Source organism: Scardinius erythrophthalmus (genome assembly GCF_964197995.2).
Source record: "Scardinius erythrophthalmus genome assembly, chromosome: 10".
NCBI classification, from domain to species: domain Eukaryota; kingdom Metazoa; phylum Chordata; class Actinopteri; order Cypriniformes; family Leuciscidae; genus Scardinius; species Scardinius erythrophthalmus.
The window spans coordinates 26,457,199-26,571,935 of record NC_138230.1 but is presented as its reverse complement, the minus strand read 5'-3'; the positions used below and the strand labels follow the sequence as shown (position 1 = coordinate 26,571,935).

At 39.3% G+C, this 114,737-nt stretch overlaps 3 protein-coding genes across 7 annotated transcripts; 2 read left to right on the top strand and 1 right to left on the bottom strand.

Annotated features, from left to right (window-relative positions):
• Window positions 1-46,156: 46,156 nt before the first annotated feature.
• serinc2 (serine incorporator 2) lies at window positions 46,157-59,439 on the bottom strand. The gene is made up of 10 exons (XM_081375951.1): window positions 59,339-59,439; window positions 58,746-58,907; window positions 57,928-58,115; window positions 57,643-57,722; window positions 56,840-56,977; window positions 56,100-56,269; window positions 55,828-55,918; window positions 50,468-50,618; window positions 48,344-48,556; window positions 46,157-46,921 (listed from the first exon to the last, which is right to left on the bottom strand). The coding sequence occupies exons 1-10, from the start codon at window positions 59,375-59,377 to the stop codon at window positions 46,783-46,785; spliced, it is 1,371 nt and encodes a 456-aa protein (XP_081232077.1). The 5' UTR covers window positions 59,378-59,439; the 3' UTR covers window positions 46,157-46,782.
• A 16,638-nt stretch (window positions 59,440-76,077) lies between these two features.
• Window positions 76,078-92,217, top strand: lin28ab (lin-28 homolog Ab). Of its 2 annotated transcripts, none has more exons than XM_081375778.1 (4): window positions 76,078-76,576; window positions 78,997-79,172; window positions 86,397-86,575; window positions 90,173-92,217. In XM_081375778.1, the coding sequence occupies exons 1-4, from the start codon at window positions 76,543-76,545 to the stop codon at window positions 90,390-90,392; spliced, it is 609 nt and encodes a 202-aa protein (XP_081231904.1). In that variant the 5' UTR covers window positions 76,078-76,542; the 3' UTR covers window positions 90,393-92,217. The 2 variants fall into 2 exon arrangements, with proteins under 2 accessions (XP_081231904.1, XP_081231905.1); XM_081375779.1 differs by lacking the exon at window positions 76,078-76,576 and adding an exon at window positions 77,623-77,828 and having other exon boundaries at window positions 90,173-90,878.
• Window positions 92,218-95,588: 3,371 nt separating this feature from the next.
• pdik1l (PDLIM1 interacting kinase 1 like) lies at window positions 95,589-111,431 on the top strand. 4 transcript variants are annotated; one of them, XR_014031011.1, is made up of 4 exons: window positions 95,589-95,790; window positions 98,925-99,224; window positions 104,535-105,346; window positions 105,580-106,496. XR_014031011.1 is itself a non-coding variant. In XM_081377630.1 (4 exons), exons 2-3 carry the CDS (start codon window positions 98,940-98,942, stop codon window positions 105,273-105,275), a joined length of 1,026 nt encoding a protein of 341 aa, XP_081233756.1. In that variant the 5' UTR covers window positions 95,589-95,790; window positions 98,925-98,939; the 3' UTR covers window positions 105,276-105,298; window positions 111,176-111,431. The 4 variants fall into 4 exon arrangements, 3 of the variants coding, with proteins under 3 accessions (XP_081233756.1, XP_081233755.1, XP_081233754.1); XM_081377630.1 differs by lacking the exon at window positions 105,580-106,496 and adding an exon at window positions 111,176-111,431 and having other exon boundaries at window positions 104,535-105,298; XM_081377629.1 differs by lacking the exon at window positions 105,580-106,496 and adding an exon at window positions 107,576-108,909 and having other exon boundaries at window positions 104,535-105,298.
• Window positions 111,432-114,737: the final 3,306 nt, after the last annotated feature.

Below are 114,737 nucleotides of genomic sequence, written 5' to 3'. Positions count from 1 at the left end.
CACTGAAGTGTACTCTCAGTAAACTACTAGTTTAGTAGTTTATACTGCAAGTATACTTGTAAGTTTTGTACAGCACAAACAGTGCTTGTAAGTGAACATAACATTATGCTTATAGTTTACTATTTATATATTATTTTTGCACTTGCAGTATACTACTATGTTCAAATGTAGATATTATTTTTTATACTTGAAAAATACCTTTAAAGGGCACCTATTAGGCCCCTTTTCACAAGATGTTAAATAAGTTTCTGATGTCCCCAGAGTGTGTATGTTAAGGTTTAGCTCAAAATACCGAACAGATAATTTTTACAGCATGTTTTAATTGTCATTTTTTGGGGGCTCAGAAAAACGCACCGTTTTAGTGTGTATCCCTTTAAATGCAAATTAACAGCTGCTGCCGCGCTAAGAGCCAGGACAATCTCATCTGATAATATCAAAACAGAAACTCTCCGTAGTGGTGTTCATTTCGACTCGGAGACTCGACTCGGACAATAATGCCTACAGAGCCAGAGAATATATGCTGTATGGAGATAGAACAGGTATAGTTTAGTTTAATTACGGTTATTTGTCATCTGCTTTTATCCACTATTAATACAAGCCTGCAGTAACGTTAGCAGACCCCGTCCGAATGATGACCAAAAATATACTGATGAGTTCAGTAAAGTGTATTGTACCTCACACAAAAGATGAAACGTTAGTTTTACTCCAGAAAATCACTGTAAGAGTAGTAAACTCTCTCTCTCTCTCCCTTTCATTATCATGGAACAAACACAGCGAAGTACATAAAACACTCGTTAGAACTAACAGTAAACAAATACAGTATATACACACCTTTTCAGTGTGTGCATAATCAACTGGTAAACTGTATATCCACGATTGGATGAAAGTTTCATTTTCATTTCTGCCGTGATCAGTAACGTTAGGCCTGTCGCTCCGGAGACTGTAAGCTGGATCACGAACATTTGTACAGATCCATCCTCGAGTAACAACGGGAGTAAATGAAGACTGCTAAGTTCATTCTTACATCCAACAACAACACACCTCAATCGCTTAGGAGACATTCTTGTCTACAGTTGCTCCAGCATGGAAACAATAGAGTGTGTCCAGCTCACTCAGGGCGGGTCTATGCTCAAACTGCAGTGTCAATCAACAGTTGTGGGCGGGGCCAATGCAAAGTAACGTCACATTGCACCGAATCTGAGAACGGCTTGTTCTGAGACAGTGCTTATGATTTATGGGGATTTAAAAAAAAGCACTTGGTGTATTTTTATCATTATAGGGTGGTTGTGTACACACACTGCCAACACACATTTATGTTCAAACACCATGTAAAAGTGAATTTTGCATAATAGGTGCCCTTTAACTGTACTTTAACTAATTTTAAAAACATTTAATTATCTTCATGCATCCTTTTTTATCAACACTTGAATGTCGGCAAGTTTCATATAGAAAGGCAACATTTTAAACAAAAAAGTTGAGAAAATATTTTTTTTGTCAAAGACTATGCCTTGATCAGATTCAGAACGATGATCAAAACACAGATGGAGTAGATCGGGTTTAACACACTTAACAGTCGTTTTCTCTTCATGGGTTCGACATTTCATTTGGTAACATTAAGCAGTTTTGATTTACATGCTGTTTAATGTTTGATGATCACGTTATTTTACAGTTGCGTGAGCAATCTTCTATCACTTGTTTTAGCTTCTTCTTCTCCTTTGTTTTGATCCGGAGATTCTGTACTAGAAGATGTGTCATAGCACCCCCTACCGTATAACAGTGAAAACATGGATAGCTGGAAAATTCAGCCAATGGTGGGGAAAGAGTAAAGTAGAATTAAATTAAATTCCTATGTACACTTTCAGTGGACTAGCCTACACAAAAATTCAGATACGCAGAATTAGAAGCATATCTGTTTACTTCAATATTCTAATCAATATTTTCAAACAATGTAAGTTTCATAAGACTGTATATGAAAAACTTTGTAAAAAAAAAAGCATATTTAATAGGCTACTCGATCAAAAGAGTTAACACAACTACAAGCCAAGTATACTTTGAATACTTAATTATACTTAAGTCTCGATCAAAAGATTGAGTACAAGTACAGGCAAAATATACTTTGACTTTTCTCTCAGTATAAGTCAAGTGCACTTAAGTGTAATTTTATTTTATTTTATTTATTAATTTTATACACTTAAGTGTATATTTCTGAGAAGTACATAAAGTATATTTCTGAGAAATATATAAAATGTAGACTGAAAGTACAGTATACTTTCTTATTTTTAGTTTAAAAGAAGAATACTAATAGAACACTTGAATAAACTTATTTTTCGTAAGGGACTAGATGGAAAGAATGGAAAGAATGGAAAAATGGAAAAGAATGGCCGCAGGTGGAAAAAAGGAGGTCCAGTTAGAGTGGCTCTGGAGAATATCCTCTGCTCCAGCTGAAATAGGATCAGGAGCTCTGACATCACCAAAGTTTTCTGTTTCTTTCCATTCATATAGTTTGAAGGAATCTGAAGCTCAGTGTGCAGTACTTTGTGCAGTACTAAAGGTAATAGGCTGCTGGGTGAGAAAGGGCAAACTTGAAACACATCAGTGCTGAAAAGACCAGTTAAACTAGAATGAGCTTCAATGCTGCTTCAGGGTGTTTTGGTGCTTGTCTAGCTGTTTGTAAATTATTTTTGTATCTCTGAATACTTTGCATACATTTTGATTTTGATGTTGATTTGAATAGGTAACAGCTAAAATTTTTCATATTGAGAATTTGAATGAATAGGAAAAATTTAAAATTAAGTAATGTAAATGGACACTTTCACGTGCTATCCCATTTTCATATGGTTAGAAAAAGATGACCTCATGAAGGTAAAAATGCCCCCTAATATCATCAGAAAAAGTAAATATCACAACAAAAAAGTTCTGACATTGGTTTAATGTCTTCTCCCTTTTCACTTTTAGTCTTACTTTTTATATATATATATTTTTCTTACAACTAGGTGAACATGATTTCACCAAGGAATCTTGACATAAACTGTAAACTTCCCTCAAACCTGATTGGTACAACATGTAGTACAACATGTTCATTGGTGCAACACCAAGTACAACATGTTCCTGGATCATCTTTGTTGATCCTGGGACAACATTCCAATCAACCAATCCGGTTTGAGGCAGGCTTACAGTTTATGTCAAGTTTAGGCTTACAAGCAGGATTAGTTGTTTCTTACATCAGTGTTATTCATCTATCATTTCTCTCTGATTTTAGGGATAAGTTATAGGTAGGGGTAGGTATAGGGATAGCGTTAGGACTAAATTTGCATCCTGAGTAAATATTTACCATTTTCACTCAAATTGTGCTGGTGCTTATGCTGGTACTGGACTGGGGAAACTACAAACCTCTCTGAATGATGACATGTTACTGAACAAGCTTCCCATAAACAAACATGACACATGAAACATGTTTACTCTTAATTTTAAGAATACATTTTAACTTTCCCAGACCGGCCTATGTTTCAAAAGTTCCTTCTATGGCTGATCAGCCAGTGGTTCTCACCTGTTATGTCCGGTCTGTGCTCTGAGGATCTATGTCCACAGCTCAGGCCAGTGGCGTAAATCCTCTCAGCTTCAGGTCTGCTTTAGGACCCACAATAGAGGGAACGTATCTCGCATTAGATCACTGATACGATCTCCCTCTCCTATGAGGTGCACGGAATGGCTTCGCCTCTAGGGGTTAGGGCGCACTCCATTAGGACTCATTAGGGGTGCATCCTTACAAAATGTTTGTGCTGTAGCATGATGGTCGGCAGGTTATATAGTCTGGACGCTGATTCAACCCCAGGATCTCAATTCCTTAAGAGTTGATCTGGGACTAAGCCTGCACTGAAAAACTGCCTCTGCAGATCCATAGCCTTGTTGGGCAGGCACTATCCTGAGGCACTGTCACTGAGATAACCACACCAGCAGCAGCACATTGTTTGTGGAAAGGGGACATGGAGTACCTCAGGGATCTGTCCTGGATCCCCTTTCTTTTTCCCATTACTTTACAGCTACAATAGCTGCTTTCAGACATTATAATTAGAGGTCGACCGATTAATCGGTCGGACGATTAATCGGCCATTTTTTTTGCATTTTTTAACATAATCGGCATCGGCCAATATCCAAGTATATAAAGCCGATTATTAGGCGGGTGCATCTGTGGGCAGCCTAGTGTTGTTGTTGTTGTGGAACACGCGTTCGACGCACGCTGCCCCTTGAGTCATTTTCCAGCAGAGTGAGCAGACCTCATCCAGTGCCCAAGGAAGGAGCTAAGTTCCTTGGAGAAAATTCCTTTATATTTAATTAAAAACTTTTGATATGTTTCTGCCAACTTCGAGAAAAAACATGAATAGGCGACATGACGTTCGGCTACTTTGGATATTGATAGTGTACTTGAGGTTGCATTATCACAGCAGAATGGTTGCTATCATGTCACAATAAGTAAGCAAGAATTTTGCAATTACAGACAGTGAATCTGAGACTTTTATATGTTCTGTTTGCGTGTCTTATATTTGAGAGGGTTGTCACTCAATGCTTTGCTAGCGTCGTCGTTGCTAGGGTTGGGTAGCTACAGACCGACCCAGTGCTATATGGCACTGGTGCCTTAAAGGGATAGTTCGGCCAAAAATGATATTAAATCCATGATTTACACACCCTCAAGCCGTTCGAGATGCATATGTCATTCATTTTTCAGACGAACACATTTTCAGTTATTTTAGAAAATGTCTTAGAAAAAACTTTATAAATAAAAATAACTGGCTTCCAGCAGCGTATGACATAGGACGTAGCGTTTGATTTAGCTACACTTCGTTCTACGTCATGACGATTCCTATGCTACGTCCTACCCAGCAAACAGGGGACGTCCCCCAGACGTCCGCATTTGGTCCGCTTTGTAACGTTCCCGAGCGGACCCTCGGGGGACGTCCGCATTTGGTCCGCTTTGTAACGTTCCCGAGCGGACCTTTGGGGGACGTCCGCATTTGGTCCGCTTTGTAACGTTCCCGAGCGGACCTTCGGGGGACGTCTGCATCTGGTCCGCTTTGTAACGTTCGCTGATGGACATTCTGAGGACATTTGTCCGTGCCAGTTTGTGAACATCTCCCTCACCTGCCATTTCCATGACAACACAATCCAGTCGCTCATGCCTTTGATTTGTATCATTAGACCGGACATCTTGCAACTCAGACAAATGAATGATTAAACTAAAATAAAAACCCATATTGGATTTAAAAGGGGATTTTTTTATCCATTAAATTAACTGTGATAATGGATTTTATCTAAAAAACATGTTTTTTGTTTTGCAGATTGACGTTATAGTTTATAACTGAAAATAAACTATAGTAAAAATATAATTTAAATTAATTGTAAAATTAAGTTAATGTTAAAAATTTTAGTGTTTTAATTGTAATGTTAAGATAATAACTTTCATGTTACTTATAACTTCTATCACTAATTAAAGATGTAATCAAATCACGAGTCTGTTTTCAGCCAATATAATTTAAACATCAAAAACATGAGAATTGATTCAATTGAATAGCCTACAATTTATTATTCCGCATGAAGAAAATAAGGTTGAACGTCCAAAGTGATGATGTCACTGACCATTATATGGTAACTTGCATATTAAGTACTGCTGTAATATGTCATGCGGCGCCGCGTTATCGACCAGGCAGAACAATCCTTCCATCCACCATAGATAATTTCTCAAATTGCTTATCTAATCTGTCTCAGCTGCTGCCTGAACCCAAACAAACAGATGAATTAGAAGAACTAACTAGCACTATGAGCTCCATTCTCTCTGGAACACTGGATATTGTTGCACCAATTAGATTAAAAAAGGTCAGAGAGAAAATTAAAGCACCATGGTACAACAATACTACGCGTGTTGTAAAGAGAGAAACCCGTAATTTAGAGCGTAAATGGAAACAAACTAATTTAGTGGTCTTTAGAATCGCGTGGAAAGACAGTATGTCACGTTATAAAAAGGCCCTAAAAGCGGCCAGGGCTGAGCACCTCCGCAAACTAAACTGCTCATCTGCTTTTCTGTAGTATGCATTGTTAGCATGGTGTTTACTGAGTTTGATAATATTGTTTATTTCTTTTAATATCCGTCTAATAGCGTTTCAGTGCACGTGGGTTTCGTGACATCATCGAAGTCCCATTTCATTGGCTAAGTGCCAACCAATAAAAGGGGGCTCCTTTGACCCCCCTCCTCCCGCCCCCCTTTCTCTCTCGCTGCCTCTGAGTTTCAAGTGCACAAGTTAGTTTTGCACCTGATATATCGCGAAAAGAGTAGCAAAAGTCTAGGCGCGAAATTTGAAATTGCAGTGACAGATTTGAGAAGTTGCAAGTGCCTAATTGAGGTTGTACCGCGAATGTGAATGTAAGATTAAACACAAAATATATATTACAAGTTTGTGTCTGTCGTATTTCTGTGAATGGCATTTTACACATTTGTGTCTACTTGTCTGCAGCTTCAGATTCAGAATACAGGTTTGTGACTATTGTCTGCGAGTGCAAATTTCAACATTCAACTTCAGATTTTTATTTTACAGGTTTTCACATTGGAGCTGTGAGTGTAAATGTTCATGTACAAGTACGAATATTTATTGTACAAGTTCTCAAATTCACACCTACGTGCTTTCGAGTTTTGCTACTGATTTACCTTCATACAAATGTGTCCATTTTGAACATAATCAAAATTATTAGCTAATAAGGATAAATTGACATACTCTGGTACACTGGAGGGAGCATCTGAGTGGTTTCCACAGTTGTACCTTGACAGGCTGTAGAAATTTCTGATGGAATCACTTCCTCATGTTCTGATATCAAAGATACGCGAAGTGCAACTTGTATGAAGTTCATTTGCCTTGGCAATATTTCGCATTTATATTTTTTGTATATATTTTATAGTTTTCACATGATTTGATATAATTTTATTGGAGGGACCTGCACACAAAAACAGCTGTTTTCAGTCTGTTTGGCCAAACAATCAAAACCCAAACAGATAGTGTTCCAACCAATCACCGACAGGGGCGGGTGTTGTGAGGTTTTCGAGTGCAGCCGTCATAGGCAGCCGTGCACGAGCGCAAAACCTCACAACACCCGCCCCTGTCGATGATTGGTTGGAACACTATTTATTTTGGTTTTGAGTGATGTTGATACCAACTGTTTTTGTGTGCAGATCTCAGAGCCTAGGCTACCTAGAGAGACGCGGTTTTTTGACAGCATGCTTATGGGGCGTGCATCTAGCGAAATATTAGATGAATGTGATCATTTATGTTTGGGCCTGAAATCGCTGATACCACCTTTAATACAGTATCTCTTCAGTTTAAACCATAAACGCATGCTGCACTCAAGTGCACTCAAGTGGACATCTGAAAATCTCTTTGAAAAATGTGTAAAAAATAAAATAAAAATTCAAATCTTGTTTTTCATGCCCTAAGAGCAATAAAAACACATAGGGAAAAAAATCTGACTGAGGTTATCATAATTCATGCATGAAAGGGTTAAAAAACTGAAATGTACATGAAAGCATACTCACTGCACATTAATAAAAAACTAATAATAATTTATAAGACCTGTACCAGCTCTCTCCAAAGAAAGGATAACAGTACAGCAGATAACTATAGACAGAATACATGTACCCAGAATTACTCAACATTCAACCTGTCCTTGCCTGTCATGTCACATTAGACTAGAATATCAGACACTAGGTGAGTCTCTGTCTTACCAGTGTACTCAAGGTGGGTCTGTCTGAAAATCCTGTTCTTTGCACCAAAGGAGAAAACTCTGGGCTCAATGTCACCTGCAAAACAGAGAGGGATATAGTCTAAACCCGGGGTTTCCAATTTTTAGATGTCACTCACTGACATATAGTCTAAACCAGGGGTTTTCAATTTTTAGATGCCATAGACCCCCAATATGACCTTTTGTGAGGGACCCCATTCTAAAAAAGGGGGTTTATAAACTGAAAATATAATAAATCTCATCTATTTTAATTAGGGCTGTAGATCTTAGAAGTCAGGAGTTTATCACACTGAGCATTTACAATGCCACAAACACCTTTATTCCTGCTAGTGTAACGGATGCACTGGAGGCAAGCTTATTGAGAACCCAAGTGCAGTTTATTTAAACAAAACAAGATTAAACATAAAACAAAGGCACGGCACGGCACGGTCCACAAAACCGTGGACATAAACGCGAACATAGACTTACACAATAGTGGACTACAGGAAACAATATTGACAAAAGAAATGGCAAACATGAGGGCTTAAATACACAAGACTAATGACCTGACAAGGGACACCTGTGAACAATGAAACAATGAACCAATGACAACATGACACTTCAGACAAGGGAACACATGGCAGGAATCACATGACTTTGAACAGGGGATCACATGACAGACATGAAACATGACAAAGACATGAAACGTGACCAAGACGAGACCAAATCGTGACAGGTAGGCAGAAATTTCTATTCTAACCCTTTAACCCAATCCCGCTTCTCTGTTTGCGATCAGATAATTTTAAGCTGCAAAAAAAACGGGAAAGTTTTCAGCCCAATGATTCAGTGAGCGAATTCTTTCAAATAATCAGTCCAAAACAGTGCTAATGTAAAGAAAACTAGGCTTATTACATCAGAGATGGCAGAGAGAACAGTGACTCGCATTTCCAGTTTTCAGTTAATTATTCATTCCAGTGTCTGTTTAGCTTTAAAACACAAGCTTGTCATTGTTACTGAAAAGCGTGAGTCCTCACGGATCGTGCTAAGTGAAATACACTCAACGGAACGTCAAAACATCCCACCGATGGCGAGATGATACGCAAACTACGTTTCTCTGCTGGATAAAGCAAACCACCATTGTAATTGTTACAATGGTGGTTGCAGCAGAGACGAGCAGGATCTAAGTGCAGCAGTCTTTATTTACAAATAAACTAAAATCTATACCAAACAAATTCTCAGGATCAGGAACAAGAACAAGATCGGGAACAGAACAACCAACAAAATGCAATGTTAAGAACTGACAAAGAACAAGACAGAACACAGTGTTTAAACAGACAGAGCAAATTAACAAGACACACCTGAACTGAACTGAACTTAACAATCAATCAGAAACTATAGAAACAAACAGACAGGGGGCGGAGGAAGACAGAACTGAACTAATTGACAGATTAACCAAACACAGACAAGAAACCAAAATAAACTGACATCATGACAGAACGCCTCCCTCCCGGAAGGCGTGTCCTCACGCCGCAAAGACTTTACAGGGGTGGGAGGAGGGTAGCCCTGGAGGCCGAAGAGGGTGAGGCCTAGCGGGACAGGGGGCCTCCAGTGGCGGCAGCGGCAGTTCAGGGGGCCAGGGTGGATCTGACAATTCAGGAGGCCAGGACGGATGCGACAGTTCAGGAGGCCAGGGAGGATCCGACAGTTCAGGAGGCCAGGGCGAATCCGACAGGCCAGGGCGGATCCGACAGTTCAGGAGGCCAGGGCGGATCAGACAGTTCAGGAGGTCAGGGCGGATCAGACAGTTCAGGAGGGACCAGGGAGGATCCAACAGTTCAGGAGGCCAGGGCGGATCAGACAGTTCAGGAGGGACCAGGGAGGATCCAACAGTTCAGGAGGCCAGGGCAGATCAGATAGTTCAGGAGGGACCAGGGAGGATCCAACAGTTCAGGAGGCCAGGGAGGATCAGACAGTTCAGGAGGGACCAGGGAGGATCCAAAAGTTCAGGAGGCCAGGGCGGATCAGACAGTTCAGGAGGCCAGGGCAGATCAGACAGTTCAGGAGAGACCAGGGAGGATCCAACAGTTCAGGAGGCCAGGGCGGATCAGACAGTTCAGGAGGGACCAGGGACGATCCAACAGTTCAGGAGGCCAGGGCAGATCAGACAGTTCAGGAGGGACCAGGGACGATCCAACAGTTCAGGAGGCCAGGGCGGATCAGACAGTTCAGGAGGGACCAGGGAGGATCCAAAAGTTCAGGAGGCCAGGGCGGATCAGACAGTTCAGGAGGGACCAGGGACGATCCAACATTTCAGGAGGCCAGGGCAGATCAGACAGTTCAGGAGGGACCAGGGACGATCCAACAGTTCAGGAGGCCAGGGCGGATCAGACAGTTCAGGAGGGACCAGTCAAGTCAAGTTTAAGTCAAGTCAAGTTTATTTATATAGCGCTTTTCACAACACAGGTTGTATCAAAGCAGCTTCACAGTAATAAATTAGAACAATACATCAATGTTTGTTTCTAGTGGAACGTCTACGTTTGGTAATGCTGATCAATACTATCGTTGATTGATTAATTAAATTAAATATCCCCAAATATCCCCAACTGAGCAAGCCAAAGGCAACAGTGGCAAGGAACCGAAAAACTCCATCAGGTGACCTAATGGAGAAAAAAAAACCTTGGGAGAACCCGGGCTCAGTCGGGGGCCAGTTCTCCTCTGGCGTTTATGAACTAGAGGTCGGATTTAACTGTAGGATTAAAAGTATTATATGAATGCCTGGCTGAAGAGATGCGTCTTTAATCTAGTTTTAAACTGGGAGAGCGAGTCTGAGCAACGAACAGTATCCGGAAGACTATTCCAGAGTTTTGGTGCTAAATGTGAAAATGCTCTCCCTCCTTTGGTGGACCTAGATATCCTAGGTATGACCAAAAGCCTCGAATTTAGTGACCTTAAAGAGCGCGATGGATTATAGGGCGATAGAAGATCCGTTAAATAGACTGGAGCTAAGCCGTTTAGGGTTTTATAAGTCAGTAGCAATACCTTGTAATTAATACGGGACTTTATAGGTAACCAATGTAGGGATGATAAAATCGGTGTTATATGATCATACTTTCTTGATCTAGTTAGAACTCTAGCGGCGGTATTTTGGACTAACTGTAGCTTGTTTATTGAGGATGCAGGACAACCGGCTAATAACGCATTACAGTAATCTAGTCTCGAGGTCATGAATGCATGAACTAACTTTTCTGCATCAGAAACAGATAGCATATTACGTAGCTTAGCAATGTTTCTAAGGTGGAAAAGGCTGTTCTTGTAACATATGAAATATGATTTTCAAAAGACAGGTTGCAGTCTAATATAACACCCAGGTCTTTTACTGTAGAGGATGAAGTAACAGGACATCCTACTATGTTAAAGTTGTATTGTGAGAGGTTTTGTGGGTGGTTTTTTGAACCGATAAGTAGTACCTCTGTCTTGTCTGGATTTAATAAAAGAAAATTATGCGTCATCCAATCTTTTATATCTTTAACACACTCTGTCAATTTGGATAATTTAGCGTTTTCATCTGGCCGTGATGAAATATAGATTTGAGTGTCATCAGCATAACAATGGAAACTAATTCCATGTTTCCTTATAATATTTCCAAGTGGCAGCATATATATTGAGAATAATAGAGGGCCTAACACAGATCCCTGCGGCACTCCATAGTTTACTGGAGTTATGATAGATTTTTCTCCATTTAAATAAACAAAATGGTAGCGGTCAGATAAATACGATCTAAACCAGCTTAATGCTTGTCCTTGAACACCAGTATAATTTTGTAGTCGATCTAAGAGTATTGTATGATCTATAGTATCGAACGCAGCACTAAGATCAAGTAAAACTAATATTGAGATACAGCCTTGGTCAGAAGCTAAAAGTAAATCATTTGTGATTTTAACGAGCGCAGTTTCAGTGCTATGATGCGGCCTGAACTCAGACTGAAACTTTTCATAGGTGTCATTTTCTTGTAAGAAAGAGCCCAGTTGAGCGGACACAACTTTTTCTAGTATTTTAGACATAAAAGGTAGATTTGAAATGGGTCTATAATTTACTAGATTATTCGGATCTAATTGTGGTTTCTTAATGAGAGGTTTTATAACTGCCAGTTTAAATGTTTTTGGAACATAACCTAAAGATAAAGACGAGTTAATAATATTGAGGAGAGGCTCTTCCACTACAGGTAACACTTCTTTCAATAGTTTAGTTGGTATAGGATCTAGTAAACATGTTGTTGTTTTAGATGAAGTAAAAAGTTTATTTAACTCTTTTTGTTCTATAGTTGTAAAGCACTGTAATTGTTCTTGCGGGGTGATAATTGAGGCTGAATTATAAGGCGCGATTGAGGATTGAACGTTTACAATTGTGGTTCTGTTTTCTATTTTCTCAGTGAAGAACTTCATGAAATCATTACTACTAAACTGTAATGGAATATTTTGTTCAGGAGACATCTGTTTATTTGTTAGTCTCGCCACGGTGTTGAATAAGAACTTAGGATTGTTATGGTTAATTTCTATTAGTTTGCGTAGATGCTCAGCCCTGGCCGCTTTTAGGGCCTTTTTATAACGTGACATACTGTCTTTCCATGCGATTCTAAAGACCTCTAAGTTGGTTTGTTTCCATTTACGCTCTAAATTACGGGTTTCTCTCTTTAGAACACGCGTAGTATTGTTGTACCATGGTGCTTTACTTTTCTCTCTGACCTTTTTTAATCTAATGGGCGCAACAATATCCAATGATCCAGAGAGAATGGTGCTCATAGTGCTAGTTAATTCCTCAAGTTCATCTGTTTGTTTGGGTTCACTGAGCAGCTGAGACAGATCCGATAAGCTGTTTGAAATATTATCTATGATGGATGGAAGGATTGTTCTGCCTAATCGATAACGCGGCGCAGCATGATATATTACAGGAGTACGTAATATGCAAGTTACCATGTAATGGTCAGTGACATCGTCACTTTGTGGAATGATATCTATATCGGTTGGATCGGTTCCATGTGATATAATTAAATCGAGTGTATGATTAAATCGATGAGTCGGTCCGGTAATGTTTTGCTTGACCCCAAAGGAGTTTAATAAATCTGTAAACGCAGCCCCTAACGCATCATTTTGATTATCTACATGGATATTAAAGTCTCCAACAATTAATGCTTTATCGAAGTTAACTAATAGGTCTGAGAGAAAATCTGCAAACTCTTTTAGGAAATCAGCGTAAGGCCCAGGCGGTCTATATACGGTAGCCAAGGCTAGAGATAATAGGGATGTTTTTCGAACATCTAAGAGCGTAACATTTAGTACAAGTACTTCAAATGAAATAAACTTATAACCCGTTTTATGAGTAACATTGAGAAAATCTCTATAGATTGTTGCAACACCGCCGCCACGACCATTCAGACGGGGCTCGTGCTTATAGGAGTATCCTGCTGGAGTAGACTCATTTAAACCGAAATAATCATTTGGTTTAAGCCAGGTTTCAGTAAGGCAAAGTACATCGAAGCTATTATCTGTGACTATTTCATTTACAATAACTGCCTTAGGTGTGAGTGATCTAATGTTTAGAAGACCTAGCTTTAAAAATTGTTTTTGATTACCAATAGCAACATTTTCTGGTTTAATAACAATTAGATTTTTTCTAGATCCTGCAGTAGATTTATGATTTGATCTCACTAAACGAGGAATAGACACAGTTTCTATGCAATGTTATACACTATTTATATCAGTTAAATTGGTGCAGCAGAGACTATGATTTGGACTTTTGGTTACTAGTCAAAAGGTATTTAACATTTTGGAGATGTTATCTGACAGAAGATCCGATCCGAATCTGCTTGGGTGTAAGCCATCAGCACGGTAAAGCCTAGGACGCTCCCAAAACAGATTCCAATTATTTACAAAGAGAAGTTTCTGCTCATTGCACCATGACATTAACCATTCATTAAAGGGATAGTTCACTTTGAAATTAATTTTTGATATGTTTTAGCTTACCTCAAGGGCATCCAAGATGTAGGACATCTTTGTTTCCGCAGTAGTTTCAATTTTGATATTTTTAGGTCAAACCGTTCTTGTCTGTCAGTCATATAATGCAGGTCGATGGTCACTGTCTCAAAACACAAGCACAGAGTCCAAATTAAAACAATTCCCCATCGTCCAAATGAAACAATTCCCCATCATAAGTACACATTGATGGCCTAAGACACGAAACGAGCGGTTTGTGTGAGAAAACGAACAGTATTTATATCGTTGTTATCTCTTGAAAACAGCCGAGTCCAAATGATCTGACGGCGCGGGCGGGTATAGATATATACATAGATGTCGCCTTGGCTCCTGCAGTTCATTGGAACGAAACCGTAGCCAAGCGACATCTAGTGTATATATCTATGCGGGTATAGATGTATACACTAGATGTCGCCTTCGCTACTGCAGTTCATTGGAACGAAACCGTAGCCAAGGCAACATCTATGTATATATCTATACCCGCCCGCGCCGTCAGATCATTTGGACTCGGCTGTTTTCAAGAGATAACAACGATATAAATACTGTTCGTTTTCTCACACAAACCGCTCGTTTCGTGTCTTAGGCCATCAATGTGTACTTATGATGGGGAATTGTTTCATTTGGACGATGGGGAATTGTTTTAATTTGGACTCTGTGCTTGTGTTTTGAGACAGTGACCATCGACCTGCATTATATGACTGACAGACAAGAACAGTTTGACCTAAAAATATCAAAATTGAAACTACTGCGGAAACAAAGACACCTACATCTTGGATGCCCTTGAGGTAAGCTAAAACATATCAAAAATTTATTTCAAAGTGAACTATCCCTTTAAGCGCAAATAATCTACTAAACTTTTCATGACCTAGTCGGTACGTGGGAAGCGGTCCTGACACAATGATCGTTACATCAGGCGATGTGCTGCGTACCGTATCGATCAGATTCCTGAAGTCTTTCTTCAGAACCTCCGTCTGGCGCAGTCTGATGTCAGCCCCTCCCGCGTGCAGGACCACGGTTCCGACGCGCTCGTTCAGAATCTCGGGAACGTGAGCAGCGATTTCAGAAACACGAGCACCAGGAAAGCAGTGACTATGCACCTTACTTTTATTTAACGTAACGTGTATGTGTCGAACGATGGAATCGCCGATGATCACAGCATCGCGTTCTGTTTCGCGAAGAGGGGAGAAGCGGTTTTGTGTGGATATCTCGAAAACCGGGAGGGTCGGAGAGAGTTTTCTCGGTCTAGACCTGGCTCGCGTCTTCCGCTGCGGAAAAATCCAGGCTTCGTGATGGCATGTTGGAGCCGGAGTGAACGAGACCATGGCTGATCGCGACCTCGACGTTCGGGACCGATGTTGAGGAACGCACGGAGTAGACGAGGTCGGAGTCAGCGGGTTAGTAACGTTAATCTCTGATTTGTGTGCCTCGGCACGTGATGTTTCAAGAGCTAACCGCCGGTCTATCAGCTCGGCTTTTCTTACTAAAAGGTCGTGGATCTGTTTCTCAACAGCTTCCAGCTCAGACTGCACCGCGTGCAGCTCAAATGTGTCCTCACCTGCACCAAAAGGTAGACTACTTACATTTGATATATTCGCCATTTTAACAGATGGACAGTAAGTTAAGTTAGCAACGACGCTACCAGTGGTGCTATCAATATTAATACTAATTTATGGCTTAAGTCTTGGATATAATCCGTCTTTTCAGTGGTACGGGTGTAGAGTAGACGCACGATAGGCGAAAAAATGTTTGTTTGTAAATGAGTGCGGAGAAGACGCGTTCAGCCGTGATCCACGGACGTAACCTATAAGGCCCCATTTACACTGCATGGTTCAAGTGACCCAATTCCGATTTTTTCCTCTCAAGTGGCACAGATCGGATATGGCCGGTGAACGTGTAAGCAGGAAAAAACCGCATGGATTCCGATTTTCTCAGATAGGATTCAGGCCTCATTCATATGTGGTAATAAATCGGATATGAAACGGATACGTGCATTTGCGTGTGCCATGTAAGCAGACAAATCGGATATTCCCCAGTAAATGCGAGTAAGTATCCGTACCCGATGGTCAAATTATGTATTCGTATGTGTTGTTACGCGTGAGGATAAATGGATGATCATCACCTTCAACAGCGGACTCGAGGCGACGGTTGATGCACGCATCTCTAATGGTAACATAATACACTGATGAATGAGCGCTGCTTTTATATGAACATTTCTTTAAAACGAAATTTATTTGACAGAATTTCATTTTCTTAATGGCATAAACAGGCTTTACTCCCTTGAAACTTAAACTGGAATGGAACATACTCATATTTTAGAGAATGTGGTTAATATTTTCGTTAATAATGATTTGTCATATCCACCCACGACCCACCCGAAATTAATCAAAATGTTATTTTTATTAGCCTACTTGACCCGCCCGATCCACGGATTATCCGTCAGAGCCCCCGCGGATATGACCGCGATCCGCGCATCACTATAATAATTTTATTTGCTTCTGCATCCATTGCATATTGAGCTGTTTTACTTCATTTTCCGGGTCAGAACGTCTACAATTGGTTGTTTTAGCAGTGTATAGTGTAAATGCAAATATCGGATACGGGTAACTTTTTAAAGATGATGTAAGTGGGTCGTCAAAAAAATCGGATATAGTAAGCAAATCGGAATTGGGCATCAAGACCTGCAGTGTAAATGCAGCCTAAGAGTATCCAGCGTCGGATCACTAGGCTTGAGACGCGTCTGCTCAACAATCCGCGTTATAACTATGAGGTGAGGAAAAGTAGAAAATGTTCGTTGTAAGTGAGTTTAAAGAGAAATCAAGAATTATAAATCAATCGATGGAGCTCCAAAGACAACAACGCGCTCAGACGCGACGCATGCGCATTCGAAACAGGAAGTCCAGTTGGATCCTCCCTGAAGTCCAAACAGTTGGATCCTCCCTGAAGTCCAGGGAGGATCCAAAAGTTCAGGAGGCCAGGGCGGATCCAAAAGTTCAGGAGGCCAGGGCGGATCAGACAGTTCAGGAGGCCAGGCCGGATCAGACAGTTCCGGAAGCCAGGGCGGATCAGACAGTTCAGGAGGCCAGGGCGGATCAGACAGTTCAGGAGGCCAGGGCGGATCAGACAGTTCAGGAGGCCAGGGCGGATCAGACAATTCAGGAGGCCAGGGCGGCAGATCAGACAGTTCAGGAGGTCAGGGCGGATCAGACAGTTCAGGAGGCCAGGGCGGCAGATCAGACAGTTCAGGAGGGACCAGGGAGGATCCAACAGTTCAGGAGGCCAGGGCGGATCAGACAGTTCAGGAGGAGCCAGGGAGGATCCAACAGTTCAGGAGGCCAGGGAGGATCTGACAGTTCAGGAGGGACCAGGGAGGATCCAACAGTTCAGGAGGCCAGGAGGCCATTAAGCATGGTTAATGCAATGCAAATTTTTTCAATTAGTGTAATTCATCAAGCTTTCTTGTTTCAAATACATTTGGCATTAATTTTCTTCCATATGTTCCTTATCTAGCTGCCTTTGTTTGTATAGTGTATATATTCTCCTGTGTTTTAGTCACTCCTTGTTGGTTCTTGTTTATGTAGAGTGTGGTTAATGTTCTTGTGATAATTGTAGTGTTCTTCTGAGTGTTTAGGTTTAATAAAGACTGTTATTTCTATCGTTGTCTCCTTCGTGCACTGCAACCACCTCACATCTAACATAAAGTGACAGCAGCATAATATACATGTCTGTGTCATTAATGTTAATTAATCAGCAAAATACAACTGCTCTTGACTGAATAATGTCTGAATATGAATATGTTTTGTAGCTTCAATAATCTGTGTATATTTAATTCAGTGTTATTTTTACATTTGCTTATTTAATTTCTTACTTTAATACCTAAAAAAACATAAATCACAGTTTATTTCATTTGAAGCCTTTATTATATTGTATTTTTCCTGTTGTTTGTAATTATCAAACTTGAGTTTTCATGTATGCTTGACACTTTTTTTTTTTTGGCAAAAATGACCTTCATTGTCTTGTCCATGATCTTGAGAAACATATATTCAGTTTAATGTGTTAAAGACATCATAACTGGTAGTGTACTGTATGTCACAGCAGCTGACGATTTTAACGTATACGTGTGTTTGTTTAAGAGTGTCAAAGAAAATGTGTATGTGCCATTTATTTACAATAAATGAGGGTCTTTCATTTCCCTATAAGCATCCAGAGGGACATCTGAGAGGGCTAAAAAAAGCACTCGTTCCCAGCTAATGTAACAAGAAAACCATAGACTGGACCACTCCTTCAAATAAAAATGTGATCTGAAAAAAGGTACAGAAGTACACGCAGAGACCCCTGCACTTCAAACATATATTTGTAGCCACAACATATTTTGTGGTGGGGCTTTTCTGGAAGATGTGTTATTAACTGTAAAAACAGCCCTGTTTACACAGTATAACACTGCCAATATTTGTCCAATAGTAATATAGTCTCTCTTGGAAAAGGTGAGCCCAGCATATTATTGTCACTGCTGTTAAAATGCTGTCACAGCACAAGATCACAAGTTTGGACCTTGGCAGATTAAACCAAGATGGATCAAACCAACTGTATCCAACCAGAAAGCGTAGGAGAACTCAGAGAAAATTCATCACATATGAGTCACCTTACTTCCAGTAAAGAGCCTCACTGAGCACCCTAACAGTCTCATTCCTGACTTACCACTCGCTATTACTGTTTCTTGTGTTGCTTACTGGAAAAGCCCTCATTATTTTACCAAAAGATGATCAGCATCTTTACAGTGTATAAAGTTAGTGTAGTGACTTGTAGGATGAAAATCATTAAAATGTTTTTGGAAAAAGTTGTACAACACTGGTAGTTGTATGGTAGTTGGTAGTTCACTGACTAAGACAGAGATGTTTTAGATGGAAAAAAGGCAATCACTTATATCATTAAAAAAATGTGTGGCTGAGGATTAGAATGGCGGTTTTGTAATGGATTATAAATATAAAAAAGAACATGTTTGCACTTGTTTTGACAAAAATTTAAAGAAAATCCATCCTCCACCAACAGCATGGATACACAGAACATACAAAACCATAAAAACTGTATATACTGGGTCATTCTCATTTCAACCCCATCACAGAAAATTTGGAAATAATATTTGTGTATATATATATATATATATATATATATATATATATATATATATACAATGTATATATAACAACTACATACTAATAATAAGATAACAGAGTTAATTCTGGCAATGTTACACAGTTTTTGGTTGTCCTATAAGTAAGTAAGTAAATAAATACAGAAATAATTAAATAACATTTCTCAGGAATGTCAAAATGTTATGGCCTTGAAGATCAGTGCAAAATAATGTCTAGTATCAGTCTTAGAAAGCAAAGTCAATAGGCACATACAGTACTTAGTACTAGAATAGTACTTATGCACTATACTACTGAGTAGTGTGTTCACACCGAAAATTCCAAAAGGAAAAGTGCATTTTAAATACTCTGATGATGTACTTAAAGGCAGGGTAGCTGATTTGTTCTAGAATTTTTTATTTTTTTTTGTTAAGCTGGTTGAAAGTCTCTTCACATCTTGATAGCAATCACTAAGGTAAGTGATTTAAATGTATTTATATGTATATATATATATAGTCTGTAAGACCATAGCAGGACCATAAAATGTTTGACCTCAGCGCGAGCACCGCAAACGAAACAGCAGCCAACTTTTACAGTTCCTCCTGAACCAAAACAAGCTTATGCTGCATTCACGTAGTAACTACTGTAGATTTAGAGGAGATTGAATTCTGTGACGTTATACTTGGAGCGGTTTGTGACTCGAATTTATGCGTTTATATGGCAATACTATCAATGCCGAAATGAATATGCAGCAGTCAGGTACATGCCAGTGCTCTTTAAGCTGTGTTCATTATTATTTTAATGTGATGTGCTTTGAGACATGAGGTAGTTTAACGCTGTCTCTCGTGATGCTTTTGTTTGCTCCTTGCTGTATGCATTCATATGTTTTGAAATGCGACTTAAACTTACTTACTTAAAATGTGTAAAAGAGTCAAAACAGTGCCAGGAATAGGAATTGCATGCAAACGAAGATCTGCTGCAAGGAGAATTTAAATGGGCAAAGTAGCTCCTATGACGAGAAAAAAAAAAAAAACTATGCTTCAGCATTCTATCCTTTCTGGTGACAGATCTGGTGACATCATGTCTTGTTTTTGGTTTGTTTAGATGTCTTTGGTACATGTTGCGTTCACATTTCTGTCAAAGCATACCAGAGTTCATTTGGAAGCGGACCGAGACCCACCTTTTCCGGGGTCTCGGTCCGCTTGTTTGGTGCACACCAGGGTTCAGCTAGCAGCATTCACACTTATTCAAATGAACCGCACTAAAAGAGCAATCACACCATTGGACAAACCTGTGTGGACACACCCTTAGGAAAAGAGAACATAGCGAATGCATGATATTTTCAAGTCAATCAAAACAACATTTTGGCAGAACTAGCAGTGGCATCACTGGCTCTTGATTTCTAGTAGGGCAAAATCAATAAGATGCCCTGCACAACACAAGGGAACATACAAAGGATCCCTATTTTCATATCAAGCAAAGATGCACAGAAACCATCCACACCAAATGGCCTTATTATCTCACACAACTCAGGTGAACTAAAAGTATCACAAATCTACTATGCAATAAAGTGATTTAAAAGCGCAACATATTCCTCATACAGTTTCCAGGACAAAGGGCAGCTCCCTTTGCCAAGCTTTTTCAATCTACATTTACCTGAAAATCACAAGCTTATTGCTTCACACATCATATCAGGCCAGCACACACTTTAAGTACACACATAGAGAAATGATGGACATGTGCGGATCACCTACATAGTATTGTCTTGTCTTAACTGCTGAGTAAGTGGTTGAGCTGAGTTGAGATGAAAGCATTATGTGATGTGATTCATAAAAATATAAATGTACAACAAGATTGGAGTATATAGGCAACTGCACTAGCTAATGGTGTCAGGCAGGATATTAACACTCAGCTAATGTTAAATAGCTAATGTTGTATCATACAGACCAAAGCTTAAATCTTGATGTTCACTGTGTAATTTCCAACCAAGGAACATTGGAAAAACATGCCTGAGGCAACACGTCTGCAAAATCATATTACGTAGCTTCTTGAGCATTTTGCGACACTTTCAAAGTGAAATGTCCAGTGAATGGCGCTAAAAGCATTTTTATCCAAGTTTTATCCAAAACAAATGAAAGTGAATCTTGCAACGTTTTATTATGTTTGATGTTGCATACGTATTGCGACAGTTCAGAAATTAAATGTTCGGGAAGTGGTGATAAAAGGTTTATGCTCCTTTGAAAATAACATACATCTTACTCCAAACACATCCTAAACCTAACCAGTTGTGTGAACAAAACAACATAACATGAAATAAAAATGCATGTGCTGACCTACCCATGCCATTTTAGTTTGCTTCTAAGCTTTTGTAGAGCTCAATGCTGTACCAGGTGAGCTACCGGGAAAGTTTTCTGCACCAGAAAAGCCATACATAAGGAGCTGGTTATTTGATACAAATGTGAAAATGTATTAGTTTACAAAGCATGCACTATTTTAAAAGTATTTTGAGGTCAAAACATAGTATCATGCAAGGAATAACCGATAATCTCGTGTAAAAAGTTGTTGGGGTTTTAATGCCAGTAGTGTTCATTTCAGTTGGAAACTACCGTGAATCGTACCCTGGTAATCCAGAGTTCTCGCGAGAGCACAAGTTGAATTTGCTCAGCAAGTTACTCTGGTGTCGAATAATGTTGCTCATTAAATATGCCCCTCGATCTGAGCTGCACCAATCACATCGGGTTATCTGATATAGGCGGGCCAGAGGCGAGCTAAACAGATGTAAACCAGTTGTTTGAAAAAGCTTTGGCTGCTACAATAAACAAGTTAGACTTGGCTTTTTATCTAAAACAGGAATAGAAGACGCCGCTCGAATCGTTCTTTTGCAAGAAGGATGTTTCTGCTGTTTTGCAGACCGGATACGGTAAGAGTATAATCTACCAGTTAGCTCCACTGGTAGCTAAGCGTATGGGGTTTATTGTTGTGATTGGTTGTAGTGTTATCCAATTGCGTGCAGTGAGATTTTCAAATGCATGCCTGGTGCCGCCCCTCGAACTGGCCAATTTTCATTAGTCGACGCCAGTACATTAATCTTTTAGATTTAGGTCTGGATTTCCAGGCTACGTGAATCATATGCATATGTACGATTTTGCAAAAATGTAGGTAGAGTAACATTTTCCAGTGAGCCTAGGTCGTTAATGCCACAACTGGTGTTACCAGCAACAATTTAAAATGAAACAAAGCAGCTAAACATCTGTTGTCTAAAAAAACAATTCCAATTTTGACTATCCTGTATTATTGAGAGCAAAGAAAATAGTAATGCTATCTACACACCAAAAGATAATCGGGCTGATTTTGGGCCGATTTCCCCCCTTCCGACAATCCTAGCTATGTCCCGATTATCTTGACGGTTCTACAGATTATCTTATCAGATTTTCTCTTGGTGTGAGGTGTGTTAAGAGTGTCCGAACCTGATCGGAAGAACGTCGGAGCCACCCCGATCGCGAATCGTAAATATTCAACATGTTTAATATTTACGATCAGAAATCCTGATGTGTGGGGGAACCCTGAGGACAAACGCACGCACGCTCTATAGAGTATCACGTGAAACGAAACGATATCCAATCAGAAAGCGAGATGATGGAAGACGGAAGCATAACAAACGCAGTCATGGCGCAGCACAAAGTGAAACTGATGTGGACAGCAGAGATGGAGGATCAGCTTGTTGATCATTCCAACAAGTATTGTTGTTCCAACAACAAAATCATTCCAAACACTATCATCACAATTTCTTCCTGTATATCGTCCGCCATGCTTATTCTGAAGTCTTGCGAGATTTTACGAGATTTCCTGTGTTCACAGTCAAGAGTCTGGTTGAAAATCTGTTTGTGTGTGGTGTGCTGTCTTTGTCACATCATGGCACACCACACACTATAGGAGCAAAACGCTTAAATCTAGGATTTTTTGTCCTCATGTTTGTGGTCTATCACATTTTGAAAATCTTAAAAGATGTAAAAAATCTTTTGGTGTGTACCCAGCATAAGTGAGGAGAGAGATTTATTATAAAAGGGACAATGGCAGCACCCCATGAGAGCCGTGCAGACAAACAGATCAGTTCTGATAGCAAGGTGATGTCATGCGGAGAGGGACCAGACATATGTTCTTACATTTCACCCACACTGAATTAAGAGACGGGCTATGGCACACTTCCAAATCCCTCCTGCCCTGAAATCTATAGCATTCATAGATAGATAGACGCAGCGTGGTAAACCACGGCCCTCAAGATTTTTTAGCAATAGTGTACACCCGTTAATGAGAAAAGGTCAGGAAAATAATGTAGATGAAAAATCTACATGTAAGTGCATTTTGTGCATTTGCAAGTGTGTTTGTTTTTTCAACTTGTTATTTTGCACTTTTTGTTAGCAAAGGTTTATTATTATTATTTCAATATTATTATTGTTTTGACACTTCATATCCAGTATCTAAATATTCTTAAGAGTAAAGTTCATTGTCATTTGAAATGGTCTAGGCCTACCTGCATTATTATTCTGTTATATTATGATTATATGTTCAGTGACATAAAATAGTCTTAAAATCACAATAATATTGCATATTTCAATTATTTCTGGCACAATATATGTCGCCCAATGAAAAGTAGTTTTCATGACAGGCCTAGTCAAGCCCCAGCATTGTTCTGGGTTCCAAACAAGATGTGCTTCAGCACCGTGGACAGGGGCAAAGCAGGCGGGCCAAGGACACAACATGCACATTAAACCACTCATCCCAAATCACAACAGGAAGTCAAGGAGCACCAGGCATCCCACTTGAGTTTGGATTAAGTCGAGGGCATTTTGAATGAGGTCCTCGAACCTTTATAATTCATCTTGTTTTAATCTTATACACAAAACTTGTCCAACCACAACAATGCAACAATAAAACAGATGGAAGGAGGGATCCAGCAGCAGATCTAGCTCAAAATCTGGACTGGATTAATAATCTCTATTAAATGCCTCTTAACCCTTAAAGACCTATACAGCCGCCGCCAGCTAAAAATAACAATTATTCTTAAATGTTTAATAACTTTTGAACCGCTAATCCAATCTGTATGCTTTAAAAAGTCATTTAAAGAGGAGATTTGGGGCTTTTATCGGGTTTTTCGCTTTTGGACATTCAGAGAGTCCGTAATGAATGTGACTGCGTCATCAAGTTTTGATCAGCATTGATTCATCAAAGGAACCCAATACTTCTTATACACAAGACAATTTTCACAATTGTTTTCACTACTTGCTGCAAGTTTGTTGTTCATGTTCAGATTGAACACACACACACACACACACACACACACACACACACACACACACGCAAAAGTAACATATATATTAGATAATTTATAATTATATTATATTATTATATATTACATTATAATTTAAGTCACTTTTGCCTTAGTGTTCTATTATTATATAACAATGTTTCTATTTATTTTACTTCCTGAACTTTTTTGGACACATCTACATAGTCAGTAAATAAATAAAAAAACACCAGCTTTTCACTGAAAATCACCTATATCGAATCACCAATCGAAAATGACAATGTTTATTCATCTGGAAATCTAGAATATCCAAGTAATAAATTGTAGCTAAATTGTAACTTCAAGTTCTCTTGTTTAAAATGATATATGGCACTTGATGCTGACTGCTATAATGGGTTAGAAAAACAAAGAAAAGAACAGAAGAGTCAGGTGCTCCAAAAATGTCTAAGGTTTAAGGCAAAGATTTTTAGTATCAGAAGTGTATTTCCATGTCAAAGAAAGCAGAATCGCAAAACACACCAATCTATTACGTATCTACCATGGACCAATGGTAGGTGTTTACATATTATAACACAGTATTGTAAAAAAAAAAAAAAAAGTCATTTAAAAATATCTGTCAATTGTAAAGGCTTAAAGGTAAGGTAGGAAATTTGTTCTATAAACACTTTTTGTTTTACTGGTTTAAACTCTCATCACATCTTGAAAGCAATCAATAATAGAAGTGGTCTTAATATTAAAACATATACATACTGTATATCTTCTATGGAAGTCCCAGGACCAAAACATGTTCATCCAATCATTGCTTTCAGTCCATATGCAATGATACAATGTCCTACCTGCCTGTACATATGTATCTCCATATCTCTGTGCTCACGCAGACTTCACACATCATCGGCGCGTTCCGTAAGGCTATACAGAGTTGTGGACAGACAGTCACTGAGCGCCACAAACAAACAGAAGCCACCTTTTACATTTCCTCCTGAAAAACAAAACAAAGAGTTTATACTTTGTTTACCCTATGTTGTTACCGTAATTACGAGATGGCAACCTGGAACTATTCACATCCTCAGATTCGAATCTATGAGTTTCTATGTCAACACTATCAACGCCGAAATGAATCTGCAGCAGTCAGGTGGTACAAGTAAGAGCTCTGCAAGTTGTTTACATTCATTATTATTCTAATGTTAAGTGGTTTGAGACATGAGGTAATTTCCTCTCATTTCTCGTGATGCTTTGCAGTCTCTGCTCTGGCTATGTGAGTTCATGTGGTTTGGAGAAGCCATGGCTTTGAAAAGCGCTCTGAAGGGAGGGTGGGATCTCATGCTATCAAAGCTAACTTGCTATTGCTAACCTCTCCGCAATAATTGCCTACCCTACCTTTAATTGTTGGGTACAGTGTTTTAAGAATGATTACTCTTTTTAAGTACCTATAACTAGAGTTTCCTTTCCTATATACCAAATTCTTGCCCATGCATATTGAAACTCTCAAATCTCTGATTACAGTTAAGGGGTTAAAGGTTGACAGCGCAGCTGGATATTGTTCTTGTGCACTGCTCAGGTGGGCTGGACTCCAGTCCAAGTCCCAGTTCTCCAAAGGGTCCACCTGACTGACAGCTACTCAAAGTGTCTACATGTAAATGAGACATTGATATCAAAATAGACTGATGGCTGTACACTGAAACCTTTGAAATCATAGACAGCCTGTAATGTTTACATAATTCAGTGGCTTAGCACAGCTTTGATTTGAGGGGAAGCTGTGGGGAATTTTACAGTACTGAGAAATGAATGCATCTAGGGATGCAAGAGCCAGTACTTCAGTACCAAGATGATGCTAAAATCATTGTTAGTATCGGTAGTACAGACACACCGAAACCTAAAAAACTAAAATCGTTTCATGTTTAATCTTCCTCATGTCCTTCTCATGCTTTCCATTTATTTAATTATCTGTATCTAAATATTTAGCTTAATAAAAGAGTGCTTTACAGGAATATTGATGTTTTGTATTACCTAGTCATTTCACAAAATAATTAAGGCATTCGAGGCTTATTACAGTTATGAATACATAACGTAGTTCTGTAAGTATTGTAAGGCTAGATTCAGTTGTTTTAATTTAATTTGTAAATATTTACACTGCAGTTCTATAGTGTGTGTTCAATGTTTTTTTTGTTTTGCTGTGGTATTAAAATTAGTACAAAGAAGAGTGAAATTTCACTAGCATCAGCAATGACTGCTGACATTTTGGTATCATGGTAACCCTAAATTCAACATATTTGGCCAACTTGGACTTACTGTAATCTCCTCAAGTTTCAAACTTTGGCAGAGTCAATATCAAAGCCAGAGCTTCAGCATGGTGCACACCACCAAATATGAGTCATGTTGTCATCCTTCTCATACACTTATCAAACAGCTCAAGCACTAAAGCAGATTTGGCCCTTGTTTGGCTCTTGTCTGGATAGTATGGGTTTAATTCCTTCTGAACTGTGCCTGTATCAGGTATCAAGAAATCAAACTCCGTATTGGCTCTGATGACACACCTTCAGAGTGCCATTTGGGCTCTGGGCCTATCAGTTTCACAATCGAGGCTTTATTCCTCTGGACTATAACGGCTGAGGCTTTAAGTATGATTACAGAGGGATTGTCTTAAATAACCTCAGAGAGAAAAGGCACTGTGAGCTAAACCTTATGCTGGCAGAACACATTTAGCAAAGAGGAGAGCTGAGTTACGGGAGTTACGGGAAGGACAGTTAAGCATCAGGTTTGAGTTTAAGGGAATACTTGGGATTATTTGAGGTAGCCATTGAGCGATGTAAGAAGTATCTTTATATTTGGTTACATAACCAGATACCATTCACTTTACACACAATATAAGGCTGTCAATACGAAACCAGTTTCCTTTCCTTTCCTTTGTTACTTTAATGCTGGACTCTGTTGAACATGTAAAGTTTACCAGTCATTTATACACTGCGGCCATGACTCGGCTGGCATATTGCATGTGGATTTGAGCTGAGAACTGCAGGCCAACTGGACAAAAAGGAGAAGCTCAGTGCCGTAGACAGAAAGTAAGCTATGTGAGGCAAGATCCTGGTCGTTCTTGAGCAACATTGCGCTTACATGCTCTCTTAGAAAAAGAAATGAAAGATAAATATTGTCACAGGCTTTCCTGGAAACCACTGGGGAGACTCCTATGGCCTGTCCGATGCAACCCGAAGAATCCCACTTCTTCATGGAAAGTCATTAAGACTGCCTTATCAGTATGTCAGTATGCCAGGCCATCTGAAACACAAGGAAATGTGCCTTTGTGGACCCTGCGTGAAAGAACTGATTCCATCACAACACATTCCTGGCTAGTGGCTCATATGGGTGTACTGGGTTTGATTAATAACTGGAATTTATTGGATTGTCCATGAATGATTATTATTATTGACATTAATAATAATAATTATATGCTATTCATTATTCATATGATACATTAATTCCTAATTCATTGGGAAATTAAGCCTTTATCTGTAGTGACAATAGCCAATGACTATCATACACACACATTTACTTTAAAGGGACAGTAAAAAAAAAATCATGCCTGTATGACTTTATTCATGCCTGTATGACTTTTAGACCTGATTTTTTTTTTTTCTTTTTTTTTTTTTGCACAAGGAAGGTCAGTGAGGATAATGTGCTTTTGAATCCCACCAACTTAAATTGTATAGGCAAAAATAGCTGAAACATTCATCTAAAATTATTTTATGTTGGATGAGTAAATTATGACAGAATTAAAACATTTTAGTGAACTATTTTTTTCAAGTCCTTATGGCAAAACAGTAGGGGTGTATTCTCCCAGTCGATTAGTCGATTATTTGGTCGATACGTTCTGGCTTGACCAAATTTCTGATTGGTCGATTTTTTGCCGCGTTCATTTCATTAGTTTTGTCGCGTTCATTTCATCAGGTGGAAAGCACTAATTACTAATGGGGGTGTTTTCAGAGCACCCCTGTTTCACAGGTAACAGTCTGTCTTCAGAACACACCCCTTGTTTTCACTTCTTTTGGATTAGCCCAACTCACCGGAGAAGACGGACAGATTGAAGAAATTAGGCTACTAGAAGGTTTGCTGAATATTACTTGATCTGGTTTGTTTAATACATTTTTTTTTTATTAAAGTGGACGTGCCTTTTGTGTTTAAGAGTAAAAGCTTTAAGTCAATAGTCTATTCGTGTCTCAGCCGCGAAGCTGAGCTCCTATGTTCAGCCCATAGACTGTAAAAAATAGGTTCAGCCTCACTCTGTGCGAGCTGCACAGAGCGGCTGAAATTATTGTGTCTGTCAGTTATTATAATACATATGACAGAAACAATTGTCTAAATTATGTTGCATATTCCTCAAAAGTTCTTGTCATGATATCACTAGTTGACAACATAGTACTATTTTCGGAAATCATAGGCTATGATATTGCGCAGGTGCACGTGATGCAACGCTGTCAGAGCCGACAGCCGACAGACTCGTGTGTCAGACTCATTTCAGTGCAAATTAATTACGTCAAAAACGATACTGCAAATAGCCTACTAGTTTTTTATGTTTATTTATAATTCATTTAGGCGGACAACAAGGCTACCAAGTACTGCGCACAGTGCGCAGCTAATTAATTTAACGTTTTTTTCCTAACGTCATTTTTAGTCGATTTTTAGTCGAAAACTTCAGGACTTCAGTCGACCAAGATTTTCTTTGGTTGAGTACAGCCCTACAAAACAGTGACAAAGCAAATGATGACTAGAAACTAAACAAGACAATGAAACTAAACATGACCGTGACAACTTAAGTAGACTTAAGTGTACTGCCGGCCCGGTCAACTAAAATAATTAACTTTAAACGTAATATTGAATAAAAAATTACAGTACAAATTATAAATATAGCTGCGAGCAGCGATTACGGGCCCAAGCCGGTGGCACCGCAACCCTGGTGCCTTTAGTTACCTATATATATATATATATATATAAAAGACAGAAACCTTATTACCTTATTCTGATTTTATGATACACTCAAAATATCCCACAACAAATCTTTTAAATTTAATGTAAAAATAAAAACGAAAGTAAGCACTGTTGGGCTCACGTAACCCTCTCATTAGAATCAAAATGTTTCAGCATTTGCGATGTATTTGGATGCTAAACTATTCTTTATTATAGGCTTTGTTCTTCACTCGTGTTCCAATATCGACGGAAAAAATCATCCTCTTCACACGCGCAAAAATGTGCTTGAAACATCACAGTGGAGCGGTGCTTACTGTGAATGTACGAATTGTACTACTGACTATTTAGAGCAGTGTAATTTTTATATGTTAGGTTAACTATTTTATTATTATATTTTATTAAGGCTATAATGAACAGGCTGCGATGTCAAGATTGCAATGCTGGAATGTGTGTGTGTGTGTGTGTGTGTGTGTGTGTGTGTGTGTGTGTGTCTGTTTGTTCATGTTTTTCTATCCCGGTGGGGACTTCAACCTGAATGCACACAGACTCATGGGGACTTGTGTCACAGTGGGGACCTAAATAGAGGTCCCCATGGGTAAACAAGCTTATAAATCATACAGAATGAGTTTTTTTGGAAATGTAAAAATGCAGAAAGTTTTCTGGGATAGGTAGGTTTAGGGGTAGGGTTAGTGTGAGGAGATAGAATATACAGTTTGTACAGTATAAAAACCATTAAGTCTATGGAGAGTCCCCACAAAGATAGTAAACCGTGTGTGTGTGTGTGTGTGTGTGGCGTGGGCGCGATTGAAGAGTGGACACATACAAACATACTCCGTCATTATACAGGACGACATTCAAACTGCAACAACATTGTGCTTTTGTAAAATAATTTCAAGCAATCCACCCCCCGAAAGGCGCTAATTGTAAAATTAAACTAAAATGCTCATGGCTGCACGGGCATTCATAACGGTGCGCATCCACGGCGAGGAACGAGCAGAACAGAGTGAACGTTTTTCAGTTAATTCCTACTTCCATAGGAATTCATTTGAAACGCTCGCTCAACCACTATCAATGTCAGTGCGGACGAGCATATTTTACTTTCGTTTTTAAGTTGGCGATTCAAAAGCCCCCAGTGGTGTCACACATAGATTAACCAGTGGTAAAATATTCTCACCGTCACAAACCTAGTATATTTTTATGTAGATACAATAGGCCTACCTGTTTTTGAACACAAGAGGGCAGTATAGCCCTATGTATGACTTGACTTTTATGGGACTAAATAGTACAATTACTATTTTTAAACTTATAAATTATTATTAAATTGAAAAAAAAAAAGAATAAAATGGGTTTAGTTGTGATATTTGTATACTTTTATATAGAAATAAATGGTTTTTAATTACATTTTTAGAAAGATGAGGCTTTTAGTTTCCTTTTTGTACATTACTTTAGTCCCTCACTATAGCAAAACCGTTTGAGATATTTATTATCCATTCACAATTTAGCATATTTAATGTATTTTCATCATGTTGAAAAAGTTTGGTGGGAATAAAATAAATAGTTTAAGAGGAGTGGCTAAAAATTCAGAGGCTGATTTTGCAAAAAAATCCACATTCAGACCAAAATATCTGACTTCCTGATGGCTGGAGCTAATGAATGTAAATTAGAAAGTTGTCCGGCTTGATGAGAACAATATACGTACTATTTTTTTTTTACTGTAGTTAAAACTAACCCCCCCACTTTTGTCAAAAGCATGTTGAAAGTGACACACTTCCTGCTGCCAGTTGGTGGCGCTATAACTTTGACTCACAATAGTTACATACATCTGATCGGCCTCTTACCACGAACACACTGCTGAAGTTTCATCAAGATCAGTCAATGTATGCAGAATTTATTCCACTTCGTGTTTCTCTTTTCTCGCCATAAATTCGATTCCTCGCCACGGCCAAACCGTTCAAGATATCAAAACTCTGTCCGCAATTTAGCATCCTTATTGTCTTGACTTCATACACACCGAGTTTGGTGGGGATTGGATGAATTCTCTAGGAGGAGTACATCAAATTCCACAGCATGCGTTTCCAAACCACCCATAATAGCTGACTTCCTATTGGGCTGGCGTAAAACTTGACCGAGGGAAAGTTGTTTGGCCCGATGAGATCTATATGTGTACCGAGTTTCATATTAATTCATGCAAGCGTGTTTGATATATGGACCAAGTTTTCAGACCCCGTTCAAGGGGGCTCTGTCGAGCCCCCCTGCCACGCCCAGGTACCAGCTTCAGCCCGACCCTGATGACCGCAGGTTCTGACCTGTGTGCAAAGTTTCAAGAGTTTTCGAGCACGTTAAGGACCCCAAAAGACCCTTAAACCTTGAAAACAATTATAAAAGCAACTTTCTCCTAACAGACAAATCCCCCACACCCCACACACACACACAGAGACACAGATACAGAGAGAGAGAGAGGGAGAGAATTCTCCAAAAAATCACATTCAAACCAAAATATCTGACTTCCTGTTGGTCGGAGCTAATAACTCTAAATTAGAAAGTTGTCCGGCTCGATGAGAACAATATACATACCGATTTTTGTGATTCTAGGAAAAAATAAGCCCCCATTTTTGACTAAAGGTGGCGCTACTGAGCCATTCCACCACGCCCGTTTCTGAAACTCTGCACATGTCTACTGGCTAATAAATGTGATGTGTCTGTCGAGATTCATCCAATTTCAAGCATGCTAAGAGTCTCAAAAGCATCAAAAAAGAATATTAAAGTTCGATGCGTTGCCATGGCAACAGTATCTAAGATATCAATAATCCTTTCACAGGTCTACATCTGCCGTGTGTCTACATTATACACATAAAGTTTGAAGCAAATCGGGTAAAAATAAGAGAGTGATTTCAAAGCATTTTGAAAGTGACACACTTCCTGCTGCCAGTTGGTGGCGCAATAACTTTGACTCACAATAGTCACATCCTTGTGTTCGGCCTCTTACAACGAACACACTGCTGAAGTTTCATCAAGATCAGATAATGTATGCTGAAGTTATAACACACTTCCTGTGTCCCATTATTCGCCATAAATTCGTTTCCTTGCCACGGCCAAACCGTTCGAGATATCAAAAATCTGTTCGCAAGAATTCATCCTCAATGTCTTGACTTCATTCACACCGAGTTTGGTGGCGATCGGATGAATTCCCTAGGAGGAGTATTTCACATTCCATTGTATGCGTTTTCCAAACAACGTATAATAACCGACTTCCTGTTGGACTTTTGTAAAACTCAGAGCACGAAAGTTGTGCGGCCCGATGAGATCTATATGTGTAATGAGTTTCATATTATTACATGCAAGCGTGTTTGATATATGGACCAAGATTTCGGACCCCATTCCAGGGGGCGCTGTCGAGCCCCCCTGCCACGCCCGGGTACCAGCTTCAGTCCGGCCCTGATGGCCGCGGGTTCTGACCTGTGTGCAAAGTTTCAAGAGTTTTTGAACATGTTAAGGGCCCCAAAAGTGGCAAAAAGGCAAAAAAAAAAAATAATGAAGAAAAAAAAAAAATAATAATAATAATCCTTATGAAAACAATAGGGCCTTCGCCCTTTCAGGGCTTGGGCCCTAATAAAGTAGCTTACATGTGCTTCAGTATGTTAGTCAAAACATTAAAACAAGTTTACTTATGTAAAGCATGACACAATATTATTAAAACAAAGACTTAAAAAGTAGGCTACTAAAAGTAAAACTTTTCATTTGACATTAAAGGTAGGGTAGGTAGGATTTTTGTAAAAAACTTTTTTTCACATTTGTTTAAACTGTCTTTATATACCAATACATAATTAAAATGTAAGTGCTCTGAAAAAGAGAGTATAAAAATCAAGTGACTGTAGACCTTTTAATCTGCAATAAACACAGCTCATTATTTCCATTCGGGACGAAACAATTGATTGGTTTGGGCGACTGTCCCTCACTCTCGCAACCATGGCTACCACCCCTGTTGCTACAAGATCTGCCCATATGCGCGCGCGCCAGTTTGATTTGAGGAGTGCATGAGAGGCGCGGAACCTACGAAGAGTAAAATTATGGCAGAGAAAGAGCATTCAAAATTCAAAGCACCTGCATATTCAGTCAGCGAAGGCAAACAGGGCAAAAACTACTTCCTCGGACCCTGGTTGCCCGCACTCTTGAACGACCTCCTCTGCTTCGCCCTCGACCCCAGACCTGTCCTCGAACCGACGAAGCGGCACTTGTCTCCGGAGTGTAACGTTAGTCCTCATCAGAGTCAACAATGTTTTCATCATGGAAACTCTTACATGCAAAACACCGTATATGTTATGAATCTTACACGAAATTCACCTTCATCACAGTGTAACTGATGGTAATGGAAAAACGTCTATCAATGCAACCTGTTTTTAGCTTTGCCTTATAAATATAGCTCGTTACCTATAGGCTAAATATAGCTTGTTACCGAATCAAACAAAATATATTTGAAACTTTACCAGTATCGATATGCTAGCTTGATAGTGAGTACTAAAAGCCATCTTATTTGTTTATATTCATAGTGAAAGTTAGGTATTTTATTACATGTGATTCTGACATGATGTCACTGCATGCACTGCGCTCCTTCCTCCCCACTCGTCTCAGGTAAATAAATGCGTCTTCCAGCTGAGCCTGAGCGTTTGGCGTCGCGCGTTAATGTGTTTTGGGGGCGTGGCTTTGGAAGGAGCTTAGAAGGGAGGGGGTGGAGTGAATGGAAATAATGAGCTGTGTTTACAACAGTCGTGAGAGGTCTACAGACACTCGATTTTTATACTCTCTTTTTCAGAGTACTTACATTTTAATTATGTATTGGTATATAAAGACAGTTTAAACAAATTTGGATTTTTTTTTTTTTTTTAAGAAAAATACTACCTACCCTGCCTTTAATTGGACTTTTAAAAAGTGCACTTTTCAAAAGTTTACTTTACTGTGTTAAGAAACATATTAATGAAAGTGTACTCTTTTGAAGTACACATGAGTGGCATTTTATTTAATTAATATTATATTATCTGCAAGTACATGTTTTAAAAAAATATACTTTTAAGGTTTGAAGCGCACTACAAATGCACATTCAATACAATTAAGCACACTCCTTTTTCACAAGAGACTAATCTGTGATGAGAATATTAAATAAAGGCTACAAAAAATGTAACAACAATCCATGATAATGTGGTGAATCTTACTATTTACATTTAATTTGTTGCATACTTTGGTCACATTTTAAATTACAGAAACATCTGTCTGTGTAACAATAATAACCTCATATTGCATTATATTATAATAATAGTGTAAGTGAAATTGTAAATGTTATCCAATTCCCAGTCAATTAGTTACTAGAATGGTTTGAGACTGTGTGTTCTTGTGGTATCATCAGCCACTTAGTACTTCCGACATCATTTTTCTCTGACTCCAAAGTTATTAGGCTACTTGCATGACATTTTATTAAACCACAACATGCATTTAAAAAAAAAAATCGGATTTACATCACAACTATGTCTCTGAACATCTCTCAAATACAAGAATACTCTTGTACAGCCCAGAAGTCTAGGTTTCTGGGTGATGATGGGTGATATCAGTTTTACAGTAGGTAAAATCTAAACCCCTTGATTTCATTTTTCAGTAATCTCATTTGCTCAAATTATTTTCATTTTATAATGTGCCTTTGGCTTATTCAGGCAGAGTATGGCTGGAAATGACAAAAAGGTGGACTATAATTAGGCCACATTAACATAAATCACATGAGCAAGAGACCGTCATCCCATCGACAGCGCGAGCGACGCGACAAAACTACAACGCTCCTTTAAGCGTATAGCCTACTGTTAGGGAGCTTTCACAGAGAACGTTCCATTTAGAACAACTAGACAGAGCGCTGTGTTTTCCAGACTAAATCGGAATTGTTAACATTACACCTCGTCTAAAAAACGACACGATAATGTCACAAAAACGCGACCTGGGTACAGAGATAAGTAAAAGCTCCTTTAGCATCGAAGCTTTTGTCGCGTTGCGATTAGGACGCTCGCCTCGAATTCTCGTGCAATAAAGAAAAGCAGAATCACTCTGTTTTCTTTAGGCTAATGTAGACTAAATGCTGCCCTACTGCGCGTATGTCTATGTTAACAAAGGCGATGAACAAACGACGCGATGGACTGCTAGATTGATAGACTAATCGTCATTATGAGGTGGCATTTCGCATCTTTCTAGGATTGACACGCACGCAATGACTGACCCCCGTTTAACCCAATCCCGCATTCTGTGATTATGCAACATTATTGATGATTTCATCGCGCTCTGGACAATGCCGGGAATTCTGTGTGCCTACAATACTCCAATCAGTCCGGCGTTTTAGCGACAAAACGGCATACTACAAAGATTAACGCGTTGACCAGGCGCTATACATTCAGTTGGCTATATTACATTGGCTTTAATCTGCATTTGCCCTTCATTATATATTTAATGCTTCAATTTCTCAGTGCTGAGAGTCTGGATTTCCTGATGACGCTATAAACTGCACTTGAAATCATAAACGGTAAGAAAAGAGCGATGATGTCATTTTACTTCAGTTCCACTATATTAACGTTTACTCCCGCTAACAAAGAGCTTGCATGTTAAAATGGCTATCAACAAGAGGGCAGCTGGGAAACACATGACTGTAGTCTTACCGAAGCCACTGAACATGCTTAGTGACCCCCTTTACACCACTGACAATGCAACATATACCCACCCTGTGCCTTGGCACCTAGATTGGTGTGCCCTACCTAATGAGCCCTACGGCTCATGTGACTTCACTGCAAAGACATTAGAATATAAATAATTGACGCACTGAACGTTTGCATTCGGCGTCGTTATAAAAGATCTGGCGAATAAAGCAAATTTACAGACCGCATGGGGCAGACTTGGGTTCTTCGGATGTAATGTTCTGTTACTGTACCCTGCAGGACAGATCTGTGTACACAATAAAGCTCAGTAAAGCAATGTCAGAAAAGACGTTTACCTGAAAGCGTGGCCGTTCCCTCACCATCTTTAATTCCACGATGACTCGGTCAACCGACTGCCTTGTAGCATTTAGGTCCGGAGAGGCAGGTCTGTTAGATGCTGGCACATGTCTTTCCTCTCGTCCAGGGCAGGCTGGCACAAGCAGAACTGCAATCTCGCGCAGAACACGCTGCTTCGATGAGCGCAAGCGCCGCGCGCCACGCTATCCCGCACGAGACCATTGAGCGGCTCGCGCCACGCCCCCTTCAATGAACTGTCAGCGGCAATGCACCCGCACGCTTGTCCCGACCCACTGCATGCGTTTACACTGAGTTTGTTTTCCATGCAGACCTACAGTTTCCCCAAAACACGTTAGGATTCTTAGATATCACTAAAATGTCTGAATGAAACGCAAGTGGCGTACAACTGCAACTCGAGCTTTAATCAGAACTTCACTTTTCTGAGCCAAACTGACTTTCAATCAACTTGGATAAATGAAGTCAGTTTTCCTAAATTTCACTAGTCTAGCAGAGCAGCCACATGTGTAGAGAGAACCACATTATCTATGAACAATTCATTCCCACTCAAGTTTAACAAACATGAATTAGGCTGCGCAATGCTTTTTAGATTCATTTTGAGCAGTAGGCTATGTGTTTTTTCAAAATTAATCGAACTTTTCTGTTCACAAGAATCATTTTAAATAAAACTGCCTTAATCATGATATGCTGTTTATTAGGCGTCATTGGTCTGTGTTTGAGAATTATAATTCAGACAAAAAATATTTTTTGTATTGTTATGGGCCCTTACTGTCTTTATGAGATTTTTATCAGAGGTCCTAGGCTAATTCTTATTTTCTCTAAAAAGTGTAAAATGCGATTACTGTTACATTGTCTGTCACATAATAACTAAAGTCTCGACCAGATCAAAAATCAAACGTGATTGAGGCTAATAAAATAGCCCCCTGTAAGCTCCCCTGCACTCTATGTTAGGCATGGCAAACTGCCCCCTTCATGTTTCTATTGCTCTCATTCGACAAACCTTTTACACCTCTGCTGAGTATGAGACCTAATCTTCATTGTTCCTTTATCATTATTCTTTTGTTTTTATTCAGTCATTATTAGTCTTTATTCTAGCAGTAGCCTACATGGCATGCCAATCCACATCACTTTGATCCCAATATACATTTATCCTAGCCTAGAAATCGTTTCGGTTACTCACGTAACCTCTGTTCTCTCTAGAAGAGGGAACGAGTATTGCGTAGTTGCTTACGCTACGGGAAAGCCTTTCTTTCTCGAGATACTGAAGCCAAAAATTATCCTTAATTTTTATAATCTTGTCAACGCAGTGCGGCAGCCTGCAGACCTAGGGCAAGCTAACTAGCGTGCCCATTGGCTGCCCTGCGGCAACTGCAGCAGCCTACCGCTGAGCCCTTGGCGTGACGTCACGACCAATGAGCGCGCTTGGCGCGCTTAATGCGTCACAGCCCGCGAAAAAGGGGTGTGGCTTAGCGTATATAAACAGGGCTCGGAGGCTGCTTCTCTGGTTTCTGTCGCATGAAGCGAAATGAGCTCGTGGCGCGAGCACGGCGGGCTACGCAATACTCGTTCCCTCTTCTAGAGAGAACAGAGGTTACGTGAGTAACCGAAACGTTCTCTTACGAGAGGTTCTCTCGTATTGCGTAGTTGCTTACGCTACGGGAACGCCCTTGTCAACGCCGTGCGCGCCCAGCATCCACTGAATGAGTCCCAGGGAGAGCCCGGGGAACGTGATAGCGGAGAGCCGGGCAGCCCGAAGAGGGCTAGCGCCGTACATAAGCACACACTAGGGGGTTAGGAGCGGCACGGCCGGTCCTAACTGACAATTCCCTGCATAGTGCAGCTCAACCAGTAGAGCTAAATCACACAACGTAGCCCGCGCACAGATAGTGGGCTGGCATACGCGAGACTTAGACTGATAAGACTTTCGCCTGCAAGGCGGGAACATCCAGGTTGTAAAACCTAACAAACGTGGAGGGGGAGGCCCAGCCTGCCGCTGCACAAATGTCATGAATGGGAATCCCGCTGGACCATGCCCACGACGAGGCCATGCCTCTAGTGGAATGAGCTCGAACGCCCAATGGGCACTGCAGGTCTTTAGACGCATAAGCAGCAGCAATAGCGTCCACTATCCATCTGGACAGGCTGTGTTTCGAGGCGGCGAGACCCTTGGTGCGCCCACCAAACGAAACAAAGAGCTGATCCGAGCGCCTGAAAGCGGCGGACCGTGAAATGTAGTTTCTCAACGCCCTGACCGGGCAGAGGAGATTACTATCGGCCTCGCTGCCGTGCGTCGGCAGGGCTGAGAGGGAAATGACCTGTGCTCTGAAGGGAGTGCCCAAAATTTTTGGAACGTACCCATGCCTCGGTCTGAGAATGACTTTGGAGTCATTAGGTCCGAACTCGAGGCACGCGGCGTTAACAGATAACGCGTGAAGGTCTCCCACTCGTTTGACTGACGACAGAGCTATCAGAAAAACGGTTTTGAGCGTGAGGTATTTCATATCCACAGTTTCCAAGGGTTCGAAGGGATGCGCTCTCAGGGCCTCCAAGACCAGAGAGAGATCCCACATAGGAACCGAGGGGGGTCGCGGGGGGTTCATCCTCCTGGCTCCCCTAAGGAAGCGGATGACGAGCTCGTTCCTTCCTAATGCGCGGCCCTGCTCAGAAACCGAGAGCGCTGAAATGGCCGCAACATAGACTTTGAGCGTGGAGGGGGACCTGCCCGCGTCCAGTAGCTCTTGAAGGAAACACAGTACTCGCGATACCCCACATGTCTGTGGATCGAGCCCCTTAGCAGTGCACCATGTGTTAAACACTGACCATTTCGACATGTAGAGCCGCCTCGTAGAGGGGGCTCTAGATTGTATGATCGTGTTCATGACCCCGTCTGGCAGATTAGCGTGTAATCGTTGAGGCTCCACGCATGCAGAGACCAGCGCTCTGGATGGGGATGCCATATCGATCCGCGTGCTTGAGAGAGAAGGTCTCTCCTCACCGGTATCGGCCAGGGGGCTGAGTCTGCCAGCTGTATTAGATCCGGGAACCAAGCTTGGTTCTCCCAGCATGGGGCTATGAGGAGCACTGAGTGGCGCGCTTCCCTGATTCTCTCGATGACCTGAGGCAGCAGAGAGACCGGGGGAAAAGCGTACAACGGGCCGCTGGGCCAGATCTGGGCCAGCGCGTCCTCGTTCTTCGAGATGAACTCTGGGCAGTGAGCGTTGTCTTTTGACGCAAAAAGGTCGACTTTCGCTTTGCCGAACCGTCGCCACAGTGACTGGACTGTTTGGGGGTGTAGAGACCACTCCCCAGGGGGAACGTTGTCCCTGGACAGTCTGTCGGGGCCCTCGTTCAGGTGGCCAGGCACATGCGCGGCTCTCAGCGAGCGCAGAGAGTGCCCCCCCACACGAGGAGGCGTTCCGCCAGGGTGCAGAGCATCTTTGATCTGACACCGCCCTGGTGATTCACGTAGGCCACTACCGATGTATTGTCCGTGCGGACTAGAACATGGTGACCGTGGAGGAATGGGAGGAAGTGTTTGAGCGCTTTCTCGACCGCGAGCATCTCTAGACAGTTTATGTGTAGGAGATTCTCCTGGTCTGACCAGCGGCCATAGACCGGTCTGCCTTCGAAGAGCGCTCCCCAACCTAGGTTGGAAGCGTCTGTCGAGACATTTTCCGGTGTGAAATCACTCCCATAGTCACTCCTGTGTGATACCATTCGGCTGCCAGCCAGGGCTGCAGGGCTGAAATGCATCCCTGATTCACTCTGACTCGCAAGCCGCCGGCCGCCCAGGCTCGGTGGGGCACGTGCATTTTCAGCCAGCGTTGGAGCGGGCGCATGCGCAGTAAACCCAGCTGGAGCACTGCTGCAGCTGAGGCCATATGCCCCAGGATACGCTGGAATGTCCTCAGCGGAACCCGGTTGCCTATTTGGAGGGATGCGGCGAGGAGGCGGATGCGGCGCGCGTGCTGCTCCGACAGTCTGGCCGTCATAGCCACCGAGTCCAGTTCTATTCCAAGAAAGGAAATTGACTGACGGGGTGATAGCGAGCTCTTGGTCCAGTTGACCGAGAGACCCAGCTCCTCCAGATGGCTGAGAAGCGCTGTTCTGTGAGACACAAGTTCCGTCTCTGACTGCGCTAGAATAAGCCAATCGTCCAGATAATTCAGTATTCGCATTCCCTGTTTCCTCAGGGGAGCGAGGGCCGTGTCCATGCATTTCGTAAATGTACGGGGTGCCAAAGACAGGCCGAACGGCAGGACTGTGTACTGATATACTCGACCCTCGAAGGCGAATCTCAAGAATGGCCTGTGACGGGGAGTTATCTGGATCTGAAAGTATGCGTCTTTTAGATCGAGAGAGATAAACCAGTCTCCTGGGCGAATCTGCGCGAGGATTTTTCTGGTTGTGATCATTTTGAACGGCCGTCTCATGAGGGCTTTGTTCAGATGTCTCAGATCTAAAATATGTCTGAACGCTCCGTCCTTCTTGGGCACGAGGAAGTAGCGGCTGTAAAAGCCCGACTCGCTCAAAGAAGGATGAACCTGTTCTATAGCCCCTTTGCGCAGCAGCTTCGCTATTTCTGCTTGAAGCAAGTGCGCAGCTTCTGAACTCACTCTCGTCTCCGTCTGTGCTGTATAGCGCGGAGGGCGACGAGCGAATTGAAGCGAATAGCCGTGTTTTATAGTTTTCAGCACCCATTCTGACGCGCCCTGAATCGCTTCCCATGCTTCCGCATGCATAGCTAGGGGTCGAATGGTCTCTGGGCTCAGTTCGCCGCGCTGCGCGGGATGGGGAGCCTGTATCAGAGAGAAAGGCGCGGCGCACGCGCCGCTGGTGCTCGAACACGGGGGCTGGTAAACAGTATTGGCCGACTGTACAGCGTTCAGTAGCTCGGTCCCATCGGATGGAGCGTGATTTGCTGTCAAACATCCCAGGCGCGAGAGTGGCGTGGGGATTATAATGTCTACAAGTGAGTGCGCGTGCTCGTGAGCGGGCGCAGGGTTTACACTTATGACACGGCCAGTGTTTGGGAGCTTTAGAGGGTCCGTGACCCAAGGTAACTGGCTGGCAGAGCGAGCAGCGGGTAGGTGTGAGCACAAGGTTGTGGGCACATTTCCTACATTTAATACTCGAGCGGCTTGCGACCGCTTCATGAGAGAGCGCTCTGTACGCGTTACCATGGGGACCCTGTTTGTGTGAAGCAGTGAGCACATGGGAGTGGGCACATTTTCTACACTTATAACACCCTCGGCTTGAGCCGCTGTTGCCCGGGGTAACTGAGTGGCAGAGCGAGTTACAGGTAGATGTGAGCACAGAGTTGTGGGCACATTTACTACACTTATTACTCGAGCGGCGTGTGACCGCTTTATGAGAGAGCGCTCTGAACGCGTTACCATGGGGACCGTGTTTGTGTGAAGCAGTGAGCACGTGGGAGTGGGCACATTTTCTACACTTACAACACCTTCGGCCGGAGCCGGAAAGCCCGAATTTACACTCTTTCTGAGATTTATTTGGGCCGCCGTAAAAACGGCGTTTGTGTGCAGGCGAGTGAGTGGTATTACTGGCTCGTTGGCTGCGGTGTAAGCTGCTGCAGTAGCCTGCACTGAGGGGACTGACAGAGCTGGGCGTTTTGATGGCGGTCCGGTCGCAGCGGGACTCAGCCATCTCTTCCTTCCTGCGGGTGCTGGGAGGACTTCGCGGGCTCAGACTTCAGCGTTATCTTGGGACGCGGACCCCGGGGGGGCGGCGGTCTGTGACGGCTGGTCGAGCGCGACCTAGGGCGGCCGCCCTGGCGTCGCTGCGAAGTGGTTGGTGGCCGAGACGAGCGCTGTGTGGAGCTGCGCGCAGGAGGCTGAGCTTGAGAGCGGCCTGCGGCTGGGCTCGAGCGGCGAGGCAGGAAGAGATTCATAGCCTGCGACGCCTTCTGCACTTCAGAGAAGCGGTCCACAATCCCGCTGACCGCAGGGCCGAAGAGGCCGGTGGGCGAGAGCGGGGCGTTGAGGAAAACAGCGCGTTCTGACTCACTCATATCCGCCAGCGTCAACCATAAGTGTCTGTCGATGACGGTGAGCGCGGCCATAGATCTGCCGATGGCTTGTGCAGCGGTCTTGGTAGCACGGAGCGAAAGGTCCGTCGCGCTGCGCAGATCTGTTAAGGCTGTATGATCCGAGCCCTTCTCGTCCAATTCGCGGAGGAGGTCGGCTTGCAGGATCTGAAGAACAGCCATCGAGTGCAGGGCAGAAGCAGCTTGGCCGGAGGCGGCGAATGCGCGGCCGGCGAGAGCTGATGTGGTCCTGCAGGCTTTAGACGGCAGGGCAGACTTTGAGCGCCATCTAGCAGACGGCGGGCAAAGGTGCGTTGCCACCGCTTCCTCAACGGAAGGGATGCCGGTATAGCCTTTCTCGGCGGCCCCGTCCACCTGGGAGAGAGCCGAGGAGACAGACGAGCGGAGTCTAGCGGAGAAGGGCGCGTTCCACGACTTCGATAGCTCCTGGTGGAGCTCAGGCAGGAAGGGTGCTGACCTAGAGGCTGGCGCTTGGCGGCGGCTAGGCAGAAAACACCCGTCGAGTCGGTTAGGCGCGGGCTCCTTGGGTGGGGACCAGTCCAATCCCAGTCGGTCGACCGCTTTGGTGAGGAGGCGGATAAGCTCCGCGTCGACACTGGAGCGGGACCTGCCAGACTCAGGAGTCGAGGAGGCGGAGCGGTGAGAGCCCGACCACTCCTCGCTGTCCGAAGCAAGCAGAGAGCAGCTGTCAGCGGCGTCATCTGCTTCATCCCCTGAAGCGACGGCAGTGCGGGCAGTAGCCGGCCGCTGCGCGTCGGTGAAGGGCGGGGGAGAAGGAGAAAGCGAGGCTCGCGGGAGGGGCTCCGGCGAGCGCTCAGCTATAACCACCGGCTCGGGAGGCCTTTGAGAGCGGCGTTTCTTCTTACGCGGCCCTGAAGAGGCAGCCGGGGAAGGTGGAGGATCGTCAAACATGGCGAGTCGAGCCCGCAGGGTCGACATCGGCAAGTCCTCACACTGTTCGCAGCCGCCCGAGGAGAGGGTATCAAAGCCGCCCGAGGAGAGGGTAAGTCTGCCCTGCCGTCTAAAGCCTGCGTGGTCGAAGCCCAGGCAGAGAGCGCAAACCACGTGGCGGTCTCCATCGCTGAGCGGGGCTCTGCACGAGCCACAGGATGAGCAAGGCATTTGCAACAACGCCTCGCGCTCTTTTAGATGCAAAAGTGTGTCGCGGGGCGAACACACAAACACATACAACACAGAGCAGTAAAGGATATGATCGCCGGATAGCGAAGCAGGCAGGGAAAGCTGAAGGCGGCGAAGGCGGCCGGCGTCCTCAGGCTGAGATCCTCGGCGTGCTGGTCGCTTGTTTCGACGGCGGCTTCCTCAGAGAGCAGCGATGCGAAGAGCTTCGCTGAAAAGACAGAAATCAGAGAAGCAGCCTCCGAGCCCTGTTTATATACGCTAAGCCACACCCCTTTTTCCCGGGCTGTGACGCATTAAGCGCGCCAAGCGCGCTCATTGGTCGTGACGTCACGCCAAGGGCTCAGCGGTAGGCTGCTGCAGTTGCCGCAGGGCAGCCAATGGGCACGCTAGTTAGCTTGCCCTAGGTCTGCAGGCTGCCGCACTGCGTTGACAAGATTATAAAAATTAAGGATAATTTTTGGCTTCAGTATCTCGAGAAAGAAAGGCTTTCCCGTAGCGTAAGCAACTACGCAATACGAGAGAACCTCTCGTAAGAGAACTAGACGCACCCTAGCGGCAGCAAAATGTATTTCGCAGCCAGGGTAGTCTAGCAACTCTCAATAAACCTTCTCGCTGCAAAAACCCAGATTGGGTCAGGCCAATCGCGGGGGCGGGCTTAACATACACGACAGAGTTGCGACGGTTACCTGGCTGCTGCTACTTGAAAACAAAGAATGGCGGCTGCTGATGGAGAACAACGGTCTTTCGAATCGGCTTTGGCCGTGACTCTGGAGGACTTGGAGTTAAGTTTTTCTTTGAGAAAAGAGCAAAGAACGGCACTTAAGTCATTCTTAAAAAAAGGAAGATGTGTTCGTAGTTTTGCCGGCCAGATATATGGCAAAAGTTGAATCTATCAACTAATCTCCGCTGTTGGGAAAACGCTCTGGTTGGTTGAAGCGCTGTCCTATTGCGTGCAGAGGGAATTTGAAAGACAGCCGTTTATCCCGCCCCTCGGATTGAGCCGTGACTATGGTGAGTTTCCAGACCTAACATCTTGATGTAGGTCTGGCTTGCCAGGCTACATTTATCCACCTATGAAAACAAAACATTTTCTTATGACCTTATGTGAATTCTTATGACAAAATATATCATGAAATATTACTGCACCTGTGCAGCTGTATTAGAGCTACAATTAGCATTACGCTACATAAGACAATTTCTTAATTAATACTATGCTTTTACTCAAAACCCACTTTAAACCACAATTGAGTGTTTGTAATAACCTCCAATTACGATCGAATGTGGATTTTAGTCATATAATGTTGTTGAAATATGTTATTTATATCCTTTTATACAATAAGCATCTAGTCGCTGCACCTGTTAGCATTTCACACAGGATGTACGCATCCTTAATTGTTCTGAAAATAACCCAAATCGTATGAAGATCACATACAAATCACATACATATCTTAAAGGAATAGTTCACTTCAAAATGAAAATTCTGTCATCATTTATTTTATATTTTGAAGAATGTCAGTAACAGTTGATGGACCCCATTGACTTCCATAATAGGAACAAAAATACTATGGAAGTCAATGGGATACATCAACTGTTTGGTTAGCGACATTCTTCTAAATATCTTTTTTTTGTGTTCAGCAGAATAAAGAAATTCATTCATAAATGTCATCATGACATTTTTCATTTTGAAGTGAACTAAACCTTTAACCGTGTCACATTTCACGTGTAGAATCGTTTCTCTGGGTTTGGAGGAACAGACAAGAGGATGAGTGATGGAAGTTCGTCATCGGAAGAGCATTTCATGCTGACTTTAAAAAAGATCCACTAAACAGCATTTCTAAAACATTTTTCAGAAGCTTTTTTGCCTCTTTCCTGGTGCACAATCCACACTGTAGGTCCTAAAATGAGCTCCAATGGCCAACACAATCAGACACCATTAGGAGCAATTACTGTTGTTGTTATGGAGCAGGTGTAAACCGTTGCTGTTTTTCCAGCTACAAAACCATGGCAGCCTCCCTACACACCACACTTGAGTCTCAGCGGCAGGGCAGCTGAACCTTTAATTACCCTGACAGCTAACACACATATCTAGTCAGTGCAATAGGGTCCCCAGCCAGTGCATCATCCTCTATATGAGTCAGTCCCTTAAGAGGGAGTTCGATATTGTGAAAAGACTGTTTTGGGCTTTCAGCTTCCCGTGCTGACATGATGGCAGCCACCTTACTCGAGCAGAAGCAGTCCCACTTTAGACTATGTTGTGGTGGTGTAGTTACTGGTTATATAACAGAATTAGTTTTGCCTACTGCTCCCTGGAGTGTGTGTATGCACCGCTGCGCTGACATAAAACCATCAGGAATAATGACAAGATAGACAGGGAGATACCCGCAGTGGGACAGCCGGCGGGTGGAAAGTGAGAGAGCACAATTAGTGAGGTCAGCGCAAAGTGAAAAGGATTCCACGGTGTAGCACCATCAGCCACGTCACACAACCAAGCGGTACACTTTAGGATCTCACTATTACATCACTAGCAAATTACATTCTTCAAGGATGGCGACACATATCGCAGCATTGCAGGGTTTGAACAGATGCAAGTTAAAAAATTAGATTTGTTTGCTTGTCATTGATCCAACTTTTTTTTTCTTTCTAAAATTATAATAAAAACACAAGTAACCATATACAGAGGGAATAACTTGCTGTATTACAGTAGCAGGCTTTGAATAAATGGATTAATGAACCATAACTTCTAGTGTACATTTTCTTTAATAATCAGTTTTATAAGAATGAATAAAGTACAAAAACAGAACTAGAATCTTTTTGGTCAGGAATGTCATCATAAAGCTTCGAAAGTGTAAATGGATATAGTTCTTTAGAAAAATGTTTCATCAAAATATTGACATGTATAAGGCGATCTTCATTTTCAACTGAACATTCATCTTTGATTTGATCAAACGTAGTGCAATTTGTCACAAAATTGGACCCAAGACAGATATAAAGAACAATAAAATATCCAGAAATGGATGTATAAAATAATGTGTGATGTCAGAATATGTGAATTGAAGTATACATAAATTCACAAAGAATTCTAGATCATTTTTAAAACAGAAAGAGTTATACATAAAAGTGACCTATTTAGTCTTTACCTAGATCGAAGCATCATTTATGACAGGTGTATTGTGGGTTAGGTTGAAGAGGTTTGATAAAGGTTTTTGATTATGTAACAACAAAAATGTAAATGAAAAGTGTCCTATAAAGGTGTGCATAATTCAAGGGCTCAAAACATCTTAAGAAACAAAAACTTCTGTAATTTACTAAGTGAACTCAGCATAAGGTAATATGTATAAGGCCACTTGTAGAATCGTATGGGCATTTAGCTGAAGTCTCGGTCGGCCAGGATTACCGGAGCCACAAGAGTCCAGAGGTACAGTGCCAGTCCCAGCCAACTCGAGCAGATCTTCACCCACACAGATGGCATAGTGGTTTTCATGGCTGCATAGTCGGTTTCAGGCCTGAGAAGGAAAGAGAAGATATTAACATGTACACAGAACTCAACTCAAAAACGGCATAATGTAAAGTGGGACAATTTGTTTGCAAAAGTAAAAAACCCAATTTATTTTCACCATACAAACATTACTGAGGATTGAAGACCTGTTTTGAAATGCCTATGGACAAAATGAAAGGGAAAATACTGGGCGATCACAGTTGTGCTGTTTTAGGATATTCTAGACCAGGCATATTCAAATGGCGGACCGCGAGACATAATGACAACTGTAGCATCATGTTACATTTTCTACAGTTTAAAGTGAGCAGCTCATCAAAACAACGGAGCGGTACACCGCACAAGTGCTCAGGGTCATTTATGGTGATGAGCTTTCGCCACTATTTCCTCTAATATTTTTGTCTAGAGCCAAACACGCTTCATTCAAGCCCTTTCCGTTCCATGCGCGTTGTTTCTCTCTCCCACTAAAGCACCACATTAAGAGCTGCAGATGACGTGGTTATTTTAACAACACAGTGTTGTTGTAGCAGAAACACAGCGAGCAGTAAAATAGATTGATTTTACTAGATAGAACTTTTGCTAAAACACTGCAGAAAACAATGCTGCAAATATAGTTATTTTTATCTGTCATACATACATATGACAAACCAGGATTGTGACAATTTCTTTTTTTCATCTACATTTAGCATTATTATTCAGCATGTTAAGAACATTTCATAATAAACAATGTTATAATTGGGAAAAATATTAGTAGATGGCAAGGAAAGACAACTTAAACTTTGAAATTTACTGGTCAACTTTGCTCTGCTCATGATAAGGGCATTTTGATTATGTACATTGTTTTTAGTAGATGCTTATTTTAAGCAAAATATAAAAAATGGCCCATACTTTAAAAATGAAAACCTTGAATCCACATACAATATTTTTCTGTCACATGGCCTTCTGCCTTTCATATGCATCTAAATGTAAAGATAATAATAGCTTGATAAAACACCTGATCTAACCTTTTAATCTTCATAGCTAATTGGACTCAACTGATGAAAGTTTTTTATATATATATATATAAAAAAAATACATATATATATATATATACACACACGACTAAGTTTAATATAACATCTGTTTAACTTATAACATGAAAGTAAGCTTAATAATATAACTTAGAATACACATTTTTCACTTTAACTAAAATTAGGGTGTTAATTTTACTTTTCAAAGGAGGTTACGCTGAGCACTATATATATATATATATATATATATATATATATATATATATATATAATTCTCAGATGCCACTGCTTTGGCCCTGAGGGCCCAATATCCTCATCTAATCATTGGAGACTATATAATAGTCTGGACCTCCGCTGGGAAGGAAATATAGAGACCGGACCTCTTGGAACTTTAACTGAATACCCCTGCTCTAGACACTCACTGATACCAGTTGGTCAAGGTCATCATGATGTAGAGGGAGGCAAGGAAGAGGGAGAAATGGAAAAACGAGTAGCTGTATGTGACGCTGTCCTCTTCGTTATCCACAGCTCGTCTCACGCCATCCTCAGAGACATGCTCATCAGTGCTCGCCAGCCCCTGAACTTCCTCTGTCTGCATGAGCTTGTTCACCTGGCTGTTGTTTGAGGAACGAATGCTAGAAAAAGAGAAGAAAACTTGTCAAATGTGGCTTAGTTAGAAATTTTACAAAAAATAAACAATTACAATTTAACATTTTTGGCGGATATACTGAACATTTAGGACATACTGAATATGATTTGATGATATATAGCGCCATTAAAAAGTTTGGGGTCAGAAAGATAATTTTTTTTTTATTAATACATTTTTAAAACAGATTTAAATGATTTCTGAAGTATCATGTGACTGAATTGCAGCTGAAAATTCAGACATAAACTATATTTTAAATTTTTAAATTTTGACTTTAAATTAAATAATATTTCACAATAATGTTGGACAAATAAATGCAGCCTTGTTGAGCATAAGAGACTTCTTTCAAACACATTTAAAAATCTTAAAGGAGTAGTTCACTCCAGAATTAAAATTTCCTGATAATTTACTCACCCCCGTCTTCCAAGATGTTCATGTCTTTCTTTCTTCAGTCGAAAAGAAACTAACGTTTTTGAGGAAAATATTCCAGGATTTTTCTCCATATAGTGGACTTCAACAGGAACCAATGGGTTAAAGGTCCAAATTGCAATTTCAATGAAGCTTCAAAGGGCTCTACACGATCCCAACTGAGGAATAAGGGTCTTATCTAGCGAAACAATCTGTCATTTTCTTTGAACAGTCATACTTTTTAACCACACATGCTCGTCTTGCACTAGCTCTGCAAAGTGCATCCACGACTTCACCTCTTACATAATCATGCTGGAAAGGTCACGCGTGTAGCAGAAATACTGACCCAGTGTTAAAGCGAACGTGCAAAGACTAGGTCAAATGCCCTTTACAAAAAAAGGTAAAACAACGTTAAATGATTTTAGAGAAAATTAAATGGAGTTTTTCACCAATGTCACACGTGACCTTTCCAACGTGATTACATAATGCATGAAGTTGTGGATGGGCATCGCAGAGCTAGTGCACACCAATCGTTTCGCTAGATAAGACACTTATTCCTCGGCTTGGATCGTGTAGAGCCCTTTGAAGCTTCATTGAAACTGCAATTTGGACCTTCAACCCGTTGGTCCCCATTGAAGTCCACTATATGGAGAAAAATCCTGGAATGTTTTCCTCAAAAATCTTAATTTCTTTTTGACTGAAGAAAGAAAGACATGAACATCCTGGATGACATGGGGGTCAGTAAATGATCAGGACATTTTAAAGGGATAGTTCACCCAAAAATGAAAATGCTATCCTCATTTACTCACTTTCATGTTGTTCCAAACCTGTATGACTTTCTTTCTTCTGCTGAACACAAAAGAAGATATTTTGAAGAAAGTTGGTAACCAACGATTGATGGACCCCACTGACTTCCATAGTAGGAAAAAAAAATACTATGGAAGTCAATGGGGACCAGCAACTGTTTACTTACCAGCCTTCTTTAAAATATCTTCTTTTGTGTTCAGTAGAAGAAAGAAAGTCATACAGGTTTGGAACAACATGAGGGTGAGTAAATGATGACAGCATTTTCATTTTTGGGTGAACTATCCCTTTAATTCTGGATTGAACTAATCCTTTTATGACCGCAGACTTTACGCAGGAATGTAAAATAAACAAATATCATGAATATAGCAATTATTTCAATGTGCTTTTCATTTGGACATTGTATTTCCTACAAATCCTGTCAGTAGACAAGTAATGAGCATGAGGGCATTAAGGTAAAATGTTTTTCATCCTTTGATTATAATTTATTTGTAATTGTTTTTAAGCCATTTCGAAGCAAATTCTACAATACATTTATTTATTTGAATACAATCAAAAGGATAAAAAAAATATTGAAATATTTTATATTAGATATACTGCTCAGCATCACTGGTTTTCATTTAACTAATGATATTAAATAGTCCTTGTCTGTTGTTAGCAGTGGTAAGGATGATGGTTATAAACTCACCTGGCATACAGTGTGCACAGGAGGAAGATGACCAAACCCACAATGCTCTGAGCATCCCACCACTGTGTATGGATACCGGGGGCACTGGTGGGAGTGGGTGCTGTTGGCCCGCCATTGACTAGACTCAACAGACTGGGGTTGCACTTACGATCTGTGCACAGAGAGAAAAAAAGATGTGTCATACATGTTAATTTATGAGGAAACAACAGCATACAGTAATACTCTAAAATAGATACTGATCCTGTTATTCATTTTACACATGCTAACTGGCTATAATGCAATTATTCTGAGTTAATGATTGAGGGCCAATAATTGGGACAATTTTCATACTGTTCTCCACAGTAAAAATGCTCCTTTAAAATTTAATTGCATTAAATCATATTACATTTGGCCTGGAGGTTGCTGAGGTATGTTATTTTTTCCATTCAAGCAGCTCCATGTGTTTATGTCTTATTTCCCAGCATTCACTTATGTAAACAAACAACTGGCGCCTGGAATTTTCCGATGTCTTTCCAAGAATTCCTTTGTTCTGGTATAGCGTCTATAAGCAAGTGATTTCTATATTTTGTAATGGAATCATGTAGTGTGAGAAAACAATTATTAAGAGACCATCAGACAATGATATAAACTACTGGTCAAAGTTTGAGGCCAGTAACTTTTTGAAATTATTGCTTTCATTCAGCAAGGAAGCATTTATTAGATCAAAACTGTTATAATGTTACAATAGATTTCTTTTTTTTTTTCTTTTTTTTTAAATGCAGTTCTTTTGAACTTCAAGAAACAAGGAATCCTAAAAAATAATGTTTTACAGTTTACACCTTATTAGAATGATTTCAAGGATCATGTGAAATGGAAGACTGGAGTAATGATGCTGAAAAATCAGCTTTGTCTCCAGACAAATAAATACAATTTTAAAAATATATAAAAATAGAAAACAGTTTTTTGAAATCGTAATAGTATTTCACAATAATACTGTTTTTACTGTATTTTTGATCAAATAAATGCAGCCTTGATGATTAAGAGACCTCTTTCAAAAAAATCTAACCAATCCCAAACTTTTGAATGGAAATGTACATAAAATTAGTTTCTGCAAACAATCACTGAAATCGGTGTTGTGAAAAATTTGGGTGCAATTTGTCACTTGTCTCTGATATGGCCTATTAGACTCTCTCTCTTTGCTTGTCATTCATTTTGCACATTTTGGAGGGTGAGGTTTTAAAGAGAGGGTGTGTGGTTGAACTCTAATAGAGTTTCTGAACTATATAGTCCAAAAGAGTTTCTAAATGGTTTAGCTCCCCAGTACTTGAGCGAGCTCTTAACGCATTATAGTCCTTCACGTCTATTGCAATCTCAAAATTTCAGCCAGTTGATAATACCTAGAATATCAAAATCAACTGCTGGCGGTAGATCCTTTTCCTATTTAGCACCAAAACTTTGGAACAGTCTTCCTAACATTGTCCGGGAAGCAGACACACTCAATCAGTTTAAATCTAGACTAAAAACGCATCTCTTTGACCTAGCATACACAACACATTATAGACTTCTATAATTCAATGTTGTAACTGGGAACACTTCCCATAAATCCTGATGTACTTGTTACAACACAAGAAGAATGGCGTCTACGCTAATATTAGTCTCTCCGTTTATCCCGAGGTTTACTGCAGTCCACCGGATCCAGGCCGTACCCAGATCTGATGAAGGACCTGCACCTTGACACGACGACAGCGCAGTCCTGAAGTATCAACTAGTCTCTCTCCTCTGTGAAAGCCTCCTTCCCTTCCCTTTATCTCTGTACAGACAAAACCTGGTTGAGATAATTCCAGTTTCATGTGGCTAAGCGGAAGTGATAAAAATTTAGTATTATAAATTTTAAGGCCAGACAAGTAGTTTCTTGAGGGTTGGTTTGTGAAGGACTACACATCTGCGTACATATATATTCAAACGCGCATACCTATAGACTGAACATGTTATACGCATGTGCACGCCATCAGCGTTCTCATAGGTTCGCGTTTTTAAAATTTGCGCAGAGAGAACTTAAGGCTTTTCTGTTAGAACGGGGTTGTGTTAAATTAATAACTGATGTTCGTTGTGACGGAAGTGAATCAATCAAAACTAACTTTAGCTGGACAATAACTTTATTCTAGAGCTGCTGTAAAGCCAAAACAATCTCTGTTACTTTAATTTCCTATTGTCACTGTAAAGCTGCTTTGAAACAATCTATATTGTTAAAACTGCGGTGACTTGACTTGAAGTTAACAGGAGGTATAAATTATCAAAACAGCAGAAATATATTACGAAAATATATACAAAATATATTAGACAAGCGAGTTGTCTGCTTCTCTCTTCCACATTGCTTCCTGTCCACTCTATCCGTTTAAGTCATGGATGGATTACTATTTCCGGGGCCAAGCCTTCAATCGTTTCAAGTGAGATTCAGCTGTTTATTAGAACTATTTATTCATATTACACATTTAAGGTAAGCTTTTATAAACTCACAGTGTAGGCTACATTACAATCTCTGGACTTATGGCAACCCAGACACCATTATTTTAACAATACATGAAATATGAATCACTGCTTGGCCATCTGGTATTTCGGAATGGAGATAAAGTTTAGGAGCATGATTTTTCTGTAGTTTACTGCAGAGAGTGAGAGATTATTAGTACCATATGTTGTTTGGTTTTGGCATCTGATAGAGCGTTTGAACCCGGAAACGGTGGCACGTGACGTCAGACTTAAGTTCAAGTATTTTTATTGTAATTTCTCTCCCTATAGGGTGGGGGTGGCGGGGGGAATGGCAGTGGTCAGCCAGTGCTGTTAAGTAACCTGATCGCCTGGGGAGAAAAGCTGTTCTTCGGTCTCGTGGTCCGTGCTCGGACATTTCTGAATCTTCTTCCAGATGGCAGTGGGCAGAACAATTCAGCAGAGGGATGGGTGCTGTCCTTTACAATTCTGGTTGCTCTCTTAATGCACCGGACTTTGTATATATCCTCCATAGATGAAGTCTGGACACAATGATTTTCTACGAAAACTTTACCACCCTCTGTAGGGCCCGCTTGTCAGTGGAAGAACAGCTGCCAAACCAGACTGTGATGTTATTGGTCAAGATGCTCTCCACTACACATCTGTAAAAGTTTATGTTTGTAAAAAAAATTCTTACTCGTGCCAGCCTTCTCAGGAAGTGTAGACGTTATTGGGCCTTCTTTACCAGGAAAGTGGTGTTCTGGTTCCAGGAGAAATCATTAGTTATGTGAACCCCCAGGAACTTTCCAACGCCGCTCCATTAATGTGCAGTGGAGGGTAAAGAGCAGATTTCCTGAAGTCTACAATCACTTCTTTCGTCTCGTTGAAGTTAAGCGACATATTGTTTTCTGTGCACCACAGCTCAAGGTCTCTTACCTCCTCTCTGTACTCTGTCTCGTTATGTGAGATTAGGCCCACCACTGTTGTATCGTCAGCGAACTTGATGTGATTGTTCTGATGCTGAGCAATACAGTCATGGGTGAGTAGTGTGAACAGTAATAATGGACTGGGAACACAGTCCTGAAGGGCTCCGGTGTTCAGAGTGAGAGAGTGTGATGTATTCTCGTGGATCCTTACTACCCGAGTTCTGTTAAAGTGAGGAAGTCCAGAACCCAGTTGCAGAGTGTGGCGTTAAGTCAGAGTGTGAAGAGTTTACTGATTAGTGTCTGTGGCAAAGTAGTATTAACTGCTGAACTGAAATCGATGAAAAGCATTCTGTTTTAGATGTGAAAGAGCCAGGTGGATGACATATGATATGGCATCTGCAGTAGAGCGATTGTGTCAGTAAGCAAACTGTAAGGGGTCCAGTGTGGGTGGGATGATGGTCTCGATGCAAGTTCAAGGCACTTCATGATGATTGATGCGAGTGCCACAGGCCGATAGTCATTGAAGCAGGTTATTGTTGATTTTTTTGGTACAGGAATGAAGATGGAAGTTTTGAGGCATGCTGGAACCACAGACTGTGTTAGCGAGATGTTAAAGGTGTCTGTAAGGACATCTGTCAGCCGGTGCGAGCATACTTAGGAATCCCATCTGGGCCAGTAGCCTTGCGTTGGTTCACTCTCTCTAGAGTCCTTTTTACCCCAGCTGTTGTAAGGAACAGCACCTGCATTTGGATTCCTCAAAACGAGCAAAATAATTGTTCAATGCATGAGGCAAAAAGGATCATTAACAGAAGCATTGTTGTAGTTTTTGCTCTTGTAGTCGGTAAGGTCCTTTAGCCCTTTCTACATTCGCCGGGGGTCATTAATCTCCAGGTGATCCTGGATCCTGTGGGAGTATGTGGCCTGGGCTCTTTTTATTCCAGCAGTGAGTTTGTTCCTTGCTTCCTTCAATGCTGCTTTGTCACCTTCCCTGAAAGCAGCATCTCATAGTTTGAGGAGCGAGCAGACATCTGCATAAAGGTTTCTGGTTTGGGGGATCTGTTATTTTCCTGGAGGGAGCAACATCATCTACACATTTGCTGATGTAACGTGTAACAGATGAAGCATATTCTTCAATATCTTATCACACCATCAGATGTGGCAGCCTCTTTGAACACATACCAATTGGTGCAAAAAACAAAACAGTGCTCCAGAGCTGATATGGCTCCCTCTGGCCATCTTCTGATGACTCTGGTTTCTCCTGTTTCTAAAGTGGTTGATAAGAGGGCACTAGCATAACAGAAGAATGGTCAGAACTACCACGGTGGGGGCGGGGGAAGGCTCTGTAAGCACCCTGTGCATTTGTGTACACATGGTCTAAAATGTTGTCTACTCTCGTGGGAACAGTATAAACAGTAGACACTGATAAAATTTAGGTAGGACTTTCTTAGTCGGTTTGGTTAAAGTCACCTGCTATCATAAAAAGCCGTCGGGGTGTTTTGTGAGTAACCTGCTGACCGAGTCAGAGTTAAATATATTGTCAGACTCAGTATCAAAATATATTGTCCAGACACTATCCAAATAAAGGTGAAAAACAAACAAAAAATGTGGATAGATGCTGAACATTATAGCTACTGTATTTAAACATAATTTACTTTTAACTTATGTAACCACCCTAGATCGTTGTTCTAGAACGTTTAAACAAAACCTGATTTTTTGGATATGATTTACTCTGATTTCACTTTTTTTAATGTAACTCCCCTCAATGTCAAATTCTTAATTTATCAACTTTTTATTGTACATGTAAACACCAGACAGTGTTTTTCTGAAACTTTCTTTTAAAGAGAAGGGTCAACATACAGTAGAAACTAAATTAGTAATTCAATCCAAACATCTATTAAAATCAACAAAAGTGAAACAGCATTAAAGAGGTTAATGTTGGTATGGACATACCAACCTGGTTGTGAGACTTACTGGGGTTGTTGCTCATAGCAGACCATGTGAGATACATGGTGTAGAGAGAGATGACAGACGGCTGGAGCAGGCCAGAACTCGGCTGAGATTCCTGTAACACATATACAATGCAAATGTTCACATTTTGATTCTACACACTCCCACAAAACCCAAAACACCCCAAAGCAGAACAGCTTTAGCCTTTTGAGCGTAGTCTTGGCACTGCATAAGAGTGACAGAGAAAAACAAGAAAACAAATGAGCACAAATGGATCAAATGAGTGTGGGAATGACCTGCACTTTTGGAAGGATGGCCACCACAGACACAATGATACAAAAGATGAGGTTGAGGCTGATGAAGACTTTGTGCTCTGTGCAGTCATCTGGCTGTGTGTAGAATACATAGAACAAAACCACAGCAGCGAAGGCACAGATATAGTGCACCAATGTGAAAGAGAGCAGGGCTGTGGAGAAAACACACATCTGTCAATATTCACATTTACGGGGATCTCCGAAGCGGAAGTCGTCATAGTTGGCTAAACTTCAATAGTGGCGAACGGAAACTACAACAAATCTAATTTTTGTATTCTCATTTACTCAAATAGCCAAAGGCAAACTATGGTGCCATTTCCATGACTTTACAAAAGAGCAAATAAAAAAAAGGTAGTGAGACTTATTACATTGGTTATAATAAAGAAAGATGCCAAATTAGCCGTCACTCCCTTAGCCGTTGTATTATAAACACTCATGTTGCAGCGTTAACTAGTTCTCTGCAATTTAATGTCGAAGTAATATAACACAAACTATAGTGCTATAAAAAAAAAAAAAAAAAACCTTCCTAGATTTACGATGTTAGTAATTGTGGAATTGCATCATCATAGTCTGTGGAAAAAAGTCTATTGCTTCTCAATGCTGCAGCTGGTTAGGACAGAATAGATTTTAATGCTTGTGACTCTATCGTTTCACATGCTTTCAGCTTTTACCGTCATCAGTTTTAAAGCTTAGTCATGGGGAAACAATGTTGCTGAACATACCTGCAAACCAGCATTTACGGTTCCCGTCCTCTGCGTTCTCCACCCACTTTTGATTCCAGGTGTGAGCAAAATCCACCAGCAGAATGAGCTGAATCAGAATGAAGATGAAGGACCCAACCACACCAAAGTAGTACCACACTGCAATGGACAACATTTAGGTTTTACATCCATTCCTTTTGACCCAATGAACTGGCATGACTGTCCAGCTGAAGTGACTTATTTTATAGAGACTGCACTCACAAAGAGCAATTCTTTTTTAAAATAAATGATTTACAGCAAAGCATAACTAGAAGACTTTTAAAGAAGACTTTTAGTAAAGGGGTCATTAATTGAGAAATCAAATTTTTTGACCTATAAGAGGTCATTGTACTAAAAATATATCCTGTAAGTTTCAGAAATCAAAACGTACTTGTTAGTCCAATAACAGCTTTTATTGAAACCAAGCCAAATTGACTTGTTTTGGATTTTGTCTCATTATAACGTAAAAGTGCAACGACAGACTGCCCCTGCAGAAGACCAACACCTACTACATTATTGCCTCTTTAGCCCCGCCCACCGATTCGCGCATGGGAACTATGAGTACTGAAAAAAACCTACGTAGCAGTGATACCAATAAAGTGATTTATCTTTAATAGAATAGCAGCACAAAGATCACACTGGCCATTTACCATAACTTGTAATGAGTGGAAAAATATTTGTGAAAATTACCATAACAAAAAATATATTAAAAACAGCAACAACCTTTTTTTTTCATGTAATTACTGAACTATAGTCTTTATTTTCTTATTTATCAGCTTACTTACCCGTGTTGAATGCTCCATCTGGAATGAAGAAAGCTCCCACAGTAAGAGCGACCAGAATCAAGAACTTGAAGAACCAGAAACTAAAAAAGTGTCACATTGGCATGAGTCATTATGTAAGGCTTCCTAGACAGAAACTATTGTGCAAAAAGGAATTTCACATATATCAAAAAAATAAAAAATAACCCAGCTTTCAACAGTAGAGGGCAACACTTGTTAGTGAAAATATTTGAGTTGGTAAAGATTTTATGAGAATGCCAGCTGGAACAGCAAACAGTAAAAATATACCCGTTTTGAATTGAAGCTCGTGGATCCTTGCTGCTTCTCACACGGATCATGATGATGGAGAAGAAGAAGAAGAAACAGGCCATGGCAAAGCACATCCTGTAGACCGACTTATAGCCAACAATGATCTCACAGTTCACCTTCCCTTCAATCCCTGGTATAGAAGAGCCTCCTTCACAAAAACCAGGAATCTGTTGATAAATTCACCAAAAAAGAAAAACATCTGCTGTTTTACACAGTGATCAAAGAATGCATTTTGATCACATCAAGAATGTGTTTTAACATCTTACTAACATAATGTGGGTGTTTATACATTCCTCATTTCAAAAGTTAATGAACAGAACAAAACATTTTACATTTAAGATAATGATTATGTATAACCCACAAAATTGTATAAAGTAGCCTAATACTGCAAACAGAATGTCTCAGCTGCCTCTCGTAAGCTTGCTGTGTGTTCATAAAGTTACTAAAGCATATCACAAATGAGAGAAGGCAAACAAACCAGCCAAAGAACGGTTTATGTAAAAAAAATAAAAATATGAAAATATGATTAACTTTCTTTTAATAAACATGAACATATAAACATACAGATTTGTGTTTATTCCTGAGCTCAAATGAAGAAATCTTCAAATATTGCCCTTTACTAAAAACTATTTCTGGCACTGGTCTATATGTTTTCATTGTTTTTGTTTTTTAGGACTGGAATGCAGAGAGAGGAAGCGGGATCATTGGGACAGATTCAAACTTGGATCCTCATGAGCACACCAGCTATGCTGTGAGCCCATGCACTACCTGCAGAACGACACAAGCAGTATGCGTACCTTCTTTAGCTGTGTCTCCATGCCTGGCAGGATCATGATGATGGACACTATAGTGCCCAGCAGCAGAAAAAAGGAGAAGGCCAGGCGGGTCACAGTGGAGTTGTATGTAGAAGGGCAACATCCTGATAAAAGACATGGCGCAGAGCCGCAGAGACAGGACGCCTACAGGACAAGAACACTCACTCAAGTTCAACACAGCAAATACACTCATTTCCCTGTCATACAAGGGGAACAACCTACTATATCAACTAACGTTATATGAGTAGCTTGGGTCTGTATGTTAAACAATTATATTAAACTGCACTGATAAAATGGAAATGTTAAGTCTGAAAAGGAAAGTGTAAAATCGAATGTGGGCGAAAAACTCGTGAGGGAAAGTTAAACATGGTTTATAAAGTTTTGAGATAACATAAAGATATGGCTATACAGTCATTTATTAATGTTTTCTAAAACACCTTATAGTTTATACGTAACGTTAACGTTAAACAAACAAGGAACAGTTGCTGTCTTTACGTTACCCGTTGAAGTTTGACAACATAAAGTGAGGGGGAAAAAGTAGGCTAAGCCATTTTAAAACAATATTTTGGACTTACGCAGCTCGCCAGCGAACACAAGGCCATACACGCACCCATTATGACGGAGAAAACACCAAGACTAAAGCAAAAACACGGAAGTCAATCTTTCCTCCTCATTCTGGTTACTAATAAATAACTCAAAAAGTGAGCAATGATTGGCTGGGAGACTCATCGCAAAACTATTGGACCAATCAGACGACGGTACAGAAAAATCGCTGAAGTAACAAACCAATCAGATGTAACTTAGCGTAGTAACTTGTGGGCATAGCGGTGGTTGTGTTTGTATTTTGCAAAGACCCTTCACTTTGCATGCGTCTGATATCCACATCTCAATTTTTAGAATTGCATTACATATTTATGTTTTTGATTAAAGCAACCTATGAGATCAGTTAAAGTCTCTGTCTTACGATGCACTCTAGATGGCGCAAAATCCCATAATATGGATTGTGATGCAAAGGTTTTGTGATTTTGAAACTAAATTGTGGAAGATATCTATTATCTAAATTGTGGAAGTTTTTTTTTTCCTCGTGGTGACTCTCCCTGTATTCCAAATGGCATAATGTTATGTATTTTAAAAATAATGCTTCTTTTATTGTGAATACGTTTTTTAATTTAAATTACTTAATTAATGATTTAAGTAATACACTAGACTACACTAATACACTACACTACACTAGACATTTTTGTTGTAGAAATCCGTTTTGAAAGTTCAAAACACTGTTAATTACAATTAAGAAATATTGTTAAAAAAAAGGTACAAAGACTTGACTTGGACTTGGCCTTTATGGACTTGTGAACATGTCTGGTATTAATCATTTTTATAATTAACTGTATGTTTTGTCATATCAAATGAGATGTTTGCTCATTATGTATTTACACTAGTTGAGGAGTTCAGAGAGAGATGGCCTGCCGCCTGGTAAACCATTTAATAGCAACTGTCGATATTAATTATTATTTCTAAAGATTTAGAACATTTTAGTAATACTTGTAGCAGTAAAACTTTGTGGTGATTCAAATTACAATTTTTTTAGACAGATCTCCATGGAGTTTTCGTGTATCTGTAACGTCAACCTCCTGTGGAAGTTCTACATATCCCTTGAAAAGTACACAATACCTCTCCTAAAACTCTACAGGAAGAATGAATGCATTTAGAGAAGAAATCAGGACTTTTGAACAAGCTGGATGAACAGGTAGGCTACACTTTTAAGATCCTTTAATATATTCAAAACACTGCAGTATTAACAGCTTTCTGAATAAAACCATTAATGCAAGTTGTTTCTATATAATTACATTTGTTGTCCAATTCAATGTTATTGTGTTGCAAGATTAATCACATGGAAATTATCACTCTAAGAAAACCCATTACTAAGCCATTTTTTTTTACTTTAGTTAACCCTGAAATGATGTGTATAATATGTGTAAATTATATCATGTGTTCTAAACCATTATGACTTCCTTTCTCCTGCAGAACACAAAAGGAGAAATTTGCAAATTTCAGTAATTTACGTACAGTGACATTTGAAGTGTTTTCAAGGACTTTTAGCATTCATTCAAAATGGTGTCTCAAGACATGCAGGAACCAGTGGCGTTTTGCAGTATTTCAGAGGTTAAGCAATAACCAGTTGTTTTTTATTCAGCCATGAGAATCTACTTTGATTGAACACATATAGAGAGGAAAATAGTCAGTAAAGAACTTAATAAAATAAGTTATCAATATCATAAACTTCATAATGACATCAGTCTGTTTTTCATTCAGTTGTGTCAATTGGGAAACAGTGCATGTTTTGTTGACAAATTTTATGATTTTACATCTTTTTTGATGCCACTGTATGTAAAAGAGCAATCTGTACATTCTTTAAAAAAATCTTTGTTATGGACCAAGTCATATGGATTTGGAATTACATGAGGGAGAGTAAAAGATGACAGAATTATCATTTTTGGGTGTGCTGTACATTTAACTGCCAAAGCAGTAGAGATCCCTATGTTAAATTCTTAAGAGTTAAGGTCATAGTGCATCTGCAGATTTAAAAAAATAAAACAATATATTTATATAATTATTTTTTTTAGGTGAGTGACATTACCACACTTCGGAAGACAACAGATCTTGTGAGATTGCCACTTTTCCAGCATGAAAAATCTACAAGTTTACTCAGGATGCGTCTGGTAAATTACCATTTTCATTTTAATTTCTTGGTCATTTTTTTAACTATTTATGTTTTACATGTATTCAGGTTATTTACACAACAACATCAATAATAATAATGTTGTTGTTGTTATTATTTTTAAATTTACACTTCCATTAATACCCCTATCCCATGAATTATTCTCCCAGGATACTGTTCCTTTAGATTACGGCACCAAAGATGTAGAGATCGGAATCCTTACTGTGGCCGAAGATGCCGCTGTTACATCACTACCAACTCTGACCAACTAATACTGGAAGAGGCCATTGTTCTTGAGGACATTGCAGATCTGCCAGCAGCATACGCTTACTTGTTCGGACTCATGAATGCACTGAATATGGAGTATCCAAAAGAACTGAAGAATACTTTCAAAGTCATTCAGAAGATTTTCATGGATCTTGGAGGTACCTTCTCTGTAACGTAACATTCTCATTTTCCACTAGATATTTTCCTCTACATCTCATGAGCAATTTCGATTTTGGCACGCTCTGCAGCAGCTTACCACTAAGGAGCGAATGTACAGTGATGTGACATTACTGCTAGATTCAAACTGTGCTTTCGCGCTATGGCTGGTGCTGAGCCAAAGACAGACATGCTCAGCGATTGTCATAAATCACAACTATTCAGTGTTTTTAACCACGTAATGTTTATTTTAGGTTTCAGGCATTTAAATACATATCATTTATAGCAAAACAATACATTTATAGTTTGTAATGGTGTCTATGGAAGCAGCAATAACAATCCATTCAAATATATTTGCCGACGTGTTTTATTCATATCAGATAGACAGTGTAAGTAACTATAAAGTTAACTCTATTCTTCTCCCAATTGAATGGACGATCTGAAAGACACTGGTCTTTGGAATGGAGAACACATAAGACGCAACACTATAAGAAGCGATGGCCCGAGCCAATAGAGAAACACAAGCACCTCAATTACAGGTTACAGGTAGTCTAACCAACATAGATATGGCATCTTAAGACAGTCTGAAGTCAGTCTTTGTGTCCATAATTTCTTCAAAGTAAATTTGAAGTACTGGCACACTGGGGTTGACCTTTGCAATTTGCCTTTGGCCCTGAAATTTGGAGGAATAAATATTTGGTTTTAATAATATGAAAAAATAACAATAACAACAATATACTGCATCTAATAATAATAGTAATAGTAATAATAATAAATGTATAAGTATGCTATATTAGTACATTACATTAGTGCATTATTAGTATGGCTGTTCATTAATGACTATAATAGGATTGTTAATGATAAATACATTAATTAAATTAGGTTAAGTTGATGATTGTCATGATTAAAAGCTAAAAATGGCAAGTGAAGCTGGTTCATGAATTTTTACATGTATGCTAATCAAGACTCTAGAGGAAATTGAGCAGTCACGAGATGTCCGTTCAGAGACAAATAGCTCTTTAATGGGTACAGTTGTGGTTCAAAATAAATAGAAATAACAATATTGAAATTATTACAGATTCAAGACTAGACTGTTACAAATAAACAACCTGAATCTGGGACTGCATCCCTCTCTGAAAAAGTCTTTTCAGGTGCAGAAATTGCCAAATAATTTCGCAAAGTGACACCACTCCTAATGAAAGAGCGACCACAGTCTCCACGGCAACCTCCATAACAAGTGATCAAGGGCTTAGGGCATTCCATTTAAACCTTATGCTCACTACTGGCGGAACCGGAACTCGTGCAACGTAAGCAATGACGCACATCCGAGTGAACGAGACGGAAGGAAGTTCAGGACCAGGGCTGGGAAGCACAATCATAGGCAGTGTAGTAACAATAATCCTTAGTAATTCTTTTGGGCAAAGAATTGACTCTGGTCTTCTTTCAGGTTTCAGTTGTTTACTGAAAATCCTTGCACAATCAAAAGAAACAGCTCCGGTCAAACACTGTGTTGTTCTGTCTTTCTTTCATTCTTAAAGGAAACAACCCAATCTTAACAGAAACGCCAATTCATAAAGGAACCCATTACAGAATAAACAGAGGGGTGCTCAAACAATATACATAAGTAACAAAAACCTAAACTAATTTAAGTATCTACTTAAACATATATGCTTTTAGTGTTACATTTTAATTATTCAAATGATGGCTCTTACATCCCCAGCTCCTAATTGTATAGGCAGACAAACTATATCAATTACCAAATTATCTAGAGCCACAAAGCTTTAGAGTCTTTGGAGTCACAACTTGAACTTCCATTTAATCTACTGTCAGACAGCTTCTTGTTGAAGACATATCTTGGAGATGGGTCGATTCAGTGTCTGCTTTTTGTCTTAACGCATGTTGCAAACATTTCCCTTAGAGTCTGGCATTGTCTTGATGATATGACCTATCATCCATGAATTCCAAGGTGCATTGGAATCTACAATCAGAACTGTGTCTCCAATCTCAAAGTTTATTTTCAGCCTGGACCATCACTGACATTCCTGCTGAAGAGGTAAGTATTTCACTGTCCACCAATTCTAGAAAAGATCCACCAGGTATTGAATTTGTTTCCATCTATGCCTTGCATAAACGTCATCTTTCTTGAACACACCTGGAGGTAAGGCTGGTTGTTTCCTCATTAAAAATAGATGGTGATGGGTCAAGGCTTCTAGGTCGTTAAGGTCATCAGAGGTTTTGGTAATGGGTCCATCATTGTTGATTGATTCCACCTCACACAATAGAGTATGTAAGCCATCATTGTCCAATACTGACTTGAACTCAATTGTTTCAATACAGAATTCAGAACCTTTCTTACAGTGTGATTCTGACGTTCCTAGGCTCCACCATGGTGAGATGCGCTTGTTAAATATTAAGTGTTAAATTCAGTCAATTATTTAATTGTTGACTGATTCAAATTCTACAATGCTTCACACAACTCCTTTCCAGCTCCTGTGAAGTTTGTTCCATTATCTGAACGGATTACTGAAACATGACCTCTTCCTCTAAAGAATCGGCATATAGAATTGACACACGCATCTGTGTCCAAGAAACGTGCAACTTCTAAATGAATGGCTCTAATAGTGAGGCAGGTAATAGAGATGTGCAGATGGGCTATTATTTCATTCGCAACCGCATCACAAAACTCATCATCCGTCCGCCATCCATCCGCACCAACGTTTTTGACCAATTTTCAAAACCGCACCCGCCCGCCATCCGCTGATTGTATGTGTACATATATTTTTCATTTGATTAGTTCAACCGCCCGCCACCCGCCCGAATTTAATTAAAATATTATTTTCCGTCACGTCATCCGCCCGATCCGCGGTTTATCCACGGAGTCCGCGGCTGTAACCGCCAACCGCGCATCTCTAGCAGGTAAAAATCACAACTTTTAAGAGTTAAGAGTTCCTCCAACTCTTAACACAGCATCCCCAAGGTAAGGATCCAATCGGAATATGCAGCTGTCTTTCCTGACATGCATCTTTCCTTTCCTCTTCTTCTGGAAATATCTGTTTCTGGCTGTAACAAATTAGATCCAGATCAGCTTTCACCATATTCTCCATGGTAGGTGTTCTTTTTTGCGTGGAAAACTTTTTGAGCTCTCTGTCGTCATCTGAAAATGACACTGAATGCTCTGGTTGAACCGGCCACTCACATTGCGGCTTCAGCAGGAAACTAGGTTCTTTGATCCAGTTTTTTGCTTCTGATGTTGTCAGCATTCAGACCTCTTGAAACTTGGTTCGTAGGATTTTCTTTAGAGCTTACATTGAGAAGATGTATTCTAAACCATTGAGAAGGTTTAGAAGCCTCTCATATTAATTTTCGGTTTGCAACAAATGACTTAAATCTCGTGGAGTCATTCTCAATGTATTTCAGCAGTGTGGTACTGTCAGTTCAAAAGTTAGACTCTTCAAGATCAACTTGAAGCTCCGGTCTCAGCATTCTATCCATTTTGACTGCGATGGTGGCTGATGTCAACTCCATTCTTGGAATAGTAACCTGCTTGAGTGGTGCTACTCTGGACTTTCCCGTCATGAATTTGCAGCTCTTTTGATCGTGGTCGTTTGTCAACAAGAGATGTGTGACAGTCCTGTATCCATTCTCACTAGTATCTGCAAAGTGATGCAATTGAAAAGTCTTGACATGCCCAAACCCTGCAGGTTTGATACATCTACTCACACTGAAGTTTGCAAGCTTCTGCAAATCTTCCAGCCAGGACAGCCATATTTCAGCCTTTTTCTCTACAATTTCCTCATCACATCCTACTTTCTCTCTCTATATAGGTTCCTCAGAATGAGCTTTGCTGGTAGCAAAAACAATGCTAGGAACCCAAGGGGATCATAAACAGAGCCAACAACTGATATACCTCTTCTGATGAGTGGTTTGTTTTGCACTTCGATCTTTAAATGAAATGTGTCTTTCTCTGTACACCTGCAAATTCTCAATGTTCTTTCCATGGGAAGTAACTCTTGGCTCATTCTTCTTCAGGTATGGACAAATATACAGCTCTGCTATTATTATTCAATTTTGTCAAATGGAACCCACCTTGCTTACAAAGCGCTCTGGTATCCCTAGCAAGAGTAATTGCTTGTTCTTCAGTTGCCACTGATTTAAGGCAATCATCAGCATAAAAGTTCTTCAAGAGTCTTCAAGAGCTGCTTCTAGAGTAGTGTCGTTTATTCAGTTTCTGCTGTTCTTTGAAGTGCGTAACAACAACTTGGTGAAGAGATTGCACCAAACAGGTGTACACACATCCTGTACTCCACTTCATCTTATGGGAGTCTTTCTCTGTGTTCTGTTTCTTTCGTTGTGAGTATTCTGCTTTGTCCTTGCCAGCCAGCGAGACTTTTGTGGTGAAAAAACTACCTTTGAAACCACTCTTCTTCAAGCTCCTCCCCGCTGGAGAACTTGACTTTCCTTTTCTCTCCACTTTAACATCCTGGATATCTCTAAAGAGTGGGTATTTCAAAACTTGAGCATTCAAGTCAATAAAGTTGACCAAATCTTCAAATGTGGTGGTTCTTCCATTTCGTTGCTGGATATCAATGGCTGTGTTTCTCTGCGTTCCAGCATTTTGAAATGACTATTCTCATGTTTGTTGGGTTGTTCATATCAGCCATGAATTCAACATCAGCCATGGTATTTCTTCATCTAATAAGGAATAAGGTATAGGTCTTCATTTGTTTTGATCTGTGGTCATTTCAGGGCTTTTTCAAGGTAAGCTGCAGCTATCTTCAGTTCATTGCCATAATGCTGCTGGAGGAAACGTTTAGCTTCTTTGTATCAGGATACAAAGAAGCTAAACGTTCACATTTAGCTGTGCACATCAGCGAACAAGAGCTTGTGGTTCCTCACTTGTGAACTGTTCAAGATAGTATAACCTGTCTTGTCAGCTATTAGTCTTGTTCTCAATCGCATGCTCGAAGGCCCTTGAGAGAAGCTCTGCTGCTTGACCAACAATTTAGTTACTTCATTTTAGCATTGCATCACTTTGAACAGATCAAACATATCATCAACTGACTATTGAGAATTACCATGATCTGTAATTTTTTTAAATGATCTATGGGTAGAGCTTTGGTCCTGGGTGCTTGACGTAGGCTCAGACTTTCTACAAGGTTTAGAAACTGGCTTAATTTGATGTTCCTTTCTACTTTTGTGAAGTGAGAAGCGTCTGCTAAATGACTAAATGTAAATGTACTTTTAAAGGGGTCATATAATGCCATTTTTGTACAAGCTAATATGATTCTTTAGGGTCTAAATTAAAAGTTTGTAATATACTTTAATTAAAAATTCTCATTAGTATTGTAAGAAAACACTCATTTTACCTGGTCAAAAACAGCTCTGTTTTCAGCACGCCGTTTCAGTGCATGTGTCTTTAAATGATAATGAGCTTTGCTCACCCCGCCCCTCTGTTCTGTGCGTACACCGTTTCTAACACAATAACCACGCGTTGTTCATTATAAACGTGGGATTATGAATTATATTGAGAACGTCGTACATAGAAAACATGCCGTAATGTACCCTGAGTGTAAACCTTAGACGCATTCATCGTGAAGCGTGCAGCAAGGTTTGCAAATTTTGCAAAGATTAATATAAATACTAATAGGTTAATAAAACATTACACTCACATCTTCTGGAGGTCCAGCAGGAGCACGTTGGTACCGATCCGTTTTTTCTCGTTTGTAAAGCTGTCTGGTGTGAAATGATTTGCGCAAACATGAAAGCACAGATGATTGTGGGGAATCCCCGTGAGGGAATCCCCGCGTCAATCCTTTGGGCATATCGCTTCAAAAACAAAACTCAGCCACTGCATCTTCAACGGCTCGGATTTAGGAACATCCAAATGACTGCTGTGTTCCTTATTACATCTAAGAACAGAACACCACAATCGCTTAGATGCCATTCTGCTCCAGCATATCAACAATGGCGGACTACTATGACAACAGCTGTCACAGCTTGCTCAGGGCGGGTCTTGTGTTGAAACACTGCTGTCACTCAACAATCGCGGGAGGGGCGTTGGATATTGTGACGTCACAATATCGAACGGCTTGATTTGAGACAGGGGAAAACATATAAGGAGATTAAAACAAAACCACTGGATGTATTTTTATCATGATAGGATGGTTGTGTACAGGCACTGCCAACAGACATTTCAGTGCAATCAACTTGTAAAAGTACATGTACCATTATATGACCCCTTTAAATTAATCACCAGCTTGTGATCCAGTCTGTGACCTGTAGTAATCATTTATGCCAACTTGATATTCTTCATACTCTTTTAACACTTTGAGTTCAGGATTTGATGCAGCAATTTCAGTATCAAACTTGTGCCACAGAACTACTTGTCACATCCATTTTTTCATTTATCCATCACTTCTGACTCACTATCACTTCTTCATCTTCATCGTCATCTTCATCCTGAAGCTCACGCTCATCAGACTAATTTCCTTTACTCGTGGTTGAAATCCATTTTTCGCAAAAAAACAAAATAAAAAGATAAACTGCTGGAAACATTCAATCTTGGGTTGAAACCAGTTAATCTGATTTCTCTTTCATCCTTATCAGACAGCACCAGTAACATTTCAGTATTTGACTCTTCAAACTGACAAGATCTGGCAAATGACATTTAGTTCTTATTCAGTGGTCTTCGCATCTTTTCATTTGCATTATTCTGTCAATCTCATTCATTTTGCTGTTAACTGTGCCAATTTCCCTTAACTTTCATTTCTTACTGTGCGTTCACACCGCCGCCGACTTGAGCTTCCAAAGTTACCGGAAGTCATTCATTTTCAATGGAAGCTGGCTTCTCTCAGCTGCAAGGAGCGTCAAATTCCTCGGCGTCGCGTTTTGGGCGTTTTGAGCGTTTTGAGCGTCAATCTGAAAGTTGAGAGAAGCTCAACTTTATGGTAATGAGCTATGACGCGGTTCAGCGGCAAGCAGCGGCAAAACGCCAGCAACCAATCGGAATAGACGTCCTTCGCGCTGGCTGATTCCGGAGAAACATACGATGTAAACTTTCGTTCCTACCAAAACATTAGTTCCGAGAAAAAATTATTAATTGCAGAGTTTAACCATCATAGAGTGAAAGTGTATCATTTGCATGTGTTTTAAAGTCCTGTCAGCTTGACAGGGCATAAGAACGAGCAGAGAGAGAGAGAGTCCCGGCCGCGCGCGCGCTTACTCACCCGAGCGCTGTCTTGAATGCAGCTCTCTCTCTCCCTCGCGCATATTAATCAAAATCAATTGATACGATGGTGTCGAAAAAAAACTCTCCAGGGATGAAATGTTTTCTGTGCTGACAAATCTTGCGCGATATCCTAAATTGCCGAATGCATTGCTTGTTTTTTCTGTTTACATTTCATGGTGTGACACTTCTCTTCTCCCATAATCGAACACAGAATGCTGCTACGTCAGAGCGGCCAAAGCGTCAACAAGCTTCCTCGTACTTTTTGACAAGCGTCTTTGACTGGGCGGCCAGAGCTTCTTTGCAGCTCAAGTCGGCGGCGGTGTGAACGTACAGTCAGTCGATCAATTTTCTCTTCAGCAGACTTTGCTGTAGGCTTTGGCGTCATCTTGTGGCCTTTACCGGGTACGTTCACAACTACAGAATCATCCGCCATTCTATTTAATTAGAAAGCTGATCTTCACGCAAGCCATTTTGAGTCTTCTAAATATTCACAAACTCCAATTGTGAAAAGTCTTGCAATATGAAGAAAACTCCCTCTGTGAGTAATCTTCACAAATGAAGTGACTAATAAAGGTTCCTCTTTATGTGGAATTCTCCTCTTAATGTGGAATTATCCTCTTAACAGCAACTGGTTGGCACCTTTAATCCTTTTGTAACATAACATCCTATAGTAATGTTTGATGAGGTATAGTACCAAAAATCCTTCATTATTCTTCCAGGCAAAGAATTGATTTAGGTCTTCATTCAGGTTTCAATCATTTACTTACAATTAAAATCACAATTACTATCAAAATAAACAAAAATAAACTCCAAACACTGTTTCTCTGTCTTTCTTTTGGCTGTGCCAATCTTAACAGGAACACCAATTCATTAAGGCAGTCCAATAGAAAACAGAGCAAACCATTACAGAATAAACAGGGGGGTGCTCAAACAATGTACATAAAATAAACCTAAACTAATTTAAACATCTACTCAAACATTTATGCTTTTAGTGTTAAGTTTTAATCATTCAAATTATGAATCTTACAGGCTGCGGTTTAAGTCTTTCCTCGCGAACTTCACTCAGATGTACATCGTTGCACGTGTGCCCACTGTAACTGGCGGAGCCCTTGCAATTTAAATGGAACACGCTAAAGCCTTTGATAACTTGGAATTAGATATGGAGCTGATTTATTATTTATAGTCTTGTTTTATCATAAATTGGTTCACACACCATTCTATAGGCCTGTATATGCTATAAATATAAACATTAAATATTAATATATTACTATTAGATATGAAATAAAATAAAAATACACAAAAAATAACAATACAAATACCATAACCCTATATAAACAGTCAGGTCAAGATGGCGCCGTGAGCGGTTGTGGTTTTGCAAGCTGAGAAGCAATATCGGGTATTTCCCCACAAATGAAGATACAGTTTTCGTAAAGTTGCTAACTAATATTTATAGGTTCTGAGAACATAGGAACTCCAAGGCACTCGAATTATGTTGAAAAAAGTTAAAAAGCCTTTATTTTATTCATGGCTTAAACATTAAAATTGGTGACAGCCAGGTACAGGTGTATTTCTTCCAACGGAGAATTCTTCCAACATTGACGCTTTAGGCAGATCTCTTACCTCAGTTCATGATGATGTAATGGAGCTGCAGAAAGAAAACAAAATCCTAAAAAATGCAAATGCCCTCCTAGGAAAAAAAGTTAAGGAAATGAACACGAAAATTCATGACCAGAAACGTTACATTCGCAGATGGTGTCTGGGTCTGCGTTTATACGGACTGTCCGAGCAATCAATGACAACGTGAAAACGAGAGTCATAGAAATATGCAAAGAAATGTCCTCTGACACAGCGGAGAGGCGTATGGTAGCGGATGCTCTGGATGTGGCACATCGTCTTGGCAGACTTAAAACCTCGGATGATGGCAGGGTTCAACCAAGACCGGTGATCTTGAGATTCATTTCCCGCACAGCCTGAGATTTAATCAGGAAAAATTAAAACCAGTATCTGACCGGGGCTGCGGTTTTAGGAGGACTTGTTTGCTTTTGACATTGAAGCACGGAATCGTCTTTGGCCGGCTGTGGAGAGGGTGAGAAAGGAGGGAAAAAGCGCATACTTCAGCTGAGCGAGGGCTTTCGTTGATGGTAAAGAGATTCATCCTGAAGAGGGCAATGGAAATTCATAGACTTGTGGTCGTTTGGTAGGAGTCTGCAATTGGCGGTATCCTGAAAGTCAAGGTTAATCTTCTCTATTAGAGACAAAAGAGGTTGCTTCTAAGTTCTTAATCGGATGGTTAAATAACGGATGCACTTTTAGGTTTATTTAAATGTTTGCAACTGTTAACATTTTTGAAGATCGTTTGTGGGAATCCCATTATGTATGTTTAAAATCTAGGCTATTTACCTACTCTTGTGGTTTATTTTTCAGTAATTGGCTACTTTTGACACTTTATGTCTCTTCTTCATTTTCTATCAATGCCAGATGTATTCTAAAGAGAAAAGCTTTATTTTTGTATTGCAAAGGGAAATGTGTAGATGTGTGTTTAATTCAGGAAACGCATGCATGTTCTTCAGATGCCATGTTCTGGAAAAATCAGTGGGGAAAAGAGATTTGGTTGTCATTTGGCAGTAATCGATCAGCGGGGGTCGCTATTTTACAGGATAAATTTACAGGGCGGATACTAAATTATGAAAAAGATGATTTTGGTAGATGGATATTACTTGTGATAGATAAGGATAATGAACAATTTGCATTAGTCAATTGAATGCCACCAATAACAACATGAACAATGAAATACTCATTTTGCATATTGAATCTAGAATTCAGCATTTTATTTTCTTATATCCTTTAGCTAAAGTTATTTGGGGAGGAGATGTCAATACTGTGTTTGATGCAACCATTGATAGATGGCCTCCTAAAAGTAGGCCTGGCCCTTCGAGTGAACTAGTTAATGTATGTTTAAGACTGGGCCTTACTGATGTGTGGAGAGATAAGAATCCAGACGGAGGAATATACGTGGAGTAATAAGAACTCATCTCTTCATTCTCGTATTGATCTCTGTACTGATAGAACCTTGGATAATGACAGATCATAAAGGAATATTCATACAAATAAATATGGTGCAAGATAAGGCAGTCAAAAAAACGAATAGTTACTGGAATCTAAATTAAATTGCTTCAAATGCCTTAAGAAAAAAATCAAACATATTATTGAAAAATGTAAGACAATTGCAGCTAGAAAAGACGTATGGAAAGTACTGGGAATTAATGAAGTTTGATATCAGAACGGCATCCTTTAACCAAGGAAAATTGGAAGCAAAAAAAGGAAAGAAATTTCAATTATTGAGGAAATATTAAATTTGAATAAAAAGAGGAAAGAAGCCTTGACTGATTTTGAATTAAATAATTTTTTTTTATTACATACTGAATTAGATAATATCTATGAGGATAAAGCAAAAGGAGCATTTAATCGATCTAGACTTAAATGGTTAGAAAAGGGGGAAAAAAATGTTGGCCTCGAAAAAAGAAACTGATTTTCCCTCAGTTTCAAAACTAATGATTAACAACAATTTTTTTGTTATTATTATTATTACTATTTCCTGGCAGCTAATGTTAATGTGATATTGTGAATATGTAATACCTCTTGTTCTTGTGGCATTGAAAAAAAAAACCTGCCTGAGTAGATTCGCTTCCTAGAAAAAACTTCCCTCATCCACTTGACACTTCAAAATGGCGGTGGGGATCTATTCCCCGAGGGGAAGTGCAAGGGAAGTTCGCGAGTGTATGTCTAAAAGTGACTAGAATATAGAAAGACGGTTCACTCCTATTACTTATGGATAGGAGAAACTGCAACGCGCAATATGGTGGAATACGTCCTGTTGTAAAGTGAACATGGAAGAGAAAAGAAAAAAGCAAAAACACACCGTTTTGTGTCTGTTCCTTTAAATGCAAATGAGCTGCTGCTCCCAGCACATGGGGCGGAGCTTCAACAGCTTGCACTCACACAGACATTCACTGAAAATTTCAAAAAACTTTTAGCCTTTTATGTTCAAATCGGATTCAGACAATGGAGACGAGACATAAGAAGAAACAACGTAGAATGCAACAGGACATTTCTGAATGGTTAGTTGATGAATTTATGTGGCTTATTTGTAGTCACTGATTAGCATATTCTGTCTTGATAATCTATAAATCATGTTCCGGGGGCTGGGGTTTATGTAATTTCTAGGGTTGGTGATGTCACTAACCCTGGAGGAATGTCGTGTAGTCCCTACCAGCCTTTTGTTGTAGTCCTTAAAAAGCAATATCTTTCTTTGCTTTGAACTTTGAGTGTTGTAACTTTGCAGATGTTGTTTATGCTCAAACAGCAACATTACACACTAACTAAAGTTAGAAAAGTCTAAATTATAATCAACCACCCCTTTAAACGCAGCCTTAGAGAACTGAGATGTCCTTCAAGATGGCTAACTTTAATCGGTTTCTGGTTCACAGGCCGGAGGGTGAAGGAGCGAGAAAACGAGGCAACATCCATTTGAGTATTGAGAAGCACCCTTGATATCACCTAAAGTTAATCTGGTCTTTAGCGTTTGCTGATCATCTTCACATTGCATCCACCAGAGGGCAGTCAAGTCAGTTACCTGTGAATTGAACTGGAACAAAAACTCTCAACACAACCCAACAGACATAGAATGTCAATGTTAAAACGCTAAAATAAATCTCTTCGACAGTTTCTCTGATAAGTCTGTAATATGTGTTGGAATTTAACTCTTGATTTACCAGTAACCCTAACTCCCCCAGGAAATGCTGATTTTTCATATCCTGATTACAGTTGTGAATTATCTTAATTCTCTGCTCATCTAAGACCAACGCTCTGACTCTGGCATGTTTCATCCATATTCCATATAGCATTTTCACATATTGATGTTCAAAGAAAGGGGAAACAATTCATTCCACTATTATTTCACTTTTGTAAGCCTACCTAAAGATTAAATTTAACAATTGTAACCCAACCTGGCATTTTATCCTTGCTGATTTTTCACAATGTTCTCAAATAGTTGAACCAGCATGTCTAATCTTCAAGCATTAACATTTTCATTGGTTCACTTAGCAGAAACTTTTATCAAAAGTGAATTAAGAGAAAAGTAGTACAGCACAATCCTCGAGTGAATCCTCATGTTGAATAATGATATCAGAAGTGAGGTTGTGGATAAATATATTACATGTCTACATTCCCAGTCTTGTCTAGTCTGGTGGTTGGTGCTTAAGAGATTTAAATAGCTGTAATACACAAGACATTTCTTAACTTACAGTATGTTTCAGAGAGACATGATGAGCTGTCCGTGGTGCTGAAACGGTATCGCCCGTTGCTAATATTTAGTCTGCACACACTAACAAAATGTTTTCACACAGCCTTGTTTTGCTAATGCAAAAGAAAGAGGTGAAAATGACAGATACAGGAATGAGAAATAGGTGAGAATGATACAGGAAAAAAAAAAAAAAAAACCTTGACCTGTATTGCTTCAGTTCTCTAGTTTCTGTTGGTGAGTCAGAGAACGAGTCTCATTCTTCATTGTCATGACTCACAGCCTGAGAAGATCACTGAAATCAGATCTTAGATGTTACTGGCCGTTCCACGGTTTCACACTTGCTTTCCAGGTATTGATTGTCCACCGATTCCCTGAGGTCTTTGAGAAAGAACTGAACTGACATCTTTCCCATTGGGATATGACCCTGATTCTCAATAGTGTGGCCCAAGCTTTCCATGCATATAATTGCAAATGTGGCAACATTAGACAAATGAATCATAAAAAAAAAAAAAAAAGATATATACTGCGTGTAGTCTTATTAAATTTCTCAAATGTTCCAAAAAGGTCATTATAGAGGTCATTATTCATGTCTACACATTGCAGAAGATCTTTAAATAAAACATGTAATGTAAATAAACATCTAGAAATGTAATGTATTGAATCCATCTTTCATTGTGTGTTGAGGAGAGATAAAGAGGGGTGTTCCAAGCACGTGCCAGATCCATTGTCCTCAGTCCGCTCTGCTTGACATGGGTCACCTCCAGGATACCCCTCTGGTTCAGAGATTGAGTCAAGGACATTGGTTACTAGGATATCTCCATAGTAAGCTTTTAGTCTTCATTATGGGAAGCATGAATGCAGCTAGCTGCTTTATCGTGATGTTGTTATGTTACCTTTAGGAAAATGCAACAATATTCATATAGCATGATTACTTTAACTACTTACAGCAGCCTAAACCTAAAATTAGTAGGAAGATGGTATGGGTATTTGTATGCCTTGTATTTAATACATTTAAATATACTTAGATAATTTAGAGTTGATAAGAAGAGAGTCTTTTTTCTGCCATACAATATCCTGACATATGTCATAGGCTAATCACTGTATTTGTATTGTATTTTAATAAGGCGTGACATTATGTTATCACATGACCTTACTAAGTTTATTCTTGTTTCATATCATATCTGGAGACATCGGTCATCTTACATGAACATTGTGGGTGTTCTAGTTCATACTTCATACTGGAAAGCACTGGAAGGTCATGTTCAACGTTGTTTGCATTGAGGTGTTACGATCACCCCAATCAGATGATTTGCTATTTATGCACAATAGCCTTTATGAATTCTTTGCATGTAAGGACTTTTGCCAACACAATCGAATTACACACAATACAATGTGCTTTGATTTCCGGAATACACACAAATTGATTAAGCAAAAAAAGAAAAGAAGAGATAACCAGACTTTGAAAAATGTAATGTGACTGTTTTATATGCTTACATGCTGCATTTTTTTTTGTATCCATATTTCGTTACTTTTAATGACGTGCAGTAAGTAGTCCGCTTGAAGGCCATTAGCAATCCGTGCAGAGCCAGAGATCCAGCTGCACGTTTGATTGACATTTAATGAGTGCGTCATGTGATCCACCGAGTCATATGCCAATTATGAAGAGAGTTCTACTGGTTCTGTTCGGAATGTTTCATCATGTAAAGCTTCGTGACTAACTCATCTAACAGGTGCTGCACTGTTTCCTTCGACATGAGTCAGCAACCTGTGCTCTTGTTGAGAGTGCGTCTGGGAAGCAGATGAACGCCATCCAAGAATCTTGCATGAATATTTAATTGGAAAGTGGATGCGGCTTTAATTGTGTTTGTGGGTGACGGGGACGCATGACAATCCAAATACAGTCATCAGAGCAGAGCCACAGCAGGAGCCCCGACTGACTCACTGCTCCTCATTCATTCACACACGCTCGGCCTATAGCCTATAAAATGCCTTCGAGGAGGAGGAGGAGGGGGGTAGTTGGAAGGCTTTTAGGTTTTCGCAAGGCTGGTGTCCAATCCACATTAGTAGATTAAACAACAGAGAGAAACTTAAAGATTTTCATATCAAGATGCCCCCGGCGAATCCGCATCTGAATCACACAGGTGAGAAATTTATGATAGTCATAGAGAATTCTAAAATAACTGACGAATAAATTAAAATACTATTGAAACAGACATAATGTGTAGCTATATAATAATAATGTATGCAATACGCATAAAATGGATATCTCCAGTATGAAATTAGATGGAGCATAAATTTGTAATTTAGGCATTCGGTCATGCTGTGATGATAAAAAAAAAAGAAAAAGAAAAGCTTTTACTGATATTAAATATATTTCCCTCCATGCTCGAAGGAATTATGCAGATGCACGTAACTGTAAATTGCTATGTGTGTGAAACACTTGACGCAATTCACATTCATTACGCGCTGGCGTCAGTGATCAATTAAATAGCATTTCCACGGCTCAGTGTCTCATTGTTCTCTCTCGTGATCTCTGCTTGAGGTGTGAGAACAATAAGACACTGCGAACATGTGCGCTTCATGAAGCTCAAACCAGAACTTCTGTCATCTTTCAACTTAGTCTGTCAACATCATTAGCTACAGAGACATATTAATTGATGAGTTTATTTCATATTTTTCCATTTGAATACAAAAAAGTGACAAGTTACACAGACAGAACCCTGCAAGTAGCCCTATGCATTTTGTGTGCATTGATTTAAAAAAATAAATTAAATACACTTTAAGTGTATTTAATTTCAAAATACCCCCCCCCCCCCACACACACACACACATTAATAACTAGGAAGAAATTACATATGTAGGCTACCCACTGTGTTTTGTAGAGATAATTCTCATAAGTAACATATTGACCTGTTAAATATTAAAATAGGCTAACACAATATGAAAAAAAATATATATATGTTTTCGAAGAACACATAATTTTTTAAGATGGATGTGAGAACAAATGTCTTATGCAACAAATCAATACTTTATTTATGAAGAAAGTGGTCAGGCTTTTATTGCTGTCCCAATGTCTATCCACTATGTGGTGTGTGTCAGCATGCTGGGGGTCATTTCATAGGTTTAAGAGGGGAGGCCACTTCCTATTCCCCAAGCTTACTTGTTCTCAATCTGTGATTGGCTCATTGGCGAATTTGGACAGCCATCAGCTCAAGTTGAGCATCACGTAGACTTGACCTAAAACTGAGGGAGGCTAGCCTAATAGAGGAGATGCTACAGTGACCCGTGTCCTATATGATTCACTCAGGAATTAACACTGACCACTGTTTTATGATCTTTTTTCGTGGTGTGAACCAAGAAGAGGTTGAAGACATCCTGGAGACATGGCTGAAGGTGAGGTCGTGGGTGATCTTCCAGTGGGGGGTCAGTGAAGAGAGAGTGGGATAAAGAAGAGGGGGTGGGACGGATCTTCTGCATTGTCTTTCAGATTTGGGGATCTTTACAAAGGACTCTTCCCAGAAGGCCTGAAATTTTCGCGTCGTTACCGCTAAAATGTATACCCCAAATCTTTTGTTTGTTCGTTTCTTCTGGCATCGGTAAAGTAGTATTATTTTGTTTGAGATTGTTTTAGTTGGAGTTTTGAAATGTGGAGGAAAGTCTGAAGCTTTTTCACTAGCTACACGGGATTTATTTGGAGATTGATGGGCGAGATGGGTGAAATGGGCTCGGTTTATGAGCAATATTACACAGGTGAGCGGGTACATATTTGTGCTTATGATTGATTACTGAGAGTGCACGAGAACGCGCATTGATGAATCAACTTTCAGCTATTTTAGCCTTGCGTATAGCCTATAATTTAATGATAAAAATAGTATTTTAAGGGAGCTTGATGAAATATTGATTTTTGATTAAAAAAACAAAATGTCGTTTGATAATCTTTTACAATAGGTCTATGTGACGAGTTCGTACTGCTAAATCACTGGTGACACATATGGAAAATATAGGCTACTCATAGGTTTCTCATGGCCTGACTACTATTCCCTATTTTGGAATTTGCATTTCCCAGATTTAGTGATGATTGTGATTTAAAACATAAATGCATATATTTCTTGAGGGAAATTTAATGAATGATTGCGTTTTCACTTTCATTGCTACTAACAAAATCTGTAAAGAACTAATCGAAGAAAATTGTTGAAGTTACCTGTTGAAGTTGGCTATTGATAGCATAGGCTACTCTCATTACAAATGGCATATTTATTTGCGTTACAAACGTTGTTTTGGTTTATATCGTGTAAAATAAGTACTGAACAAAGAGAAAGTAAATGTATTCGCAAGGACAAATCCATTTCGAGGCGCATTTCATTCACTCACGTTTCGCACGCAGCCTAGGCTATCTTCTGGCATTTTCACGCCAAGCGTCATGAATTCTCTATGTCGAAACAGCAAAGTTAGAGCTTAGCCTACTGATTTATTTTGTTGATTTATTTTTGTCCACTTTCGATATCGCGATATTTGTGTTTGTAAAGTTAGTTGAGATTCTTGTTTTTGTGCTTTTATGAAGGGGGCTGTGCAAAGACAGAGGAGGAGGAAGCCGCGAGCTCCGAGGAAGACTCGGGCTCGTTCCGTGGCGCTGGGGTCTGCAAATGGTTTAACGTGCGGATGGGCTTCGGCTTCCTATCCATGACCCATCGTGAGGACATATGTCTGGACCCACCCGTGGATGTGTTCGTCCATCAGGTGAGAGCAAATAAATCCTGCCGTTTTTATGGACCGGACCTGATAGCCTAAGGCCTTCCTCTGTCCCTTATCATAGCTTTATTTTCTCATGGTTTAAACGACAAAAACTCTGGTTAGGCCTACTATAATAGCCTAAACTAAATGTGTCCAGTAATAGTACATTTATAATTAGCTTGCACCATTTATTAAGCTTTAATTTAGTGTTTGGTGTTGATGCACGAACATTAACGCCTAAATATTCGATAGGCTATCAAAACCTGCATTCTTAAAAATAAAGGTTCTTCGTTCGTTCAGCAAAGAAACCTCTTTTTATCAGCAACCTTTTTTTCGCTTTATAGGGTTCTTCAGTTGGCTGTCTGGTGATTTTGTTAAGTCGTGCATGGTCTCTGCTGGATGTTTTGTGTGTAGTGGACAATAAGTTATTAGTTTAAAAGGCATCTTTTATTTGACATATAGGACTTTAAAGCTCTTGTTTTGGCTCTAATTGGGACCTTTATTTTTTAACATAAAGATGTTGTAGTTTTTGAGTGATTTCATTTATTTGGGAATTTTTCACATTTCTGGTGGCGTTTGGAGGTTTAGACTGTGATATGTTGGTAATTGCTTTTAATGAGAATTGGAAGGGTCAGAAAGCACTATCTGATTGTATTTTTTTTATTTTTTTAAGTCGGGTTTTAAAATATGCCAAATTATTAAGCCATTGAAACTAATCAATGCTATATTTATAAGCATAATGCAATTTAATATAAAATATGTGCAGACTTTACTGTGACACTAGCCTCTCTATTTACAATGTTTAGATATCCTTTGTCTCACAATTTTACTTGCAGGCCTGTGCTTTTACATTACTTCCAAGGATTGGCGCTGAAATATTTAGCAAAACAAAAGTGATTTAGTTCTGGTAGAGTTGGGTGAATTCCTGTAGCTCAAACTGTCCCAAAAAGATGCTATTTCTTCTCATTCGTGTCTGAGCTTCTCACAGGGACACGGGTTCAAGTCCGTTCTGCAGCGTGTCCATGTTCCATGTCCAACTTTCCTTCATACCATCTTTTAAATAAAGACAAACAGCCCAAAAATGAAACCACAGTGAATATCTTAAATCTACAATCACTCATATTGGCTACAGTGATTCACACAAAGTGCTATATTTGAAAAATCCTGTTGAGTTTACTGTCTCCAGTCCTGAACAATTACCTTCTCACTCAGCAATAATTTAACAAGCTATTGCCACAGAACAACCAGCAAGTCGGCAAACAGTGGATCACCTATCGCCCCGGGCCAAATGAGCTGCTGCCTCATGACTTGAGGTCATTGTGTAAAATTACCCAGAGATTAGAGCATCTTACGGGCAAGCAGCCCTACACAAAGTGTCAAGTGATCTCTCTGTCTCTCTAAGTAAGAGGTCTTCGGTTACCTCCAGACTGGCTGTCTGGGAGGCTAAACAGAGGGTGTTAGGGCTTAGCATACATCACCTGTAAGTTGATTGACTGCACATTATGACGTAAAACTGTGATGGGAACAATCAAAACTTTTAAACAAAAACTGATAATTGTCATCATTTACTCACCCTCATGTCATTCTAAACTTGTATGACTTTCAGTTTTGGTTACCATTAACTTCCATTGTCTGGGGACATTTATAAAATTATCAACAAAATCATACAGATTTTGAACAAAATTAGTGTGAATAAATACATTTTGGGTGAATTATGCCTTTTAAAAAATGTCCTGAAAGTATAAATGCATTAAGTTATGTTTATTTAATTAAGTGATTTGAATGCAGGGAGCATTCAAGACTGTTTTTCACATCATATACTGAAAAAAAAAAACGTGTGTTGGATTTACAATGATTTTATCATGTACATCGGTTCTACATGAATCAATTAACACGCACGTAATTTGTACATGTAAAACATGCTACAGTTTCATTTGTGTCGACATCAAAAAAATATTTGAGTATTTTATTGGTTCACATTCGACTTGCCTAATTTAATCTAGCAAACTGCACATTTTAGAGAATTACTAGCCTGGGTTTCCCCATGCTGCCTTGCACGCAGCGCGATTTTATTCACGCTGCTAGGCAGCCTGGACACCATGGACCAGATTTTCCCCTCAAAAAGGGAACCAATCACAGAACGGGGAGGGAGCAGCAAGACGATGACGACGTCTATGCGACACACCGAAGCAGTTTGTTTATATCTCTGGATCCAACATGGCAGCTGACGCGAAGTTGCCTTTCGATGCAGCCTTAGTGTTCTAAGCAGTTTAGAACGCAAGTTTATTTCGTCGTCTTCCTCGTCGAATTTCTTTCGCTCTACATCCGTCATGTGGTATAATTGAAACGATTGGCTATGAGCTACGTACAGGCGCATTTGATAGACATTCGTAGCGCCCAATAAACGGCTCTGGGCATTCGTAAACCACGCCTCAAATACGAGAAAATGAACATGGTTCCCAGACCACGTCTCAATGAGAAGAGGTCTGACGTTAGCCAGGCTAGAGAATTACATTATTTGGATGCAAATCAATATTTTAAATCATAATCATAATTTTGAATCATTCAGTACATGTAAAACTTCCTTTTTTCTTCAAAACACAGACAACAATTATACTTTTAACAATCTTTTAAATGTTTTTGTTTATACAATGAAAGTCAGGTGGATCCAGAATATCGTCTATCTGTTTTTATGGAAGAAAAAAATCATGTACGATTAGAACAACATGAGGATGAGTAAAATGATAGACTTTTCATTTTGGGGTCAACTGTCCCGTTATGCTACTGAAATGTAGGTTAACTGCAGCCAACACTTCAGAACAAATGCAGTGAGAATTTGACTTTGTTTGCTTGGAGAAAGATTTCCAGACATTTTTGGGTGGTTTGGTTTTAATAATCTCTTTCTGTGGATGTATTGATAATGCTCAGAGTAGAGTGACTGCCATGGGACCTACCAGGTTAAAAAAAGACAATGGCTGTCATTGTCAAACCTTCAGAAGGAAATCCTGCCTTCCTTAAATCTTTGAATCACTGAATGAATGGTGTTTGTGTGCGAGGATGACCAAAAAGAGGGGTCAGTGGAGAGAGATTTCATAATTAATGGTGAAAAATAGTTGAAAGAGAATGTTGGGAATGGAGACCAAGAGATTGGAAAAAGGGGGGCAGGGAGAGAGTATTTTGGGGGAGGGGGTTGTTAGCTAAATTCATTGACAAAAAAACCCCTCTGTAGTAAAAGAGGAGGGTGAGTGGTAGAGAAGGTCAAAGGATAGAGCCGTGGATGGTTTCAGGAAGCTTTGGCGGGGGTTGGGCCTAATTCCTTCTCCAGCGACCCCCCTCCTGTGAGAGAGGGGTGTCAGAGCCAAGACTGGAATCATGTGAGAGCCAAAGCGTGGGCCACTGTGGACGTCTCACCTGGTGTAGCTAGCAGTATTGGGAATTGCTACATTGAAATGGTCAGCCTTTTAACAAACTACAGTTTAAACACTAAAAAAATTCTAACCCTCCCAAATCAAAAATTTCAAGTGACCGATAACATCTAAATTTTTCAATTGGCCCAAGTGAAATTCTGTAAATTATAAAATTAAATTTACAGATTTTCACTTGGGCCAATTGAAATTTACAGAATTTCACTTGGGCCAATTGAAAAATTTAGATGTTATCGGTCACTTGAAATTTTTGATTTGGGAGGGTTACAAATTTAGTTAAACAGCCTAGCTTTTTTCTGGTGCCTCTACCTTTTAATTTCCTGCAAAACACACATCTACAAACAATTCAATGCAGTTTCAAAACAACAACAACAACTTTTATTCCTTTTCACACAAATTATGATTACAGGGGCAAATTATCAATTAATAAAGACAAATCTTCACTTGGTTCCTTGCACAATACTATATTGTGATCTCAAAATGCTTTAAGTGTATGAGTTGTATAGACTAATCATATAACGGGGTCCAATGTATGGCTTTTCTGACATAGTAAACTTGCTCGGTAGCTCAGCATTGAGACACAAGTCATGCAACTTGTTAAAAGAGCTCAAAGACTTGTAGAATCAAGCTAAAACAGCATGGTTGCATTAGCAAATGCGTTTTTATCTCTCTTTTGTTAACACTATTGGTTATAGGTTGGGTTTAGTGGAAGTGGTGCATTATTTACAAATTCGATTGAACATTAACCTTTTTGCGCCACTCACCGGACATTTCATTTCCGAACTGCCCCAAAACACACAACTACTAATGTAATAAAATGTTGGCAAAATAAACAAGAGCAGCCTGGTGTTTTGCTCTTAGAGACAATGTGTGGAATTTATTACAGACCATTAAGAGTTTAATGGGTAAAACACTAAAAACATTCTCTTAAAGCATGTCCTCGCGAGAAGATAAGCAATTTTAATATAAGGACATATTTTCAGGTACAGAACCAACACTACCAACTTAGGTAAATATACTTTATATTAGGTATATTTAACACTATGTACTAACATTTAAATGAATTATTTGATGCAATGCACTTAGTGTGTACTTTTACATTGTACTTTTATTTATTAAATGTATTTATTTAAAAAAATACCTGCATTTAATTACATATGTAATTACACTGTTGACCCTTTCCCCTACCTCTTAACCCACCCTTAAACCTATACCTATAACACCAAACCTGTCCCTAACCTCACCCGTGTCCCACCTCAATAGCAGCAAGTGTTTTGCAATACAACATGAACACAATCCAATTTACTTATTTTTGATGTAAGTACATAGTAGTTGAAGACACCTAATATAAAGTGTGACCAATTATTCTCTAAACATCAACTTGAAACCATGATCTCCCACATACACCAACTTGTCCGATATTTGGTCTCCAAGTTGTTGTTTGTTAAGAGTACAAGCAAGAAGGTTGTTGTTAAAGGTAGATCCTTTCTCAAGCCCCATTTCCATGCATCTGTAGAGCAAGTATCTCAGGAATGTGAGCTTCCCCCCACCTTTTCCCATAGCAAACCCAGAGCTTGATGGCCAGGGTGAGATTTAACCAGATGGCGTTATTTTGGGAAAAGCTCATCTGCCCATCCCAGTCACTTCAATAGCCGCACGCTCATTGCTTTTTCTAGAGAAACAATAAATGTGCAAATGTGATGTTTGAGTAACATCCAGTCTCCTAAGATGCTATTGTCTGGTTGGATTTTGAAAGCAGGGATGTATCTTTCGCTAGCTATGATATATTACAATATTCTGCATGTAGGCTGCTGGTTTGAGTCTTCAGTTTTGGATGCAGCCATTGATGGACACAGATCTTCAAAGTTAATTGGTGGTGAGACCAGATGGAAAAGAGTGTTATATGAAGAGGTTGTTGTGTCGCTGCCAGAGTGAAAGGGGATGTAAGTAGCAACATTGTTGGGGGCAGGGAAGATTGTGTTTTTACTGGTTCTTACAGAATTGCACAGCTCTGCAAGAAAGGTTAATGCTGAAGTGCATTGACTATTCAATGTGGCTTAGTTAAACTTATTTTGTTGAGATGGCATGCTGAAAGTGGGAATTTTGCTCAAATGTGCAGTATACAACAGAGAAGACTTGATCTTTCACCTACAGTGTGAAAAATCTGAAGTAATTATCATGTTTCATTTTCAACTTTTTATTTGACTATACTTCCAAAAGTTAAAAAGATAAATGAAAAATCATCTTTTTTCATTGCCCAGAACTGGATGGCACACAAAAGCAACATGCAACAACAAAGTAATATACTACATTTAGCAGAATAGAGCTGGGTGATAGTTTACGTTTTTCAAAGCAATCAAGCAATTGAGACCTGAGAGTTGAAAATAATATCTTACATATAATTTCTTACATGGCCTAAAAAAGTGCATATTTGCATGAATATTATAGGAGGGGCTGGTAATCATAAAAATGTGTTTATAGGCTTGGGACTCGAAAATTTATTCCAGTTCTGGAATCGGATACTTAAGGTCAGAATCAGATATTTGTTATAAAAAAAAAAAAAAAATATATATATATATATATATATATATATATATATATATATATATATATATATATATATATATATATATATATATATATATATATATATATATATATATATATATATATATATATATATATATATATATATTCCTCTTATCGATTCCTGTTTGCTTTATTTTAATGTGGTTTTAAACCATTCAAGCTGTTTTCTGTGCTGGGCACATCCAGAGCGTCCACAAGTCTTCTTGTGCTTGAACGGACAAACACAAAATTATGTCAAAACATCCTCGTGAACACAGCTGGTTATGTCTTAAGTGAATGTAAACAGTTTCAAAAAATGGATCTGTGCATTAGGTCTTAAAGTGACAGCAGCCTAATAAAGGCCCCAATATAATTCAAGTGAAATCGAAGAACAAACTGCTGTAATGTCATTTCGTACAAAATTAACTTGGTTTGGAGTTCGTTTTGGGAGTTCAATACGGCTAGACAAAGCAAACTTTCCGGAAAAATAAACGGCTGATGAACACCTTTGTACTACCATTGGTCCGTGGCGATTACATAGGTAATTATGCGAGGAGGCTCCACCTTCTTTCACGTGGAAATCTTTTCCGGTTCATTTCTCCTGTTTACTCCTCCGATGTCAGACATCCGCGAGTGAAAACATGAACACACTGCAGAGCTGCTTTATTGTAGAAAATGAAGTTGTACTTCTGATGAAATGAGACACTCACTGTTTATCATGTTTAATAGGGTAAAGCTGCTTGATTTTAAACAATATATTGTATAAAGGGCTATATAAATAAATGTGTTGTTACTACTAGAATGCCGAATTGCAGAGCTTGTGCAAACATATCCACATTGCTATGATCAGATGCTTTTCTAATGCTTTATTAAAAAAAACGCTTGCTGTTTTCTCAATTTTGTTGTGTTTATTCTGTTATTGAGAGGAAAGCGTGCAGGAGATATTTATATATTCATCTAAACGGCGCTCTCAGCAGTGTGGGTGGCGTCAGTTGTTCATATTTTTCAGCTGCAACAGAATGTTTTGCAAAAAGACAGAATAAATATGGGAATCGATAGGAATCGAAATCAATAAGCAGAATCAGAATCGAAATTGCGAAAATTCAAATGATGCCCAACTCTAATATTCATGTAAATAAATAAATATGTATGTTTAGAAATAGACACAAATGATTACCAACCCTTTTTAAATAAAACTATTATTATATTAACTATTGTTTCTATTATATCTCTGCAGAGCAAGCTTCATATGGAGGGCTTCCGCAGTCTGAAGGAAGGGGAAGCTGTGGAGTTCACCTTCAAAAGATCATCTAAGGGGCTGGAGTCCTTGTGGGTGACGGGGCCAGACGGGGCACAATGCGTAGGCAGCGAGAAAAAACCCAAGGGTGCCCAAAAACGCCGTTCAAAAGGAGATCGGTTAGTGCTGTCTGTTCTGTTCTACAACATTTCCACTTACACAATGTGATGAATGAATCATGAAGTACTTGAATACAGAATTCATCAATCTGAGAATTGAGTCTTTTCACATTCATCCTTTTACCAGTCATTCTCCTAGGGTGGGCATGGTCAATGCCAAGGTGAAAGTCTCAAATATAGAATGTAATATTTCACAAAATCAGTGGGTAAAATGTGTGTGTATATTACCCATTTTTTTGTATTAATAAATAAATAATATATACATATATATATGAGATGCCAAGAAATAGGTACAAAATAAAATAAACAAATATAGGGGAGCACGGGGCACAACGTAACACGGGCCTAGTTGTAACACGCTTGTTTTAAATACTTCCGCACATGCTTGGATGACGAAACTTGGTGTATTTACTAGTTGCCATATCAACACTATATAGAAAAAAAAATCCAGCAAAATTTTTATTTTTTTGGAAGATATCCATAGACATTTATTAAACCATAGCAAAAGTAAATTTCTTACTTAATTTAATTTTTCATCTCTATCTTTTGTGTTTATTTAAAATTAGACAAATCTGATATTATTTTAATCTCCAAGATGTTATTTAACAGTTGAGATAGTTCTTTAATGCTTTGCTAACTAGCAGAAGACACTAGCCGGGTTTAAATCCCAGTTGTGCAGGCGGGGGCATGTTGTAACACTGCGTTACAATGTGCCCCTATTAAATATGCTATTATATTCTATACTTTTATTAACTTTATTGAGAAAACGTGAGAAAAATGTGAATAAAGACCTGAGAGTCAATGTTCAGAAATGACTAATTATTTATTTGTTTTGAACTATGTTGTATAGCTGTGTTTTCATGTGTTCGTAGTCAAAACTCTAAAATGAGTTTATATTTAATTATTAAAAATTGCCATTATTTTATATGAAAACGTTTTTTAATTGTATTTTATTTAGAAAATATTTTAGTTTGTTTTTGTATATTTTTTTTATTAGATCAGATAAGATTTTAAGCTGCCATATGTTATGTTACAATGTGCCCCACACCTATGGGGCATGTTGTCACATTTCACTTCCATTCTTTCGGGGTCTTTCTTAAGTCAAGAAAAAAGTATATACTGTATTAATAAAACAAAAACACATAATTGTACTAGACATGTTGGAAATTAATGTGGGAAAAAATAAATACTCTGAACCATAAGTAGATTTACACAAACTGAGAAAGTCAAAAAGCGTTACTTTGTGCCCCGCTCTCCCCTATATATATTATTTGTTTATTTTATTTTGTACCTATTTCTTGGCATTTTGGGGCAAAATGCAATGCCATGGTCACCTGTTAGGATGTTGGCTCTGCTTTTTTTCAGATTTGTCTAAATATTGTACTAAACTACCCTCACCCTTACCCCACCTACATACACGTATATATTTTTTATACACACACACACACACACACACACACATATATATGTATGTTCAGGATGTTGCTTTTGAATTGCTCTGACACAGTATCTCGAAGAGCTTTTCCGTCCAACACCCTGTGCATTGGTGACTTGACCTGCTGAATCAATAGGTTGTTTAAAATCTCATAGCTCAGAATTTAGCCACACACAGTCGCCCACCCCCCACAGCACAACTGCAGGTTATTGATAAGCACCTCCCACAATCCTCAGCTGTATCTAATCACAGTGGTGGGTTGAGTGTGGATCTGAACCCATCAAAGTTTTGACAATAGCGCATGAATTACAGTGTCATAAGCTCAGTTCCGCAGCAGTGACAGTCCTGTCATTTCTACGAGAGCAGCTGCCATAATCCGCTATCGCAACAAATTCAACATGACAATTTCCCATTTAGTAAAATGTACTTTCTCCTGCTGCTTATCATTGCTACTCCATCTTTCTCTCTGATGGAGGATCAGATCCTGCCCTTTTAATTAATAACAGATGTAGGTGCCTGAGAAAGGTCAGAGGTGAATGCTGCCATAGCAACCCTGAGGTGTGATGTATGTGAACCGGGTGGGGGTGGGCAGGAGAGAGCAGGGATCAAAGTGCAGAGGTCATGCTGCATATTGAAACAAAGAGCCAAAGAGATGCCCAACCTCCTCCGAAGCACACCACCTTCCTCTGGCCGATCAATACCCCCCCCCCCACCCCCAGCTCTGCTGCAGGGAGACTGATGGGCTTAAATGCACAGGAAGTTTTCATTTAAACGAATAGCCAACCCCAAAATGGAAATGGTTATATTTTTAGGTGACACTGGAGTATCGTGCTAAACTCCACTCTGCTTTAGAAGACTTGGAATGTAGCATAAATCATGTGAACAAATCATTGTTTATTCATTATTTAAAATATAAAAAATATATATAAAAAAAAAAGTTGTAAAAAGTTATTGTAAACTCCACTAATACAGCTCTTATATGTACAGCTTCAGAAGACTTGGAATATAGCGCCAATCATGTCAACTTTTATTTGTTTATTTTATTAATATTTTAAGTGAATTGTGAATACGTTATCATACTTAACTCAGATACGTTTATTTATTTATCTGAAGAGTAAATGAGTTGTGAACAAGTCCTCATACTAAACTCAAATCAATTGAATTCATTTTTATTTATTTATTTATGTGAATAGTAAATAAGTTATCATACTAAACTCAAATTTATTTGTATTTATTTACTTTTATATTTTAAGTAAACCATACAATACTGAACTCAAATTTATTCTTTTTATTTATTTATTAAGTGACTTATCATATGTTATCATATTTAACTTATATTTATTTATTTGTTTTGTTTGTTTGTTTAAGTGAGTCGTAAATAGTTTGTGAATAAGTTATCATACAAAACTGTATCCTCAAATTTTTTCTTCTATTTATTTTCTTAAGTGACTTGTAAATAAGTTAACATTAAACTCATATTTATTTGTTTGTCACTTCATTTCAATTCATTCTTCAATTCATTAAGTCACTTGTAAATAAGACGCGAGTCAGCTATCATACTAAACTCGAATTTATGTATTATATTTAAGAAAATTGTGAACAAGTTATACTAAAGTTGTTTATTTATTTTTATTATTATTATTAATCATCATCAATCATCAATAATCATAAGTAGAATAAGAAGATAGTCGTAATCCTTTTTGGAGCTCAGTATCCATCCCCGTTCATCTTTACTGTTCACTCTGCTCTTTTTTTTTTTTTTTTTTTTTTTGTCATTTCTGCTGAACATCATAAGGGTTAATAAATCAGTCTTGGATTCTATAGTGCTGTAGATGTACACAAAAAATTGTCATTCTCCTTTTACATCATTGTCTTTACATGGATAATAATGCCATGTAAAACATCTCGCTTACTTACATCTTGAACTTTAAGAAAGTTGTGCATACTAGTCATATTGCAGTTCCGTTCGGTTAAGCAACAAGATGTCTGCCTCATAATCATAAACGCTTCACATGCTAAATACTGTACTAATTGGCTCTCTCATATATTTCCTACCCTGGATTGATAATTCATTCACAGTGGCCCTCGATTTCAAACATTTGACTGCCCTCTAGTGGTCTTTCATGCGAATAACACCTTTGTTTTCTCCGCACCATTTACAGATGCTTCAACTGTGGAGGGCCAAATCATCATGCCAAAGAATGCCAACTACCACCTCAGCCTAAAAAGTGCCATTTTTGCCAAAGCATCTCCCACATGGTGGCCAACTGTCCAATCAAAGCACAACAGTTGTCACCAGGATCTCAGGGAAAATCAACCACCTCAACAGGAGAAGATGATGACATGAGCCACACCCCCTTACCTCCCGAGAGCTCTGATTAGTCGGGGGAAGGTTGTCATGGAAACACAAGCACCAATCAAAAAATGTCAAGCTGCTTTTGGAACTAACTCAGGTTTTTCTTTTTCAAACAGCAGAAATGAATGTCCCCTCTTACTTTTGTACTTTAGTCAGGAAATTAAAAACCAGATTAAATTAATATAGAAAGTTATACTAAGAAATACGATTACTATCCTATCCATCTTTATATGTTAGCCGTTTTGTTCGTTAAAATACATGTAGCTCACCTGTGCAAGGTCCTTTATGTCTATTCACAGAATTGATTTGGGATGAATTCCAGATATTTTAGATGGAGGATGATGATATGAATGTATTCAGAGGGCAAATCTCACAAAAACATGTCCAAGTCATGACACTTATTTGGAATTTTTTTAATCATGTTTCCTTATCCAAGTTAATCCATATTTATATGCTGCAATTTTATTTTATTTTTCATATTTTTAAGTAATGCAAGTTGGATGTAACATTGCAAAAAAAGAAAAAAAAAATCTTAAATTATGTTTTGCTTAAATGATAATCCCATTTTTTTTATTATTGGGTAAATTGTTGTATGTAGTACAGAACTAATGTACTTGACAGGTTTTGTGAGATCTGCCCTAAAGTAAGAAGAAAGTGTTGGAGAGAAAGATTTTCATTTTCTGCCTTAGCTAGCAAAGTGTCTTAGATTTGTACTGAAACAATCAAAACACATCATGTTGACAGATTGCAATAAGCCTGGATATTATGCATATCTGTCTTTGTGCTCAAGTACAAATGATCACTTGCTTTCTGATGACAAAATTGGCATTGTCATCCACCACTACATTTGAGAAATCATACTGAATTTCCTTTGCTGATGTTGTCTGACGCTCTTTGTGATTGTTCTAATCCACAGGCCAAATGAATGTTAAAAGCTTGCGTTTGTGCAGATCATACATCCGTCTCTTTGTATCACGAGTGGAAGTATTTTGACTGCACTGTCACTAGTTAGTTAGTTACAATGCGAAAGACACAGTGACTTTCTTAGATTGCGTAATGCCAACGCTATCTCACGACCAATTCGTACGAATTCGTACGAATGATAAAAAGTTGGCTAATTCGTACGACCTCACTCGTACAAATTTGTACGATTTGTCTAAACCCACGGGATGGGTAGGTTTAGGGGCGGGGTCAGGGGTAGGTCATTCGTATGAATTCATACGAATTGACCAATTCGTAAAATATGTACGATTTTGCAAAAAACGTACTAATTCGTACGAGTCAGGTCGTATGAATTCGTACGAATAAGCCACCTCGTAGAATTTGTACGTTTTCCCGTGAGATCGGGCTCGTAATGCTGTATAATTGTAACGTAAGGCTCGCTCTCATTTAAAAAATCTGGGAAATTCTAGAAAATGTCCTGAAGAAATCGACCAAACTTGAAAACTAGAGCCAAGACAATAGCACATTTTTTAAACCGATAATCTTTTTTTCTTTCTAAGCGTTAAGTGATACTCAAATGATGTGCCAGGTTTGTCAAAGCTTATTCCAAGAGGAGATCCTGACTTCCTTGATCTCACTTTATTGTATATAATAATTGTAAAAAGAAATTCAAACCATTGTTATTTATTTGTAGCAACAAACTGACCTCAAACTATGGGATGTTGTGATGGACTCAGTTTGCTCTCAGTCACAACAAGAGCTAAATTCTTTTGCTAATTATTTCATAGTCTAACAACGGTTTTAACTGTAGTAATGAGTTGATTGAGTGCATGCAAAATTATGCTCAGCCTATTTTAAACACTGTGAATAATGGTCCCCGGCTGTCATTTTATTTATGGCCTTTCTTTCAAAAAAAAAAAAAAAGTTAGTTTGTTCTCTTTTTGACAGGGAGCAACTGAGTTGTCAAGCTTCGCTGTTTGAGGAAAGCATTGCCAAATGAAAGCATAATGAATTGTGTATTCTTTTAGCCTTTTTGTATATTCGACGTAGTCTTCAAACTTTCAGAAACTCACAAAACTAAACACTTGTAACAATACTACAATTATTTAATATTGCTTGCAGCAAAGCACAAACCAGTTTGGTTTCAACTCGGATAAACTGACTTAGGAAAAATCTTCTATTTTAACCGAGACGCAATGGGAATGGTCATTTCATATAATCTCTGCATGCGTTGAACTCATGGTTTAATGTTGCAATGGTTTGATAGTAACCTCAAAACTATCAGCACATCACTTCTCTTTGGGTTTCTGTATTATTGCATGGAAGTATAGGGGTTAGAGTAGTTTAATAGGATTGGGTGGATGGGTCTTGCCTAGAACAACCTGTTGAAAACTTTCTGATTGAATCTTAGTTCATGCCATTATTGTATATTGCATTATCATTTCAATATTTTTATCGTATTGTTTTTTAATCTTTATTTAAAGTGAGAACAAGATACGCAACTTGTTTTGAATCTATACAAATCTACCTCAGGGTGTGTTGAAATGTATTAAATGGACGTTGTTACCGGAACATTGTCCGTTTAAGTGTGTGTGTATGTGTGATGCGTGTGTGCTCTTTAGTTTTATTTTTATAGGTTTAATGTATTTAATTTTGGAGGTGTGAGTTTCTGTCAAAAGTGTTTGAATTTTTGGTTTACATTTAGACCAACTCACAAGACAATTGCAACTGTAATATTGCTCAAGTTGTCTTTTTTTAAAATCTTTTTTACTGTAATGTATCTGAGATTGTCAACTCAGGAATATGTGTTAATTATTTCTTGTTTGTTTCTAATGAAGAGGATAATCAATGTTGGTGACCTTGATTTTTTTGTGTTGTTTTCATGATTATAATTATTGCTGATGTTCACTGATGCTCAGGGTTCCAAATGCTGCACAGATACGAAACCCTGCTCATGTCTAGTCAGTGTTTCCTTTGGTCTTCTTGCGTTCTCGTTGCATGTGGTAGGCTGTGGTTAAGACTGTGTGTTTCGTGTGCGTTTGATGAAGACAAATATGTTTTTGTTCCAGTGACCAAAGAATGTAGCCACATTGAATAGCCTATGGCAAACGGTTTGTGGAGTGTCCTCTGCATTGATCCATGTTAATTGGTTTCAGAGAGAACTATTTCATTTTCAGTTTATCGTGACAAAGCATGCAAAGAATGTTGTGCCCAAAAAAAATGTGTTTTCAGTGTTGACAACTGCTTTCTAGTGAATAAATATCTTTTTATGATTACGCTGGTATTTTGTCACTTTCACAAGCGTTGTGATGGTGTTGGGTGTGTGTGGTTAAGAGGGAGGTGAGGTTTTTTTTTTGCTTATAGCAAGTATCAGAAACTTGCAGCCTCACTTTAATTTTCTTCAATATTCCTGCAATAAACTTTATTTTCTTCAGTGAAAAAAAGGCACAATAAAAAGATTAACAAGTGGTGTTGTCTTGATTTTTCATTCACACCAAATTTAATCTCAAGCAAATGATATCAGAACTGTGACTCGTTTTTGCGGAGGAAATGATAGAAAAACTGAAATTGGACCAATCAGCTATGAGCAATGTCACTCCCCCAATTCCGTGGGCTCGGCCTTCTCTCTGGCTCCGCCTTGGTCCTTTTCGCTGCGTCTCCACCTCAGTCTCCAGAGCCGTCGATGTTGCTTGGGCTCATCGGCTTATCAGCTCCACCTGGTCCTCCACCTCCACCAGCTTCATCTCCATCAGTCGTTCCCCTGGTGTCGTCAGCCAAGTCTCCATCATGGCTCCTCCCTCCCTCGACTCCACCGTGGGCCATCGTCCTGGCTGTGGTCTGGGCCCCCTCCATCACTTTAATTGATGTTCAACAAATAATAAACAGATGAACAAAGGATAAAGCTTGGGTTGCTGAATCAATCCCTTTCTTCAAAAGCACTTTTTGTAAATTATAATTACAGATCATGCTGTGTTTGACAGAAACCTGACTAAAACCAGACGATTACATTACTTTAAATGAGTCCACCACCCAAGATTACCGTTATTAACACAAGCCTTGTCTGGTTAAATTTTGTTTTATCATTTTATCAGTAATTCTCTCTCTGTTTTGTTGCAGAATTGTACAGATGACAACATGACATGGATGATTTTTTTTTTTTTTTTTTTTGAAGGTGTCTGATGCTGCTCAGCGAGCTAAAAGCTATAAACTACATTGTTTTTCTTCTACAAAAACAACTTAATGGTCAGCAAACATAATATTTGTCACATGTTGCTGGAAAGATTGAGCGCATTTGTAGACAAGATCCTGTCAACCCGCCCAGAGGAGCAGGAGGTTGATAATTGGACTTTACTGGAGGCTGCACATCCCATAAGAGGCTCTATGCACAGATGCTTTACTTCAACCACTGGAGGCTGAACTGAGCAGGGATGATGATTTCCATCTAACGCCAAGCAGTAGCCTACTACAGAAACATTGCTATATTTAATCGAGGTTGTATAATGTATGCACCAGGGTTCTCAATTGAATAAACCCTGCTGAAAAATCCAGCTTTGTTGGTCACCAGCATTGGAAGCAGGAGTGCTAGTGGACCAGCTACACCAGATCAGAACCCAAACTTGAATTAGTTTTGTAATAAAGCCTTTATTTGTCATACTTTTTTTTTTTATTATTATTTTTTATCTTAACGTCATTTGGTACTTTTGGCACAATATGGCATTCATTCATTCATTCATTCATTCATTCATTCATTCATTCATTCATTCATTCATTCATTCATTCATTCATTCATTCATTCAATCAACCAGCAACCATAGCAGAATTTTATTTAAACTGTCCCTTTAACTTTTTGAGCTGACAAAAACAAAATTGTCAAAATACAATGGTTACAGAGCAGACATTGGTGTTTCTTTAAACTTAAAAATATGAATATGAATTAAACAAAGGCTATTTCGGGGTGCCAATATTGTGACACACATGTTTTGAAGAAAACAAAAATCATATCACATTTAATTTTTCTGTCTTTAAAGGATTTTTGGATCATATTTAGCCTATGGGTGCCAATAGTCAAAAGGCGCTGTATATGTTTTTGAAATGTATGTTGTTGTCTGTAAGTTGTCTGGTGTTTTCCCCCTGCTCTTTATTTTATAGTTCTTATAGTTCGAAAATTCTTAATACTATTAGCCTATTAGATAGGCCTATTATATGTTATTCGAGAGAGAGGGCGTTGTTTCTCACTTTCGCTACACTGCCCAAATTTATAAGACAGGCAAAGGGTACGCGCATTAGAAATCTTCGACGCGGACGCTACACTGAGCGCGAGTGCGCTCACGAGTACGCGCTCACGGACATACACACAAAACCACAGAGAAAGCGAGAGAGAGAGAGGCGAGGAGTGTGTGTGGCGGCCTCGCGCTTATAATGGCTGCCAGGAAAAGCAGAGCTGAGGAAAATCAGTTACATTGGGAATAAGGTCGTGCACAGGTAAATGTTTCTTGTGTTCGTGTGTGTGTGTGTGTGTGTGTGTGTGTAGCGGGACTCTTTGTCTGAGCATGTGTGTTGGTCTACTACGCAGGTGCATGTGCTGCTACTGGAACGGGTTTTGCATTGAAATACACCTTTACTGTTACTGTCACAGCAACATATTAGCATCGTGCATATGTTCTCTCGTATGATGGGCAGCTGCAGTGTGTAATAACACGTTTAGACAGCGATATCCAGCTGGAGAGGAGAAAACAGCGGCGCTGTGGCCGAAAGAGACAAAACCGACAGGCCTGTTACACAGCAGCACAAGCACATGACTGCATTACAAACACAACAAACGTTTGTATTCTCACGATTTCTGCTCATGTGCTTCCCTGTCCTAGGCCAAATAGTTAAACAGTGAGTGCGTATTGGCTTTGCCCTTTGATCGCTGTTTCCTCACGTCAAGCTGCTTCCGCACAGACGCGCGCACACGTGTTGGCAGTGCTGTCGAGTCTGTTTACCATTTGCACTAATGGCGTGTTTTTTAAATGTTTCTGGTCACTCCGGTACAAAAGCGAGATATTTGAACTGTTCGTGAATCCCATTTAAAGAGACTGTCATGCTAAAGATTTGTGGAACTTATATGTCCCAGGATGATTCAAGAAAAAAAGCCTTTTTTTTTGATAAATTAGAGTTTTAAGTTACACCACATTGCACATCTGGCGTGTACTTTTTTGCCCTATCAAATGCCGTATTGAGTCCCCCATACCACATTTTACTAACTAGTAATAAAATGTAATCAAAGTAGCAAATTATGGTCATGTTAACTTGCCATTAAGTGCGATCCTTATGTCCCGCTCTACTGTCGAATTGTAGTAGGAAATGTCAACACAGGAAAGAAAATTGCACTTATTAAACAAATGTCTGTATTTTGTTTTATTTGAGAATTAAATAGTATCTCTTCAAACAGTATTAACTCTCCAAAATTCCCCATCTGTCAAGTCTTTTATATATATATATATATATATATATATATATATATATATATATATATATATATATATATATATATATATATATATAGATTTATATATATATATATATATATATATATATATATATATATATATATATATATATATATATATATATATATAATTATTTTTTTTTTATTTTTTTTTAATGTGGCAACACTTCATTTTCTATATTACATTGCGTTTTTCATTTATATAATTCTATGTTGATTTCTTTACCTTGTTAAAATTTCCTAGCAATAAACATTTTTTCTGTCTTTATAAACTCTAGACAAAATGTCATGTGGCAAATAAGTTTTGGTTCTTTCAGTATGAGATAAAACTCAACTGTTGTATTATCTTGAAGAGCCAGACTATTGACAAGTCTTTCATTATGTATCTGGCCAAACACCAACCAATTAACATAGAAGAAGGCACCTGAGTCTTGCCATCCACGGTTTGCTTTTAAAATCTGAAAATTGATACTATTGCAATATTTCAGCTCATTTAAATAATGGCACAACAGTGTGCATAGTGTACATTCGACAATAAAGAAATTAGTGGCTTACAGAGATAACTTGTTGGCTGTGTTGGTGATCCTTTGCTATTAATTGACTCAATCAAAACTGAATATCTTTCAAAGATGCATGGCTGTGAACCCTTAGCCCACAAATGTTGACAAATTCTGTGACGACTTCTTCGCCTACCTTCACCTCAACTCCCAGAAGTTGCATAGCGGTCAGCAAATGAGAGGAATTAGCAATTCTTGTCAATTTAGAGTACATTATGTATCAGACAGTCTGCCTTAGACTGAGACTAATTGTTGTAAAACAAAATATGTTGAGAGAAATCTAAAACATCTGAACTGACTTCAGCTGGACAGCAGCCAAAATGCATAATTTTTCCTGTTTATCACTTTAAAGCTGCTTTGAAACAACCTGGATTTAAAGCGCTGTTTAAATACAGGTGACTTGACTAATGGGCCATAGACGATAAGCAGGTCTACCCTTTCCTACTCTATTTTTAAAAAACTCACACAACCAAAAAAGTACAAAAACTTTACAATTAAATTGAAAACAGAAAATATAAAAATCTATTTCCAAATATGAACAAAAACTATGATATATGTGTGTATATGACTAAAATAACACCATACGCTTGCAACGTAGGTTAAAGGGGGGGTGAAATGCTCATTTTCACTCAATCTCCTGTTAATCTTGAGTACCTTTAGAGTAATATTGCATCCTTCATATCTCCAAAAAGTCTTTTGTTTTATTATATTTTTAATTGAAAGATTGGCTGTACCGAGTCTTTCCGGAAAAAAACGAGCGGCTGGGGGCGGGCCGTGTGGGCGAAGCTAAAGCTGTGCTAATGCGCCGAGCTAACAACACACAGAGACATTTGTTCAACAGTTTTACTCACTGTTCCAACGCACGACCGCGAACCTTTATCATTGTGACTGCTCGATCCTTAAGCATTAGACGATCTGGGCTTTGTTTATAAAACAATCATCGTCGAAATGCAGGGAACAACAGTCTTACACAACTCCGTTTATGCTCAGGAAAACAAACTCCATCCACGGGTGCCTTAACGCCGGGTTCTTTGGGAATCTGTGCAGGGTTGTCTTGCCCTGGCAACCAAAAACACACTTCTTTGGTGACATTGACTTCCCAAAAGCCGGGCAGGGCGCTTTGATGGCGAACTGCTTTCACTCTCTTGCTCTGTTTTACGAGTGCGCGCGCGCCCGCGATCTTACCGGAGAAGTGCCCTTAGGACCCATATAAGGAAATTCCGCCCTCTCTTACGTCAGACAAAGCCATACTCGAAAAAAACTTTCCGAAACTTGTGACAAACCGGAAGGACAATTTTTGGAACAAAAATACTCCTTTAAACGTACAACTTAACTTTTGAAACTTTGACCATGTTTAGCATGGGAATCCAACTCTTTAACAGTGTAAAAAACTCAGTATGCATGAAACAGTAATTCACCCCCACAAAATGACACACTTCACCTTTAAACTTAGTCCCTTAATCAAAGTTAAGTTTGTCATTAATAGCGGCTTTAGAGTTCCCAGCAGATACTATAGTGACTCCATTCATGGTATATTGTATGTTGTGGCTTTCTTCCACATAACACAGGTGAGGAAGAAGAGGATGGTGAGCAGTCAAGCCAAGTACGAGCTGATCCAGGAGGTGGGCAGGGGCAGTTACGGTGTGGTATACGAGGCAGCTGTACGGCAGACTGGCGCTCGTGTGGCTGTGAAGAAGATTCGCTGTCACTCCCCGGAGAACGTAGAGCTGGCCTTGAGGGAATTCTGGGCCCTGAGCAGTATCCAGAGCCAGCATCCCAACGTCATCCACCTGGAGGAATGCGTTCTCCAGAGAGACGGTCTCGCCCAGAGAATGAGCCACGGCTCCAGCTCCTCGCTCTATCTGGAGGTGTGTTTCCAACCTGCAAATACATTTTAGGTTCACATTATGTTTACTAGAGTCAAATTGAAAAACTTGATAACAATGAAAAGGAAATGCAAACCACTACGTTCATATATTTATTGCTAGCTATTCATATCAATTGATAGTATTCAAGAAATGGGACATATTGACCATTTCTGGACACTTTAGGAACTATTACTGAATGAAATTTTGATTAGACGTAAATCATTTATTATCTGCGTATTACTGCTCAGTGCTATGCATTCAGTATCCTCCCAGGAAACAGGAAGCGGCTAATTCAGCTTACAGTAGTTTTTGGTTTATTAAAGGGGTCATATAAAGAACCGCAAACAAAGTAGTTTGGCTTTCGCAAAAAAACAACACAGCGTCTCCACAACATGGCGGTGCCGGCTGCAACAATAATACAGTTACAATAAAAGTTACGCCCGCCTTTCTTTGCGTATACATTTGGGCAGTGTTGTGAAACTCTGGCTCCACACACTGATGTAGATTTGTGGGGGCGTGTTTAAATGAAGCGTTTTAGGAAGTTGTGGCTGAGCCTTAACTTTTACAAAGAATATCTCTTTGCGTTTGAGACTTTAAGCTTTGTAACTGCAGATCTTATACATGCACAGCTACATAACACACCAAAGAAAAAGGAAAACAAGAAATGGCATCATATGAACCCATTAATGGGGATGTACTAAATGAATTGGTTGGTTGTCTGAACATGCTGCCTTCATCATGGGGTAGATGAGTGGGCATGAACAGCACCACAATGTTTTGAATTCTTGAGCCCCTTCACAGTTAGGATTTTTTTTTCACTGTAGCATTTTTGTAATCATTAGGGCTGCACGATATTGGGAAAACTTGCATTGCAATATTTTATGAACTTTCCGTTCATACTTTCACAACACCATTTTCAGCTGAAAACTTTGTTCTGAACAGTGAACAGTGTTCAGGCTGTTCGTTTACACGACCACGGCGTTTGGGAGGACAGTAAACATAAACTTTTGAAAACCGCTTTCAAAGTGCAAGTTTTTGAAAATGATGTCATTATCTCTGTGTAAACTACAAAACGTGAATTTGTGAAAATGGTGACGTCATGCGCATGCATATCACATGTTAAGTCAATAGGCGGATAGTTTTTCTTTACAAAGTGACATCGCCAACTACTGGCCTGGCAGCGCAATACAGCATTTAGTAGTTTTTGCAGATCCGTGTTAACGGGGATCGTTTTGACAATGTTGTTGTCTGTATGCCTGTAAACCTGCAGCCTTTCTGTTTTGATAATCACTTTATACCAAATTGCAATATCGATTTTATTGTGATGTCATGCAGCCCAATTTTCTATGCTGTTTATGAAGCATGGCCCTAATTAAAGCTTGCCTCATTTATCATTGATTCATTGTGCTTGTTCTATACTTTTTTCGTGTGACTAATACATTACCCATCATTCTTTCTGAAATTATTATAAAATATACATAAAGCATCAATTAAAAACTTAATATGCATCATTTGCTCTTTACTATGTTATTTTAGTGCTAAGATTCCTGTGTTTGTCAGTACTTGAAAATGAGAAAACGGAAAATTAAGTTGTCCCTTGCATCCATTTTATTCTGAAAATCACACATTACATAGTAATTACTACTCCTGAAAGTAGGAACTTCCCAGGAGGACTTGAAGGAGCATATTCCCTGTATAATTTAGGGTTTATGATCATGTCCCACAGACACTGACCAGACATGTTTCTTAAGATATGGACTGTAAGCGCAGCAACTGACGCATTAAACAAATAAATAGCTTTTCCCTGCATAATATTATCGTAGTCTTCACAAACAAGGCAGATGTACAGATCTCACTGTTCTGACAGTCTAATAGTGACTGTTAACATGAAGTACAGCATGCTAAAAGCTGGTAAAAAAGTTTCCAGCTCCATCCTGCAAAAAAACCCCAAAAGGCCACAAAATCACCTCCCAAATTATTCTGATGATGAATATGCAAAAGGAGCAGGAATACGAACTACTTGGACTACTCTACAAAGGAGACAGCACTCTTTAATACAAGTGGATGATTATAGTATTGTATGCCATTTTGTGTTGGGTCAAGTTGCATAAAGATGTGAGGATGTTGTGACTGGATGGAAATAAGCCAGAGTGCAGCACAGTAAGAGGTTGTTATTCCTGGCCTTTGAGATGTGGTTGATTAGCACTCTTGCTGCTATAATTGTGAGCCTGCAGAGGGCCGTTTGTCTGCTGACCTCTGTCTGTACAAAGCTTTCAGCATCTTCTGTCAAAAGGCAGCTGGCAAAGGGGAAACGTGGTTCAGATAGACACAGAAATCCCCAGAAAAACTTGTAAAGGTTCTGAACTTTTCACCACATGTTAATATCGCTTTTCAACCCTAGGTAAAGCAACATTTCAAACAGAATTTTGAGGTTAACCCCATTTTGAACCTCAAGAGCCAATTTAATTTTGCATCGAATTGAATGCTACAGTTTTTAGCAACAGACAAATAATCATCAGGAGGTATCAAAGGAGGTTTACCTCATTAAAGATTCTTGCCTATAGACTTTCAGGATCAGAATCTTAGGGAAACGGTAAAAAAAAAGACTGTGAGAGGGATTTTTCTTGACAACAGTTAGACAGACTAGAAGATATTACTACAGAACATGTTCCTTGTGTGCTGTGCTTGTCCAATCACTTTTATTAATCTTGTAAATATATAAATAAGAATGTTAACCCAATGTTTACGATGTACAGCGTGTGAATATTAATTACATGTATTAATACAATACTGTGGTTACTATGTTAGGTGTTTAAAGCCCTTTTTAGTTTTACTTGGGGAAATAGATTAGATGCATTTGGTTACACTAAACATGTGAATCTTCAAGAAGTCTGCAGTTTAATTATTGATTCTGCTTAATGTAAAGAGAATTTTGTTTTGAACAAGTTTTGTTTTTGTAAAACAGAGCTAAACTTAAAACACAAATCCAATGTGTTGGTTATCAGGGGAAGGATGTGGTTGAATGTACCAACACATGACATGCAGCAGTGTGTCTGTAACGCGCATCTCCTCTATGGACAGTGCTGTTGTTTTTGTTCTTCAGATTCAAGATGTGCTCTGATTGGTTCCTTGTGGAGACAGATGGTGTGGCGTTCATCAGTTAGCGCTCTGTTTTGCAATACCCTGCAAGATGGTAAAGAAAACATAGCTGCCAAAGCTGGTTGTGTAATTGATCATCCAGTCAATATGAAACTGACTAACTGTGATGTCACTCTTTTGTATAAGAAACCTCTGTTTAAAGCTACTGTTAAATATCTAATACAGCATATATTTTCCCTCTCGTTTTTGTGCAAGGTGACAGACTATATGCAGACAAATTATAAATAAACTTGCACTTTTAATTCAGTACTGCAAAGTAATATTATCTCATTTAAATCTTATTGATGTGCTATGTATTTTTGTGCTTATTCTGCATTCAATTCATTCACAATTTCCTCCTAAAAATCTCAAATTAAAATATTTACAAAGATGCGATAATGTTGGGTTGAAAATTATGTACATGGACACTAATAAACATAAAATTATGTACATGGACACTAATAAACATTTTCTTTCAGTCAAATTAATTTGCATCAGTGTTTACAAGTTCTAAAATGACCTCTTTAGTAACTGTTAGCAAAGACAAAGCACAGTAAATGATTCTCTCTGTTGATAATAAATATATGAAGAGTTCAGATGCAAAACCCTCTAAATGCCATCTGAAATTTTCTTCTAGAATGATAATTTTTATCAAGCTCATATATTTAAGTTCAATAATTTCCCTTAAATGGCAATGAAAATTACCTATTAATTGTCATTTAAGTGAAATTTCTTAACTTAAATACACAAGCTTGATAAAAATGATCATTCTAGAAGAAAATTTCAGATGGCATGTAGAGGGTTTTGCATCTGAACTCTTCATATATATATATATATTTATATTTATTATTATTATTTTTTTTTTTTTTCATACATCAACTTATGAGAATCTGTGATTCAACACCTTTATGGTTCGAGTCGGAAGGAATATTCTACATCTAATTTTGGATGGAACACATCATTAGCATAATACGCTAGCATCAAACTCAATAGCAGCCCATTAAGTTTTGGAACAGAACTTTTGTCTCTCTTTAAGTGATTGTGTTTTAATGGATGTTGATGTGGATAGATGGGATTTATATTCGCTTGATGGAATGTGGGTTGTAAGTCAGCTTAAGATTTCATCCATGAAGTTTGGCTTCTATCCCGGAACATCTTTAGTTTTATCCTACTAAACTTTGCCTAGAGTGTGCTCGGCAAGCAGATAATACTGAAACAGGATGAAATAGCTGGAAGTTTAATAAAAAATAAAAAACTTTTCTTTTACAGACATGAATGATTCCTCAAATCAAGCAGCTAGTTGTTGAGAGGTGTGCTATTACTTTTCTAAGCAATCTTAACTTATGATTTTCCCTTGGTGACAAAAAGAAGGCAGGAGACTCAATCAGTGGTTGCTTATTGGTCCGAGCAATGCCTTATCAACCATCCTGAACAAAAAAACTCCAATTGCAACACTTTAGCAGCTGCATATGTAAGCCTTGGCAAACCACACAACACCCTGGCATCATGGTGCAGAGTTTTGCACAGGCACTAGCAACGGTCATGGGTTCTAATCCAAGGGAATGCATGAACTTATATGTATACTTTCAATGCAATCTAAGTATCTTTGAAAAAAAACTGCTGGGCAAATGCATAAATGTTGATGTTTCCCATCATGAACTTAAAAAGAAAAATAGCTGGATATGAATTTACATGATACTTTAGATTATCCACTAATTAACAGAAGTGGGCCTTATGTCTAGTGTCCTTTCCATAATGAGAAGACCGTTATGTCAGTGGACAGTGCACATTTTCTGTTGTTTTGTGAATTGAGCAACTATTCTGTAAAATGTTTACTTTTTTGTTGTTGTTGACCATCAACCACTCTACTTCCTTGTCATTAGTTGAACTGGCCATTAAAAATTCAACCACAAGTGCAATTGCATAACTTTTAATACAAAATGTGAACCTTTACACCCTTCAACTCCAACCCTAGAGGGTCAGTGTCCTGCTGAGTTTAGTTCAAACCCTAACAACACTCTAACAAGCTAATCAGTTTCCAAATTACAGACAGGTGGGTTAAATTGGGATTGGTATTAAAATCTGCAGTACACTGGCCCCCCAAGAATAGAGTTGAAGAGTCCTGTTTTACACAATTGGTTTTAACTTTTGTATTTCTTTATATCCACTCAGTTGGTAGAGACATCCTTGAAAGGTGAGATCACATTTGACCCCCGCTGCGCCTACTACCTGTGGTTCGTCATGGACTTCTGCGATGGTGGAGACATGAATGCCTATCTACTGTCCCGCAAACCCAGCCGCAAGACTAACACCAGCTTCATGCTGCAACTGGGCAGCGCTCTTGCCTTCCTGCATCGCAACCAGATCATCCACCGAGACCTCAAACCTGACAACATTCTCATCTCACAGGGCCGCACCCCGGCCGGGTCCCCCGAACCCACCCTGAAGGTGGCTGACTTTGGCCTCAGCAAGGTCTGCTCCTGTTCGGGCCTGAACCCCGAAGAACCGGCCAGCGTCAATAAGTGTTTCTTGTCCACAGCTTGTGGAACGGACTTCTACATGGCCCCTGAGGTCTGGGAGGGCCACTACACCGCTAAGGCTGACATTTTTGCTTTGGGGGTGATCATATGGGCCATGGTGGAACGGATAACATTTGTGGATGTAGAGACTCAGAAGGAGCTTTTAGGGAGCTATGTACAGCAAGGGGAGGATATTGTCCCCCTGGGGGAGGCTCTGCTGGAGAATCCCAAGATGGAGCTCCTCATCCCGGCCCGGAAGAAAAGCATGAATGCTGGCATGAAGCAGCTGATTCGAGAGATGCTGTCCGCCAATCCACAGGAGCGACCTGACGCTGTTGAACTGGAGCTCAGGCTGGTTCGGATCGCATGCAGGGAACTTGATTGGGATACGTGAAAGGAAACCATCTTGGACATGGGGTAAACATATAGAAAAACATGCTCTGAGCTTGGTGAACGTAAAAACATGTTGTTTGGCCCTGTCCCAAATGGCACACTTGATGTTGACGTAGGGTATTGTGGTCTACGCTCTGAAGTGTCCGTGAAATCCATAATACTCTAGGGTTTATAAGTTGTCAATTCAGATTTTAGGTCCCTTTTGTCTTGCTCACAATGGTGTAGATGATTACCTAACATTATCCATGCTGCAAAGTATAGACTTTGAGTAATATCTCGCAGGGTGAGAGTGCCCTTTGGGACAGGGTCTTTGTGGGCAGGATTGAGTTCTTAGGGGGCGGTTGCACTGGTTCTCCAGTTTAGTGCAACATTCATTGATGAAAAAAAGCCTGTACAATGTTAAATACTTATTACTGACTCATGTTCACTAGCGCATTGGGACTTTAATTGACAGGAGTCTAGCTGGGCTTCAGTGGGGATTCATTAATGAAAAACATCAGATATCCACCTTCCACTGACCATAAACAACATTGACTCAGATAAACACAGAGGTCCACAGAATTCCCAGAACATTCCCAGGACTAAAACATCAGATAGCATGTAGATTAGGGCTGGGCGATATAGCTACAATATCAATTTGTAAAATATTTTGGCTTTATGAAATATTCAACATTTTCCTTTTGATGGTTTTTGGTTTGTATTTATTTTCTTTGCTTATGAATTGGAGGAACTGGTTTACTGACATGGTCTTAAGGAATCATAATGGCATTAAAATCATGTTTGCTCATTTTGTCACCAACAACAAAATAGCGAACATGTGTTCAATTATCGTCCAGCCCTATTGTAGATTTAATATAGCGCAGCAAAAAGACGCATGACTTCCATATTTCTTGGGAACTCTTTAGTTCTCTATGAGAGCTAGTCTCACCTCACTACTGGTGCTAATTCAACTCGTAATGCAAAGCGGAAAACATGCAGCAAATAACAGCTTCTTTAACAGCCACCTCGATTTACTTTTTTTTTTCTTCTTTTTTTACAGTCAATTTAACAGTTTTTTTACAACAGGATCAATATCTGTTGGCTTCAGGGAGTTGTATTTGTATCACTCAGTCTTTTCTACAAAAAACTTAAAGGCAATAGTTTATAGTCTGTCAAAAGACAAATTATTCTGTAGTATTAATCATCCTGCTGGAAATTTGAATAATCAGTGAATACCCATTTTAATGAAAAAAACAAACGAAGATCGAGTTTCAAGGGAATTCAGACGTAGTGTAACTGACAGATATGAATATATACAGACTTATTCTGTCTTTACTTCCTAATGGAAACTAAACGATTAAAGGAAGCTCTGTGTACTGTATGCGTGAAGGATATGTGTCCATTTCAGAACACCAGATGTGAAGTGGTTCGACATTACTTCTTGAATTAAGGGTCTAAGTTTTCTCCTCTGGACTGTGGGTCAGATTTAAAAAGGGGAAAGCTGGCACTTTCCACAAACAGGGAATAAATGGGAAAGTAAAATGGTCAGTGAAAAACATTAGCTATTTTATTTTCTGTTGGTGTGTTCTGAGGTTTTATTTTTATTTATTTTTTGCAGCCATGTTACCAAAATTCTTAACATCTCTGAGAGTTTGAAGTTGAGTAATAATCATTAAATAAACTTGATTATTATACAATTATTACAATTAGAATTGAATGCATTATAATAATAAAAAAATACACAGAATGTTTAACAGAGTAAAGAGGGACATAGTTGCACCAGCAGGATCTAGTTGTCTAGTTTGTACCCCAGTTGTTGGTTTATAGTTGTTGAAAGACTTCAATAACAGGCTGAGTGGTTGAGCTTGACGAAAAAATGAAGACAATAGAACAAGATTTGCATCACACCATGCTATACAAAGAGTCAAACTTAAGATAATGTTTTTGATTGTAATCCTATGTTAAATGATTTCCAATTTCTTTAAACAAAGTTACACCATTTGTACCCTATTTGTGGAAAGTACCGTCTGCTCTTTCAGACAGAATGGCTACAATTACTTTAGCTGATTGATCTGAGGATTCGCTTAAACATTGACTTGAATTCATAGACTGAAAGTCAGTCTGGAATGGACCATGGCGTTTACAAGTTAAATAGAGATTCTTGCTCACAACTTGTGATCTTTACACCCAGTGATCCTCATGTGAACGCTGTGAACAACCAGCCTCGATCAAAAACAGGAAACCTCATGTATTAGCACAGAGAGAGTTACGCACTACAACAAACACCAGTGCACTAATGCATGCAACTCCTCTCACCTTCAGGGAAATGCGTACAGGGAGTGTGAACGGATAAAAACGTTGATGCCAACTCACACACACACAACCATAAGCCTCTGTGAGTCGGGGATCTCACATCTTTGACACATAATACCAGCGAGCTGAATTTGATCTCCACTTCACTGTGTCATTTCTGCCTGGAATCCCAGAGTGCAGAATTTTACCGGTAATCCCTTCCGCTACGCTCATGACAGACTAACGCTAAGCCTGTTACGTTTCTGAGGTATTAGGCTAAGACAGCATTCTCTGGGACAGAAACTGTCATTCAGGTCAACATTTTGTACAATTTTACTGGCAATTCAGACAGGAGTCCTCGTGGTAGTAGTACCTCTGTCCCTTTAAACACACAACACATCTTTTTCCTAAGTGACAAAGTGTGTATCCATATTTTTTTTTTCACCTTGTCAAGTGGGGCATGCTGTAATTGACAGAACCAGCTACATTTTAATTCAAAGCAATGGTTTAAATCATCCCTCTCAATGATTTTTTTCTTTTTCTTTTGTGGAAGCTTCTCTTCCAACTGTGGTATTATACTATAATCCATATTATCACAAGAATAAAGGATAAAGGGATTATTTTCACAGAGCCACTACTTCTTAATCACCCAAATATTGTTTAATCTTCCTTTTTCTTGTAGATTACCATAATTTATGCCTTATTTTTAAATCCTATTGCCCTTATGAGCACTTGATTCGGCCGTGTGTTTCCTGGAGTTCTCTCAAAGGACAGAGCTGTTTGACTGATAGGCACCTAGTTGTGTTGGTTTGAAATTATTCTTTATCAAATGTTGCTGTTTGTCAGTATTAATTAGAGAACTTCATGGAAGGGACCAATCTGTCCAATTAAAGCGATGTGTTGTCAACTTAATGGGGGTCATTTAAAAAAAACAAAAATGTTGTCATTTACTCACCCTCACATTGTTCCAAACCTGAATGAGTTTCTTTCTTCTGTTGAACACAAAAGAAGAAATTTTGAAGAATGTTTGTAACCAGACAGATGGCACCTATTGGCTTCCATAGGAAAAAAAATACTATGGAAGTCAATTGATGCCGTCAACTTTGTTGTTAACAAAATTCTTCAAAATATCTTCTTTTGTGTTCAGCAGTAGAAAGAAACTCGTACAGTTTGGGAACAACATGAAGGCGAATAATTGAATAATTTTGGGTGAACTATCCCTTTAAGAAAGAATTGAATTGCGCAGCCGCTAAGCCGACATGCAGATGAATGTCACTGGAATGTAAACTCGTGGCCCAATAGAAACATTGTGGGAAAACAGCAAAATAAAGGTGTGGTGCTCTCTTACGCTATGTTCACACTGCAGTTACATGTGTCCCAAACCCTGTTTTTGGTGTGTGAACAGCAAAAATGATCTGAGCTACTTTTGTATTATTCAGATACATATCTAATTTTATTGACCTGTGTCTGGGTTAAAATACATGGTGCATAAAAATGGACACTTAAGTCGCATTTAAAGGATCAGCTCACCCAATTTTTTTTAATTCTGCCACCATCTCCCGTGTGTTGTTCCAAACCTGTAAGATTTTCGTTCATCTTCAGGGAAAAAATGAAGATATTTTTAATCAAGTCTGAGCCAGTTCTATACTCTCCATTGGCAGCTATGCCAGTTTGACGCTTCAAAAAGTTCATAAAGAGATCGTAAAACTAATCCATATGAATTAAATCTGTTTAGCATATAAAGCGATCGTGTTTCTTCGTCAAAGTGGTAGTTGCGTATACTGTCAATGGAGGGACAAAAAGGTCTCATTTAATTAAAAATATCTTCATTTGTGTTCCGAAGATGAACAAAAGTCTTACGGGTTTGGATTGGAACGACATGAGGGTGAGTAATTAATGACAGAATTTTTACTTTTGGGTGAACTAGCCCTTTAAAATGTTTATAATTTTTCTGTTTTAGAAAAAATGTCAAAGAATCGTCTGCCCTTAAATGCTGCTAGAGCTTTTCTCAAAACTGATTTCACTTCTCTGAGCCATTTTTTGCTATGACTTTTAATCAACTGGCAAGTCAGGTGATTTTTAATTGATGTATTAAGAAAGTTCTCCTTAAGTTCACCTAGGTGTCCTAACCACAGGTGTGGTTCATAACAATTATGAGCATGTTCCACTAACGCTTGACTTTAAACAGTCACAACAGAAGTTAATATGTCAATGCATAGATTCATGAAGTCCAAAGTTGCAAATACTTTCAATGGTTCAAAAGTTAAGGGTTGTTAAGATTCTCTTATGCTCACCAAGGCTGTATTTATTTGATCAAAAATACAGTAAACCAGTAATATTTTCAAATGTTACAATTATTATTATTTTTACTATTATTATTAATACATAATTAAATTACATCTTAATATTTATTAATATATCATGTGATAAAGCGGATTACTCCAGTCTTCAGTGCCACATGATCCATCAGAAATCATGTGATTTGCTGCTCAAGAAACATTTCTTATAATCATTGATGACGAAAACAGTTGTGTTGATTAATGTTTGTGGAAACTGTGAAGCATTTGTGTTTTTTTTCAGGATTTTTTTATGGATAGAATGTTTAAAAGAACAGCATTTATTTTAATTTTTTTTTTTTTTTTTTTTTTGGGGTGTAACAATTTAGAAGTTTATACTGTCACTTTTGATTAAATGCATCATTGCTGAATAAAGGAATTAAAAAACATATAGATTATGCACCCCAACTTTTGAACAGTAGTGTAATTTCATAAAATAAAAGAATGATGTTATAATCAAAATGCCTGTTTTACTCACACAGGTCAATTTAAGATTAGCGTCTGATATGGGACACATTTAAAAAAAAATATGGCAACAGCCTGATTGGAGCAGAAAATTATGTTTGGGTGTCTTATTCTGCAGTGTGAACAGACTTAAAGCACCCCAAATTTGTTTTATAGATGCACCTATTTTAACCTGACATGAGTTTTTCCTTCTTGACCAATAAAATATGACCCACAATAATTTCCACTTATCTCTCTCTCTCTCTCTCTCTCTCTCTCTCTCTCTCTCTCTCTCTCTCTCTCTCTCTCTCTCTCTCTCTCTCTCTCTCTCTCTCTCTCTCTCTCTCTCTCTCTCTCTCTCTCTCTCTCTCTCTCTTCTTCTCTCTCTCTTCTCTCTCTCTCTCTCTCTCTCTCTCTCTCTCTCTCTCTCTCTCTCTCTCTCTCTCTCTCTTCTCTCTCTCTCTCTCTCTCTCTCTCTCTCCCTCTCTCTCTCTCCCTCCCTCCCCCCTCCCTCTCCCTCTCTCCTGTACATCTGTACATGAACGTCTAAGCCTGGAATGCACAGATAACTTCCTGATGGTTTTATGTGTTTGAATGATTGGTGAGTTTATATTGTGGGCTGGGCTGTCCATCATTGGTTGTTACTAGTGGTGTGCTGACATGATGTCATGCCCTTCTCTGTTTCTGGTTTTCTGTGCTGTTTCAGTGTGTCTACTGATATGATCTGATATACTGATATATGAAGGGTAAACGTCTTGTGTGTTAAAACTGGGAGCACAACTGTATTGAAATTTTGTAACAAAAAAAAAAAATCTTGTTTCAAACAAGCACTACGAACTATTTCCCACAGTGCCCTGCTCACAGATCCCCCCCCCCCCCCCCCCAAGCCTCCAACAGCCTGACCTGATTTACGAACAACTACTGGGAACTTGGTGGTGTTGCACTGTGACTTGAAAAGTGCTTTTATTTCTTTTCTTTTTATTTTCACAGACACTTTGTGTTCTTGTAAAGTATTTTGAGATAAACAGAATTTCATGAGAGGGGATCTTCTAAGTGAATGTGTAATTTATTGTTGGGGTTGGCTTTATTAATAAAACTTTTACTTGAATCATGTTTTATTGAAGTATTTATTTATTGATAAATGCAGAGAAAGTCTCTGTGTTGGCCAAAATTACATTTTAATGACCCGTTTATAAAGTGGAAGGTCATCCATTAGCTTTTTGCCAGTGAGTACTCACAGAAATTATAGAGCCATAAAAACTGTGGTATGCATCATGTTCTAACAACTGAATATTTTTACCGTTACTGAGTCTTTGAAATGCAGTATCACAGATAGCAGAAAATATTAACAGAATATTAATAATATTTTTTATTTATTTATAAATCTTAATACGTGAAATAAATTCCAGTAACACTTTAGTTTAGGGTCCAATTCTCACTATTAACTAGTTGCTTATTAGCATGTATATTACTAGGATATTGGCTGTTTATTTTTTACTTATAAAGCACATATCAATGCCTTATTCTGCATGACGATTTCTACATCCTTTAATCCTGCCCAATTCCTACCCAATACATAAACCTAACAAATACCTTAGCTATTAATAAGCAGTAATTTTGAGGCAAAAGTCATATTTAATAGTTAAAGTTCCCCTGTAATCATTTTATCCATTAAAACTCATCTTTCATTTTTCCTTCATCTTTCATCCTTCATCTTTCAAAATTCTTCATGCCTTAAAATAGCTGGAATGTAACTCTACACCCTTGCCTCATTTAGTATACGCGGTTCTATGAATATGCAAATTAGCCCCGTCTCCACTCACTCACACCAACTCAGAGATCCAATCGTTGAGGTAGTTAGTGACGTCAGAAACACCAGCAATTTCAAACCGCATTTTTGAGACTAAAGTCTCGTCACTTATGGATGACAAGACCCTAAAGAACCTGTTCTGGATCGGGGCAAACTTCCAAAGAACCTGTTCTGAATTGGGGCGAACTTCCACAACACCATCAACCTTCCAGACACCACCGGACTGAGTAGGAGGGAAGCTGTCTGGACAGCGTTGCGCCCCGATCCAGAGCACAGCCAGACCCAGAGCCCGTTTCACCACCATCAACCGCGGAGAAGTCACGTGATCCCCCCGCAGACCGAGCGGCACCACCCGCCGCGACGAGCGAGCCAGAGCCCGAGGATAAGAGGACAGAGCTTGCCATTGCCCTGGAAGCAGTGCCCCAGCGTGGATCTGACCAGGGGTGTGAGCCCTAGACACCAGCGGCCGAGGGGACTGAGACGGAGGTCTGGCTGATAGACTTTGACGGGGTATTGTCAACTCCCACCCTATCCCACCCGCTATCTGAATCATCTATATTACTCAAAATTAGACTCGCCATCTCTGGGGAGTCCCTGCATTGACGTTGAGCCGCAGGTCGAGCAACCACCAGCAGCGCCTATCCGGGAGGATCCTTCGGCTCCACCTCCGGCCTCGGATCTCTTCGCTCCAGCTCGGCCCGTCGACCTGTCGGCTCTGTCTTGGCTCCTCCCACCTTCGGCTCCACCAGAGACCCTCAGTCTAGTGGCTCCTCCGGGTTCCATCGTCCCACTGGCTCCCCCTTGGTCAGTCGTCTCACACTGCGCTCCGTCCCTCCACCCCTTCAGCAGCAGCAGGTTCCTCCTTCCTGTCAGCATCGCCTCTGTCCTTTGTTCCCACCACCCCTTTGTTACCATGGTCACCATCATTATGAGTTAATTTGGTTCAGCTGTGTTTGATAAATCATCTTCATTTGTTTTGCTATAAGTTGGTCCCTCACATCCATTCTCTGTCCGATCACCATTATGTTAAATGTGTGTTGCTCAACCTGTTTGCCTGTCTACCATATTGTAATTAAAACTTTGTATTTGTAATAATCATCATCTTCGTCTGCCTTCCTGCAACCAACCGTGACAGCAGGTTAGCACAGGTCACAGCGGTGAACTAACAGTTTGAAAAACAAAACAGGAGCACCAGGATCCACTGCAAAAAATTATATGACCAATAAGTTATGACAACATATGTTTTTACATTGAACTCATCAAAATAAGTTAAACAATTTCTATTTTTGTTATAAGTTATACATGATTCGTCTAATTTTTAAGTCAGTTTACAGTAATTTAAGTTGAAATGACTTAAACATCCAAGTTAATTGTACTTAATGGAAGGCAGCAACTTTTTTATAGTACATTTTACAATATGTTGTGTTCCTATAAAGATGATTTTCACTGTAAATGTTCATTAAAAAATCTACAAATAATTACCCATAAGCCACAAAAAGCTTATTGTATACATTTACTGAAGTCTCATTTTGTTATAAAATGTTGAGTGGTCTAAAAGTTTTGCCCTTCAGTCTTATAAAGAGGCACCGAAGAACCTTGCTAGCATGCCAAAAAATGCCTGAAATATAACAAATAGTTTAGAGGAGTGAAAAGCCAATTATTTATGCATTCAGTGATGAGTTTGGAAGATCAAAGCAAGACGTCATGTCATTATCAGTGTTTACAAAACTGAATAGACTGGCTGCAGATACAGACGTAAGTTGACCTGTTATAAGTAGTATATCAAAACTGAAATGGCTGTTTTATGGGCTTTTTATTGTTGAGTTGAAAGTCTCTTTACCAAAACCTGTTCCTATTTCTTACAGATAAAGCATTATATTGTCAGAAATATAAAAATGATATATGTATTAAGATGTTTAAAAAACAACAACATGAAAGTAGTTTTTTGTTTTTAGTCTTATACACCATGAGGGAGCAGGGTGCTTTTCATTTCAGCACAAAACCGTTATTACAAAAAAAGTCAATTTAAGATTTCCAGAAGGAAGTTTAAAAATATATAAAAAAATACTTACAGAACAATATAATTAAAATATAAAATAAGAATACAGCTGCATGCGGCAATCATCAGGGTCCAAGCACTAACGGTCCATGTAGATGTTTATCAATCCAACTGAAATGTAGCCTATCTTATGGTGTGGTTTTTATTGCAAAGTCTATCTTAAATCTTTACTGAAATTTAGGGTTTGATCATAATATGCGTGATAATAATAATAATAATAATAATGCATTACATTTATATAGCGCTTTTCTAGGTACTCAAACCACCACCAATGTGCAGCATCCACCTGGATGATGCGACGGCAGCCATATTGCGCCAGAACGCCCACCACACACCAGCTTATTGGTGGAGAGGAGACAGAGTGATAGAGCCAATCAGTAGATATATGGGGATGATTAGGAGGCCATGATGGAGAGAGGCCAATGGGCAAATTTGGGGAAACAGTGTTGGGGAAAGTTACTTTTAAAAGTAACGATTACAATATTGCGTTATACTCTTATAAAGTAGCCTAACGAATTGATTTAATGGAAAGTAATGCATTAA

What these genes read in the sequence shown, in the direction of transcription:
- serinc2 (XM_081375951.1), bottom strand. Translation starts at nt 59,377, where the DNA reads ATGGGTGCGTGTATGGCCTTGTGTTCGCTGGCGAGCTGC. An exon ending in CCGTAAATGCTGGTTTGCAG is followed by an intron (nt 56,270 to 56,839) that starts GTATGTTCAGCA and finishes TTTTCTCCACAG; the next exon opens with CCCTGCTCTCTTTCACATTG. An exon ending in TGCTATGAGCAACAACCCCA is followed by an intron (nt 50,619 to 55,827) that starts GTAAGTCTCACA and finishes CTCTGTGCACAG; the next exon opens with ATCGTAAGTGCAACCCCAGT.
- lin28ab (XM_081375778.1), top strand. Translation starts at nt 76,543, where the DNA reads ATGCCCCCGGCGAATCCGCATCTGAATCACACAG. An exon ending in TCCGCATCTGAATCACACAG is followed by an intron (nt 76,577 to 78,996) that starts GTGAGAAATTTA and finishes GCTTTTATGAAG; the next exon opens with GGGGCTGTGCAAAGACAGAG. An exon ending in CGCCGTTCAAAAGGAGATCG is followed by an intron (nt 86,576 to 90,172) that starts GTTAGTGCTGTC and finishes CACCATTTACAG; the next exon opens with ATGCTTCAACTGTGGAGGGC.
- pdik1l (XM_081377630.1), top strand. Translation starts at nt 98,940, where the DNA reads ATGGTGAGCAGTCAAGCCAAGTACGAGCTGATCCAGGAGGTGGGCAGG. An exon ending in GCTCCTCGCTCTATCTGGAG is followed by an intron (nt 99,225 to 104,534) that starts GTGTGTTTCCAA and finishes ATATCCACTCAG; the next exon opens with TTGGTAGAGACATCCTTGAA.